At 45.9% G+C, this 144,179-nt stretch overlaps 1 protein-coding gene across 4 annotated transcripts; it reads right to left on the bottom strand.

Annotated features, from left to right (window-relative positions):
* Nucleotides 1-46,522: 46,522 nt before the first annotated feature.
* Nucleotides 46,523-126,242, bottom strand: FOXN4 (forkhead box N4). 4 transcript variants are annotated; one of them, XM_078667372.1, is made up of 10 exons: nt 124,861-126,242; nt 123,964-124,052; nt 76,111-76,274; nt 75,438-75,544; nt 75,200-75,310; nt 62,976-63,103; nt 60,936-61,032; nt 59,345-59,552; nt 53,203-53,586; nt 46,523-48,370 (listed from the first exon to the last, which is right to left on the bottom strand). In XM_078667372.1, exons 2-10 carry the CDS (start codon nt 124,047-124,049, stop codon nt 48,120-48,122), a joined length of 1,536 nt encoding a protein of 511 aa, XP_078523498.1. In that variant the 5' UTR covers nt 124,050-124,052; nt 124,861-126,242; the 3' UTR covers nt 46,523-48,119. The 4 variants fall into 4 exon arrangements, with proteins under 4 accessions (XP_078523498.1, XP_078523497.1, XP_078523499.1 ...); XM_078667371.1 differs by lacking the exons at nt 123,964-124,052; nt 124,861-126,242 and adding an exon at nt 78,763-79,089; XM_078667373.1 differs by lacking the exons at nt 123,964-124,052; nt 124,861-126,242 and adding an exon at nt 78,434-78,879.
* Between the last annotated feature and the right edge of the window lie 17,937 nt (nt 126,243-144,179).

Raw genomic sequence — 144,179 nt, 5'->3', positions numbered from 1 at the left:
AAAATAGGGCGTGGGGGCGCTCCTGGCTTCGGTCTTCCCCCGGGGACTCGGTGCGCCTTTTCGAAAGAGAAATAGTTGGACAGGCCTCGCGGTTGGAGGTGATTGGTGATGAGATCTTCAACAAATAGATCAAGGTCTGGGCCACCCGTCTGCTCCGGCACACCAATAAGACGGATGTTATTCCTCCTTGACCGCCCTTCTTGGTCTTCCAGCTTCGCAGCCAATAGTTTGTTGTCCGCCATGATTTGGTTCAATTGCTTTTTCAGCGTGGTCGTATCAGTCAATAGAGTTGCCGTGTTTCCCTCTACCTCTGATCTTCTAGTGGACATTTTTGTTCAAATCAGCTCGTATCAGAGAGAATTCCACTGAAAGAGCCCCAATGCGTGTGTCCACCTTGGTCAATGCGGTCATAATGTCTTGCAGTGTCACCTCTTGTGCCTCAGCATTATTCACGCTTGGTGCAGACAGGGCATCTTTGTCTGGTGAGTCAGTCTGTAATTTGGAATATGCATGTTTGTCTAGCTTTGCTTGATTCAGGCCTTTTAAATTCCTACTGCTCATCTTGGCGGTCAGAGTGAGTGCGCGCCCATCCTGGGATCAGGGGTGGTAGTCACTGCCGCCAGCCAGGGGGCTATTCAAACCCTCGCAGCCTGTCAGCTTTCACACCCCCGCTCCACTCCCTCAGCGCCCTCTCAATCATCCCAGGATTAGTATTGTTCTTGTGGAGTCAGCCCTTATTTATCCGTTAGTGCAGCCCTGAAATACGAGGTCACTGTTACTCAGGAGTGCTCACCTCTCCTTCAATATGTCGTCAATCATGGTACTCTCCCGCCGCCTTTCACTGTGTGTAAGTCGCTGGTTTTCTTCTCTGTGGTAGGTCTGCACAGTAGCTGCTTGTCAGTGCACCCATTGCGCCGCCAGTCTAGTGCCGCAGGTATTGTTGTGCCAAGCGGGTGGGCCTGGAATTTGTACACCCGCCTGCCCATGACCGTTATTAAGATTGGCACCAATTGCGTATTGCCTGCGGAGCGGTGGGCGCTTTATGGGTGTCAGCACTTACCGGATCTTTGCGATTAAGCGCTTCCCTGGACGTTACCGGTTGTGGTGATTCAATGAAGGGCTTGCACAGTACCTGTATCGTTCACAGCCAGTCGGCCACCACCTACGCCGCAGCCCGTCTGAGACGCCGTTTCGCCACGGTCGGCTGCACTTCTACTTTAGACCCCGGTGTGCCTCGCCGGGTTAGGCCGCTGCTGGTTTCCTGCAATCAAAGCCCCAGGGAGCGATCGTATTGCTCCAAATTTAGATTGCTGGGCAGTCAGGGTCCACTGCTACCTCGGCCCTCATTGTAGAGCGAGAATGCCGCAGTATAAATGTGCGGATTAGCGAACCTCGGAGCCTCTCTAGGCTGTGGCCATTTTCTTCGGCTGCTAGCCACGCCCCCCGCTATTCTCCATTTTTAATGCATGAACAATGTTTTCCCCTTGCTTAAAAAAAACAGACCTCTGGGACGAGTGCGTCAGATAGTACGAAGGGAATGTTTACACATCACAAAGGTTGTTTAGCAATTAAATATGACCAGAATAATTAAAGAGTCATACAGTTTAGAGTAGAATGGAAAAGAAAGATGAACTTCACGTGGTATCCAGAAGTTCACTATATATTTATATATATATATATATATATCAATCACGATCCGTCCTGTCGCAGAGGGAGCACTTAGCAGGTTGGTGCTGGAATCGGGACCAGGACAGGGTCCCGTATTTTTAATCCACTCGAAAAAAGTAATCCAGCACTCCGCTTGTTAGAGATATTTCAATTTATTCAGCACACTGTGATAGCCTACGTGTTTCGAACCAAATGGTTCCTTCTCACGGCAGCATTAAACAGTTGTCCTACTTTGCTTTCTATATTTATGTGTGTAGGACTTCATAGTGCATTATGGGATATGCAGTTTAGTGCAGTTTGTGCTTAAACCCAAGTTATTAAGATGAAAGCAGTCTTGTCATGATTTCATGACTCACATTTGAATTACTGCATTAACAAAAAAATTTCGTTCACATTGCAATGTGTATACAACGTGTTAATATTAAAGGCTAAGTGCCAACTAAAGATAAATCATTTGTTAAGCATGCACATTTTTCCACTTGATGCAGTATTATGGCGACTTGGCAGTGTATTGTTGTTGCACATTAGTGGATCCCAATTGTTCTAATCATAAAGCTGTTTGTTTTAGCATTCGATTCATTTTTTTTTGCAAAAACACTTTTTATTGGTAATCAAGTGCCGAGCATACAGTACAAAATAAAAGCATCTCAGACATCAGCCAACGATGTATTAAATCAGCTCAGGTCAATCAAGACACCTTTTATGTAGAACTGTCCCCAACTTACCCGCCCCACCCCGCAATCCCCCCCTCGTAGCCAGTGTGCCGCTTTCCTCCATCCCAGTCATTAACACGCTATCCCCATCTGCCCAGGACAGGGACCTCAATGAAGGGTAAGTGGTGTCATTCAACGGAGTGTCAAAACCCCCCAGGACTGCCATCAGTAATTGTAAGTAGTGTGTGTGCCTTGGTGAGTGTGAGAGATCCCAGGCTCAGTGCCCTCACTCTGAGGTCCCTCCCTCATCTCCACTTTGGTCTCCATCCGGCTGTTGGAGCGCTACCACCAGGGCCTCCCACGCCCTGGCCACCTCCAGCGCCTTGTCATTATCTAGGCTCCTAGCTTGTCGCAGCCGCAATGTACTCTCCGCTTTCGCCCAGCGCTCTAGTGTGGTCTTCCAACGCGGGTAGCTGGGGCCTTGAATAGATTTCCAGTGCATGGAGATTTCACGTTTAGCCAATATCAAGCCCAGGTCGCAGAATTTGCTGGTGACTCGAGTGCGAGGGGTGTGAGGGAACCACAGTAATAGGCATGTACCTATGTCAGGAGCGATCTGCCGGTCCGTGACAGCATTCAGGCAGGACATTACCGCCTCCCAGTAACCCGTCAGTTTGATGCAAGACCAAAACATGTGGGCGAAGTCCGCGTCCGCAGTCCCACATCGGGGGCAAAGCGAGGAAGCACCCTCAAAATATTGCGAGATTTTCGTCGGCGTTAGGTACGCTCTGTGTAGGGTAAAAAACTGGACCAACTGGAACCTGGCGTTCCTCGTACCCTTCCATGCTCTGCGCAGTAGCTGTGGCCACGCCGTGTCAGGAATAGATCGCCCAATGTCCGCCTCCCACTTGGCTCGCAGCCCATCCATGGGCCGCAGGGCAGCTGTCGACAGCCGCCGATAAAGACATGTGACAGCCTTGTAAGTGCCAGCGGCCACCACCACATACTGACAGCACTCCGATGTCGGCGGTTCAGTGAGCCCACATTTCCAGTATCGGCGAATACCAGCCACTAAAGCGGCGTGGAGCAGATATCCACCTCTCGGCAGATCGTAAGAGTCCCGCAGCTCCTGAAACGGGAGCAGCGAGCCATCCTTGTAAAGGTCGCCGACCATCTGCAGGCCAAGCTCCTCCCAGACCGCCAGTGCCGACCAGTCACCGCCATGCGGGAAGGCTGTGCACATCCCGAGTGGAATTTCGGGGGCGTAAGGGCGAACGGCACCGGAGCGCTTGTGGGCCCGAAGCCAACAGCTGCGAATCGTCCGTTCCTCCAAAGTGAGCTGAGCTAGGTCCAGCTTCTGGCCCATGACTATAAAGGAGAGGAAATGTCTCGGGAACAATTTGCCTGACACATCGTCCGGGCCGCGGAACTCCAAAGCCACCGCCTGGGTGAGCCACTGCAGCTGCGCGGCCAGGTAGTACCACTCAAAATCCGGGGCCGCAAGGCCCCCGTCCGCTCTGGGGCGCATCAGCGTAGTCAGCGCAACCCGTCGTCTACCCGAACCCCAGATGAACCCCGTCGTAAGGGAGCGGAGTCTGCCGAAAACTGACGCGGGAATCCAGACCGGCAGGGTGCGAAACAGGTACAACAGTCGGGGGAGTGCCACCATCTTCAGCAACGCGACTCGTCCCGCGACTGAAAGCGGCAGCGTCCGCCAGAAACCCATGCATCCCTGTAGATTCCGAATCGCCCTGTTGATGTTACCGTCCAGGAGGGCCGCGGGCGAGTGGTAGATGAGAGTGCCCAGATAGGGGAGGCAATGGCGCTCCCATCGCAAGGCACCCTCCGGCTGGATGTCATCGGCCTCCGGAGTCAGCGGGAAGAGGCAAGACTTCCCCCAGTTGACTCTCAGCCCCGAGAGACGACCAAAATCCGCCAGGAGCCGTTCGGCCCCGCGTAGGGAATCTCCCGTGTCCGCCAGAAACAACAGACAATCGTCCGCATAAAGAGAGATGTAGTGGGTGTCGGCTCTCAGCGGTAGTCCTGCATACGCGCGGCCCATCCGGGCGTGCGCAGCCAGCGGCTCTATGGCCAATGCAAATAACAAGGGGGATAGAGAACACCCCTGACGGGTCCCCCTACCCACCGCGTAAGAGGCTGAAATGGTGGTCCCCGTTTTGACACGGGCCGTTGCCCCGGCATATAGCAAGGCAGTCCATTTCACAAAGCGTTCGCCCAGACCAAAGGCCTCTAGGACGCGAAGCAGGTATGGCCACTCGACGCTGTCAAATGCTTTCTCGATGTCAATCGAGAGGACCGCAGCACCTGGAAAGTCAGCGGCCTCTCCCCCCATGATCCGGAGCAACCGGCGCACACAGGTGGCAGTGGTGCGTTGAGGAATAAAGCCCGCCTGGTCGCCATGCACCAAGGAGCGCATGTGGGTTAGGAGCCGCGTCGCGAGGATCCGGCTCAGGATCTTGTAGTCCGTGGTGAGCATGGAGAGCGGGCGGTACGCCGAACGGCTGCTCGCATCACCCTCTCGCTTCAGTAAAGGTATCACTAAGGCCTCCCGTGTAGACGCCGGCAAGCATCCCGAATCCCAGGCCTCTTGGTAAACCGCCTGCAGACGCGGAACCAACACATCCGTGTAGGCCACATAAAATTCGATCGGGAGCCCATCTGTACCCGGAGTCTTGCGGCGGGCCATGTGTTTGATGGCCACCCTGATTTCTCCCACGGAGATATCGCCGCCCAACTGATTCGCATGCTCCGGGTCGAGCCTGGGCAGCTGCGCCGCCGCCAGGAACCCCTCCAGCTCCTCCGGAGGGTCCGGCATCCTGCTCCTATAGAGGTGTTTGTAATACTGATGGAATTGGTCGTTAATGTCCACTTGCGTGTAGGCCATGCGCCCCTCTGGGGTGGTCAGTGCCACTATTGGGGAGCCTCGGGTCCCAGGACTGGCCAGCCACGCCAATAGCGAACCCACTTTGTCTCTTTCGGCGTGAGCCCGGACAAGGAACTCTTTATAATCGAAGCAGCGCAGTTTTTCCAACGCTGCCGCCACTACCTCCCGAGCCTCTGAGACCGCTCCAAGAGCTCCAGGGTCCGCGTGGCTGCGCCTTTCCTCAGCACGCAACCTGTCCTCACCGCGCTCCACATCCTGTAGTAGGGTTTTTCGGACACCCGCGGTGGCCGAGATACAGACGCCCCGAACCACCGCCTTAAAGGCGTCCCACTCCAGTGCCCGGCTGGAAGCCGTGCCCACATTGGCGTCAAAGTACCCTTCCACCCCGCTACGCACACTGGCCTTAAATGCTGGGTCCTCCAGCGTCAGTGGGTTCAACCGCCACGTTGGGATAGCTTGACGTTGCCTCATCCACCGCATCGACACCAGGCAGGGGTTGTGGTCAGACACCGTCCTGGTCAAGTACTCGCTGTGGTGGACCAGGCCCTGGATGTCCATTGAACACAGAATGCTGTCTAGGCGAACATGCAGATCGTGTGGGGGGGAGTAAAAGGAGAAATCCCTTTCCGTTGGATGTTGGGTCCTCCAGGCATCGACTAGGCCCCAGCTACCCTGCCATGCTCTCCTACTCTGCGCCAACTTGTGAGCCGCTGCCTGCGCTAATGGTGGGTGAGAGCGATCCAGGTCCACGTCCAGCACTGAGTTAAAATCCCCCCCAAGCAGGACCGTACCAGCCAGGACAGTCGCCAGCTTCCCAGACAGTCGCGCAAAGAAGGCAGGCTGGTCTACGTTGGGGGCGTAGACGCTGCAGAGCGTCACGTCCCTCCCATCTAGGCGGCCCTGCACAGCAACAAACCTCCCCTCGGGGTCAACTATCGTCACCAGAGGCTGGAAGGGAACCCCCGCCCGGACCCATATCAAAGCCCCCCGTGCGAAGGCCGAGTAGGTGGTGTAAAACATATGCCCCCGCCATCTGCGCTGCAGGGCCCGTCCCTCGGTTTGATCAATATGGGTTTCCTGCAGGAAGGCAACCTGAACCCCCCTGCGGACAAGCTGGGCATGAACCCTGTGGCGTTTCAGCATGGAATTCAGACCCCTCACATTCCAGGTCACACACTTCAGGTCAAGGAGGGTCCCCATTCCTTTCGACACACACTATTCCAATGAAAGCAACTTTCGCACGCACACCGGCTACTCCCCAAGAAACGAACCCGGACATTCCCCAACAACCCCGTGTCCCACCCCTCCCCAGAATAGGTCCCCAACAGTAGAAACCCATCCAAATGAGCAAGTCCCAACAGTAACAGTCTCTGGCAACAACCAGAGTCCCACAGTAGTTGTGGGAGAAGAGGGGGTGGCCTGTCGCCCTTCCCAACAGACCGCAAGCAGCTCGCTCTTTTAAGCCAGTTAGGCCTCCCCCTCGTGCCCCAAGTGTCCCGCATCCCCTCTGCTAGGAAGGCGATCCGCACCTCAAAGGCTGGCCGCCCAGCTCCAGTCCCAGGCCCAACAAGTCAATGCCGCCACTGCCCCAAACCCCGGACAGGAACACAGCAGGCTATACGATACCATTGCAGGGGAGCATCAGCCTCATTCGTCTAGCAAACCATCTGCAGTCCCAGGCGTGACATGGGGTGGCGCGGGGTCTCCAACCACCGACTCCTCCGATGTCCCCCCGTCCGTGCCACCTCGAGATCCCGACTCCACACCCGTCGCGGCGTCCAAGGTCCGGGAGATATCAGTGACCGCCCGGAGGGCCTCCCCGCGCTCCAGCTCAGTCTGTGATGCCGTAGGTGTCCGAACCTTCGGTGGTCGTTTCTTGCGCCTCTTACCCCGTCTGGGTCTTGGCGGTGCCCGCCGCTGTTCCCCGGTCGCATGAAGTGCATCCGCGCCAGTCTTGTAGAGCTCCAGCCAGTCCCAAACGTCGTCGGGAGTGTCATAGAAGGAAGATTTGCCATCGAGCATGATCCGTAGGCGGGCTGGGAACAGGAGAGAGTAGCGGATGCCCTCCTCCCGGAGCGCCTTCTTAACCGCCAGGAAGGTCGACCGCTGTCTCTGGACTTCCAAGGAGTAATCCGGATATATAGAGACCTGGGCGTTGGCCACTCTATAGGGCCCCAGAGCTCGCGCCTTTTGCAGGATGAGGTCCCGGTCCCTGTAATGCAGCAACCGCGCCACCACCGGACGGGGAGGCCGGCCCTCGGCCGGGGGACGAGCCGGCACGCGGTGAGCACGCTCTAGAGTGTAGAACGGCGAGAGCCCCTCCGGGACGACCACATCTCGCAGCCAGGCCTCCAGGTAGCCCAACATGTCGGTCCCCTCAATTTTCTCTGGTAGGCCCACCACACGAACGTTGTTGCGGCGGTTGCGCCCTTCTGCATTCTCCGCCCTCTGCTCCAGTATGTGCACCCTCTGTTGCAGTTCCCCCAGCAAGGCGTCCGCCGCTTTCGACGAAGGTTCCAGCTCAGCAATCCGGGTCTCGGTCTCCTTGACCCGATCCGCCAACTTGCTGTGGTCAGCACGCAAGAGGCCCAGGCTCGTAGACACCTGCCCGATGTCATGATGCAGGGCCTCCCTGGTGTCCGCGATGGCCTTCAGGATCAGCTCCAGCTGGTTTTGCGGCAGCCCCGCCGCCGGGACGGTGTCCGGAATGGGGCCCTGGTCAGCCGCCGGCCCCTCAGCAGCGTCAGGCGGGGGTTTTAGTGGGCGTTTCCCCATGGGGGTGGTTGCGTCTCGTCCCCGCAGCAACAGGGTCGGCGTCCCCACCTGCGTCCGACTCACCAGGCCGCAATCCACAGGGTCGGTCGCCGCGCTGCACTCCCCCTGGGTCCGCCGGCCCCCGTGACCAGCAGCTCTCCAATGGCTCCTTGATCCAACTTGTCGCCTCGCAGTCCACCAAGCACAAGGTGCCCCGTTGAGTGCACCGCGCCCCTAAGTCCGCAAGCAATGTACAGGTCACCAGTCCAAAATGGCGACAGGGGCGGCCCTCCTGGGTGCCACGGAAGCGGGGTCAGGGAGTGGCGCGCCCGGGCTCCAAGAAACAGTTCCCCCTGAGGGTCCCCGAAGCCAGGCCACTAGGCTCCACGGCGCCAGCAGGGTCCCTCGACGGCCACAGGCCAGGGGTCAGCGCAAGATCCCCTCCACTCAGGACGGTGGCACAGGGTCCGGCCCCATCTCAATCCCGGGGCCCGAGGACCGCGGCTCCGCACTCCGCCAGGCCGCGCAGGGCTGGTCAGCACCCCAAGCCCGCGCTCCACAACTTGCGCACAGTGGGGTCTCCCAAAGTCAGGCTGGCAGGGGTCAGTGCCGAGTAGATGCGACCCCGGTGGGCCCAAGCACCGTCACACGCTCCTCATCCGGCCAGCAGCAGGCCCCCCCGGGCCGGGGCCGTAGCAGGATTCCCCACCCGTAGGCGCCCCCACCTTGCCTCCGCCGATATGCCGCAGGAAGGCAGTCCGAGCCCCGCCGCCGCAGCGAGCCCAAATGTCCGGGGCTCCGGGTCCTGTGGCAGTCGTCGGCCGGCCAAGCACCGCCTCGGGCCGGCCTCTGGACTACTCGAGGCCGGGGATGCGGCCGAGCGTCAAGGCCGCAAGATGGCCGGCGCCGCCCAGCAAACTCCGGGCGCGGCGCGGGCACCGCGCGGCCGGGGATCCGTCTCCTCCGTCTCCGGTCAGGCCCCCAGGCGTGCAGGAGGAGATGCGGGTCAACTCAGGGCTTCTAGGCCGCCAGGATCATCAACGCCAGGATTACTGGGGAGGCCGCGGCGGAGCTCAGCGCTCACACGTCCACCTCCATCGGCTGCCAAGCCACGCCCTAGCATTCGATTCATGTGTGCAGACAGTTGTTTATATCTAGGGCTGAGTGCCCTTGCCACTGCCATGTGACAGTCACCACTTACATCCACTTAGTTTCACACCGATCAATTAGAAGAACATTCTCGGTCATTTTTACTTCATAATCGGTTCATATCTATCAATGATATTCATATTGTTCATACATTACAGTTTCAGTAGCACATAAGCCTATGTAGAAATTGTCATTGGGTAACTTAAAGATGGAAATAAAGTTCCTCATCCCCGTTCAATCCTGTGGGAATTTTTGTTCTGAATCGCATGATTAATTTGGATTCCATTCTTCGTAGTTTGAGTTTCCTGTTTCCGCCTCGTTCGTGCTGAGGGATCGTTGCCAGTCCAAAAAATTGGATATCCTTCCATGTCTTGTTAACATGGTTGGTGAGGTGTTTTGCCATTGCGTATGCAAGATCTACATTTTGTATAGCACGTATGTGCTCCAGGATTCTTTTTTTCAGAGGGCAGGTGGTACTCCCAATGTACCTCTTGCCACAGTAACATTGAAGCATATAAAGTACGAAGCTGGTCTCGCAGGTTATGTGTTCTCTGACTCTATAAATTTTGTCTGCTGGATCTTTTATAGTCTTAGTGTTTTTTCCTATCTTGCAGGCCTTGCAAGTGTTGCATTTCACAAATCCTTTTTTCTTTTCTGTTAGCCAATTATTTGTTTTTTTGTTTTCATAATGGCTATGTCCCAGATGATCAGAGAGGTTTGGTGCTCTCCTATAGGTTATTAGTGGTCGTTCTCCTACATTTTTACCTATATCTGGATCTTTTGGGATCAGATGCCAATACTTGCTTAGTATTTTTTGAATCTTATAACTTTCTTTGCTGTATGTGATGATCATCCTTGGTGGTTCTGTTGTATTCTTTGTCTCATTTGTGTTTTGTTTTTCGGACTTAGATAGTAAAGTTTCAGCTCTTGTTTTGTTTCTGGCTTTTGTTTCTCCTTTCAGGATATCTTGATATTTGTATCCACGCTGAATGAATCTTTCTTTGGTTTCATCAAAGTTCTTTTCCATTTCGCTCTCCTCTGAACAGTTTCTCCTCATTCTTAAGAGTTCTCCGTATGGGATACTCTTCTTCAATTTCTCCGGATGGAAACTACGTCCATGCAGTATGCTATTTGTGGCCGTTTTTTTCCTGTGTGTTGTTGTTTCTATTTGGTTGTTTCTCACATAAACTTTAGTGTCCAGGAATTCCACCTCTTTGTTGCTGATGGTATATGTAAATTTTAAGCCAACTGCGTTATTGTTCAGTTCATCAAAGAACGTTTGAAATTCAGATCTTGTTCCTCTCCATAGTAAAAAGAGATTGTCAATGAAGCGTAGCCATAACGCTACATTGGCCATATGGTGGTCGTTTTCCTCTCTCCAAGCTATGCTCCTCTCCCACCACCCCATCATGAGGTTAGCATAGCTTGGAGAGAAGGAAACTCCCATCGCAGTTCCGCATCTTTGCATGTATACCCTTCTGTTGAATATAAACACATTATTGTAGAGACACAGCCCTTGGTCCTCTGCTTTCTGGCCCCCCTCCCTTGGTCCCCCTCCCACCCCGGTCGCCTCCGTTAAAACACTGGGCATCAAGGTCAGCCAGGACCTGTCCATGCATGGCCAGGTCAGTGCTGTAGTATCTTCCTGTTTTCTTTCCCTTCGGTTGATCCGAAAAATTTCTCGTTTCTTTTCCCTTGAATCTCTTAAAATTATCATTTCTGCCCTCATCACTTCCCGCCTTGATTATGGAAACAGCTTGTTCGTGGGCATTCCTGCCTACGAAACCCGCCGCCTCCAAGCAATCCAAAACCAGGCGGCCCGTCTCATCTTCCACTTGCCCAAAACTCATCATATCACTCCTGTCCTCAAATCCCTTCACTGGTTACCCATTCTGCAGAGATCCTTGTTCAAACTAGGTTGCCTTGTTTACCGGGCCCTTGATCGCTCTGCACCGGCGTTCATCAACTCTCTTATCTCCTCCCACACCCCTGTCCGCACTCTCCGCTCATCTTCTTCTGCCTTTCTCACGGTCCCCCGCTTCCGCAAAACTCGCACTGGTGGGTCTAGATTTTCTGTTCTTGCACCCCGGTTTTGGAATTCCCTCCCTCTTTCTATGCGTTCTATTCCTATCTTTTCACACTTCCGTAAAGCGCTCAAAACATTCTTGTTCGCCTTGGCCTACCCCTGTTAATTCTCCCTGGCCTCGTTTGTTCTGCCCCCCAGACCTCTCAGCGCCAGGAAGCCGTTTGGCCATCGTGCGCTCTACAAATAATTCATTCATTCATTCATTCATTCATTCATAGTTTGATCATCTCAATCAGCATTTTTGAATGTTCACGTTCTTTGATTGGTCGTTGCTGCAAGAAATATTGTACTGCTTTTACGCCTATCTCATGCTCGATCGAGGTGTATAGTGAGATGACGTTTATCGTCACTAATAGATATGTAGGCTGCCATTGAGTATTCATTAGAATGCGCAAGAAATCCCCGGTGTCTTTGATATATGAACTCAAAGTTGGCACTATCGGGGATAAAAAATGATCAACATACATAGACATGTGTTCATACAGACTGCCACAGCTCGAAATGATAGGTCTTCCAGGAGGTTTGTTAAGTGTCTTATGGACCTTGGGAAGGAAGTATATGGTAGGCGTGATTGGATACTCTACCATAAGGAACTTCCTTCTTCCTCTGTTATTAGTCCTTCCTCTTTCCATTCATTCAATTTGTTTCCAAGCTCAGTCTTGTAACTTAGTGTTGGGTCTCTATAATTTTTGGCATCTTCCAATTGACGCATTGCTTCTTCTATGTAATCAGATTTTTCCATGATTACTATATTTCCGCCTTTGTCGGCTGGTTTTATCTCAATTGTTGCATTGTCTTTTAAAGTTTGTATAGCCAGGCGTTCCTGTTTACTCAGGTTTTCTCTCCTGTCGTTTTCGATTTGTTTCATCTTATCCAGATCTCCCAGCACTAGTTCATAGAAAATGTCGATTTTGTTTCCAGGGTTCATTATTGGACAAAACTTGGACTTAGTCTTGAACTCAGTGGCTCTTCTTTTTCCTGTAATTACATCCATTTCTGTCAGCTTTTCCAGTTGCGCAAATAATTGTTTTGCCGTGGTTATCGTGGGTTATGATTCTTTTCTTGCTTCCTCCCTTCGATCTGGTCTTTCAGTACCCTTTTGGAATAAACTTGCTGCCACTATTATTCTTTTGGCTGCGCGTTCTTCCATTATGACTAGCTTAGAAATTATTCCGAAGTTAGATATTCAGGTCGTTTATCTTGATCGAATTGTTTTTCTAATTCTTAGGAACAACTGTAAAGATTATTGTTTTTAATTTGACAAGGACTCCAAACTTAGGGACTCCATTTCAAACAGTGCTGGCTGTTTTCTAACAAGCGAGGTCAGTATACGAACAAATGCAGTTTCGTTCGTTACAGTTTTAAATCTCACCATGAGAGTTTGCAAGTATTAGTAATGTTCTTCTAATTGATCGGTGTGAAAATGTTCTTCTAATTGATCGGTGTGAAACTAAGTGGATGTAAGTGGTGACTGTCAGATGGCAGTGGCAAGGGCACTCAGCCCTAGATATAAACAACTGTCTGCACACATGAATCGCATGCTAAAACAAACAGCTTTATGATTAGAACAATTGGGATCCACTAATGTGCAACAACAATACACTGCCAAGTCGCCATAATACTGCATCAAGTGGAAAAATGTGCATGCTTAACAAATGATTTATCTTTAGTTGGCACTTAGCCTTTAATATTAACACGTTGTATACACATTGCAATGTGAACTAATTTTTTTTGTTAATGCAGTAATTCAAATGTGAGTCATGAAATCATGACAAGACTGCTTTCATCTTAATAACTTGGGTTTAAGCACAAACTGCACTAAACTGCATATCCCATAATGCACTATGAAGTCCTACACACATAAATATAGAAAGCAAAGTAGGACAACTGTTTAATGCTGCCGTGAGAAGGAACCATTTGGTTCGAAACACGTAGGCTATCACAGTGTGCTGAATAAATTGAAATATCTCTAACAAGCGGAGTGCTGGATTACTTTTTTCGAGTGGATTAAAAATACGGGACCCTGTCCTGGTCCCGATTCCAGCACCAACCTGCTAAGTGCTCCCTCTGCGACAGGACGGATCGTGATTGATATATATATATATATATATATATATATATATATATATAGTGAACTTCTGGATACCACGTGAAGTTCATCTTTCTTTTCCATTCTACTCTAAACTGTATGACTCTTTAATTATTCTGGTCATATTTAATTGCTAAACAACCTTTGTGATGTGTAAACATTCCCTTCGTACTATCTGACGCACTCCTCCCAGAGGTCTGTTTTTTTTAAGCAAGGGGAAAACATTGTTCATACATTAAAAATGGAGAATAGCGGGGGGCGTGGCTAGCAGCCGAAGAAAATGGCCACAGCCTAGAGAGGCTCCGAGGTTCGCTAATCCGCACATTTATACTGCGGCATTCTCGCTCTACAATGAGGGCCGAGGTAGCAGTGGACCCTGACTGCCCAGCAATCTAAATTTGGAGCAATACGATCGCTCCCTGGGGCTTTGATTGCAGGAAACCAGCAGCGGCCTAACCCGGCGAGGCACACCGGGGTCTAAAGTAGAAGTGCAGCCGACCGTGGCGAAACGGCGTCTCAGACGGGCTGCGGCGTAGGTGGTGGCCGACTGGCTGTGAACGATACAGGTACTGTGCAAGCCCTTCATTGAATCACCACAACCGGCAACGTCCAGGGAAGCGCTTAATCGCAAAGATCCGGTAAGTGCTGACACCCATAAAGCGCCCACCGCTCCGCAGGCAATACGCAATTGGTGCCAATCTTAATAACGGTCATGGGCAGGCGGGTGTACAAATTCCAGGCCCGCCCGCTTGGCACAACAATACCTGCGGCACTAGACTGGCGGCGCAATGGGTGCACTGACAAGCAGCTACTGTGCAGACCTACCACAGAGAAGAAAACCAGCGACTTACACACAGTGAAAGGCGGCGGGAGAGTACCATGATTGATGACATATTGAAGGAGAGGTGAGCACTCCTGAGTAACAGTGACCTCGTATTTCAGGGCTGCACTAATGGATGAATAAGGGCTGACTCCACGAGAACAATACTAATCCTGGGATGATTGAGAGGGCGCTGAGGGAGTGGAGCGGGGGTGTGAAAGCTGACAGGCTGTGAGGGTTTGAATAGCCCCCTGGCTGGCGGCGGTGACTACCACCCCTGATCCCAGGATGGGCGCGCACTCACTCTGACCGCCAAGATGAGCAGTAGGAATTTAAAAGGCCTGAATCAAGCAAAGCTAGACAAACATGCATATTCCAATTACAGACTGACTCACCAGACAAAGATGCCCAGTCTGCACCAAGCGTGAATAATGCTGAGGCACAAGAGGTGACACTGCAAGACATTATGACCGCATTGACCAAGGTGGACACACGCATTGGGGCTCTTTCAGTGGAATTCTAGAAGATCAGAGGTAGAGGGAAACACGGCAACTCTATTGACTGATACGACCACGCTGAAAAAGCAATTGAACCAAATCATGGCGGACAACAAACTATTGGCTGCGAAGCTGGAAGACCAAGAAGGGCGGTTAAGGAGGAATAACATCCGTCTTATTGGTGTGCCGGAGCAGACGGGTGGCCCAGCCCTTGATCTATTTGTTGAAGATCTCATCACCAATCACCTCCAACCGCGAGGCCTGTCCAACTATTTCTCTTTCGAAAAGGCGCACCGAGTCCCCGGGGGAAGACCGAAGCCAGGAGCGCCTCCACGCCCTATTTTGGCCCGTATATTCAACTTTAGAGACAGGGACGTCATATTGCAAGCTGAACGCACTGCTCCTCCATTGCGTCTCGACAACGTGACAATCACCATTTTCCCGGATTACACAGCGGCAGTCTCGAAGCAACGCCGTGGGTTTCTTGAAGTGAAAAAGACCCTTCGTGATCGTGGAATCAAGTACTCAATGCTGTTTCCGGCAAAGTTAAGGGTGGAAGCTGAAGGAAAAACATGTTTTTTTACTGTCACCGAAGACGTACAAGAATGGCTGGAGGGATGGCGTAATGCCACACGACAGGGAAGATCGGGAGGAAACGACGCACAACGCGGAGAACATATTCTGAGAGAAGAACTGGAGTAGGCGACAGCAATGGACTAGGGGACATATGTAGGTGGCCAAATACCGGTCGGTAAAGCCAAAAATCGGTAAATTTCAGCTTTACCGACTGGTATTTAGCCATGTGAGATGTACGTATTACCGAATGGCATCGGTAATAACGAATCATTAAATAATTACCGATTCCTTGGTTACCGATCGGAGAACACCGAAACAATGAATACCGAATCGGAAATAACGAATCGGTAAAAAACCCAAAATTCGATGTAGCAAAAATCGGTATTTCCGAATTTGACCAAAATCGATAATAACGATTCGGTATTTACCACTTATCCTGAGCAGGTGGTAATCAGGTGCAGTGCATAAAAACAGCCCAAAAATGCAACAGTGTGAACACAACGGCGGGTCTCTACCTCATAGCAAGGCGGCTACGCTTGAGAGCAGCAGGAGTGAGGATCTGGAGACGGGAAGAGCGGGTGTACAGACTGCGCATCACATTGTTTCAATTAACTGAACCAGAAATCCATGAAAGGTACAGGCTGCACCCACACACCATCCTTGACCTAATACGGGACCTAAAACCCTATCTTGAGCATCAGACACCAAGGGCGCACGCAATACCCACCCATGTCCAGGTACTCTGTTGCCTGCACCTCCTGGCATCAGGAAGTTTCCAGGGTGTGATAGCCGCAGTGGGTGGTGTGTCACAGAGCTGTCTATCCCGTTTTTTCAACACCTTCCTGGACGCCATGATGGACAGAATGGAACATTACGTTACCTTCCCCAGTACACAGGCGCAGCTGCAGATGACCAAGCTGGATTTCTATCAACTTGCACAGTTCCCACACGTCATTGGCTGCATCGATGGGACCCATATACCAATCTGCCCACCTGCAGCAACAGAATACATTTACCGCAACCGCAAATCCACCCACTCCATTAATGTGCAGGTGATATGTGATGCCAAGTTCATCATAACTGACATCGTGGCCAAATTCCCAGGGAGTACCCACGACTCATACATATTCCGGAACAGTGGTATCCATACACGTCTGGCTGCTGGTGAATTTGGAGAAGGATACCTACTAGGTAAATCAATGTGACACACCCTGATGTACACCTTGGCTCAAGCTATTGGTCACACAAATTAATGGCACTTTCCTCTGTATTTAGGTGACAGCGCATATGCCCTCCGGCCTTACCTACTCACACCATATCTCAACCCAACCACCCCAAGGGAGAGGAGATACAATGTCGCACATAAGAGCACACGCAACATGGTGGAGCGCACCTTTGGACTGCTTAAAAGCAGATTCCGTTGCCTCCACAAAAGTGGAGGTGCACGTCTGTGCAGCCCCATCAAATGTTGCAAAATTATTGCTACATGTGCAATGCTACACAATCTGGCCACAAAAAAAGGAACAGCAGTGGAACTAACTGACTCTGAGGACGAGGACAACCCTCAGCCAGAGCCCTGCGCAGCTGGTGTTGCAGTTGAACATGATGGGAGACAGAGACGGGCAGAGATACCGTCAAACTATTTCTGAGTGAGTAATGAGACAGAGCCAGTAACAGTTTTATGTTATGGTGTTTAATAAGCACACCACTAGTATTGTAAGCAGTGTCCATTTGGACATGGGTTACCTCACCCATCTAATGTTTGGCAATAGGCAGTGGTCCCTACTTTCTGCTGCCACGTGCTGCATGTGCACGTTCCCTGCCAACACTGTCTGTAGTGTCAGACTGTTCCTGCGCACCGCTGTGGTGTTCGCTGCGCCTCCTGCCCTCGGTGGAAGAGGACGTAATGCTACCACGGCTGGTAGCCTCCTCACTGTCGTGCCCCCTTCCATTGTGGCCGCCTTCGCATTCTGCAGGAGCTCTAATGCAGAGGTCATTGAAACCATGCCCCTGGCCACATCCCTGCTGCAATGCGCCATCTCCTCCTGCATGGCGATGGACCTGCGACACATCAGTGAGGTTGCAGTGGCCAGCCGGTTCACAGCTTTGGTATAGGCCTGGAGCCTCTGCCTCTCCCTGCGCCTGCCAAGACGGTCCTGCTCCAGCTGGCTGCAGAGGTTGTCCACAGAGGTTGCTACTCTCTGCATTCCCTCACACATGTTGTCTCCCATTGCACTGATGCCCTTTTCCATCCTGTGCATGTGCTTGTTAATATGTGCCACCTCCCTGTGCAGTGATCTCATCTCCCTCCATTGCAGGCGCTGGACCTTCAGCATGTTGCCTTCCAGTCCAACAAACACACTTTCACCCTGTTCGGATGCTCCAGGACTGTCCGGCCTTGCCCTGCGGCGTCTCGATGAACTGTGGGTGCCCTCAGATGGAGTACCAGCCCTCTCCCTGTTGCCTCCGTCATGGACTGGAGACTGTTGGCCCCCTGTGCCCTCCTCCGACGACTCCTCCATCTGCTGGCGGGTGGCCACGGCATGCCTCCTGCCTGACTGTGGTGGTGGTGGTGGTGTTGGTGATCGGCGCAGTGGGGACTGGGTATGAAGGGATGGCGGCGTTCCCTGGCGCTGTGGTGATGCCTGTGATGGAGGAGTTGGTGGTTGTGGTTGCGCGGAGCTTGTGGTCCCTGCAGGCATGCTTTCTTCCTCACGTTGCCTCCCCTCTGGCCTGGCTGTCTTAGCTCTGCTCCCCTCTGCAGCACTGCGAGATGTCTCGCCTGTAATGACACAAATGTAGATATACTCACTGCTCTGTCTGCATTTGAATTACATTAAACATCATGCCTACAGATCACAGTGATTGTCCTGAGATTGCCAATTACTTTTACATGCTATTGTGTTTGCTAGCCTGACTGTCCTATACATCAGTTCCCTCTAACTACATCCCCCAAAAGGCATAGCAGGTAATGAGTAAAACATGGAGTGGAGTGTGAGTCCCTATGCCACTATGGGGATTGGGGTTGGGGAGGGGATAGCACAGCATGCTGGGCATACGTCTTACTTTGTTTCCTTGCTGCTCTGGCAGAGCTGTCTGCGTCTCCCACGCCCCTCACACTCTCTGGCTGGAGGGTGGACTCCACCTATCAGTTCCAGTGGTGTTGGTGCTGGTGCTCTGTTCTTTCCTCCACCTGTTTTGCCAGCCTGCCTCTGCCTCTCTGCCATCCTTGCTTTCGCCGTCTTCCTGAGGTCGTACCACCTCTTCTTGATGTCCTCAATGGTACGCTGGGTCACACCTATGGCATTTATTTTGTCCTGTATGCCAATCCAGATTTGTCTCTTTTGAGACTCAGGTACATGGAGGGACTGCTTACCAAAAAGCCTGTGATGGTCCTGACTGACATACTGGATCAGTACCTCCAGCTCCTTGTCACTGAACTACAGCTTTCTTTTCCTCTCACTTCCCTCCTTCTCCCTGTCCTGGCTGGCCATTTCAATGCATTTTTTTTTTATTTCTTGTTTGTAGCTGTGAGGCTCTGTTGCTGCTGGCTCCTCAGCGCACCTGCCTGCCTCACAGTAAGCTCCAGGTCCTGTGCAGCTGCCTGGGAGTGGCCACTTCCTGTTTGGGGGGTGATTGGGTGACACAGGATTGGCTGATTCATTGAATTACGAATTTTTGAATTACCGAATCGGTATTTACCGATTCGGTAATAAATTCGGTAATTCCGATTCGGTATTGGTTTTTCGGTATTTTTGTTTTACCGATTCGGAACGAATCGGTAATGTTTACCGATTTTTTTTATCTACTTCGCATTTTCCGAATCAGTAAAATTGGGTATTAAGGAATCGGTATTCATGTTTTACCTACATATGGCCCTAGGTCTTGTATGACAGAAGGTTAACGACTGGACCCTGGTGAACTCTCGAAACCCGGGGCCATTGGCTGGAACTGATGCAATACCCTTGAACCGACCATAAAATGTGGAGGTGCTTTGGTGGCCAAGTACAGAGATGTGAACAATCCGTTGTAGAGACTTTGTACCCTGTAGAACTTGGATATACATCAACTGCCAGAGAGGTAAGAGAAGCGCACTTAATGAAGACGCTTGAGGGGTTCTAATGGACAGCGGACGCTAACTCTCAACCCCAAGTTATGGTAATAGGGCAGGGCACTACGCACTCTGCACAGTTGGGGTGGCAGGCAGTTTTAATTCTGTCAAGCAGGGAGGCAGGGAGGGGGAGGAGAGGATGGGATTGTTCATAAGGTTTTGTTTTTTAATGAGTACAGTTTTTGTAAGGGCACTCATAAATGACTAGTAATCAGGTATTGATCACCGGGCACACTGTAGGCACGATTCCGTGACAGCACATATCACTGTACTAGCAAGGGTAACGCAAGACCCACAAGAACCTAGTTCGCTGACGTTCCCCTTGTCCCAGATAACTCCCCTGTTGTTGGTTACATGGAATGTTCATGGTCTAGGGGACAAAATTAGGAGAGGTTTGGTTTTACAATATTTGAAACGATGCGCACCGGCAGAGGCCTTGCTGCAAGAGACGCATTTGACGGGTTCCACCTGCAAGGCACTGGATCGGTGGGGGTTTAAAATGGTTATACACTCTGGGTTTTCCTCCGGGTCACGGGGGGTATATTAGTCAGAAAGCAGTCACCATTGATAATTAATCGGACGTGGGCGGACGACCACGGCCGCTTTGCGGCTATCGCATGCCAATGGGAGGGGCGGTTATCAATATAGTGTCAGTATACGTCCCCGCAGCCCTCCACGCAGTGGCCCTCCCAGCACTTAGTGACTTTCTGCTCGCTGTTCGGGAGGGGGAATTATTAATTGGGGGGGACTTCAATGCCACGATTGATGAGACCCTGGATCGATACCCCACAAAGATGCACCTGGCTGGCATCACTCGTTTAGGGGGCTTTTTAGATGCACTTGGGCTCACAGATAAATGGAGATACTCCCAACCCACAGCACGACAATTCACTTTTCAATCCAGAGTACATAATAGCCTCTCTAGGTTTGAGAAATGCGTTAGATATTGAGATCCGACCCAGGGGAATTTCAGATCACTCCCCAGTACTACTAACCTATACATACTAACACAAGGTAAGACAACGCATCTACCCCATATACCCTGGTTACTTGCATGTTCCCAAGATCTTAAAAGACATTACCACTATGACACAACACTGTTTTAAAGAAAACGCTTCATCGGTCCAATCCCCGACCATCCTTTGGGAGGCCTACAAAACTGTTATCAGAGGCCATTGCATCCATTACAGGTCATAAACGTGAAAAACAGCAGGAGATAAACGCTATAGAATCAGAATTACATAACGCCAATAACCAATACACACGAAACTCGGCTCCAGAATAGGCCCAGTCTTTGCGTCTTAAGCAGCAAGAACACAGGGAATACCTAAAAGAAGCAACTAGGTCAAGACTGAAGGCTACACAACATAAGATATATGAAACCGGCGACAAGGCCGGAAAACTTCTGGCCTGGCTCGACAAAAGAGAGCAGGCAAAGAAATGGATAGCGCAAATCTGACCACAAGATGAGCTGCTCCTAGCTGAGCCACAGGAAATAGTGCATACACTAGCTAAATACTTTCACCAGGTTTATATGTCACTGTCAACCATGACAACGGAGGAGGCGTGGACCTATATACAAGATATTAATATGGCCAAACTAACGCCATAGGTGGCCCTCACACTTGAGGCTGACCTCACGACGGAAGAGTTACAGGTGGCAATCGGATCTCTGCAATCAGGGAAGGCGTTGGGACCCAATGGTATACCCATCGAACTCTACAAAAAGACAGATGGAAGAATTACCCCCGGGTTTGTTGCATATGTACTGTGAAAGTTTGGAGGTAGTCGAACTTCCGCAAGACCCGTGGATGGCCACCATAGTACCGATCCCGAAACCCAGAAAGCCTCCTGAGGAATGCACCTCATACCGCCCCATATCATTAATTAATGCTGAGGCTAAAATCCTTGCTAAACTCCGTGCAACGAGATTAACCCTGCACCTTACGACCCTAATACACCCGGATCAGTCGGGATTCATGCCGGGCAGAAACACAGCTCTTAACCTGAGACGTCTACATGGTGTGTTGGCTTTTATACCATATATCCAAGAACCAGCTGTTATCCTTTCATTAGACGCCAGAATGGCATTTGATATGGTGGAGTGGCCCTTCCTTTTCACGGTACTTGCACACTTAGGCTTTGGCCCTAAATTCTGCCCATGGATACACTTATTATACTCAAAACCACTGACGTATTTTACGGCTAACGGTCACATATCAAAAGACTTTCCACTGACACGTGGAATGCGCCAGGGATGCCCATTGTCCCTGTTACTGTTCGCCCTTAAGCTGGAACCACTGGCGGCGTGGATTAGATGGGAACCGATGATCCAAGGGCTCAGGTGCGCGGCAGGGTGAGAAGACCACATTTCATTGTATGCGGATGACGTATTGCTATACATGACCTCCCCTAAGCGATCCAATCTGGTGCTCCTAAATATTTGCGAACTCTTTGGTTGGGCGTCTGGCAACACCATAAACTGGTCAAAGTCGATCATATTTGTACTTCACGGCCCGCCGCCACAACTCCCTAGAGATTGTCAACTGCAGATCACTGAGGGAACCTTTAACTACTTTGTTATCTATGTGACATCTAGACCTGACTAATTTTTTTAAAGGAATCTGCTGCCCCCTTGGAGCGTTTGAAAAGGGATGCGACACATTGGCACACATTACCGCTGACACTGCTGGGAAAGGCAGCGCTTTTTAAAATGAGGACGCTCCCCCAATTGCTATATGCCTTAGAAAACACGCCGGTTCCAGTACCGCCAAGTTATTTCAAAGCAATAGCGGCAAAGGTCTCAAGTTTGCTCTGGGGGAACAAACCGGCACGCATCGCACAGGGCAAATTAGTCAGGGGCTGGTATGATGGCAGAATAGCTCTCCCGAACATACAATTGTACTGTTGGGCAGCACAGTTGAAAATAATCAATCAATGGATACAAGCCCCACAAACAGACCCAGCGTTCCAAGCAGACAGACACGGATTGGGAGAAGAAGGAGTTATGTCAGCACTCTACAATAAAAAACGATCCAACACATTAATTGGACCGACAGCACACACAGTCAACATATGGTACATGGCACACACCAAGTTGGGCTGGCAAGGGGTTATAACCCAACTTACTCCACTTTGGAATACACAGCGGTTTGGGCGACTCAGAAATAGTAAGAGATTTAATCAGTGGGACGCGATAGGTATCTCAATGGTGGGTGACTTATGGAGTAAGGGAGAGATGGTCACATTTGAACGCCTAAAAGAGCAGTACAAACTGGTACCCTCTGAAATATTCCAATACATTCAGATCAGGCATGCACTACAAGCAGTTTTACCACCTGGCACCGAGGTCCCAGAGGCTACCCCCTTAGAGGATAGGCTGTTAACTGATCATATGCGTGAAAAGGCTACTTCCCTCACCTATCGAAAGCTAGTTAACAACTTACCTGATCCAACTGCTGCACTTAGGGGAAAATGGTCCCGGGATCTGGGGGAACTCGATGATACAGACTGGCAGGAGGCACTGGCGTCCCCACGTGAAATAGGAATACCTTCCAGATTAAGATTAGTGCAACTCAAGATACTACATCGCACATATTACACCACACTAACCCTCTGCAAAATAGGGACAGCTACACACCCGTTCTGCCTGAGGGGCTATGGGGAGGAGGGTACATTCTATCACACCATATGGCAATGTCCAAAGATTGTAGCATACTGGGTAAAGATAATGAGAACTATATCACAAACAGAGGAAGTATCACTGATACCAGAACCCAAGAGGTGTTTATTGAACATATGGGAACCAAATTACCTTAATCATCCAGCGCAAGATTGGGCTACGCTGGGGATAATGCTCGCGAAGCGTAATATTGCCCAAAAATGGGTTCAGGAGAATCACTGATGCTCACAGCATGGTGTAAAGACATGGATGCAGTTATGGTGGCGGAAAAAGCGACGTATGTCACTCGAGGATGTCCCCAAAAATGGGGGAGAGTATGGGGGGCATGGAATAAGTTTAGGGGTTACATCTGTGAACCACCCAGGCAACAGACTGACGAGATTTCTGATTGGTAGGGAGGAGGGGGGGAACGGGATTCGTGAATGGTCGGACGATATGTCTTGTATACTGCGAATAATGATGATGTGCACAATGTCAATGGAATGTATATCAATGACCGGTAATATGTTTATGTGCTATGTGATTATATTCTGCCCTGAATTTAATAAAAAACAGTTTAAAAAAATTGAGAATAGCAACATTTCTTACCTTGATTATGGGTTAATTAGGTATTATGCGTGTCTGGCGCCTGGTGCCATCTTTTAGTTACACTCTGATTGTAAAGGGAGAGACAATCACAGCTCATTTGAAGTTATTAAGGTGTCATTCACCTCCTTTTTAACAAGTGCCGGGTTAAACATGTTTTTTGGTGTAAACCAGATGTAAGCCACAGACCGTGGTGGTACTTTTTTTTATGTAAGCAGGATCCCTGCCCCTGTTGATTTAAACTCCTCGTACCAACCAAATACTGTTTGGGTATGCTTCCAAGTTATGCCATGATTAAAACTATAGGTTTTTTTAGTCATCAAAAACCTTCCTGTCTCTTTTGCAATTTTATATTTCTCTCTTTAAATTTTTTTTTTTTTTTTTTTAAAGGCATGATGCGATAACTCCCACCAAGCCTGTATGAGTCTAAAAACCATTGCAGGGTGGATTGAAACCTTTTTTTTCCACCATGATCATGTTCGCTACTCGACCTCATGTAAGGTGGGAGGTGTTCCTGCACTATTGCTGTTATCTCAAAATGATTCCCCTCACTTTTGTGGTGATTTATAATGAACGCAGTAAAATGTCAGCTCCTGCCTTCATAATTTAAAACAACTGTGGCCGGTTATGTTAAAATCTATGCTTTATCACGATAATAATGCTCCTGTACAATCTCAACTCAACCCCATGTAAAGTACAGCTAAGGTGTTGGACATTCAATTGCCCTCAGTGGCAGTCAAGACAAACATCTTGACAGAGGGGCTTCAGCCAGGAGTCACCTACTCCAAACCCTTACTCCCATTTAATGAAACCCTCCCTGAGGTCCTACTCAGGGCCTGGTCCAAGCCCTGCACAGGGGATCCAGTGAATAGCATAATTGCCCGCCGCCCTCGCCCCACTCCTGGGGACTGCAGTTTCCTTACTCAGCACCACACCCCAGAAAGCTTGGTGGTTCAAGCCTCCACTTCTAGTATCAACCCCAGCTCATTGCCTACCACTCCATCGGATAGGAATACGAAAGGCTGGATACGTTTGGAAAGAGAATGTTCTCTTCCCCTAGCATTGCATTGCAGTCAGTGTACACCGCATGCCTTTTGGGCCGATATTCCCATATGATCTGGGATTTAGTTGCACTAGTGCTGCTCATAGTCTCGGAGGAGGCCTGAGCCATACTCTCCCATGCAATTGCCGATGAGGAAGGTGCAGCAAAGTTCACCATACGATATGGACTTGGCATGACCGACTTGCTGAGTAGAGTGATATCAACATTGGTGGCCCTGCAGCACCATGTCTGGCTGAGAACGACAGTTTTTTCAGGATGTCAAAGCCACACCTATAGACATGCTCTTTGATGGTTCTTGCCTTTTTGGAGAGAAGGCGGCTCAGTGCTGGAGCAATTTAAGGACAGCAGAGTTATGGCCAGGTCACTGGGCTTGTCTATGGTCCCTCACCACCTCCAGTCCCCCTTCTGCCTCTTTTGTGACCATGGAAGAGGTCTCCAACTGCGTCCATACCCTCCTAGCCATAAGGGCCAACAGGCTTACCAGCATTTTAGTGGCAGAAGATGGGGTCACACAGACCAAGTAGGACAGGCAGCCAGAAGCCACCACCACCCGGCTTCCACCAAACCAGTTTCTTTGCCCTGAGACCATCATGAATATCCAGTGGGTGCAGGATACACCATCACCTGGAGCACTGTAGGTCAATAGCATTAGACTGTTGGGTTTTGTAGCTCCTCTAAAAACCCTATACCCCCCCTTTGTGACTATCCCTCTCTCCCATGCCACCCACTTACAACGAGCTGATGGAAGACCGCCTCTCCTTGCTCTGTCAGGATGAGTTAACTCTATTAGCCAAGGGAGCTATAGAGAGGGTGCCTGCTTCAGGAGTAGATCGAGGTTGCTATTCCCGCTACTTTCTTCTACCCAAGAAAAGCGGAGGCCTTCATCCTTTCCTGGACCTGTGCCTTCTCGACCTCTTCCTGAAAAAGAAGAGATTCATAATGCTAACGCTTGCGCAAGTCCTGTGTGGACTTGCAGGATGCCTATTTCTACATCCCCGTCCTGCCTGTCCATAGGCATTACCTGGAGTTCAGGGAGGCCAAAAGCACTTTCAGTTTGCCATGTTCCCCTTTGGCCTTGGCAGCGCTCCTCGGTGTTCACGAAAGGGATGGTGGTGGCTGCAGCTCACCTATGGATGTCAGGGGTTTCAATCTTTCCCTACCTTGATGATTGGCAGTTGAAGGCAGGCTCATCCCGGACAGTCGTCTCTCACTTCCAAACTACAGCATACCTTCTGCATTTGCTGGGGTTCACTATCAATGTGCCGAAGTCACACCTGACTCCCTCTCAGACGTTCTTTTTCATCAGAGTTGTTCTGGACACATTGCAGTTTTAGGCTTATCCTCCTGAGTGGTGAGTTCAGGATATTCAGGCTATGGTACCGATGTTTCCGCCTCTATCCTAGATTTTGGTAAGAATGACCCTGAGGTTGTTGGATCTCGTCTCCTGCATCTTACTTGTAACTCATGCCTGCTAGCATATGCAGTTTCTGCACTTGGACCTGAAGCCCCAGTGGGCACAGCATCAGGGGAATCTCTCTGTCATGGTCCAGAACTCGGACGGAACTGCAAAAGATCTGCAGTGCTAGCTAACGAAGCGTGATTGGGTCAGTGGCAGACACTGTTCACTTCTTTAACTAGAGCAGACTGTGGTGACAGATGCGTCATTCCTAGGCTGAGGTGGCTACCTGGGAGAGGTGAAAATCAGAGGACTGTGACGTCCGGCGGAATCCAGACTCCACATCAACTTGTTGGAGCTTCAAGTGATCCGTTTGGCATTGAAAGCCTTTCATCCCTCAATCAAGGGAAGGCTAGTACAATAGTTCACAGACCACACCATCGCCATGTGGTACTGTAACAAGTAAGGCGGGTTTGGATTTAGGACCCTTTGTCAGGAGGCCTTGCACTTCTGAACATTGGCTGGAACACTTGGTGGCCTAGGTGGGCTCTCTGAACTCCAGAGCGGACAAACTCAGCCATTGGTGCCTAGCAGATCATGAATGGTGTCTCTGTTCACATCTGCCGAAAATGTGCAATGGCAGCAAGTTTTGTGCGCTGGAATTTCCAAGGCTGCTCTTGCTCGGAGGTGCTTGTCATCGTGAGTGGATCTCCGGCTTCCTGTACGCTTTTCTGTCAATACCACTCCTGCCCAAAGTTCTCAAGAAGATCTGGGACGACTGGGTCCAAGTCAGTCTTGCGGCCCCGGATTGGGCACGGAGAGTCTGGTATCCAGAGCTATTGAGCATGAGCATTGGTCCTCTGATTAGACTGCCTCTTCGGGAGGATCTTCTGTCGCAGCAACATGGCAGGGTCCTGCACCTGAATCTGAAAATGTTTCACCTTCATGCATGGAGATTGAGCTGCGCCAGTTGGCAGCTTTTGACCTTCTGCCCGAAGTCTGCAGTGTTATCCTAGCAGCCAGGTGCCCCTCCACGAAGACAGTGTAAGTCTGCTGTTGGAGTAAGATTGTGGCATGGTTGGTGCTTCAATCGATGGCGAAAATGTGGTATCACATTAGACGCGTTTCAAAACTAAATTACTACTCTTGCTTTGCTTCAGTTTGAGAATCACCAGGGACTCCTGAGTGCCTAGACGATATACTGGCGGTACCCATTAAAAACGCCAACCTTAATGTTTGGGGGGACCTGGACAGGGAAGGGGACTTGCTGCCCTGGCAAGATCTTAATGGGCTGACGAAAAACACTCTTTCAAAGTTTAAATATCTTCAATTAAGAAGCTGGCAGCAAAGTAGAAAACAGGCACTCAGCGTGGGCAACATATTAGAGGAGCAACTGGTAACAAAACCCATTGGAATCAAGGAGGTAGCACTTTGGTACTGGCACCTTATGGAGACCATGGACGGAGAGTTCACGCTGGCTGAGGAATTGTGGGGAACATACTTGGCGAAGGAGCAACTGCAGAATATTTGGCAAGTATCTTATGTGCACACTTTACCTCACTGTTAAACCTGCCCTTTTAAGAAGGAACCACCTTTTTTCGCTCCACAGGGCTTATATATCACCTGAAAAACTATCAAAGATGGGGAACGGGAGTCGAACATGTTATGGTAAATGTGGTTTGGAAAAGGCAACGTGCGTGCACATGTTCTATCAATGTCCTGAGGTCAGGGGCTTTTGGGACAAAGTGGAGTCATCATTGTCAGGTATTTTTAACCAGCAAATAAAGGTAAGCCTGTCCTTGGTTATATTTGGAGTAGGGGATGTTTTTACGGGCCACTCAAGAAATCTTCTGTTTTATGCTATGCTACTTGCAAGAAGAGAGATCCGTCGTAAATGGGTGAGCAATATATCCCCGCAGCACTCTGAATGGTTGGAATCCCTTGTGTATATGCCCAGAATGGATCTATTAGGAAACAAAACTAAGAAGAAAGATTTCTGGAAATTGCTGATGGCATGGATGGAGTCCCCAGATAGGACAGTGTAGAACTTGAAGGGGTATGGTGGATCAAGAACATAGTTATGTCCAATGATTACACTGGCATTTCTACTCTGGTCTGCTAAAGATCTTCTTCCTCAATATACCGAATCCTAAAGCAGCGCCGGTGTATGCCCTTACGCTGAGTGAGAGATATAGCCGCTTGAAGGAATATGTCCATCGTAGTAAGCCCAACAGTGGTCAGTATCTCTCGCAGTTAAAGGGCTGAAAAATTGGACATAGGAACCTTCTAAGGTGAATGAGGAAAAAAAAAAAGATTGTGCCATGGTTTGCAGATAAGCATGTTGACCCTCTATCAACACCCCTGTCTCAGATTCTCATATTTATTCTGCCCTTGGCCGAGCATGGCTCTGCTCTAGGCACCTTATGCTGTTATCTTTCTGCAATTTCTGCTTTTCTGCGCGTGCCAGATCAGCCACCCCTTTTCCAATCCCCTATTGTGCATAGGTTCTTAGAATGCCTCCAACACGTTCCCATTGGTGTGCTTTATTATGACTCGTGCAACCTAAATCTGATTCTTACTTTTTTTGATGTGTGCTCCCTTTGAGCCGCTCCACAACTGGCTACTCAGACTTCCTACCATCAAAACTGCCTTCCTCATGGCAATAACATCTGCTGGAGGGTCAGTGGGCTACAGACGCTTGCTTTGCATGCTCCATACTTCATTTTTTCCCCTGACAAACTAATTCAGTGAACTATGGCATCTTTCTTACCGAAAGTGGTTACCCCTTTTCATGTATGCCAATCCATCACGCCGCCTACCTTTTACGCTCCATGTCAGTAGAGGAGCAACTCCACCGACTGGGCCCAAAAAGAGCGTTGTCGTTCTACCTTGATCACACTTGTGAGCTCCAGGTGGACAATCAACTCTTTATTGGGTATGTTGGAACTAAAAAAGGGAAGACGGTGCAGACGTTCTCTGCATCAAAATGTACTATGCACTGGTCAACAAGCAACCCCAGAGGGTATGCACGCTTATTCAACCAGAGCCAAAGCTGAGATCACTGCATTAGCTTGTGGAGTTTCTGTCCTGGCTATCTGTCAGGCAGCAACGTGGGCTTCCTTACACATGTTTATGAAGCACTGCTACCTGGACAGTGTGCCCGTCAGTGCTACAGGACTTCTTAGTATAATCCATGCATCTATTCGAAGGTAAGGAATCTGTAACTAGAAGACTATTAGCTGAACAAGTTATTTTGCATCTTTTTATTAGCATTTATGGTAACAAACATTTCAGCAATCAGAACAATACATGAGGAGAGAGATTAAAGAGGGGATTGGGAAGGGAATGAGAGGGAGGTAGTGATGGGGAAAAATGCCACGATAGCTAGTTATCACATAACGGTCAAGCAGATTTTCGTGCCACTGATATTTGTGTTCTCCTGGAGTAGAGAAGTACAATTGTAGAGCAGACCCACTGATGATGAGACAGTTACACTAAACAGTATCTCAAGGTGTTACAACGGACATTAAATACACAGATACAGATATAACAATTGGCAAAGTATGGTCACAATAATTTACAAACCATTGGACAGACTAGGCAGTCAAGTGTTGTCGGTGGCAGGGTCAGTGCCAGGGCTTGCCGTTCCAGATGCTAGTGGAGAGGGGTCCTGTTGACGTAGGAATGCCAGGAAGGGTTCCCAAATGTCTTTGGGGTGGGTGCTCGGGCGCATTTTCTCCCAGAAATTTATCATCACACAGCCATACCTTCATGGTTGCCCCAATTCATGGCTACCCTATGCTTGGCTAGGAGAAGTAGTATGGCAGTGAGCCGGTGATCATACGTCGGTGTGTCCCCGACAGCCCAGTAAGCCCCCCAATGGGCTGAAGGGTAGCATCTGTCCTGTGACTTTGTGAATGGACAAAAAGTTGCCCTCCCGAAAGACCGCCATCCTCAGACAAAACCATGCCAGGAGAATGAAGGAGGCCCTCGGAAAAGCACATCTGAGGCAATGCGGGTACGCAACTAGACCCATTCTGAAGAGTTGCATTGGGGTGTGGTAAAGATGATGTCAGAAAGTAAAGTGTATCAGTCGCAATCTGTAGTTAGGTGAAAGTGACTCCAGCGTGTTGCAACAGACGGACTATTGCTTGTCAGTTATGGGGGCGGGGGGTCAATGTCGTCCTCCCATGCTGTATGTGCTGAAGGCACCATAATAGGTGCTGAGGTCTATATGATGGTGTATAGGCAGGTAATCAGTTTGACTGGCAAAGCGGTGGCAAGCACGTTTTAGTGCTTGGTGTGTCTGTGGGGTATCCGGGAAAGAGTTGTGTAGTGCCCTGCAAGTGACCCTGAGCTGGTAGTAGAACAGAATGTCAAGAGTGATAGGAGCTGGGTGCATGCTGTGTCAAAAGGTGGTATAAATTTGCCCTCGTGGTATAGATCTGAGAAGGTGATAATGTTTCGACCGCGAACCTGTGATAAGGTGCCCTGGATGTGCAGAGGCGGTACCTGCGGGTTGCACACGAGGAATGGAAGGAGCCTATAGGCAGGGCAATTTTTTGCATTTCCTTAAGCCACCCCACACCCACCGCACACACTCCACAGTATTTATTTCACCCCTTGGTGCCTTGGTAGGTAGAGCGTTGTGGTTTGGGGTCATAGGGCTGCACAATCTGTTTCTATGGCTGTATGAGGTTGAACAGGTATTGGGTAGACCCAGTAGTGTAGGAACTGTGCCTAGGCGCACAGGGTATATAAAGTGATATCTGATGCTTCCATCCCTCCTTGGCTGAGGGGCAGAGTGAGGAGGTCCTATGATACACAGGGTTGTTTGCCGGCCCAGATCAGGTCAACAAAGTTGGACCTCAGATGTCGCAGAAACGGAGTAGTGAGGGGAATAGATTTGTTTATAAATAAATAGAGAAATTTAGGGAGTATGATCATTTTTGCAATAACAATCTATCCTGCAAGGAATAGTGGCAATCTAGACCATATCGGCATCCTGTCTTCTAGCCACATAATGGTGCGGCTGTAATTGGCTTTCTAGTGTTCATCTGGATCACGACTGAGCCATATGACTTAGTATCTGACATTTTCAGAGAGTATTCCTTAGAGAAGGGCAGTACGCCACTGGTGAGGGGCACAGAACAGATTTAGACCAGGTTATCTGTATACTCCAGTATCTGCCAAACCGCACTACCTCTCACGTTATGAGGTCAAGAATTTCCTGAGGGGAGCAGACATAGAGTGTAATGTCCGCATATAATGAGACCACCAGCCCTCTAGTCATAAAGCCAATGCCCCTATTTGTGTGGTGCTGTTTGAGTCTCGATGCAAGAGGCTCTATTGAGATGGCAGAAAGAATTGGAGACAATGGGCAGACTTGTCGCGTGCCCTGAGTTATCGGGAATGGATCTGACAGCATCCCATCGAATCGCTCTTGAGCGATTGGAAGTGAATAAAGAAGTTGTATCTGGTGGAGGAAACGTGAGCGTATCCTGAGGCATGTGAGAAGTGGAAGGAGATATGCCCATCCCAAAGAACCAAACTTCTTTTAGTTTAATTAATTTGCATTAGTTTCATTAAATAGACCTTAGTGCAATAAGAATCAAGCTCCTTTGAGGCGACCTGGGGGTCAAGGTGATGCATGACCACGAAGGTAGTGTGGAGACTGTGTGATGTTGAGCCGCCATGAATGAAACCAGACTGGTCAGGTCTAACAATTTGGGGTAATAATGGTAGAAGACGATTGGCTAGTATCTTCGCAAATATCTTATTGTCCACATTGATCAAGGAGAGTGGCCTGTAGGAATCAAACCGGGATACTGGTCTATCACGTTTGAGCAGAATCACAATGACAGCCTCTCTAAGCAAGGGGGGCAGGAATCCAATTTCTAGGGACTCTTAGAACATGGCCAATAGATGCAGTGCCAGAATGGAGGATATTTTTTGCAAAAGGCGGAGGTGAGGCCATCTAGGCCCGGCGCTTTACCCGGTAATCCTTGATGACCTACACTATATCCTCTGTAGTGATAGGAAAGTCTAGGTAGGCACAATGAGCTCTGTCTATCCATAACAAGTGGATGGTGCTGAGGTACTGTTTTATCTCATCATTGTGGAGTACTGGAAATGCAGTGTATAGCTTAGAATAAAACAAGAGCCGCGAGGGGGTGGATTTATGATTTAAATCAGCATCAATCAGTTCTACCAAGTATGTTGTGGCATGCAGGGTTCGAAAGTAAGCCCGCAAGTATCTTGCCAGGGTGATCTCCCCCGCCGTAGTGGCAGGCTTGTGCCTCGTGGTGCAAATATTTTGTCTCTCGAACAGCTTCTTCTGAGAATTCCGACAACTTTTCGCGAATGGTGGCTAGTGTGGAGGCGCAGCTCGATTGGAAATAGTCAATCTCCAGAGTGTGTATTTCACGTTCCAGCAGTGCCAATTGTTTGCCCTAAATACCCCCAACTGTTTTGATATGCATGTCCTGCATATTACGATCTTGAAGGCCTCTCATAGTGGGGATGGTGAAGAGACTGAACGTTCGTTATGCCAGAAATATTCTGCAATCATGCTGCGAATTTCCCACGGAATGTCGAATCATGCAGCACCCCAATGGGTAAACACCAGGAAAAGGCACAAGGGGCCGTTTGGGGAATCAACTATTTTGTTAACACAGGGGCATGGTCTGAGAGGGTGCGGGGCAGGTGTGACTCCCTGCTTACCCACGTCTGGACATCATGGAATATCAGCCAGTATTCAATTCTGAATCAAGCATTGTAATGTGTTGTGAGGCAAGTGCCCTTTAAGTTATCTGCATGAATGTTGCACCAAATGTCCTGTAAGCAAATGTCTTGAATGATTGTATTTAGGGTAAGTTCCGCTTTAGGGTGTGGGTGACAAGAGGTCCCAGAACGACCCAGTTTATCATTCAGTGTGACATAAAAATCACTTCCCCATAATATAGCCCCGGGTCCAAGACTAGACACCCGCTGCCAAAGTTCTGAAAAAAAGTCGGGATCATCAGTATTTGAGCCATATGCTGCCACCAAAAACAAAGGCTGTCTGTGCAGCATGCCAGCCTGGATGACGTATTGTCCCTTTTTGTCAGTGAGAGTGTGGGATTGTGTCCAGGTTAACCCTCTGCATACAAAAATAGAAACACCTCTGGGGTAGTTAGAGTACAGAGTTGTGTACATTTCCCCACACCATCTGATGCTTAACCATGGGGAGGAGGGACTTGTAGGTGTAGATCCTGTAGGAAGCTTATGTCAATATGTTGTTTGGTGAGATATGCATGAACTAAATGGACTTTCCTGCAATCATTTAGTCCGCAGATGTTCCAAGTGAGGCATTTTGTGGTTGTCATGTTATGTATTAGCCAGGAGACACTGCAAAGAAGCAGGTACAGTGAATGTCTGAAAGTGTGTGAAGAGATGTGATCGGGATAGCTTTGCTCAGCAGGGGACAGAAAAGGGACAGGAGAACATCAGTAAACTAACTTGACCCACCCACTTCCCACTCCAACCCCCAAACATGGTTAAGTCCCTCCCGCCCTCCACCACAGCATTCCACCCGAAAGCACTGAAACACATGGTAATCATCCCCAGGAGATGTGGTAGATCCGAGCACACAACTCAGTCAAGGTATGGCTGAGTGGCTAAGTGAGAGACTAGCTCGCAAGTGGTATGCACAGGGGACATCTTGCATCTGGTTGACGAGAAAGTGTGTGGCAGCTCCTTCGCCCGGTGTTGGCAAAATTCTCATGTGTGGATGAAAGGCAAGTGTGTGGCACTTAGCCACGACAGGCACAGCCCAGGGACTTGTGCGAAGCCAAAGAGCCCATGCCCTCCAGAGCCACAAGGTGGCAGGTCCCTAGTCATTGTCGCTGAGTTGATCACTGGAGATAGGGGCGACCCACTGGGAGATTGATGCCGTGCAGTGATGTGGTTGGCGGATTTGAGTGCTGACTTCAGATCCGTAACAAAGTGTAGTTTGCCTTCTAAGGAGACAAACAGCTTGGGCGGATATAGTGTCATATAGCTACTGTATATCTTTATAATGTGTTAAGTTAGCATAGGCTCATTAAATGTTTAAAGCCATTTTTCCTTTTGCTGCTTCTGCACACGACACTTAATTGTTGATTTAGCTTTCAACCTAGTAGTTCGTTGTGGTTTACATGAGAATAATATGTTATTACTCTGATATCAGCTTTGCTTAATAAACTATGTCTGTACAGAGAGTGCTGAAGCTTCAGGAACAACACGATACAGAATTGTTATGAGGTCCGATCTTCGCGCCTTCATAGACATAACATAAGTGCAGCTTCTGCCAACTTTGGGCTTGAGGCGGGTTTTTATATTACTTTGCTTGAGGCACAAAAAGACACTTGATGCTGTTCGCATGCAGAGAGAGCTGGTGTATGCTGATGTGATCTCTTCATTCTAGGATCCTGAGGTATGGGCCCGCCCTAATACAACCCAAAGAGACCTTCTTAGCTATTAATATAATATGCGAGTTAGGGAGGGTGAGAAATAAGTGTGGTTAACCCTTATTGATTTACAGCATGGTAACATGCTGTCACCATTCGCTTTCTATGGACTAGTAACTATGCTTGTAGCTTTGTTGCTGATAATATGTTTACTTGTATTATCTAAGATACTGCGCCTGAGAAGACGGCATTAGTAAATAAACATTTCAAATGCTCACGAGTTCTTCTTTACTCCATGTTCTGGTTTGTAATGATTGTATAACGAAAGAGTGCTCATGTGTTCCACGTAACCTGAGGTTGGTGAGTTCATGTTCTGGTTTGTCTAAACATTGGGAGTTGGTTATGACCAATGAGACACTGTAGCTAGCTCGGTAAGGGGTTTGTTGGGTACTAAGGTGAGTTTTGGGTCACCCTAATTCGCTGAGGTTCCAATCCTCTGTGCACAGTTCTGTGGGAGAACAGAAACCCTGCTACATGGCGCCCATACGTTGGTGGACTTATATCATGACACTCGAGTAGTATATCGTTCATACCTTAACCCCTTCACTGTCGTTTCCGGAAAACGGTGGTGTCGGTGAAACCTACCTATTTTTTGAAATAGGTCTTTTCAAGCTTGATTCTATCTAAAACGGTTTCTTTGAATTACTACCCAGTTGTGCTACAAAGTTGACTTTGTTTTTCTGTGGTTCCGGTGAAATCATGGCTGTGGCTATGGCCATTGCGCAGCATAGTCGCATTGCGGTGCGCACCCATCTACAGACATACCAGGTCCCGTTGGAGGGCATGGCTGTGATGTTAGTGGTGTGTGCGGATCCGGCGTACCCGTTCGAACTGTTTTACTCATGGGTAACGTTTCCGGCAGTGGACGCAACTTCTGGTGTCTTCCACACCTACACACCCTCCCCTGTACCGGCTGAATACACCCCATACAGGGCACTGGAAATACCTATTGATCATTGGCAGCATCGCGTTTGGTTTGATGGCGCCCTCCCCCACTCATTGTCCGCTGCGAGGTTAGGTCCACTGTCCATTCCAGGTACAAATTGGCCTGCTTTGGGTGGCTTCACCCCGCACCCGAATCACGGCGCTTGTCCCCTTGCGGATATTCGCAGACTACATGTTGTCTCGATTGCTGTGATTCGTGCATTAGTGCAATACATAGGTCGTAATCTCCCGGGTGGACCCCCGGGGGGTCCGGCCGTTCAAACGGAACGTGGTGGTTTACGGCTCAATCCGGTTATGGTAAATTCGGTTTTTGGTCAACGCCCTGATAATAAAGATGATTTTCCTTTTTGGCTGGCCGAGAAATTTGACCAACTGGAAGCTGTGTTTCCAAATTCTACTCCTGCTGATAAACATAGAATGTTGACGATTACTTTACCTAAGGATATCACTCCCGAACTCGTTGACTGTGAAAGTTGGGGTAAAACTTTTGCGGCTGTTTATGCGAGGTGTTTCGGCACCCCATCTATGGCTGTACTGCCTACGATCATAAAACGTGTTCAGGATGATCACGGTCCAGAGGCAGCGGTTGAATTGGGTATGCGCCTGTGTGGTTCTTTTGAGATTGTAAGTGATCTCATACTCTCCAACATCAAGGGAGATGCTGTGAACTTCCAGGTTTTTAATGCATTGGCGGCGTTACCCGATGCCGAAAAGCCCCGCCAGTTGGCGAAGATTGTGGTGGCCGCTTATAAAACTATCGGTCTCACAAGTAAGGGTTTGAAGTACTTCGCGGTTAAGGAGAAGAAACAACCACAAGTGCAGTCTGCTGCGGCAGATGTACAACCAAAGTCCAAAAAACAGAATTGGCCTCAGAAACAGAAACAGGGGAAGCAACAACAGCAGACTCAGGAATCATTTCCTGCGTCACAGGTCCCTGCGCCGGCTGAGAAAGTGTATGATTTGCGCGATCGCGCGATGATTAAATCACCTGATCGATTTCAGGTTTCTGATCAACGCTCTCCTCGTTCCTTTCAGGACTCATCGGCCCCGAAGACCGGTGGAGGAGGAGGCGGACGGGGACGTGGTGGCCAACAAGGACGTGGCCAGCCCCGCCAGACAGAAGGCGCTTGGAAGCAGGAGGATTCTACGCCAAAGAGACCGCAGTTTGCGAAAAAGAAAGTCGCAGCCTTAACAGCGCATCGATATGCCACAGATAGTGAGAACGCGGCTTCGGAATCTGACGTGGGCTCTGACCTTGCTGGACAGCGCGGCGGAGATTACCATAGTCAGAGAGGCGCTGCGCCCACTACTGAGGGTGACAGCGACTGATGTCTACGTTGTAATAGAAACAGCAGATACGAGACTTGCTCCCCCTGAAAGACTTTATGAAATTGTCCTGTTAATTGAAGGTGACATACAGCGTACCGTAAAAGGGGTGTTTTGGGAAAATCTGTCTTCTACGTATGATATTTTGCTTTCGGAGGCTGACTGGCCCCCACCTTTTGTGCTCGCGGCGCCGCGAGGGGAGGAGGTAATCCTCCCCAGTTTCGCGAACACTGTCTCGAAAGAGCATGCGCAGCATTTTGCAGAAGAGTGGGCTCGGGCTCTCGCACCGGCTCTGTACCGTAACCAATGTGGTTGGGATAAATTGTCCCCATGCCACGAAATTCCGTTGCGGTCTCAGCCGCAGCCTCAACCTCAATATCCCATTCGGCGTGAAGCCAAAGCTTCCGTCGCGGAAATCCTTGAACAATTGGAATATCAGGGAGTTATTGAAACTTGTGTGTCACCGATGAATAATCCTCTTTTTACTGTGACCAAGCCTGACGGATCATATTGTTTGGTATTGGATTACCGGCATTTGAACTCGCATTGCCGTAACTGCGCAGTACAGAATACTCACGGCTCTGCCCTTGTGGATAGTCTCGTGCGTAAGGGTTTTAAGACAACGCTTGACATATCCAACGGTTTCTATGCCCACAGATTGGACAGCTTTAGCTCCCAATGGACCAGTTTTACGTGCGCTGGGGTCAAAAAACAATTCCGGCGTCTCCCAATGGGCTATAAGAATAGTCCTGGTGTGTTTACTGCACGCATAGTCTCTATTTTGGAGGCTCTCGACCAGGATGCTTGCTCGTATGTGGATGACATCTATCTCACAGACGACGACATTTGGATGCATCTGTGTCGAGTAAGTTCAATTATTTGTAACTTTGCAGATATGGGTTACAAATTTAACTTTGCAAAATCGCACATTGCTGAGTACACAGTGTTGTTCCTGGGCTATGAGCTCAACAATGAAGGTAGAGGTTTGGCTCCTCACTTCTTGGAGAAATGCGCTCAGTTGCGCGCTCCTACAACACTGAAAAAATTACAATCTTTTCTGGGCTTTTTAAATTGTGGAAGGACATACATTCCGGAATATGCCCAGTGTATCAAGCCCCTGTATGCTCTGATACAACCTACTTTTTCCAAATCATGCTGGCTGCCTGAGCACTCAGCCATCTTGCAGTCCTTGCAGGCTGATCTGCTCGCTTCTAAATTCTTACTGACTCGTGATAACCACACAAACCTGGTGATAAGGATTGTCCCTGGGACAGTGGGTTTCACGTACCTCACTTTTAATGAAGGAGACACAGTACCTATTGCTTACAAGTCGCACTTGTACACTTCGGCTGAAATGCGGTTTCCCACTGTGGAAAAGGTTTTAACAGCTGTGCAGATGGCGATTCTTAAAGAACGAGCTCTGTCACAGGGGAAACGCATGTTGGTTGTAACATCCTGTCCTCATTTGGAGGCAGTCACGAAAGCCAGTGTACCAAATTCAAAAGCTTTGCACCCTCGGTGGATTCAATGGGCTGCGTCCTTGACGTCCACGGATGCCACGTTTATTTTTGACACCTCATTACGGTCGCAGGAGTTCTTGCAGTATGAGTTCGTTCACCCTGCTCCTCTGGCCATGCGACCTTTGGAGGACTTCCATTGCATCATATACACTGATGGTTCGGCGCAGGTTGCGCATGGCTCTAAACACGCCTACGTTTCCGCATGCGCCATTGTGGTCGGTGCTATGTTGAATGATGAGTTCATCTCCAGGGAAGTGCACACGTTGCCACTGGGGGATTGCACCGCACAATTGGCAGAGCTGCGTGCTCTCTTACTAGCGTTGGAGTACGCTGATCCTAGTGTTACTACTCTTATTGTGAGTGATTCTTATTACTGTGTCCAGTCTTACAATGAAAACTTGTTCTTTTGGATTCAGAATGAATTTCGTGATTCCAAGGGTAGCACAATAAAACACAAGATGATCTGGGTTCGAGTGGCGGAACTTAAGGCTAAGTTGCCGCTCGTTTATGTGATTCATACTCTTGGCCACCAGCGTATTGGGGTTCACGCTGTTGGTAACTCGCTTGCTGATGAGGCGGCGAAATCAGCAGTATCTACATACTTGGTTGCAGCAGTTACTAGGTCCAAAACTAAGATTGATAGTGAAATCTTGGCGGCTGTTGCTGCCACTGAGAAGGGAGGTAAACATCCTACTGGATTCCCTTCGAAGTACACATACCACTTAAGTCCCGAAAAGGTTCCTTTTGTGAAAATTCCTGATGTTGGAGAACGTTTGATTCCCAACTCGGATCGCAGAGCTGACTTAATTACAGCGGCACATGAAGGTGTGGCGTCTGCGCATGCGGGCGTCTCGGCCACTGTAAGTCAATTACAACAACGTTTCTGGTGGCAGGGACTGTACAAACAGACGCGTGATTATGTCCTTCTTTGTGACATTTGTCAGCAGATTAAACCTTCAACTGCCACGCGTCCGCCACAGACACAGTTGTACATTTCTAAAAAACCACTAGGTTGTGTTTATTTGGATCACTGCGGTCCTTTTTCATCTGATACTGCGTATAAGTACATCTTAGTAGCAGTTGACTCATGCACACGCTTTGTGTGGGTATGGCCCCATCGCAGCGCTGATTCACGGACTGTCATTAGAGATTTGCGTGTCTTTGTAGGGATTTTTGCCTGTGGTACCTTCCATTCGGATCAGGGTCCGGCTTTCGCCTCTAAGGCGTATAAGGATGCCATGACTTCGTTGGGGGTCCAAGTCAAGTTTTCGTCTCCCTACAGACCTGAGGGTAACAGTGTAGTGGAGCGAATGAACCGTGATTTAAAGCAATCTTTGACAGCTCGAGTTATAGGCACTGGCAGAAACTGGCTGACCCACCTCAATGGCGTGCAGCGTGCGCTTAATAATCTCCCTAGAAGGTCTCTGGGTGGGCGGACCCCATACGAAATGCTCTTTGGCATCAAGATGTACGTCCCTGACCTTGACGGTCTAGACTGTGTGGTTCGTGCCACTTCCTTTGACGCAGATGAACATTGCAATGTTTTACAGAATCTACAAAAGACCAGAGACGGTCTTGCAAAGGAACATTTGCCCTCCACGTCGGATGTTGCATTGCAGATCCCGGTAGTCGGCTGGCTACCCCAAGTTGGAGAACTGGTTTGTGAGAAGATCGATAACAAAAAAGAATTTGGTCCGTCCTATCGAGCTCCGGTTCCAGTCCTTGGAGTGAAGGGCACAAGAACAGTCATTTTACCACCGCTTCCTGGTCGTAAGAAAAACAGGTTTATTTCACTTGACAATGTCAAGATACACAGAGTGGCCGATTCTTCTTAGTATGACACCAGCAGTTTCCTGTCCTTCCATTGTGAGAAATTCAGTTGTGCCCACTGCTTTTAATCATGAATCAGAAGTGGCCATTGAATTACCTGCGATTTCCAGTCCTTTATTGAGTACTTTGCCAGGTGCGGATCAAAATGAAATAGACTATACATATCCCACTGATTTGTCCATGCCTGACCTGCAAGCACGTTTAGCCACGGAATCCAGATTTTCATTTGACTCTGTTTCCCTTGCCTCGAAGAAACCCTCTCGTTTTGCAGTTTATGCTACCTTATTCAAAAAACATTTTTTGATTCCCCCTTGGACATATATCTGGCTGGTGTTTTTTTCTATATATCTTTTTATGTCAATTGGTTTTGTGTTTTATTTTTTCCGGTTGGTGAATGGACACTATGTTGAGGAAAGAACATGCATTCGCCATCTCAATGGAACTTTGGCCCCCCTTTCCTCATCGCATTCTGCACATAGACTGAGAAGAGACTTAACATTTGTTAACATCACTGCTTGGCCTGTCCTTGATGGGATCGTGTGGGATGCCGTTCGATTTCAAATTCATGGCCCTACGGAAGTTGTTAATGTCCCTAACGTGCTTAGAGTTAATATGGGGGATGTGGTGAAGCAAAACATACGTTCTGATGATTGGGATGTTCAGGCCGTAGAGTCTTTATTTTCTGATTTGAAATACTATGCTGCCTTTGATGCTGAAGATTTATATTTAGAATCTGCTAATTATGGTGATTTATTTTGCTTTCAACATTTTGGCAATCACTTCTTACATAAAACGACATCCAGAAGGAATACTGTGAATTATACACAATGGGAGCATTGTCCGGCTCCTATACAAGGCAGTTCAAGTACTTTTTTGAAAAAGTACACATATTTTACTGACTTCAATCAGTCTAATCCCGAGTCCTTTTATTTCAAAATGACACAGAAGCCTATGTCCAAGGTTAGACTTACCGATACAAAACTATTGTATTCGAAGTCCTTTCTTGATCAGCTGGCTATTGGCGGTTATGAAGTATGGAAGGAAATAATTGACCTAAAATCAGTTTGGGGTTCTAAGGACTGGCAGGTACAAGGCGCTGAGGCTTTGCACCGTGCATGTCTCATCCCTAATCAGATTTTGTTTTTGAATTCTACTATTTCACAAACGACATGCTTTGGATTGGCTACTGCTAAAAAACTAAATTTTCCTTCTATCCCCGAGTTAGAGGAATATTCAGGCTGGAGTAATCATACTCAATTTTCGATTAGAGAATTACAGACCCTGTTGCTGAATTCTTCTTTTAACATATCCAGTATAGACCCTAAAGGTTGGCTAGTGTGGCACAAGAGTGCTGATTCGTGCCAGCGCCGTTTTCTGGGTTTGTCTGACGGCTTTGCTCAGGTTAAACCAGATTCACGTTTTGAAACTGGGCATTCTGTCACAACTTACTCTGTGGGTAAATTATGTCAAACTTGGCTGAAGCATTCTAAATTATCTAAAGTTAATTTACATCTTGCAAAACTGAATGATGATGTAGATTTAAATGATTTCATAAAAGGCCCGGGTAGTGGTAGGTCGAAAAGATGGATATATGCTGTGTACAATAAAATATGTTGCCATAGGTCGCTATGAGCCTTTGGGTAGTGGTTTTTTCCATGAAGTATGGTCCCTTCCTTTCAGTTATAGATGTTTGAGGGACGGCCAAGAAGTTTATCTGAATGGGGAGGAATGTACAGAAACTCCAGATCATTCGTTAATGTGTAGACACATACAATTACACGGTTCTTGCAAACAGGACCGACCAAACTTGGCCTGTGTTTTAAAAGGCACTCCTGTACCAGCAATTACCCCGACTTTTACCTTGTTAGGGAATGGAAGTTATTTACTTTTGAATAATGAAGATTGTTGCGGGTTAATTAAAGGTGTAGCTTATATGGTAACAGTAAGTGAACGTGTCGTTTGCTGCAGAAATGTCCTGTACCCACCCACACATGAAAATAGGGAGGTTTCCATTTGGCCACGCATACCAACCTTGAAGGCAGAGTTCAACGGCATGACTAGACTGAGGGCTCTATTGTCCCAGAAAGAAGTGGCCTTGAGTTCGGCTCGGGAAACTTTCGTGCTTCACATAGCTAACACCCGGACCGAGGTTCAGGCCCTTTTAAATACTGATTTACCGTTGCATTTTGGCGAAATGATACATTCTATCTTGAACGCGTCCTCGACATCCCTAGTTTCTTTCATTCCATTTTCTCGAGTCTGTTTGGTGGATTCCCGGTTTTACTAGCACTAGCGGCAGGCGTCCTAATTGTTCTCTGCTTCCTTAAATATGGATGCCCCACATGTGGAAGAAGCGGCCCAGCCTCTGCTGCCGCTGTTTCCCAACCAAATGATTGAATATTTTGGCACACTGCCGCTTACGATTTTAAGCACGGCATATGGATTATCGTTTCGATTTTCCTACTTCACCTGTGTTTCACTGCCTGAGCTGTGATTTTGATTGGGCCATTGATTTGTGTCTCTGCGGGCCGGTTTCTCCTGGCGTCGATTTTAATCAGCTGATGAGTCCTATCACTACTCACGAGTTGGTTTGTTCTGACGAGAGGATTATGGCAATAGCAGCGGTGCATGGACTAATGGGTCCCTGGGATATATTCACGGCAGCGCAGGATTTCTTGGAACTGAGCTTTCTGGAGAACCCACCGAGTTGTCCTCTGATGGTAATAGAGGCTCCGATACTTGGGGAACACGTATGTTCTTTTCCACTTTTGAATTGTATGGCTGAACTGTTTTCTGATGAAGACGGTGATTTCATGCTGGAGGCTGTTGCTGCATATTTTGCTTATACGGTCTTGTCCTAAAAACTTTTCCATAATTTCTTTCCGGACATTTGACTTTCAGCTTGCATATTTTGCGATTTTTCGTACATTGATCAATTTCTCAGTCCTATTGACTTGAGCAAAATATTAAAAAATGTTTTACAGTACATTCATGGCTCACTGTTCTTGAACTCTGCTTTCATGAGGTTGCCCTTATCTTATCTTATCTTATCCGTCCTCGGATCATGGGGGGGTGTCATATAGCTACTGTATATCTTTATAATGTGTTAAGTTAGCATAGGCTCATTAAATGTTTAAACGCCATTTTTCCTTTTGCTGCTTCTGCACACGACACTTAATTGTTGATTTAGCTTTCAACCTAGTAGTTCGTTGTGGTTTACATGAGAATAATATGTTATTACTCTGATATCAGCTTTGCTTAATAAACTATGTCTGTACAGAGAGTGCTGAAGCTTCAGGAACAACACGATACAGAATTGTTATGAGGTCTGATCTTCGCGCCTTCATAGACATAACATAAGTGCAGCTTCTGCCAACTTTGGGCTTGAGGCGGGTTTTTATATTACTTTGCTTGAGGCACAAAAAGACACTTGATGCTGTTTGCATGCAGAGAGAGCTGGTGTATGCTGATGTGATCTCTTCATTCTAGGATCCTGAGGTATGGGCCCGCCCTAATACAACCCAAAGAGACCTTCTTAGCTATTAATATAATATGCGAGTTAGGGAGGGTGAGAAATAAGTGTGGTTAACCCTTATTGATTTACAGCATGGTAACATGCTGTCACCATTCGCTTTCTATGGACTAGTAACTATGCTTGTAGCTTTGTTGCTGATAATATGTTTACTTGTATTATCTAAGATACTGCGCCTGAGAAGATGGCATTAGTAAATAAACATTTCAAATGCTCACGAGTTCTTCTTTACTCCATGTTCTGGTTTGTAATGATTGTATAACGAAAGAGTGCTCATGTGTTCCACGTAACCTGAGGTTGGTGAGTTCATGTTCTGGTTTGTCTAAACATTGGGAGTTGGTTATGACCAATGAGACACTGTAGCTAGCTCGGTAAGGGGTTTGTTGGGTACTAAGGTGAGTTTTGGGTCACCCTAATTCGCTGAGGTTCCAATCCTCTGTGCACAGTTCTGTGGGAGAACAGAAACCCTGCTACAATAGCATTGCGTATGGGAGCTCAGGCTTTTGAAGTAGACGCCAGGTGGGCAAGAACTCACGGCGGGCGGCCTGGACAGACACAGTGAAGTCCGGAAGGATGACAGTTTGTTTCCCTGGTGGTGAATTGTCTTGCGCTCGCCTGCCAGTTGTAGAATAGTATCGCCGCCCCTGTAGTTTAAGAGCCTTGCGATGATCGGGCGCGCAGGGATACAGGGGGAGCGTGGTCCAAACAAGCGATGCACCCTCTCCACAATAAATACTTAGGACAGTGCCTCATCGAATAAGTCTCTGAGCAAGGCCTCCACATAGTCCTCATTGTATTAATTGCGGTGGATTCTGGAATACCAACGATCATGATGTTGTTGTATCGAGATCTCGCTTCGAGATCTTCAATTTTGGCTTTGATAAGATCTAGAACCTTGTCCATGTGGAGAAGTTGGTCTTTTAAGATAGCTTGTGCATCATCTGCGTCCTTAACACAGTTTTCCAGACAGTCAATTCTGGTCTGATGCTTATCCACGCATTGATTTACTTAATCCAGGCGACTAGTAAGCAAGTCTAGTTTAGTGTCTATGGTCTTCAGGCTGGTCCTTAATTATGTCGATCAGAAATTCTTATAGATAGACCTCCTGTGGGGCACCATCACGGGGCGCTCCAGGGACCTCTCGGACCGTGAGTCCTGCTCCACCTGCCGACTGGGGTGCTTACCCTCAAAGGAAGGTTTTGATTGGCAAGAATCCTGTTTGCCCCTGTTGGTGAACGACTGTTAGCAAACACAGAGCCATGGGGCCGCACTGACCCACCTGGTCAGCCATATGCCCCATACCAGTCAGGAGAGGGCATGCCCGAGCCTACACAGAAGAAAGTGGAGGCCGGAGCACAGTTCAGCAGTTTGATGAAAGGTAGACATCACAGAGCCCCACCACACACTGATCGATCGTCCTTCCTGAGGGACATAAGAAGGCTCTGGGTTCCGGACAGGGAACACACATTGAAGGAAGTTGCAGCGTCTGGGGCTCAGTTTGACTAATGGCAGATTGGTATATGCACCAGAATTCACCAGGGAGTACTGGCCAAAGCCTGTGCCAGTGAGTAATGGGAGAGGCACGTAGTGATAGACAGGTATGGCCTTTGCAGTGCTGGGAGTGATAGACAGGCATGGCTTTTGCAGTGCTGGGGAGGGGAGCCCCCCCCCGTCAACCAGTTTCAGTGGATGCCCTCACCCCCACCATGAACGGCGCAGTGTAGGAAAAATAGGGGGAGCTCACTCACTGCTGAGACTGCAGCAAAGCAAGTAGGGACTCTGAAACGCACTAGCGTCCTTATAGATATGTGCCCCTGTATCAGGGCCGATCCCTTCAAGCGACCAACCTGGTCTTCTCTCACAGGTATAGTGCTGGGAAGCAGCCGCTCCCGCACAAGCAGGGTATGTCTGCGCAGACTGCCTGATCTCCTCGTCATGCAGGCCCAGCTGAGTCCTGTAGTACTCTTAGCCCAATGTAGCATGCAGGGGCTAATAGTTGTATGGGGGGTGTTGAGCGATGTACTGGGTGTCCCCCCCGCTATCGCTGCATTCAGGGTGGAGCAGTGCCAATCACAGGCCCCTCCGGCAGGCGGCCCTGCTTCGCAGGCCAAAAGGATCAGGAGCAGGCCAAGGGCCGAGCAGTGGCACCAACACCTCGGCTGACGGCTGATTCTCCAAAAATTGCACCCATAGGTGTACCAAGGTGTCCAGAGGATGCCACAGCGAGGAGATAAATACATGTGCCCTCTGTGTGCCGTGGGACTTTAGGATTGTGTTGTCGGCAAGCAGAGCCCCTCTAGTGAGTGGTCATCTTGCTGTTCGGCTAGACTCCACACCCATCAGATGAACAAGTTACTTATCTTCGGTAACATCTTATCTGAAAAAGACTATCTATCCACATATTCTTTACTGACCCAAACACCTACCCCGCTCTGCAAATGGATTACAGAGTTAAGAATTAATCCCTATACGGACCAGAGAATTGCACACCAGTGGTCAGTGTTCCTTGTGGCTCCATTCTTCTGGTGTGGAAAGTTGCAAAAGCAACTGATGTCAGCACCCTGGGGTGGCACCTATATAGGCAGCACACACGTCACTTCTGACGTGGACGCCACGTGGAGCCGAATGATGCCACCTACCAGCATGCAGAGGTACTGCTTAGCAAGTTTCTGAATCCGGTCTGATGCTGGGGAATATTCTATGGTAAGAAATCTGCAGGTAGATAAGAGTCTCTGCCAGATAAGTAATTAATGAAGGTAAATAACTTGTTCAACAGCGTTCTCAGATTCGAAACTAAGGGCATTAACAATAAATATTTCTTAAAAATCACTCAAACAAACGTGATGTCAGCACTGATTTTCAAGTTTATTTCTGTACAATGCTAGTAAACAGTGTCCTTTTTGATAAAAAGAATTTAGAAATGTGGGCTACGTTACTAGCATATAATGCACTAACAACGTCACAGATACACTGAAACTGAAAGTTTAGAAAGTTCATTAGAGATTTGCTCTAGTAAAATCAGGAAGCAAAAAATAGTTCTGGATTCTGTACAGTTAGCAAATATTTGGTCACTGACGTTAAAAGCTAGGTGTTTCACAGTATCAAAAGTGCTCATTCAAATTCCATTATGTATGAAGAATCCTAAATATACAAATATATAAAATTACATTATTGGCACCAATGTAGAAGAGACATGTCTCGCATTTAAACGATCCTTCACTTGATTTCTTTCTAGGTCTAAAAGCCATAACCTTTAAATCAGAGACACTTTATTATTTAAAAAAAACACGATATGTCCTGAACAGCAGTGCTGCCAAAAATTAAATCAGTGCGAAAAAGTACCATCTTTTATTTTTGTAGTTTTAAACTGGCGATCTATTTTATAGCCCAATCATTACGTAGGACTGTGTACAGTACTGAAAAAGTGAAGCCCATGTTGTATGTTTTGTTTTACCACAATTAGAGTTCTTATATGACAAAAGATGATAAGGCCCCATCCAGAAGTTGTGCTTTGTAAACGCCAGAAAAAAAACTGTCAATTTTGCTGCTATGTGTATAAAAATGCGACCTGTATTTTCAAAACATTGTAAACAGTACTCAGTTTACATAATTTCTTCATTTTCTCAATAATAAATATAAATAAATTTACAAGTAGTAATACTGCCTAGCACAAAAATCCATAAAGCACAATACATTATAATTAGTCTAAGATTCTACCCACAGAGACAGGAAAGAGAAATTCTACAATCTATACACAGAAATAGATTTCAAGACACCTCAAATTTGTCAGGCCTTATACTTGTAGGTCTCTGATTCAAGTTTGCTTCAAGTGGCTCGACATGGTTTTGCGCTCATAAATAAATACACCTAATAATGTAAAAAAAATATGTCAGTGTTCCACATACAAGTTCTCCTCATCTCCAGGGCATTCGTGTTCTTTTCACTTGATCGTACCAGTCATTTGGCTCTTTCACGGCGAGAAATTCAGAATATCAAAATGGCACTTGACCGTAATTCTGAGTACAGAGGTGCAGCACAATAAAGTGATGACCACGAAGCCTCGGGCAATGATCAATTCCTTTCTCCAATGTGGAGAAGCATATCTCTGCGTAAAATTGTTTTGCACTAGGAAGCCAGCAAGCATCAATGTCTGATTTGTTCTCGTGACTGATATAATCCGGCAAAAATTTCGCAGTTTCAGTTGGCAACACGGGTGTAATAGGAGTCGTGGGCGTTTGTATATTTAACTTGAAACTAATGACAATGAGGCATTTTAACAAACTGTGCTCTCGATTGATTGGAATAGTAGAATAGTCAGCTGTCCACCCTGAGTGTGGTACTTTTCAAACTGTGCTCGCTTGCAGCCAAAAAAGGCCAGGACAACATCTCGATGCCCGTTCTGAGTAAAGGTGTTGTAGGCGGCCCCTACAACTGGTGCAACCTTTAGAGAAGGGCAATGGGCTTGTTGCCCTGTGCATTCAGGTACTGGGGCGATGACACCGCGTCCAGGGTGGTGTAGGTTGTGTAGAGGCCCGTGACCTGTAAGTCTGAAAAGGATTGTTCACTGCCACTTGACACAGGGGTGAGCCCTGTCGTCCCCAGGTCACAGTCAGAAAGGTGTAGAGGAGAGTTGCTGAAGGCACCGAGGCTATCGAGGTTAAAGCTGTCATCCTTCATTTCTTCCCAAATGTTTCCTAAAAAGATAAGCACAATTGATGTTATTGCTTTTCTTTGTATACAGTTTTACTGCTGTCAGGACACATTGACTTAAAAACTGCAAACTTGTTCTCCTAGACAGATGTTTAATCCTACACCTCTCTAAACTCCTCGCCACAATAAATTATGTTAATTCCTGAGCACTCTAAAAATATTTTGCTGTGCACAGCACTCGAGGCAAAGTCTGCCCTCTAAACACACCCAAAATAAAATACGGAATTACAAATAGCACAGCATGTGCAATTGTTTCCCTACTCTTTCTTGCTAGTTACAAACCAGAAGGCTGGTAATATCAACCCCACACCCCCTAAGAATTACATACAGAATAGTTGTGAATTCTCAACTGCAATTTGCTTTATCGGATGGCTTTGGGCAAGTGGTCCTTTACCGCCTATTTAGCAAAGGAAGAAAGCAACAAGCATTGGGATAGCCAATAGGTCTCGCCTTTAGGACCTTATAAGTGTTTTGCCAGACCTATTGACGTTGCCAATATGTTTGAGCTATGTTGTAGAGCAGTGTCCCGAGAGACGCATTACTGTTTCTTTCAGAACGTGTATTCCCTCCCCCTGCGCCTTCTACAGATAAAACCGATGTCTGCACAATCTAAACCTAACATTTTATTTTTAGGAAATGCAAATCTACCAATGGAAGAACTGGCTGTTATTGTCAACTGCAAAGCGAGTTTTCCAAATGAGAACCAGCCCGGGCTAACAATGAATAGAGTGCTTAGACGTGGACTATCCCCGCAGCCAGCACTGCACAACAAGGCTGCATATTACTTGAGTGTTTACGACACACACCCTTGCAGTCCACACAGAGAAATGTCCAAGAAAACAGACCTCACTCATAATTTCAACACCAGCTTACCCACTGAACCAACGTGTGTGACCCTGAGCAAATACCTTTATCCTGTTTGACTCATAAAAGACGAACGCTCAAAGAGTCCAGAGATGCGCTGAACTTTAATAAACCATTCATCTATACTGAACTTGTATTTCACCACGCAGCAGAAAAGTGCGCAAAGCGCAAATAAGCTCTTGGATATGGTTTATGTAAATACGAAGTATCTTCATACGGGACATACTACAAATATAACACAGTGTATAAGTGATGTAGCCCTAATCCCCTCTGCAAATCATAACACAATATGTCTGTGTGGTGAGGGTGGAAAATACATGAGAGATTTAAACACACCACAAATCCCTGCCCTCTTGTGGATAGACGGGTATTATTCCAAGCAGGTTGTGCGAGTGGGGAATGGAATCCTCAGCGGACCATGGACAGGTGTAGCAAAGAGGGTCCGGGCTGTAAGCTTTGACACTCCCCGCCTTTTTTGTACGGTGGCCGCACCGGGCTTCCATGGCAACGGACAGCCACAAAGAAAGGTTCGGAGGAGAGACTGGCGCAGGTAGCCGAATATAAGAGAGCGCGAGGGACACAATAGAGAAGAAGGGGAAGCAAATTCCGAAAAGAGTGAGACACGAGCAGGGAAAGAGACTGAGAAAAGAGAAAGACGTAGTGGATGGAACGAGTTCGAAAAGGGACATGAGATACGGGTGGGAGAACATAAGGAGACTGATCAATGAAGGAACAGGGAGTGGAACGTAAGACGCCCACAACAGAGGCCTTAGGGTAGAGAGTGGTCAAGATGGAGACCATCAAGAGAGAGGGTGAGGCGAAATGGTCATACTGGGTAGTGGGCAGCAAGAGAGAGACAGGCAGAAGAGGTCTGGCCGAGTAGGGAGAAGCTGACTAGCGGGTTTGAGATTTGAGAGAAGAGAAAGGCTCTGAAGGGGGCTGGTCAGAGATGGCAACAGGTTAGAGACGTACTGAGAAGCACAGACCGCAGGAGATTTTGAGGGGAGATGTTGGCTTACTAAGGACTGATATATAGGAGAGACCGAGAGTTGAGGGAGGTCGAGTAGGCAGAGGAAGAGCGAAGAGGGACATGGAGCGAAGAGCTTACTGGCAGGAAAGTTGCAGAGAGTTTAGAGAAGGGACAGAAGAGAGACTTGTGGAGTGGGGTAAAACTGGAAAGAAAGTTGCAGAGAGGTTATTAGGAAAGAGGCACGGTTATTCGACTCAGACCGGCAGCAGATGCTGGTAAGAGAAAAACAAGCAATGAAGGTCGATTGTTGCATTTTAAATGTGCGTGTGGGTAGTTCATACAGCTGCAGAGTTTCTCACCTTGTAAAACTTTTGGGGAGATTTACGGTTTACTTGCCAGATGAGCAGAAAACATGCAGTGCTTTTGGATATCCTCTTGTGGATGGTTGACAGTCAGAGTATAACTTCTTTATGTAGGACATCGACATCAAGAAACAACTATTACATGCTATTAGTTTTCATCCTGAGCACCAGAAATGGAATGTCCACTCAGCGAGCTATTGGGCAGTTCTGAAGTGCAGCCATTTGTGTGTCCGCCAGAAAACGCAGTGCCTGGTCGAAACAATGAGCGTACAGTAGAAACAAATGACTCAGCTATGGGAGAAATTGTACATTTCTAGTACAAGGAATCAGTGTGATGATAGCTCACAGATTCACTGATAGAACCATCTCATCTGGGACCTGAGATTCAGAAGGACGCTCATGTGGGGGCCCCTGGTTGCATGACTAGATGCAGACATTATGTGTAACGCAGAAAGCCTGCGCACCGAGAAGACAAGCTGCTCACCTTTGGGTCCAGGTAAAATGGCCTGTGTCGAGCAGATGTCTGGTGAGGGGTGGCTGTCAGAGCCCAGAGCAGTAGCGGGGCTTTGCAGAACAAAAAGCAGCAGCAATGCAAGGCACGCCTTCCGCCGCTGTGCGTTCACCGTGTCCATCCTGGCAGCCCTGGGAGAAGTAGATGAATGCTACTACCCGCTTTGAAAAAGTTTGCTTACTGAGGCTGAAGCGTGAAGTCGGGGCTGCTGGAACTCCTGTGGGATGGAGGCAGCATGGGTCCCGTCAATTAATGAGGTGTTTACTCCAGCCAGAGTCAGGCCTGCTCAGTGTCCAAGTGTTTGGGAGAAAGTGACATGTGTTTACTGCATCTTATCTCGGAATGGGAAGCGGGCTGAAAGGCAGGTGCATGAAACGGGACAGGCTGCGAAGGGTAGAGCAGCCAGCCGCTGCAGAGAGCCCCACGCACCATCAGGGGAGCAAAGCCAGCTCCAGCAGGCAGGCCTATCACTGGAAGCCGCACAGAGGCTGGCATGGAAAGTAAGGCCCTTATCAAACAATCCTCGAAGTTAATGAAGGATAAAAAATAAAAACTAGCAACCAGAGAGCGTCTTCACTTCCGAGTCAGTGTCACACCCGCAAGTGCTACCTTGCCGGCGATCAGCTTGCTATAACGCGCATGTGCGCGCGCTCTTGTGCGCGTTCTAGCAAGCTGATCGCCGGCAAAGTAGCATTTCTCAGAGCCCTACTAAATGTCTCGACCGAGACCAGCGCATGCGCTGGATCAGGCCGAGACCTAATCAGCCAGGTTTTGAGCTCAACATAACCTCCGGTGTGGTTAAGTGAACAAAAGAGCTTTTAATCCCTCTTAACCTGGCCTTTTGTGTCACAATATAAAAGACATGAATGACGGTGCATCCCTATGGATATAGGGAATGTCCACTAGGTAACAGGTTTATGGTCCTTTGTGTAAAAGGTTTCTTCAGGTTTATCAATAAAGTTTAGTGTGAACACATTCCTTGGTTTTCAAAATGCGTTTTTATTTTAACTGTTGCATCACAGTTACGTTGAGAACATCCTTACAATTCCTTGGTATATCTTAAGCCCAAAGTGTATTGTATATAACTTGACAATTCTTTAAATATCCCAATGCATTTCGGCAAAGAATGCCTTCGTCAAAGGGTTCTCTGAAAGCAATGAAATGGTGTGATCAAGAACTGTTTATAAACATGAAGAAGTCGCTAAGGTTGTGGGTTCTTTAACATCCAGAGTGATTGTGCTTAATAAAAAATATATTAGTAACGATGGTAGTGAAACGTTGGTTGTGAATGAATTGGGCGTGAAAAAACGGTAGTGCTGTCTTTGTGAGGTTAGGTGTTTGTTAATATAAATATAAAGGTGAATGGACCTAAAATTCGCAGGATCAAATGCTATAATTCCTATATCCATAAGGATGCACCGTCATTCATGTTTAATTACACTCACTTTCAGAGAGTGATCCCTGGAGCACGGCTCAATTTCACAACTAGATTCTTAACGTGGTAGTGCGCTCTACTTATTATTTTGACAATATAAAAGACACCTACCACCCATTCATGGAGCAGGCCCATATTAACCAATTTTATCAGTAAGTGATTCATCACCTCACCTGCTTTGTGCTTTAAACTAGGGACACAGATTTTACACATGTCCCATCGCACGAAAAAATACGAGCCCTGACAAAATACAGCTTTTAACACCTGTCTTAGGAACCATCTCTATTGCCTCATTTTGGGTTTTTGCTTATGATGTTTTCACAAATGTGTTAGGTAGTCTGAAGTATGTCAAATATGTCGTATTTAAATAAATTGACATTTCAGGAAATAATGAACCATCTAGATCAGTTTTTACATATCCCGTCCTCATTAGCTCACAAATAAACAGTGACAATGCTAGGGCTCCATTCTGAAAATCAGATCCAGCAGATAATGCTGTTGATCCCAGTTCAATCATGAAAGCAACAAGTTATTTGGAGGGTAGTTGAATCTGTCTAATGTGGATTGGAAGTGAATAAGCATTGGTACCCAACGTAGTAAGCACCTCCATCTGAATTTACTTCCACAACTGGATCTCGTAGATCAAGAGTTATGAATCGGTGAGGCAGGGTTACCTTGTAGTGCAAAGTCCATAATGCTCGGGTCCAGAGCATCCACCTCTGTGTTCATGTCTGTTGTCACGTTCATGAAATCTACAGCTGCTTTGTTGATTACTTGCTGGTGAAGAGGACTATGGTTGATATCGTGAATGGTGTGAAGCGGCGGCGTCTGTGCGGGGGCCGGAGAGGCTGAAGTCATGCGGGACTGAGTCTGGATCTGGTGATGGAGAGGTATAGACTGTAAAGACAATGTCATGACTGCATGAGGCTGTAGCTGGGGAAGAGGAAGCCTGCCGTGGTTTGAAGCCATGTGTGTCATTGTTGAGCCATCACCATCATGATGTTTCTTAGCCGGCCTGCAATGTTCTGGTCTGTCGGTGATCAGTCTGTCCAATTCGTCTGTAAAAAAAATAACATAAAAATTAAACTCTACAAGAGGGATCGATAATGCGGCCAGGTGGTCCTTAGCAACCCGCGTTAGCTAGTTAGACATTGTTGAGAACATGCTAACACCTTTTTTTAATAGTGCTTAATTGGTTATGATTTATAATGCATGGATCAGCCCCCAGACCATTTTTCTGAACTACAGTGTCACTCGCCCCCTGCACAAGTTAGTTTGAACGGTTGGTTTTAGTTCATTTTTGTTACCAAACAGAAGGCATTTCCACAATCCCTTTCAGAGCTGGGTTGACTATTCTTGAAAATGTTACAATTTCATAGGGCTCAAATAGTGCGATGCACTGACACGACTTTTACTGAAAGTATTGGGGATACTGAGTATTACTATTACACTGTATAACATGTTATTAATGGGTCTACAGATATATGATATGATTGGGGGGCATCCCCCAATGCTTTGCTAAAACAGTACTTTGAAATATGTTGTGTGCAATGCTGGTAACCTGTCTGTTTCCTTGTCAATACAAGAAATGCCAATAAAAATATGTTTGGAAAAAGAAAACAATACGATGGATTGAACAGAACAGAATTGTTTTATGGGCAAACGTGGCATGCATCAATCACACCTAGCTGGCAAGGCAAAGATTCTAAGGGCCAGCTCACAAAACATAAATACCCAATTCAGAAATCTAGGTATCATGCGGCTCCTTCCACAATTTGTGTAGGTTATGAAGTTTTATAGGATTCACAGACATAATGTGTATCAATCTCAAATTGCAGAATTCTCCAACTGCATTATTCTTATTTCTGAACAATGCCTGAAGGCAGTCAATCTGTAGGGGTTTTACAGAAATGTGCAATTGTTGATAGCATTTTTAATTTTCAGGTTCAATTCTTCTTTTTATACCAAGTTGGAAAATATTTTTCTAGGTTGAAACTGCTATGGACGTTTTTTGGTGCTTTTCAGGCTGAATTTGCACACTTAATCCTGCACAGCAGACTGTCCGCAAATACAAATTTAATTGACAACTGTTCATTCACAATTTTCATCAACAAATTGAGGGCCATATTATCAAAAAAGGGCGATACATTATCGCCACTTTTATCAGCAGGAAACTGCAGCTAAAGCGGCGATAATGGGCTTGATAATATGCCCTTGTGAATTCTCATAGAAGCCCAGGTTAACACCAGAACCTGGGCTTTTACGGGAATTCACAAGGGCATATTATCAAGCCCATTATCTTCGCTTTAGCGGCAGTTTCCTGCCCTTTCTTTATGATATGGCCCTTAGTTACTGGTTGGGGGAGGGTGATACCCTACTCAAGCAGGAACCACAATATCGGTCAGGGTGAAACACAAACAAATCCCAAATGAACATATGCTTAATCCTCTGGTAGCTTTGCCTAAAGCAGTCAGGCTTAATTTAGGGGGAATGTGAAAAGGATGTATGCAGCCTTTAAAAAATGAATGAAGTGAAAACACATCACAAGAAAAGTTCTTCACCAATTTAGAAAAACTGAGTAAAACTATTAGATACCAAAATGATAATAGTCCAATCAGTAGAAACTGAGATATGCAATTTTAAAGATTTATGTGGAAACAGTGCCTAGAAGCACAAAGCACTAAATGTGGTTATCTGGTCACACTGGACCAGGACACAGTCAAAAGTTCAGACCAACTGTAATGGAGCGCAGGCCAGATAGAGGGACCAAATTAGGTCCACTGAACATCAGTACCTTGAATCCTAGTTGTGGAGCATTGCAATATTCCACGCCAAGGATGTGGTTCTGAGAGGCTGCGATGCAAGATCTTGCAACAAATGGGTTGCAGTGCGAAGTCCCGCATCCAAAGTGCGTCGCACACCGACTGGTTCCGAAGAAGTTGTGGGACTTGCGATGCGGAGCCCTGCATCATTGTCGAGGACGCCATCAACGAGAGGCTTACATTGCAAACGCCTCTGTCAAGGATGCATCGCGCAGCAGCAGTTCTAAGGAGACTTAGGGTAGCGATTCAAAGTCCTGGGCCAGGAATGCGTAGCATAGCGATAATTCCGAAGCATTGCGCTGCATCCATTCTGCCCACATAACCACCACTGGGCTGACAGAGCACCGGTGCTGGGTTCAAATTTTTTGGAGCCTGTTCTGTCCATGAGGCTCTGATGAGGAGGCAAACCAACCTGCCCTTGGAGTCACTTTGGTGGCCTTGCATTCATGATGCAGGTCCAATCCTTGGGCAGCAGAGCAACAGAGTGGCAGTCCTTCTTGCAGAGCAAGACAGCAGTCCTTCTGAGTCTTTCAAAGGTCCAGAGGTGAAGTGAAGAGTTGTATCCGAGGCGCTCGTATTTATACATGGTGTCATCTTTGAGACAGGAGCAGGTTCTGGAGGTTTCCACCTCCGGAGGGGTTTGGAATTCCCTGCCTCCCTTCCCTAGCCCAAGCTTGTCTGGGGTCACAAAAACAGTGTCAAACACTTTTTGAGTCTGCTCAGGCAGAGCCTTTGTGATTTGCAAGTGTGGTAGATGGCAGCTCCTTGCCCTCATCAAGTCCAAGATGGCTCATCCTGCCAACACGATGGCCCTTTGTTTTACTGTCTGGGAGCAGTACACGAAGACAAACTGCCATCTACACCTAGTCATGGACTCAGGTTACATGCTGCAGACAATAAGGACAAGAAAACATCTACTTTCTAAAAGTGGCATGTTCAGAATTGTGACTTAAAATCCAACTTTACCATTAAAGAGGGCTTTAAATTGACAGTGACCAGAGTGAATATGATGCATTAAAGTACACACTGAGACTAGTTGATGGGGTCACCTTGAGCGGATTCCATGGCTGCATAGGTAGGGTCAATTCTGGACTTGGTGTATGCACTATTGCTTTATTTGTACAGCTTGTCGGCTTGGAGTGGTGGGGGATCAGTTGTGGGACATGTTGTTGCACATGATGATATGCACAGACTGTAATATTCAATGTTTATGAAAAATGCAAAATAACATGTTTTTTTTAAAAAGGCCTTTAAATTACAATTATTTAGACACCAAACTCGAAATTACTACCTGCTTCCAATTTAAAGTTATCACTTATTAAATGTAATATGTTAACTCAATGTTATCCTATGGTAAAGTCATGCCTTGCAGTAGTGAAAAACGAATGTAAGAGTTTTTCACTACCAGGACATGTAAAACTTAAAAATACATGTCCACTTTTTAAATACACTATACCCTACCCTGTGGGCTGTTTAGGGCCTGCCCCATGAGTGACATATGAATTAACAAGGAAGGCTAGGCATGACATACCGTTTTATTTTGCAAGGTTGAAATGGCAGCTCAAAACTGCACAGTCCGGCTGCAATGACAGGCCTGAGACATGTTTAAAGGCTACTTAAGTGGGAGGCACAATAAGTGCTGCTGGCCCACTAGTAACATTTAATTGATGGGCCCTGGGTACATGTAGTACCCCTTTACTAGGGTCTTACAAGTAAATTAAATGTACCAATTTGGTGTAGGTCAATTTTACCCTGTGTAGAGGAGACAGCACACACACTTTATCAGTGGTAAAGTGCACAGAATCCTAAGGCCAACAAAAACAAGATCAGCAAAGACAAGGAGGAGTAAGCCAAACGGTTTGGAGGAAGACCACCCTAAGGCTGACAGGTCTAACATACACAAATTGTGTGAACCGGGATCTGCCATTTTTGGCCAAAATGGAGCGTTGTGCTCACCTAAGTGGAACAAAAAGCATTGTGAATTGGGATCACAGCTTCAATGTTATTTGCTAATACACTTAGTAATGTGCAGAGGGCTCGGCAGACTTTAATCTCCCAGAACCAAGTATTAATTTGGAAATGTCTTTGATTTAACCACATATATTTAGAACAGATAGGGGCATATTATCAAGCAGCCGCGATAATTATCACTGGCCGCGCTTAGCGTGTAATTTTTTATTGCCAGGTACCGCTGGCAATTATCGTCATGCTAGCGCTGTATTAACAATGCATAGCGCAATGGTGATAATTATTCCAGGGATAGCGGTGTTTTCCATTGAACATCGCTGGTTTTACAGCGATGTTCCATGGAAAATGGCGATAACCATGTTAATCCGACCCTGTGGTCGTATCAGCATAATCCACCCCAATGGTAAGTATATGTAAGTCAGCAATTTAGCAGACGTCAGTTTTTTCGCCAAAAACTAACATCTGCTAAAATGCGCGAGCCTCCTTGTAAATATTACATACAATGTTTCGTAAGCGGATACAGAGGAAAAATTGAGATGGTAAAGCATGCCACAAGGTTTTCATAATTTTTTTAAAAGGGGCACCATACAGTGAAGTCACTCCAATAGGCTTTTCAAGTACCTTCCTCTAAGACAGGGACTGATTGACACTTTGTTTTTCCTAGGTATTGGCGTACCCGAGATTCTATGTGATTGACCTTCTGAAGCATGTTACAATGATCATTGTTTGCAGGTTCAAGTAGTAGCAACAAGCTGGAAAGTCCAAAATTACAATCTGCTTCAGTAAAGAGAGCTATAACACACTAAGGTTTCAAAAAGAGCTACCACAGGATGTGTGCTCAAATCATTGTTTTCTGAAGAGAAGAATCTTTCTTTCACTCTGGCAGTTACCTTTGCACATATTTGGAATACTTGTCTGTGGACCTTCATTTTACAAAAAGGGCACCAGGCAGTGAAGTCAATCCAACAGGATTCCCAGTCAACCTTCCCCTAAAACAGGAATCTATTGACACTTTTTTTTGCCTCTGTATCGTTTTATCCGATATTGTATGTGATTGATTGTCTGAAGCATGTCACAATGATTACTATTTGCTCGGCTCAAGTTGCTGCAAGAAGAGCTGTAAAGATTGCAATCTGCTTCAGGTTACACTGCTAAAACTCATTTAGGTTTCAAAAAGAGTTAGCACAGGATGTTTTCTGAAGAGAAGGATCTTTCTTTTACTTTTGTGCATGTTTGAAATACTTGCCTGTGGACTTTCTGCCTTCTCAATTTGAAATCATCTGCCTTTTTCATTTAAGAGAAGCCACCTATGTCAATTTTGCCTTGCTCTGCATAGTTAAATGCCTATATCTACACACGATTCCAAAGATCTAACATGTTCAATAATGATTCTCAATTCTTACTTTCTGAAGCTACAGCATGCTTAAAAGAGAAGCAGCAACTTCAGATGCAAATAGCTGACCTTTTAAAGATTCACAAATATTCCTCCTTACTACCATTCTGTGTTCTGGTAAGTCAGGGACACATGGATCTTCTCGGTGGCTCAAAAATGCCAAGCAATCCACCATTTTCACATTTGAAGTAGCAACATCTTCCAGGTCTAGATGCTTATACACACCACACACAGATTACTACAATGTGACCATAGATTATTCCGAAAGAAAGTGTCAACATAACTTGGAAGTAAGCTCTTACAGTAATATTTCAGTTCTGAAATGCTTATTGAAGATGTGCAATGGAAAAAGGCTTAAGCAAAGCTAGGCTGAGTGGCCTGCTGTAACTTGCTGCCTTTAGCTACATCCAATGAGAATTAATAGTGTTGGAGCAGTTTATTTTTACCTAAAAATGTCCTGCCCAAAAAAAACTGTGTTCGGGCTAGGTTTTATGTTAAACATCTTCTTTCATTAATCACGTTTCTTAAGGTTGTGTATGGAGCAAAATACAATTAATGAACTATTGAACTCCCAGAATTTTGACATGATTATCTGCTTTACCTCACAAACATGAAAATCTATCATGAACTTACCTGGATTAGCCATACTCCTGCGAATTGCTGGTAAATCCTTTCGCTTCCATTTCTGCATTTCTTCTTCCATTTTATCAATTTTTGCAGGGTTGAGAGCCCAAAGGCAACCTTTTCTGGAGGATCCACTCATCTTATTCTCCACTTTCTCAAAGCATTTATTCAAGGAGAGGTTGTGTCTGACAGAATTTTTCCAACCATCAGGTGCTGTCTGAATAAGACAAGTAGAAACATGTTAAAATATCTTCTACATACATTAACATAATCAACCTTAATTTAGAACAAAGAACTCCGGTGCATATCATCAAGCCGCTGCGATAAAATTATCGCCGCTTTAGCGTCCGTATCCACGCGAAAAGCAGCCATAAGTGAATCCTTGCCTTAGTGCCCTTTCCCTCAACGCCCAGCTTTGCATCTCTAATGAGATGCAAAGTGGGCGTTCCGCCCAAAAATAACGTGAGAAATGTCGCTAACCGACATTTCTCCTATTAACAATCCTCCCGCTAACTTGCATGGCGAGAAGAAAAGTAGCGCTAACGTCGCTTATCGCTACTTTTCTTACGCCTGCTTTCAATCTGACTTAGCCGTTATATCCAATGGAAGGTGGATACAATGGCTAAGTCCACCCTGTACTATCAGCAAGGTATCGCCAGTTGTTGTGCGATTATTGCTGGATTGCCAGGGATAATCGCACATTTTGTAGCTATCGCCGGTATTTTAATCGCTTTTGAGATAAGCGTCGCTGATAGCGCGCTATCTCAGCAATAAAATTCAGCGATAGCCATTATCCTAGCGCTAAGTGCACTTAGTGATAATTGTCGCCGGTTGTTGCTGATATGCCCCTCCATTCTAAGTTTTCTTTGAAGTCTAGTGTGATTTATTTGAAAGTTCTCTTTGATGTCTTGTGTCATTTATTTTAATGATCCAGTTACATTTGACATTTAAACAAAAACAAACTACCCTTACATTTGACATTTAAACAAAAAACAAACTACCCCTATGTACTCTTTTGTGTTCCTTTTTCTTTTTCCTTCCCCTTTCCTGCTGCCCTTCAGTCTTTTCCTTTGCTTTAAGCGTGTTGGCTCCTTGCTTCTTCTTTTCCTTGCTTTTTCTTTTCCTCCATTTGCTTATTGTTAATAATCCAGTACTACCTCCGCATCTTATCCTATAACCCTGAGTGTACTTACCTCTTTACCATGTGTTTAGTTATGATGGATCATATCACTGCTGGTTACACTAAGCATCAAACTGTGGCAAACTTCCTACAGACATGTCCACTAAATAGAGTAATTAATTACAGTGACATAAATATTGGACTATTTTAGGATAGGATGAAGGTTATGTGAGCTGAAAAACATGTGTCACACCCTTCTATGTACTCGTTGATATTTGCACAACTTCATCAATGCTCAATTATTGAGGTAATCTAATACAAGAAATTGATGAAATCCATTAAAGCTTTGTAGAGTGTTTATCAATGAGATTATCTAGGTTGTCAACTCCATGTTATTAAAATCACTTTGGTAAAATTCTTAGGGTACATTGGTATATCTTTATCTGTTTGCTTAATTTTTAAAGCAACATCAGTGCTTACCTTGAAGTATGGGAAGTGTTCTTTCATGAAACTATAAATCTCACTCACTGGAAGGCTTCCAGATTTGCTGTTCTTCAAGGCCATTGCAATTAGACAGCTGTAATAAAATAGTGCGATATCAGGGCCAATTCTTCATCTTCACATTAATGACTCAAATTGGAAAATATATACAGATCTGAAGCCACACTGTCCCCCAGAACTGCCAGCTCATTAATTGTTCTAGATTTAAATGCCCACATATATTCTAAGAAGGGTACAAAAATGTGATGGATAGGACACTTGAATTAATTTCAGTCACTGGTAAATAATTGGGCTGCATCCCAGTCCATCGTTTTTTCACCCAAAATGCCACCTCACATTTGATCCAACCATTTGGAAATCAGTCTATCCAATAGGAGCAGTCCAGCCTGAACTGCCAAGCCAGGTCCTCTCTGCAGTGGAACACAAGAAACCCAAGACCTGTTTCTTCCTGATTGGGGCTCGTCAGTCGGGTGCAGCCTGGTTCCACTAGCAAAGTGAGATCTGGGCAAGCCCGTCGCACTTAAGGAGTCGCACTGAAGTATACAAAAAAGAGATGGGTAACATGATTGAATCAATCTCAGCCACTGGAAATTACTTGGGTACGCATGGTAGTCCATTGTCCAAAACGATGGACTGGAATCTGGCCCAGAATGAATGCCTATGGCTGAGATTAATTCAAGCATTCCATCCATCGCCTTGTTGTTGTTGCAGCACATATAGTCTATGAAATGACATACATATGGAACTCAGAACGAGGGATTCTAAGAACAGATTTTCTCATGTTGTAAGGATCTGGAGAGCATTGCTGGTGAGATTTAACTTTGGCCAAAAGGCTCCAATTAATTTGTTTACACATTCACAATTTTCCACAGCCGAAGCCACCTCATTTAATATTGCATCTTTAATAGCCCTATGGATTTGTGTATGCATTGCCCCTGAACACTCTAGTGACTAGTATTGCTTAGATCATTTCAATATGGTTATGCGCATCAGACATTAAATTATCAGTATGTCTACAAAACACTGATATCTTTGGTGTGAAAGCAAGTCAATACATGGCAGGTGTTTATTGTACAGAACAATCTATTTCTAGGGCTCTGCTGACCTTTCTGAGTTTATAGCACATTATGAAATTCAGACCTTGAGAATTTGAGAATAGTCAGATTTAAAAGATGAAAAGAATAAGATTTGTTCAGACCCCTGATAACTGTTATGTTGAAGTGCTGAGGCCACTAAATAGAATTAAAAATGTATTTAAAAACAACAGTTTGTTTTTGTGTGAAACGGAAAAGGGGATGATAACCTATAGATTGCATTTCCTTGTTGATGGCAACGAAGATTAGAACGCTCTACCAAATTTACTTTTGTCTATAATCCAATCATTGCAAGTGGAAGGTTCAACTTTGAATGTGTTTTCCAAAAATATCAGCACATCAGACATTAAAAAATGAACTGGTGGTATTTTTCCAAATCAAACTTTAGTCGTTTTAAGCTATATGTATTTGTTTTGTGCTATGGACGGTTTGAAGCAGTTATACTATACTATAGGGTCAACCTGAAGGCATTTATAATATTTAACAACTTTAGAGCTATGTTATGTAGACAAGATGCATACAACCCTCCCATACTATGCGGAAAGATAAAGTGGCTGATTGTCTAAAAATGAGCTTTCACAGTATCACAAATGTTTATCACACTGAAGGTAGAATTGCAGAAGTGAATGGTTTAAAATGCCTCTCTTACATTGAGATGTAACCTGGAATTAAATTAAATACCCTTTTGTTGAATTGAGAAGTTTCTTCATAGTACAGACCAAAATGAATTTGTATCCACCGCTAAGGTCACTGATTTCTGCAGCCTCTTTTATGGAACCAGTGAAGTCATTAATATTAATTGGTACACTTGGAGGCAGCATCATTAAAAAGGAAACACAATAGTTACATTTAGCTTAATTTGAAAACTTATGAGTGCATTGGTTTGAGGCAACCACTGCGATGTTCAGCTGAACATCATCATTACCTGTATGAATAGATGGGCTTTGGAAAGTTTTTAGGGTGCAAATCCTGAGCATTGTGAGGAGTGAGACGTGGCTGCGAATACTGGGTCGGAGAACCATATGACGCTGTATATATTCCTGAAGGTGAACACTAAGGATAAAAGAGAAACAGTTTGAAAGCTTTGCGCTGAAAAAAAATATCTTGGATAACAAGTATGACAAGGTACATGGAAGGAAACTTGACCCTAATAGAAAACAATGTCACTGAAAGATGGAAGAAAGTTGAGTGTGTGTATGTAAAATACCTGACAAAGTTTAAAGCGTAGGTAGGCGAATCCTTACACTCAGCAGCAAAGTTGGGTGAAGTTGGAATCACTAATTCCTGCAGCTGGATGTCGAACTCAAGATGACTGGGACTTAAGCTGCAGATTTTTATTTTCCCTACTGCCCTGAGTGGTAACAAAATATTCGCTATTTTGCAACCATAAATCCCATTCCACGCTGCCAGAAGTCAGACCTGGGGGCTTCCAGGAGGGGGAATGCGATAAAAGCTGCGGCTTACCTAACCTGGGAAAATGTTAGCTGTTGCCTTTCGGCCCCTAGTGTCAGTGGGGAAATATGAATTCGCACTTCTGAGCAAAGGCTCCTTTTTCACTCCTTTTTCACTCCTTTTGTTTAAGCTTCACACTTCCCGACCTAGGTCACATTATGGAAAGTTGGACACATTTTACATCACCCACATATAACTGAAAGGCATCTTATATCTAATGCCCTAAAATAAATATGACGTTTTGTTAAAATCTGGATTGTGGCGTAAACATTATCGGCGCCATCTTGTCCTTTTCAGATCCATACGTGCGCGTAAGCGGCAACCATTTCGATTGCCATGGCCTCTCTGCCCACTCCCGATAGCCAGCGTCTCTCTCTCCCCCTCACTTCCCAGCCTCGCAAGCATCCCCGACAACCCCCGGTCTCTCCTGCTTGGGTCATAAACGCACCTCCAGCGCGACCCTGCCTCCGAGCCACATCCCGTGCTGAACCCCCCTCACTCTTTCATCTCATTCATAGAACAGGCCCTTTTGATAACCTCTTCCTCCCTGCCCGATTGTCCGGCCTGACCCCAGGCCATCACTTAGCTCAGCAGATGCAGTTTATTGCCCCCTACAGTAGGACTCGCCCCACATCAAAGGAGCGGGGATTAATCAATGCCTTCACCCCCCTAGATCCGACCGATCGCCCACATTCCTGTTCCCAGCGGAATGTCCAGCTGCGCGATAGCCATCATGCTGTGATTTGGGTGGGGACCTCTACTGTAGATATGTGTGAGAACGGGCCTGAACCGCGGATTCCAAAGATGCCTTTGTGAACTTCAAAGCAATACCACGGATGTCATAAATGTAATAAAGCCATAAACCTGTGTATAAGAGGCCAGGCCTCAGAGATGCGGTTAGAGCACCTCGAGAAGATACCCTGTTGTCTGATTTGACATGTTCTGCTCCGTCGGAATAAAACTTCTGTTTCCTGCCTTCCAGTCTCCAGCGCCTGCCTCTTTATTTGGTAACCGAGAGTTGGGTGAGAGGCGGCTAACGCCGGGCAAACCTTAAGAAGGGGTAATCGACCTGATCTGCCTGACCCTTTTTTCTTCAATTGGCGTCCCAAACGTGGGGCCCATCAGCGACACGTGGATCCAGTGGGAGAGGTCCTGACGACGGAGTGAACGACTGCAACGATCGGGAAGTGCACCTGCCCGATAGACCCTCGTCTGGCAGCCGATCATCCGAACTTCACCAGTTCCGAACAGACCTCTCTCGAGTGATCTACGGTCCTGACTGGGAACCATCAGGAGTGCCACGACAGAAGATAGAGGACGATCGGGCGCTGGAATCGGAAGACAGGAAACTGTCCATGCGGTCCGGGTAAGGTTGTGTAACACGACAAACTGTGAAATATTTGATTGATTGATTGGAAAATACTAGTATTACTCTCCGAATTGTTGGTTCTCTTGGAGATTCTCTGTCTGCAAACGGAGAGAAATAGAAAGTATTCTCTCTTCCTTTGCAGGTAGTGAAGGGTAGGTAACGCAGGCTTTTGCCCCCGTTGTAATCCGTCGTGCCTATTTTTCTCCCCCACTGATTGATTGTTTGCCCGAACATTGTTGGTTCGAGGATTGTTTTCTCGAGAATTCTCTGTCTACAAACGGGGAAGGATAAAAGTATTCTGTCCTCCTTTGCAGATAGTGAAGAATAGGTAACGCAGGCCTTTGCCCCCGTTGTAACCCGTCGTGCCTATTTCTTTCTCGCCACTGATTGTTTGATTGAACGGACATTAATTGTTCGACATTTAGTTCTTTGGAGGTATTTTCTGCTGACAAATAACGTGGAATAGAGATATTCCGTCTAGTCTTTGTAAGCAGTGAAAGGATAGGTAGTGCAGACTTTTGTCCCCATTGTAACCCGTCATGCCTATCTTCTCCCCATTGTCCAGTAGTTGGTTCAGCCCGGACCGCTTATTAAAGGTGGATCATCCAGCTCCTCTGGAAGGCACCCCTAATAAGGATATGTTCTTAAAGTATGGACTAGTCGCCGTAGCTTATAGTAAGTTATGGCATAAATATACTAAAAAGGATCAGGAAAGTCAGTGGCCACTGATAGGATCCTTCGATGACGCAAAAATAAGCGTGCTGGAAACAGCCCTTTGTAACAATAAAACAACGCCCACTATGCTTGATAGTTTCGGCATGTGGCGCAAGGAGACGGAACAACGAAAGAAAAGAAACAAAGTCAGACTAGAGAAAGAAATGCGAAAAGCGGCTCATTTAGCTGCAAGCAAGTTGAAAGAAGAGATAAAGGAAAGAGAGGGAGCTAGACTGAAGCAAGAATCCGAGACATCGAGCCAATGTCCCGTTAGAACACCCTCTACGCTTTACCCTGAGCTACCTTTGAAGCAGCGAACGGACGATGATCTACTGCTAGGTCCCCCGATCATCTACATGCCCCCTCCGTACGCCCCTTCCCAACCTCTAGTGCAACGCACGCAACCCCCTAGCACAGGTGAGAACAGTGCCAGAGCCTCGGTCCTCACGGCCTCCGCGCCAGCCGAGCCCCTTGCACTCAGCGCAGCGCAAGCTGCAACATTAGATGAGCCCGAAACTAAGAATAAAGACTCTGCTAGGCTCCATCGATTGAATAAGGATGAACGAGCAGGGATTGATAAGATCGCAAAGACGCTAGTAGAACGGAAGGAAAGCGAAGATTACGTGACAGATATATGCAATACATATGCTGATAACCACAAACGACACTTTGTTGCACGTTTCTGTTACCACACCCTTAACGCCTATGAAGACCGGTATCGTAACAAAGGTCCTGAAAGCCTAACGACTCTGTATAGAAAAGTCGACATTGGAGAACAGGGCGAGGGTGATGTGACGGACCTCTTCTCGCGCACGCTTGAAGTCTTCCGCCACCTCACTGAACAGAGATTAGAGGCCGACACCACGAACGAACCCAGCAGCAACTGAGCCTCAAACCGAGAGAACTGACACCATGATGCCAATAAGAGAAGCGGCACCTTATTGGGTCCCCTCACGAGGACAGGGAACACACGACGATATTAACCACCAAGATGCGAAAGGGAGGGTAGTGTACAACTGGGTCTACCAACCCTGGGATCGGCAAGACATCCTGACTTTCCGAAAGTCCTTGCCCGATCTACGAAAGAACCCCACTGCCTTCTACACAGAATTAGATACCGCCTTGGGTTCGACGATTATGACCCTAGCGGACATCGACTTGTTTTTCGGGCTATGTCTGCCAGCTGATGTGTGGAAGCAAATCCGGAAAGTCGACCACCTTGAGCTGTTCGGACATACCTGGTCACAACTCGATGGCATAGACAAACAGCGAGAGCCCGGACAGAAACCCTTGAAATCGATTCTAGACCTACCAGACAAAATAGTACTAAAACTGAAAACCATAGTACCAGAAAAGAAGGTGGACTGGTCGGTAGTAACGGCCTGCTGCCAGAAACCACAGGAAGACGCCTCAGAATATTTCTCCCGGTTCGAAACGGTGTTCTCCGATTACAGCGGCCAGGACATGACCTCTGCGACCGGACATCACTTGTTCGTCCAGAACTTTGTAAAAGGCCTGACACCAGAAGTCTCGCAAAAACTGCAGACTAGTGAAAGTAGTTGGGCTGCCTCCAAACCCGCGGCTATCCTTCAGATGGCTCAATACTACGAACGGCAAAAGAACGAGAACGATAGGGCGACTGAGAAAAAGAAACAGGATTTGAAAGAACGAGTGATGATTGCTCAATTGCAAGGAGTGACGACAGGAAGGGAACAGTATAGAGGAAACTACCAGTCGAACGCTCATAGAAATCCACCCCCTAGAGACCGCACACCCGCACCAGGCGCTCCACGAACAGACCTCGATGAGAACCAGTGTGCGTTTTGCAAAGGATATGGGCATTGGAAGTCCCAGTGCCCGGTCCTGCTAGAAATGTACAAAAATAGGGACGCAAAAGACGTAGCAGGTGGGCCGAAAAATAAAGGACAGGGACGAGGGCACACAAACGACGCCAGAAATGACAGATCAGGCAGACCGAACACTTTTGACCACCCCCGACAGAACCAATGCCAGCAGACTGACTGTGACGATGCCCGCGACTTCGCATAGGACTGCCTAGGGCAAGGGAGGGATCCAGTCGAGCTCTATGTTGACCAGCAAGGTCCTTACGTCACCGCTGAGGTCCTAGGTACGAAGTCTCCATTTCTGGTAGACACTGGCGCGACACGTAGTGCGTTATCTAAACGACTGATTCCAAGGGCACCCTTGTCTGGCTCACGCATAACATCAATAGGCTTTGATGGAACGCCCTCCACTAACCCCTTATCCGCACCGGTCTCCTTCGACTTGGACAGTAACCCCACTGACACGACGTTTCTGCTTTCCTCCAACACCCCCGATGCCATTATGGGACTTGACTTACTGAAGCATTTCCGAGCTACCATCAGGTGTTCACAGGACGGAGTTCGAGTCATTCTGTACGACAACCCGACTTTGCTCAGACCTCATCCCGCACGACACATGTTCTCCATCTCTGACGCTGACGCATCCTTACTTGACTCTCTGCCTCTGTATCTGTGGGCTAAAACTGACGCTGATGTAGGACGAATGATGATCGACCCCGTGCACATAACTGTTCGCCAAGATGCGATACTCCCAAAACTTCCACAGTATCGGATATCACCCGAAGGTGAGAAGGCATTGGTAATGATAATCCAGTCCCTGGTAGAGGCAGGAGTGGTAGAGGAAGTAGTCAGCAATATTTGCAACAGCCCTATCCTACCCATTGTGAAGAAGCAGGGCGAGGGAGATGAGAAAGCGTACCGCTTCATCATTGACCTTCGAGAGGTCAACAAGGTAGTTGTACCTCAGTACCCCGTAGTCTCAGATATCGCCACCATTCTGACCCTGATTCCTTCCACCGCCACCCCCTTCACTGTAATAGACCTCAATAACGCTTTCTTCTCCATCCCCATCCACCCAGACAGCCGCTACCTTTTCGGCTTCACGTTAAAATCCCGCTCATATAGATTCTGTAGAGCTCCCCAAGGTTACACAGAAAGTCCCAGCATCTATAGCCAGGCCCTCAAGAGACAGCTGGACGCCGTTCAGCTACCGGAGGGAGTGGTGTTGATACAGTACGTCGATGACATCCTTTTGGCGGCCGACACCACTCCACTTGCAGTCACAGCCACCATCCAACTCTTGCACTTCCTTGCAGAAAATGGCCACAAGGTCTCCAAGAAGAAGTTGCAATTCTGCCAACCCCAGGTCACCTACCTAGGCCACCTCTTGTCCAAAGACGGGAGAAAGCTTACACCCGATCGAATTCAGGCCATTCTAGAAACCCCTGTCCCAAAGACCCAGAAACAAGTCCGCTCCCTGGTAGGCCTCACCTCCTTCTGCCGGCAGTGGTTGCCAAATTTCAGCCTCATTGTAAAGCCACTACTTTCCCTACTAGCCAAAGATGTCCCCTTCCCACTCCCTTGGACCCCCGAATGCCAATCTTCCTTCAAAGAACTTCGAGACGCCCTTTGTTCTGCACCAGTCCTAGGAACCCCCGATTACACCAAACCCTTCTCTCTCTACACCCACGAGAGGGAGGGGTGCGCTTTGTCTGTCCTGACCCAAACTATTGGCCCCAAGCAACGACCATGTGCCTATTTCTCTGCCACCCTTGACCCCGTAGCGAGAGCCTTGCCTTCCTGCCTTCGAGCCGTAGCTGCCGCTGCTGTCTCTATCCGACAAAGTGAGGGGATCGTACTCTCGAATTCCCTCACGGTATTGGTGCCCCATGCTGTTGACACCCTCCTAAACCAGACTAAGACACAACACCTGACTAGCGCACGACTGACCGGATACGAACTGACTCTACTTGCACCCCACATCACGCTGAAAAGATGCACCACACTGAACCCAGCCACCTTGTTGCCTCTGCCCGAAAACGACCCAAATGTCCCCCCTATACATGACTGTGTGACCCTCAGAGACGAACAGACTAGGAGTAGAGTTGGCCTCCGAGACACCGCCTTCACAGACCCTGACGGAGAGCTATGGGTAGACGGCTCTTGCATAAAACTCCCCGACGGCACCACCTCAGCTGCCTATGCAGTTACCACAGCCCGAGCTGTAGTTGAAACCGCCCGCATCACGCAACGATCCGCACAGGCGGCAGAACTGATTGCCCTCACACGAGCATGCATTATAGCAACAGGGACTACGGCAAACATTTACACAGACAGCCAGTACGCCTTCGGAGTGGTTCATCATTTTGGACTCTTGTGGAGAGAAAGGGGATTCCTGACGTCCCACGGCACGCCCATCCTCCACGGAGATCTAGTCTCCGCCCTGATTGAAGCAGTTCTCCTCCCCAAACGATTAGCCGTAATCAAATGCCAAGCACACAGAAAGGTGACGGACATCATAGGACAGGGAAACGCACTAGCCGACATCACTGCCCGAACCACAGCTGAGAATAGGACGATGACCCGCATGTATGTGACCAGGTCACAAGCAGAAAAATGGACTGACGCTAGGGAAACGATTAAGGACATCCAGATGGCCAGCTCACCACCCGAATTAACTGAATGGGCACGGGTGGGATTGAAAGACGATGAAGGCTGCTGGCGAACAAAGGACACAAATAAATGGTTGCTGCCTGACTCGTACCTGATCCCCATACTGACTATGGCACACTCCCCCGCACACATAGGATCTGCCCCCATGATCGAACTCATCTCCAGGGTCTGGCACAACGACAAAATTCCCGACTCAGCCAGACGCCTGGTCCAGCAATGCCTTATCTGCCTGCAACATAACCCTGGGAAAGGAACTGTGGTACCCCGGGGAGGGTTTGGGGTCCCCGACCATCCTTTTGAGGTCCTCCAGATGGACTACATCCAACTAGAAAGATGCCAAAGCCTGAAGTATGTATTAGTCATTGTGTGTGCTTTCAGCAAATGGGTTGATTACTTGTGCAAATTGACTAAAACGTTGTCTGTCATTCATCAGCAGGTGCAGCAGGCCATCCCCGATGCTTCCAGGGGTCCGGGTCACGATATCCAACCGGGGGATTATGTGCTGATCCGAAATTTCCAACGGGCGAAGAGTCTGGAACCCCGGTGGACGGGCCCCTGGCAAGTACTGATCACCACCCGGACGGCTCTTCGAGTGGAGGGGAAACGACACTGGCTGCACGCACACCACTGTAAGAAGGTCTCCTCGACCCTGGCCACGACAGAAAACGTCAGCACCCAAGAAGAGCTCCTGAACAAAGACCGGCCATCACTGAACTGTTATCTTGATACCGAGGCACTCGAACTTTCAAAATTCTCAGATCCCACTGTGCCATCCAGGGAAGGGTATTTCCTACGTCGAAAGGAGGGAGCATCGGCTAAGTAGACCACAGACTAAGTTGAATCTCTGAACGGTAGCCTAAAACACAACCAAGGGTTACCCGGAGAGAAGCTAAACGAAGTCTGTGGTTCTGCCCACTACCGAGCACCTCGAAGATGATGGTAGTGCCAGATAAGAAGATGATGGAAGCGCCAGATAAGAAAATGACGGGAGCAACCGGAAATACCCACTATAGGAACCCAAAGACTGACAGTATGCACAAATCAAAGACAATTGCCCTTTTCATTTTCCTCCTCTTTTGCCTCCTCCTCATGACTTCCTTCTGGATCGTGGAAGAGAGTGCACCCGCTCATCAGATATTGCTGACCACTGCACAGCCAACCACTATGAAAGAGCATCACCTGATCTCCCTTTCGCCCCAGCTCCGAGAAAGGCGTAAGGAGTTCTGGAACAATTCCTTCGTGCAACTGTTGCACCAACACAACCTTGCCGCCAACGCCACAAACTGCTGGATCTGCGGGTTACTCCCGCATGCCACCGGACACTCCATCCCTTTCATCCCCTCCCCTTTCTCAGTTCATGGCTCCTGCCTTGCCTGGTTGATCCTCTTGCAAGAGAGCTACAAGGACAACGCCACTTCTGGTCAAACAGTGTCACACTTCTACCATGGGTTCTGGCTGAACAAAACCGGGAGGACATCTGCTCCCTTTTGTCCTTTGACCTCTGGTTCCTCCTTTCATATGGACATCCCTGCCAAGGAGCGAGTTGAAATGCAGGAGTTCCATAATCCAGCCAGACCCACCTTCTCCTACCTACGGAAACGAACTGCTGCCACTCTGACTGTGGCTCTGTCTGTCATCAATGTCACGGGCCTCGTGTGCCTCGAAGGCCTGGGAACGCAGCTGGTGGGTCGCAGTTCCTGCCACATCACCAGAACATTGGACTCAATTGATCCCCCCTCCTTTGTTGCTTCTCCGAATATGTACTTTGTTTGTGGCACCAAAGCTTACACTTGGCTTCCAAAAAGTTGGGGGGGTACTTGCTACATCGCCTTCGTTCTCCCTCCAACGTACGTGGCCTCAGCAAACCATCACCGGCAGAAGCGCGCAAGAGACATTGAACAAGCCGACTCCACCGGAGCACAGTTCCTGGATGCAGTGAAAGGACTTGTTCCTCTGTGGGGCCCAATGGCAAACAACCGCGCCATCCGACACCTGACCCAGGCAGTAGAAACGACCATGAACATCACGGCTGGCATCCTCACTAACAATACGGCCGAGCTTCAGGCAGTCCGCCTGGTGGCTCTTCAGAACCGCCTTGTTCTAGATGTGGTTCTAGCTGACCGTGGAGGAGCATGCCGCATCATCGGATCCAGCTGTTGCACCTACGTGCCAGATAACTCGCCCTCAGTCTACAAAGCTATCGAGCACCTCCACAGACTTTCCTCAGAGGTTCACCAGGAGCAGGAAGGATGGTCGCTTGGGAGCTGGTTTTGGGGTACTTTGAAGGACTTGGGATGGAGGTTGTTTACATTTATATTGATACCGGTCGTGGTACTGTGTGGGTGTTGTCTAGGTATTCAATGTAAACATTATCGGCGCCATCTTGTCCTTTTCAGATCCATACGTGCGCGTAAGCGGCAACCATTTCGATTGCCATGGCCTCTCTGCCCACTCCCGATAGCCAGCGTCTCTCTCTCCCCCTCACTTCCCAGCCTCGCAAGCATCGCCGACAACCCCCGGTCTCTCCTGCTTGGGTCATAAACGCACCTCCAGCGCGACCCTGCCTCCGAGCCACATCCCGTGCTGAACCCCCCTCACTCTTTCATCTCATTCATAGAACAGGCCCTTTTGATAACCTCTTCCTCCCTGCCCGATTGTCCGGTCTGACCCCAGGCCATCACTTAGCTCAGCAGATGCAGTTTATTGCCCCCTACAGTAGGACCTCGCCCCACATCAAAGGAGCGGGGATTAATCAATGCCTTCACCCCCCTAGATCCGACCGATCGCCCACATTCCTGTTCCCAGCGGAATGTCCAGCTGCGCGATAGCCATCATGCTGTGATTTGGGTGGGGACGTCTACTGTAGATATGTGTGAGAACGGGCCTGAACCGGGGATTCCAAAGATGCCTTTGTGAACTTCAAAGCAATACCACGGATGTCATAAATGTAATAAAGCCATAAACCTGTGTATAAGAGGCCAGGCCTCAGAGATGCGGTTAGAGCACCTCGAGAAGATACCCTGTTGTCTGATTTGACGTGTTCTGCTCCGTCGGAATAAAACTTCTGTTTCCTGCCTTCCAGTCTCCAGCGCCTGCCTCTTTATTTGGTAACCGAGAGTTGGGTGAGAGGCGGCTAACGCCGGGCAAACCTTAAGAAGGGGTAATCGACCTGATCTGCCTGACCCTTTTTTCTTCAGTTTTTGTGCAGAACGGAATGGGGAACCATAGGAAAAGTCTTTAAATGTTCCAAACCAAAAAACAACAACACGATGCTCATAAAGCCTGGATTTTCGATGCCTATCACAAACAGAACCTACTCAAGATGACAATTGTTCTCATTTGCAACCTCAGAAGCAACATTATAGCTCTGTCATCAGTCGCTCCAGCATTATACTGCACCTTCTTGACAAGAGTCCAGAAAAATATACAGTGCCTTTAAAGCCTGGATGTTCAAGGTCGAATCTCAGAAGCGACTTCATAGATCGATACCATCAATCTCTCCAGCTCCATGCTGCACCTTCTTAGCAGAGCTAAATGCCTCAATTTCTAAATTAACTCCAGCACAAGTTTCAAGATGTACTTCCCACGCAAGACTAAGAACACTGGGCATCAGTTGCCCAAGCATGGCAGAGAGAGGAAGTTCTTAGGGAAGAATGCTTCAAACCAAAGCCCAGGTGATGGTCCTGTGTCACATCTATGGTGCAAATTCTCTACTAGCCGGCATCCCAGACATTTTGATCAGTCCCTGGTAAGCTTTCTTTTTGTTGGTCCAAGTGTTCAAAGGTGTCTAGACACCCAAATGGATAACTCAAACATTCAGAGAACTCGGGAGGCTCCCTTTTCTGGCCAGCATGAACTTCAAGGCTTGCTACATCATACTGGGCAACCTACAACAGCACGCCACCTTTCCCAATGACTTAGTTTTATGGACGGTTTGCAAGACTCACAGCAGCAGTACGGCAGTCCTGGCAATGCAGAAATAAAGAACCAGTTGTCAGCCCTTCTGTTAAGCTTCTAGGTTATGGAACTCCATACGACCACAGGTACGTAAATTGATAACCCTTCTCCGAGACAGAAAAAACTCTAAAATCCCTTGTTAAAAGGACACTGAACACATCTGAAGAGAACACCTTACATAATTTCCCGGTACTGCTCCCTTTCCTGGTCCAGACCCAAGACACACAACCCATTCCACCCCACAGCCTGACTCACAACCTTCCCGTTTGTCTCTCCCCCTCTGGTATAACTCTTGCCATGCCGACTTTTCACTTACCTTCCCCTTTGTAAAGCGATTTGTTCCAAAATGCATGCAATGTATAGCGACACAGTGTCCAGATAGAAAATGCAATTTAAGCCTTGATAAATATATGCACAGGACCTCTAGCCTTCAAGACAACGAGGAGGCAGCGCATTAGGAACAAGTAAAACAGAGTATGTTTTGTGTTTGGCAAGGGAGTGAATTAAAAAGAAGAATTACCTTTACTCTTGTGTTTTTTACTGTCTCCTGCGTAGAACCTAAGAATCCTCGGTGTGCCTGCTGAGAGTCCAGTCGTTCAGATAGGCCTACACCCTTAGATCCATGACGGAGTTCACCTTACATTCACTGCGGTGTAGTTGTTTGTCTTTAAGTGAAGTAACAGTACTACCCGGCATTTAATGTAATTACGGTTTGGGACAGGTAATACCCGTAACTCTACGAAAGGGCACCTCTCTCTATGGGAAAATGTGGCAACAGTCTGTGAAGGAAACTAAGAAAATAGACCAGTGTGTGAATGTTTACCCCTGCTGACTGATACTGGACGTACCTCTCCTACAAGTCCCTCTGCCCTGGGATTTAAGGCAGGGATGTTGGATGCATAGCAAGATGAGAAGACATTGAAGGGCTCATTTATTCTATACAATTCATAAAGACTTAACAACTCACCCCTATGGGGTCTTTTCGACCAGAGCATCCTGAATGATGACTCCCTTGCTCAGATGTCAAAAGACAGAGCATGTCACTTCACTAGAACATTAACCAATTGGGTTGTTTTTCCAACATCAAATGCACTGTATGACGTAGACTCTGGTATACAGCCACACATTTTGCGGTCTTACCTGTGGTGTACTCTGTGAAATGGTGTACACTTGCTGCGAATGAGGATGGTACATGTGTTGCTGAGACTGGAGACTGGTAGGGTGTTGTCCACTGATGGTGTACTGGTTCATCTGCAGGAAATGATATTGAGACGAGAGGTAAATGTTAACTCAAACTTGAGGCAGTGCAATCCTCCTCTTGCAAAACAAAGGCAGCTTCCCCAAAAAAAGCGTAGTAAAAGCGTAGTTGTATACTTACGTTTCCCTCATGGGACGTCACAGTATTTAGTCCTAAAATCCCCTGTTGCATGCTGGTGTGCACATGGATCATTGTGTTATGTGGATGCATGCTGTTTGCCATCGACCCTACAAAAATATGTAGAGGAACATTAGAAAGACAGAAACACATTTCCGACAGTCAGTCTAAATTGCATGCAAGTACACTGAGTCCTTAATCTGCACTTGATATAAATAGGTGGAGTAGATTGACAGTCACAACCTCAAAGCGTAACAACAGGAATATGCATTGTAAAAAGCAGCCATCTAGTGAAAACTTTTAACATTCTATTAAAATATATGAGATGAATAGTGAGAAAACCGATTTGTAACCTGGGGCGATTATAAAACGAAGTTTAATTTGTAAGTACTTTAATGAATATCTTAACCTAGAAATCAAAGAGGCGCTATCACTCCTTCGCTGTAGAAAGCATCATAATACCAACAGAAAAAACACCTCACCTTTGCATAATTTCTAGTGTTTATCATCAAAAATGTTAAGATGATCGGTTGTGAAAGAAACAGATAGCTGCTTTAAAAGCAAAAGCAGTATACACCATTATACCACAAACACTAGGAACGAAACATAACCTGACATGGCAATGTCGTTGCAATATTGATGTGCAGAGGGGAGATCTGAATGGGCGGCAAGTTACCTGTCTGCTGAAGCACTGCATTCTGGGAGTTGGTGTTGAACTCCATTCTTCCACTAGCCATCTGCTGTAGCCGGGGCACGTCAACAGATGTCAGCCACGACAGTGACTGCAAGTCACTGGGGAGGTCGTCCTCGCTCAACGGTGAGGGGTCAGAAGTCAGGAGTCTGCAGGAAAGAGCACAACAGACCCAATCAGGGCACAAACGAGCTGGTGCCATTATGGCACGCAGACTGAGCAGGCTGCTGGGGGCAGCAGACAGTAGAGCTTCATGCTTTAATCTTCGGCCCAGTTTCATGAAAATGAACAAGACCTGCGAGATGGGTTCAGTGTGTTATGCAGCAAGGTAGTGTCTCCTCTCGAACAATTCACAATAAGATTACACTTTCTACATAATGATTAAAATGAGACCCCTTATCTTCTTTTGCGTTGCAAACTATGCATTTGAGAAGGCAGAAATTATGATGCGGAATTGTAAAGTGAAATTATTGTTATGGTGTTTGGGTTTGCGGAACATTTCTGCTTACAGTTGCAATAGAAACATTTACTTGCCGGTAGACTGACAGTTGGGTTTTAAGAATAATTTCAGGAGACATGCACATAGACAGTTACTCAAGATGTTGGTGAATAGGTACATGTTGGCTGAGGGAGGTAATTTAGTTTGCAACAGTGACTGTGTATGTAGTAAATGAGTGCATGGGAGTTGACCTGACTGATTATAGCAGTCGGTGTATCATTGACCCATCTTTGAAAGCATACATAGGTCTTAGGAGCATCCTTTGAACAAAATACAAGATTCAGTGGAAAGCTCAGGTGCCCAGTATTGCAAACTGGCTGCGGCCCAGGTTGGGTTACAAGGTGACCAAGCCCGGCCTAAGTCATGTTTGCTTTGGGCCTCTGGCTGGTTGCGGTAGGCTTTGGTACAATACACCTTCTCTGTCATTGTAAAGGAGTCGTGGCAGGAGCTGTGAGCGTGTAAAACAAGCCTCTATGCACTGAATAGTCATCCCTTACCTTACTAGTTTGCAGGCATCTAGGATTGGGGTGGCATAATGAAGACCTATGAATGTGTCCTGGAGTCCTACACCTTAGAAGAGGGTCCCATTAGAATCAAGCATCATAAGATAGCACTGCCGGGTATTTCAAGTAAGGATGACGGAAGCAGGAGTGATGTTCACAAACAATAAGTGATTTTAAGAAGCCTGTGGCTAAAAAGGGAGTAGGAGTAACCCTGGAGACAAAAATAGGGTATGTGGCAGACATGGTCGCACATGGACGTTTCTGCATTAATGTACGGCCAACAGCTTTGTGTTTCTCCACTGCATACCAGATCCACATAAAGAAGACAATTAAGTTAAAAATAAAAATTAACCTGTGTCCCGCCAGCAGACCTTGTAAAGAAGTTCGATTACAGTCACAGTATTGCTTTCTGTCTGGTTTTTAAATGAGGCCTGTGAAGCGAACGCTCAATGTGGTCTGTTCAGCTACCTGTTACTCCTCTAAGTATTTTAAAAATTCACTGTAACATACAGAAGGCCTATATTAGTTCGCCCGTCAACATATTCAAATTAAATTTAGTCTGATGCCTGGGATATTCAAAAGGTGAGGAATCTGAATGCAGAGTATCCACCAAAAAGATTATTACCAAAGGTAAGTAACTTTTTCATCTTTGCTATACAGCCGCTGTACATCCAGTGTACATGTTTTTATATTCTTTATTGTGGAGTACCGACCATAACTTTTGGATTATTTTAAGTATATACATGTACCTAATACAACCATCGTCTCCCAGCCCCAGCACAGCTCAGTTTAAGAGGCCAGAGGTAGATTGGCCTCTCTCGGTAATCATAAAAGTAATGTCAGTTATTTGTTTTTAAAGAACACAACTAGGTACATCCATTTTTCAGAACAGCTTTTCAATGTGAGTGAAAACATCATTAACAATAATTTATTGCTTCTGTGAGTTCTAGGTGCAGCACTTCATCAGCTGAAATACAAGAATGAATACCGACTAACGTGAAGTAAATAGTTTCTGTTGAATTTTAATGAAAAAGAAAGACCCATTTCAATCAATAGACCGAGCACCGGGAGGATGGGACGGGGGTCTAAACTACTGTCCTTAGAACCTGGAAAACTAGGGTGAACGTACGACTTTGTCACTTCACCAAAAAACACACACTGTGAGACTGCCATCATCAATTCAACACCCAGTCTGACACATTGAAGCTGTGTGTTATATAACAAAACAACTACCGTCTGCTGCTGTAACAAATGTTCCCTTCACAGTTCACACCTTAGTATCGGTCAGCTGGCCCTAAACACATACCATACTGTTCTGTGTACAACATCTCATGTTCCAGATGCTCCTGTAGGAAAATGTATATATTTCTACAGCGCTGTGCTCTGTCCACTGAAGCTAGTTCTGCAATATTTAAAAGACCCCAACATTATATTTGATGATTTTCCGTTCACACGCCTCTAGCTTACAACGGGAAGTTGAAACCTTACTGTATACAAACATTTTGGTTTGGCGGGCGGCAAAAACATGAGAGACACTCTCAGAACGGTTAAAAAATCATTATTTTGAAATTGAGCTGTAGGCATGCTGGATACGGCAGTTCAACGACTCCTCCCCGGCCATAAATCAATAATTACGGTTCTCGTGATGCTGACTGCTGTTCAGACATGTGCCTGGACCACAGACGCCACGTGACCGAGTCTTGTGCTCGGCCATTGGCGCAACCAAAAGTAAGCACGAGCCGCCAGCCGTTTGAAAGCAGGGCAGGCAGGCCTCGCCGATTTCCAACAGTTGGCCTCTTCTGTTGTAAGCCGATGATGGCCCATTGTGCTTCCAACGACTGTTGCTCAGCGGCACGTGGCCCCATTGTCTTTTTCGGGCCCTTCCTTAATTGTTTTTCCGTGCTTTTAACAAACCTCACATTAATCTGGCTGAATGACAGCCGACACACAACACACAAAAAGATGCCATCTGGCGCCCTGGTGCCTGCCAGGCCTCCCAGACAAGTCAGCCCCCTCCAACAAATGAGGGGGTCAGCGGGGCGGTGGGGTCAGAACCCGCTGCACACGCCTCCTGTCAGGAAATGAATCTTCCACAAGCACAGCATGGGCTGCTCATCGAACTGTAGGCCCAACCAGGTACATTTACATATAATGATCTCATTATGACGAGCTTTTTAAAACATCTTCAAAACAGGAGTATTGGGGGCAGGATTCTCGCATTTCTTAAGTGATGATTAGATGTGAGTAAATTAGTCTACTTTTTCCATTCTGAGGGGGTCTCCTAATGGATTGTGCTCTGCTGCTGGAAGGACTCAAATGATTAATAATCCACTTCAGTTTGATATGTAATTAAATGTCTTCACTTGGAGCAACAGCCTGAATGTGCATTGTGGCATGGCACTGCGCGGATCTCAACCCTTCTACATCAATGCAAAGCTGATGGCTGTATTTTTATTCAGCAGGCTTTGACCCAAACTGTGAGGTCAAGTTCTTCTCTACTGTCAACCACGGGTGAGCTGAACAAATCAGAGGACACAATGAAAAAGCAGATTTTCCTGAAATACTGCCTTGCTTGTATTCTTTTTTTCCAAGTACAGTGTATGTGTGTGCCTGTAGCTACTATTACACTTGACCTGCGATAGTTTAGTTTTCGCCTGTTCTTGCTTTCTATTGTTATGAATTAACTCCATCGGGCAAATTTGAAGTGTTTTTTTATTTGCTATATTCACAGGCCACAATGATGCAAATTCAGTATATGAACTCACCAGGCACCATTTATCAGTACATGGACTACACTGGGGCATCACACACGCCTTCAAATTATAAACTAGGATACTCAGAATAGACCTTTGGCCTTTGAAGCACACACATAGCAACTTAAAAAAAAATTAAAATGCATTATTGACTGATGCAAAGGCAATAGGTGCATAGCCCCTTCTGGAATTTAGGAAGAAATGTGTATTCTCCTTTACAGCTATTTGTTCACTCCACTTTGTGGTCTTTGAAGAGAAGGCATAGTTTGGGCAGAGGAGAGAAATCGAAGGCTTCAATATGCCATCAAACTTACCCAATTAATCTTAAATTCAAACTTATTTAACTTGACTAAAAAGTCCTTTACAGTTTTAGAAGTGCAGCCTAACTCTCAGAGTCACAACATGAAAGAGACAAATACCTAATTGTTGTTGTATAAGCTTTATTCAAAGAGCAAAGGGCAGAAGAGAGTCCACACTCCTTAGCAATCCAGGTAGGTTAGGGCAGAAAGCAGCTTCCAAGGGTCCAGATGCTTAAAAATAAGACCATGCACTGGTTAAAGGAAAATCGTCCTCTGCCGGGTGACATTGATGGGCTAATAATAGGGGCTAGGAGAATTGATTGGATGGGTCATACATCAAAAACCCTGGGGGGGGACTGTATAGTGGTTAATTTCCAAGATCCCAGGGTAGTGGGATGGATAACAAGGCAGGGCTGGGGAACAAATAAGGGAGGTATTGGTATTGTAGACCTCACCTTTTTTTACCCCCGACCATCAAGTGTCACAACCAGTTTACTCAATGAGCCCTTAATTCCCCCTACTGTCCCTTGGCCTGCTATTCCTTTACCACCTCCTCCTGGTGGTCATACCCACACCTTACATATACCTTATAACCCCTATGTAGGATGGCAGGATCCAAGTTGGGGGTGTTGACTTACTGGTATGGATAGTATGGGTGGAATTTTAAAAGATGCAGGCGGCTTAGGTGAAGCTGGTGGTAATACCATTGGTACAAATCTATTGGTGAGTAACTGCAAGTCTGGGTCCGCGGCTGAAGAAGGTGATTTAGGACTGGGAACTTTAAACACTAATGTCTTATACCCTGTTATAGATGATCTCATTGTGGATCCAATATTCAATCGTGAAAGCCAGCATAGTTTAATGGAAAGTCCAATGCCAGCCCATGCATTTTCACCTGTTAAAGACCGGGACGGAACACATACAGATATTGGTACCCTCTTATCATGGAATGTTGCCGGGTTGGCTAACAAGTTGGATTCCCAACTTTGGGTGGACTTCATAAGTGGTTTCGACATTTGTTGTTTCCAAGAAACCTGGGCTTGTGATCCACTCTTTTGCCTAGGTTACTTGAACTATTGTATACCAGCTACAAAAGGAGGAAGAGGGCGGCCTAAGGGTGGCCTAACCGTTTGGGTTAGGCAGGATTTGCACATAACCATAAAAACCCTAGATGTGGGAAGTATTGACTTACAAGCATTAAGAATTTCTGTTGTTAATGGTCAATCAATTGATCTGTATAATGTTTATGTGAGAGGAGATAAAGTAACAAATCCGTCCACTATTGAGTTGTTGTCTGACGCAATTGAGGCTGTTTCCCAGGAAAATGTAAAAATAGTTGTTGGGGATTTAAATAGAACTTTTGAACCCTTGAATTGCACAAATGACCCTATGGATAGTGATGTGGAAAAGGTCTGGGGAGTACCTACTCTTAATTTAAAACCTGTAAAGCGATGGACCAAAGAGATTCTATTGTTAAATGGAATTTGTTTGGAACATGGACTTAGAGCTCTTAATGGCAGAACCCCTGGTGACACGGAGGGTCGCTGCACCTTTGATAATGGTATCAACAGGAGTCGCATAGATTATATACTATGTAGCCTTCAGTTGTGGAGTGGGGTTGTTGATATGGCTGTTAGGCCTCGGGTTGAAAGTGACCACAACCCCCTATGTGTGTCTCACAGGTGGTGGAATACCAGCCCCGAAAACCTAGTCCAGACACACGACGAGACCCCATCCCTAAGTAACGATGAGCGCAGGTTAAAATGGCCTAGGGTACTAGCAAACGAGGCCACTATGTTATATATCACCGATAGGGTCAATAGTGCAATTTCGGCGATTGAAGCAGTCGTCCGAGTCCTTCCTGGGGATAACGGTACCACTGATATCCACAACAAGCTATTCTCCCTTATAAGACCATGTTTTTTTATTAAGCAAAGAAAGGGGAAGAAAACTAAGGAAGTGGGCAGGTGGTTTGATAAACATTGCAGAAATGCACGTTTAAATCTGGGGCAAGCAATAAGGAATAGGGACCATGCCGCAGTGGCAAAGAGTAGGAAATTGTACAAACTGGCCATTTATCGTGCCAAAAAGAAATGGGATGAGGACCATTGGGCCCAATTACAAGAAGCCTCTAATAACAAAGACTCAATGTTATTTTGGAAAATTATCAAGTGGGGTAGTGGTGTGGGCCCAGTAAAACCTGACAACAACGTACCAGTGGAAGCCTGGGTTGATTATTTTGGGCCTCAGTATGCGGAAAGTAACAAATACATGGTAGTTGAAAACATAACACCGGTTTATGCAACCAACGATTTATTTTCCCTTAGTGAGGCAGAAATTGCTATCTGTTCAGTGAAGTGTGGGAGGGCGCCAGGTCCTGACGGCATCCCATCCGACATTTTCAAACATGATGTGACTAGATGGGCTAGATACATCCATCTTGTAGTAAATGCATTAGCAAGGGGGGCAGCGGTTCCAGACACTTGGAAGGGTGCAACCATCATTCCCATCCATAAGAAAGGGGATCGCTCATTACCTGCTAATTACAGGCCCATAAGTTTAATAGCCACCATGCAGAAAATTGTTGGGAGAATGGTAGTAAACCAGCTAATGGACTGGGTGGAAGATAACAGCGCCCTCTCCCCATACCAAGCGGGATTTAGAAAAGCAACTAGCACCATTGACCAGGTCTTTCGATTCACTATATTGCGGTGGAAGACCGTTGAGCTGGGAAAGGGTAGCCTGTACGTCGCGTTTGTCGACCTACGGGCGGCGTTTGACTTAGTTCCCCGGCGTAAGCTCTGGTCGGTCCTTTATAGGCTAGGTATCCCTGCTGAACTGCTAACACTAATTATGCGGCTACATGAATCCAATTCCGCTAGAGTACAATGGGGCGGAAGTAGTGAAACAACGTTGGACTTCCCAGTGGAAAGGGGTGTCAGGCAGGGCTGTTCCATGGCCCCTCTACTTTTCTCGTTATTCATTAACGGGATAGTAGAGAGAATGATGAGGGCTAGTGTAGATGCCCCATCGTTAGCGGACATCAGGGTTCCGATCCTGATGTTCGCTGACGACACTCTTGTTTTGTCTAAGACCCCCATGGGATTGCAACGTGCATTAAGCATTTTTGATGCTTTCTGCATGGAGCATGGATTAGAGGTGAATGTAGGAAAAACCAAATTAATGGTTTTCTCTGCAGGACGTAAGAGTAACCCAAATATAACTCTAAACAATAGCAGGCTTGATATAGTTAAGGAATTTACGTATTTGGGAGTGCAGATTGCGGGGGGGAATGCCTGGACGCATCATGTGAATAAAGTAGTCCTAAAGCACCAACAGCTTTCAGGTGCCCTAAGGGGAGAACATCGTAAATCAAAAACAAAACCAATAAAACCAGTAATGACAGTTTACGATGCGAAGGTCCTGGGTGCCACTTTATATGGCGCAGAACTTTGGGCATGGAATAGTCTGGTGGCTCTCCAGACTTCCGAGAACAAGTTCATGCGCGGGATTACTGGACTTCCACAGAGTACCCCCCTAACCCCATTGTTCTTGGAGTTAGGCAGACGTACGATTGTCGACAGAGCCCGACTGCGACCGGTCCTCTACTGGAGACGCCTTTGGACGACTCCAGAAATAAGGCAGTACGCGGAGGGCTTTTTGCGGATAATCAAGGAAGACATCTTCCACAAGATAAAATGGTTAAAAAATCTGAAGACCATGTTGGTTAACATAGGGTTTTCGAATTTGTGGAATAACCCCGAGGGAGAGTCCTTCCCAAGTAAAGAAGCCATCAAGGAGCAATATTGGGACTGGGTGGGAGGCAAGATGCTGAATGACACCAGGGCAGGCTCCATGTCCGGCCGTTTCCTGGAGATTAAAATTGTACCTGTCCTTGAAAAATACTGGGTTGATATTACTGTACCTATGGACAGGAAACTTGTCTTCCAGCTAAGGGCAGGATCCATCCCCCTTAAGAAATTAACATCAAGCTGGCACAGTCCTACTAATAACCTATGTCCCGTTTGTGAGAATGCTGTGGAGAGTATAGGCCATTTTCTTTTCGTGTGTCAGGCTTATGCAAAACCGAGGAGAAAGTGGCTCTCGCCGGTGTGCAGAAACCTGGGGACACGGGATAGTGTAGTGGCCCTAAGAATTTTGTGCACAACTACCCAGGATTCGATAATTATGGGGGTAGCGAAATATTTGGGTTGGGCATGGGCGATACGACGACGTTTTCTGGGGGGCAGCGGGTAATTTGGGGTTCCCTTTTTTATAGTTTTTATGTAAAATGTACAAAACTGTTTTAAGTCTAAATTTTGTATGAGCTGTACTGTGTTTAATGTCTTTTTACTAAGGCTATGTATTTTGTGTATTGTTTGATTTTATGTGCTTTTATGAGAATTCTCTCGAATAAAGCTTATACAACGACAAATACCCTCATATGCATACCGAGGAATTTAGAGTAGGCCAGTGCCAGGGATTTCCAGTCAAATCTGGATTACATAAAATATGGTCACTCTGTACCCTCTGGTGTTTCCCCAAACACATGTGGCCAGGGAAAAACCGTCCGACTATGGGTGCAGAAAAATGCCAGAAATCTTGGAACTACAAGGGGGAATTGGAGCATAAGTACCTATTTTAGCTGCAACATTCTATTCCTGCGTGGAACACACTGAGAATAATACAGTAATTCACCATCTCAGTATTACCCCCCACAGTATTGGTATTTCTGGGTGTGAAATTACCTATGCTTTGTTACGACATTAGTTACAAGGAGGCCATAGTATTGATAAACGTTTTACAAGTAGCTTGTCAACGCTTTGTGTGATCATGTTGCTTCAGCATGGACTCTTGCATCGGGACCACTCTATCAAAGGAGATCACAAATATCACATATCTATTGCTTGTGGGCTTTGGTTTCCACTAGCATGTTAATCTGCTCATTGACATCAGTCTCACAACGGTTGAACGAACCCCTGGTCTGCTGGAAAAAATTTGAATACATGAGGGTGAGAATTTTCATTAGTCAAACTATGTCCTGCCTAACAGGGAAGAAAAAGTATACAAAATGTTTGCCCCCGCATATGACTGCGGGCTGCAAGGCTATATTATAACTTCGGTCCACGACACAGGACCGAAGTACCTCAACAGACGCCTCACATTCTACACGCCCACCCGCCAACTCCGATCCGCCAGCCTCGCCCTCGCCTCCGTCCCACGAGTCCGAAAATCCACCGTCGGAGGACGCTCCTTCTCCTACCTGGCAGCCAAGACACGGAACTCCCTCCCCACACATCTATGGCTGACCCTGGACCACCTCTCCTTCAGGAAACAACTCAAGACCTGGCTGTTCGAGCAGTAGCGACCCCCCCCAGCGCCTTGAGACCCTTACGGGTGAGTAGCGCGCTTTACAAATTCTGGTGATTGATTGATTGATTCAATATTTGGTGGTTCATCAAAGACAATGGCATGACAGAGTGATAATGAGAGCTGTTTTTGGTTTTCTGCTCGAACTTTCCAGAACTTGTTATTCTATCTTTTTCTGTTTAATCTAGAACCTTCTATTTGTAGTGGGTGGAATGGTGTACAGTAGTAGAGACCTCTTGCATCGGGACATGAGGGTTGGGAAAGTCCTTCTCCCTTATTATGACTCAGTAACGAGGCCTTTACCAACTTGTATAGTCCTCGGAAGTGGGTTATACATTGAAAGAGTATCTTCTGTCATACATTATATGTATACGGCAAGTCACAATGAGTTTTGTGACCGTATAGTGGAATGAAGGCCAAGGCTGAGTTCCTTTATAGGGTCATGGAACTCCAAGATGACTTGCACTATCCATAAGCCAGAGTGTATTTTGGCCAGATGTACAAAAATACTGGTTGCAAAAAGTGGTTGAAATCGGCGACTGGACTTTTTGCAATCAGTATCTAATTTTGCAAATCAGCTTATGTTCTAATAGGTCAGTTAGCAAAAACCAAGTCGGAGGGGTTCACCGAATAACTGCCTAGGCAAGTCACAAATTGTATAACTCCATCTGATTGACTACTTTTAAAGGGAAGCGGCCTGTAAGGGACAGCAGACCACCATCCCTGAGAAAGAATTTCAAAATTGAATTTGTTTTTTTAAAAGCAGTCCAAGTTTCTTAAAGGAAAAAAGGCTGCTAAAAACAAAGATTTTCCCTTTTGAAAAACTTTAGTGAGACCACCTAGTTTCCCTAAAGCTGCTGCTGTGATTCTCAAAGAGGAAGAAATTCAAATAGGAACAACCGTAATTCCAGTCGCAAACCATTGATACATATAGTAGCAAATCGCAATTTGACCCAAAACATACCCATTCCAAATTGTGAATCAGTAATCATTTCTAAAACCATTTCCCAAAATGGTAAAAGGTTTTTACCTAGTGTAAACCTGCTAACACGCTGATTTGTGAATCAGGTGGTTTCCAGTCAGTAAACATCTTTGTACATCTGACCCTTAATTTCTTATAAAACAAGGTGACAAAATCAACCTTGCCACAAAATTCTTAAAGCCTTGGTGTCTTCTTATTTCATATGAATAAGACAGTATGTTTGCGTTCATGAAGAATAAAAGTACAATTGGCAGGGTGGAATTAAGCACACCAAAAAGTAGTTAACATTTAGTTGCAAACAAATATTAGCCCGTTTAATGTATGGGTGGTGTATAGGGGCAGTATGGGTTTTTTATGGGTCAGGGATGGGCAGTGTATAGGCATATCAATGGTTTGTTTGGGTACAGAGATGGGTAGTGTAAATGGGTAGTAACAGTAATTAAAAACTGGCCTTTATAAAGGAGTGTTTATCTTTCTGGGATGGGTAGTCAGGTTTTTTTTAGGATTCAGGGATGGGTAGTGCATAGAGGGATTAAGAGTCTGGTAGGGTTCAGTGATGGCTAGTGTATAGGGAAGTAAGGAGTTTTAGGATTCATGAATGGGTGGTGTATAGGTGTAGTAAGAGTAATTAAATAATGTTTTCTTAGCAAGGGATTGCAGGATCCCATGTATTTTAATGCTTTATAAGAAGGTAGGCTACAATAGTACCGGAATCTTGGCTCAGTGAAAATAATAAAGGAGTGACAAAGTCTGACAGTACATCAGGACGGCATGTTAGGAGCCTCCAACTACTTGCATCCTCTAGAGGTCTGTTTATCTGCTCACAGGTTTTCAAATAGCACTTAAAGAAGATGTGCCAACAGCTTCCTATTTTACTTTTTCTCTCAGCTCTCCTTCATTTCTTCATTACGGTTTCAACCTACTAATTAGACTCCAGCAAATTCTTGTTGAGATATTTGAAGTCTTCAGTGAACCCGCACGTAAGGTAAATATTATCAGCTATCCAATCCATTTACTTATGCCAACATTTATCAGATGCAATATTTTTTGAATCAATACATCACTTTTATATTTTTTCTACTAATTTTGTAAGACAACAGAGCCTTATATGAGCCCATTTCAGATATTTTAACTTATTTGCCTTTATATGGCCTTACTTGATAATAGGGGAAATGTCTTGCATCATGTAACTGTGGTACATCATTATTGTTAACTGCATTTTACTTATTTGTGGAGCTGTTTTCTGCTTTCAAGCATGTGCACAGAGTACTGATAAAAACAGAGGTACGGTTTGCATAAGAACACAATGGGGCCTTCTGAACCCTGCATCATAATATGGATAGCGGTACCTTCTAGACACCGCCACCATATCATGCCCCTGCTCCGCCCGGCAGGCAATCGTAACGATTGCGGACCGTCGGAAAAGCGGCAGACAGACTTTCCGTCCGCCACGTTACCCCCGCCATGATAATGTGGCGGGGTAAATGCAGTTGGGATGTTGGGCGGATCACCACTGCTGGCCCGGCGGTAGCGATCCACCCGCCATTATAATCACCCCCAATATGTTCAAACCTCAGTATAAACTAAACCTAAAATCCTCGACATATTAAGGCAGCAGAAATTACATATTGGATTCTAACAAGATTATAAGTGATGAGCAGTAGTCCCCATTTCCCCACATTACTTTTGCCATTGACATTAAAACATTCCTCCTCCACTTCTTTAGACTCCTGGACATGACGATAGACTAGTCTACAGTGCTCTACTTGTTTTCGCAACTGACTAACAGTTCTCATTTTCCAAGCATAGACTAAAATACATATGATGTTTGTAGGAAAATAGGATGTGCTTCAATGGTTACCCCTGCTTTTTACCTGGTGTTAAGCTGTATTTGACTAGTATGACTGGGATCCTCCTAATCAAGACTCCAGTCTATCTGCTTTCTCCCTAAATGGTTATGTTCAGTACTTGAGTACACCCCAGATTGGATACTGGAATACCCTTATATGTCCCTAGTATATGCTACCCATGTACCCAGGGCATAGGTAACCCAGAGGTCTCCCATGGGCTGAAGCATATATTATTCCATCCATGAGAGACCATTCAAAATGGAACTACAGACCTGCTATTGCAGACTGTGTAAGTTGGTGCTTGCACCACTTACTAAAGATATAGGTTTCCTATATCTAGGGTCACTGCACTTAAAACCTATAAGTTACCCCTCTAGCAGGCCTTTGCAATGCTGAAGGCAGGGTGCTTGGTTCTAAGTGAGAGGGTGCCCCTGCATGAGCAGGATACCCCTACAGCCTACGGAGTCCATTCTCCCAAGTTGTCAGTGAAGCAGCCATATACTATGTAAAGGGGCACAGTGTAATTACGCGATGACCATCTCGAGAACGGCTGCGACGAATCCTATCATGTTGGGTATCAATAATGTTGGAATCATACCCCCACACCGGAAACGGTAAGGTATGATTCCAAGCAATGGAAGAGCCCTCCGTTAGGCTCTCAGTGTTTTTTAACTTCTTAACTTGGACAGCACAAAATGGTTGCTGCCGACCAGAGACACGATTCTGCCCTACTGCTGCTGAGCCAAGCTCAAGCAGGGGAAGGCTTACCTGGGTGTAGATCCCTAGATTTGTCGTGGGATAAGATTCAGATCAGACACCACTTCTTCTACCGTATGGGCACTCTGGACTTCGCTTGGGCTCGAATTCGTCTCTCTTCCAGTCTGCTGCATCGTCTGTGCCTATGCACCATAAAGGAACCTTCCAAGGCCTGTGGGCATCAAAGACACCAGAAAGAATCTCCCTTGGAGTGAAGGAGTCACTCCCCTGCATTCGCAGGCACCAAAACTAAGTCGATCGGTCTGCTGATCCTGAGCTCCTCCAGACTACGTAAGGTTCTGTTAAACAGGTGGTGGGTTTCCACAGCCCCAGAGGCCTGCCCTGCCCTCTCACCAAGTTTGAGGCTAGTATCCTTCATGGAGGTTGCAATAACCGAACCCCTGTGCACCGCGTCAACTTGCAGTTGCAAAAGCTTCCTGGCTTAATTCCAAGAAGATCTTCGTGCTCCAAGTAGCCCCAACCTCGAGCACCTCCAGCGACCATAATCTTCAGCCACACCGCATCGTGGCCTGCTTCTTTTGGTAAGCTGCTTGAGGTCCTCTCGCGACTCCAGTGCCTCTAGCCTCTGGGTCCAATTAAGGGTCACCTTTGCTTCTCTTGGGTTCCCCTGTTTGCTTGGGGCCTACTCTGACTTCCCTGCTTTTGGTGAGTCCCCTGGATCTTGCTGGTCCAAATGTTGTGCATTCTTTAATTCCTGCGTTGGTTGCATTTGCAAAGGCTTGTTGGTGCGCCTGCCGGACATCGACCCCATAGCACTCGACATCCTTCATGGGACAGCTCGTGCACGGCTCCTGGTCCTCCTCAGCGTTGCCTGGTCCTCACAGCTGCAGAGTCAAGTTCATCGTCATCCATCCTGCAACACCCAACATCGGAGGACATTCGTCTTACAAGTCTTCTGGTCACTCCTAAGTGACATAGACTCTGTCCCCTCTGCTTGCAGGTACCTCTTATCTTGAATCCACCTTCAGATTCCACCGGACACTTTCTCCTCTTCCAGCAGCGGCACTTTCCTGAAGTCCTCCATTGGGTTTGACAGTGGTTTCCGACACCACTTCACAGATATGCACCCGGCTTCCCTGGTGTAGGTAACGTGGGCACTAGGGTATCCACAGATGGTGGGGGGAGGGGGGGACTCTCCAACCTTCTGTCTTCCCCGGGGTTTCTTCAGGGTCCACTGGGAAGTGTCCTTAATCTTTCAAAATGCAACCGACTCTTACACGTAGAGTTGTACGGAGCTCTCTTTGGGGTCCCTATCAACTCCCCTTGGGTGTTTCAGTGGGTTCCCAGCACTCCTGCGTCCTCTCGTCATTTTCTTGACCCTAGTCGTGGTTCTTATACCACTTACTTAGTTTATGGTGTGGTCCCACCTGGGGTGCACTGTTTATTACGTGCTATTTACTGTGTTTCAGTGTTAAAGTATTGTGTGCATTGTGCATATCTCCGGGTAGGAGATATTTCTATGTGTTAGATAGTGTTCTATAATAAATACATATTTTTATAAATACTTTGTGTGGTTCTTTTTCACCTAATCTATACTATAAGATTGCATTCTGGTGAAACAAGCTGCTTTACACTCTTTCTGGACTAAACCTGAAGACTGCTCTCCACAGCTACCACTTAGAGCTTCTAAGGTTGTCTAAGGCCTCTTAAATCACCATACGGGTTGTCTGGACTGGTGCAAGGTGCCTACTTACATTAGTGGACATCATATACCAGGCCAGCTTCTCACAATGTTCATACGAATAGGAGGCGTTAATGTTTCTCTCGTCAGCATTACTCATTGTATCAAGCTCAGAGGATGAACAGCTGGGATCGTAGACGGGACCTTCAAGTTACACATGCATCTATCTATATTATATGCATTAAGTCACCAAGCCCTTTAGCTTACATTACATGGAGTAGGCTGCATTTCCACACAGTGTGGCAAATGGCAAGAGTTGCATTGCATCACATCTTCATACTGTACAGGAGTGGAAAACATGGCATGGGCAGTGGGCATAAGAATGCTTCTATGACAGTGTATGGTAGGACACCTAAAAATACTTCTTTCGAACTGTTTGTCGGTGGAAACTATTTAAGGTACCAGAGACTGTGTATAACAGTGGGCACCACAAAAGCCTTTTGTATATGGTCTGGGCAGGGCAGACTAGACTATGCTTATTCTACATTTAGGAAGGAAATTGGTAATAAAATATGCGTTTCTACATTGTATAGTTAGTGACAACTAATAAATGGGTATTCAGCCTGCCTGACAATGGACACTAGACACTACATCTTCCATTATATATGGCGCTGCACACTGGATGTTCCTTCTTATGCACGGGATGGCAGAAGTTAGTAGATTATGCTTCTTCCACTTTGTATATGCTATGAACTCTAAATTAAATCTGCATCAGCTGCTATATGCAGCGAATAACAGATCATGTGTCCTCTACACGGTATGCCACATTCTGAGGCACACATTCACCATTGTACACCCCCTCTTCTCGCCTTAGCATTTGACACTAGTTCACACCTTTTCTACACTCTGTGGGAAAGGGGATATAGGTGGCACCAACCTGCTTCACATTGTACAGGGAGTAAACTCATTAGCCTCAGTTACATATAGTTATGGGAATGGCCTCATCTTATAGGTCAAAGTCATTAAATCACATATGAAACTTTAGTTCTTGGTCAGTTGTGTATATTACAGATCACTGCACAATAAAAACACAACATTTCCTTCTACCACAATAAAACGCTGTGTTTGGCAATATTTTAAAATGTCATATTGTTGAAGCGGCTTACACTATCAAATGTAAATAATATCACTAGAAAACAATAAAGAAACTTCCTCATGTATATCACATTGAATTACCACAAGAGCAGGTACACCAATGAACGACTTTCATCTTTTCCAAAAATACTGGAAAAACACTTTGTATTGGTGTTGTTCGTTGGCGATTTTGGAAGGATCGAATCATCTGCATATGCACATAAGATGTACATAAGAATGCAGTTTTTTTTTATTTTGGTACGTGCGCAGATAATATTCACAAATAGTCTAACAGAAGATAATTCCGTGTCTCGACAGAAAACACTAAAAATAAAAACAGTCTGGAGGAAGGAGACTGTAAAAGACAACTGCAACCTACTGAATAAAAAAATAATAATCACACAACAAATTGATCCTGTAGTTGTGCCAGTTGGCACAAACAGCTGATCATTTGAGAAACCGTGAAAAGAGACACACGCACGCACGCTCAAACACACACACACACACACACACACACACACGTTTGATAAGAGGGTGCAGTGATGAAGGGAAACAAAGAAAACCATCATGCAACTTGATGAGACCTGTAGATGGAACCATTAGCCCATGTAGTCACGCAAAGGCTCAACTAGCAGAACAGAGTATTTGTTTGAATGTCACCCCTAAAATCATAACCACACACAAAAATGGTGGACGGATCACTCATCCAATTTCACTTCATGGCCACAGCTTTTTAAGGCTATGGTCTGCAGTGCCACCGCAACACTCTAATACTGAAATATATGTCTCTGTCTCAGTAAAGATGATTAGGTACTCATACCCCAGCCAAATGAATATACATACCAAAGTCATAGGTGATATGAATGTAACAGAACTGCATAAGATTGCATCAAAAACAAGCACTGGCAAAGTCAACATGTTCTATAACCATTACATACTATTATTATACATTTTTGTGTTGAATTTCTTTATTAAGTATTCAAACAGTTGTACACAGAAAACGACGTAGGATTGTACATACACTCTTCTGGGTTACATTCACATAATCAGCTCCACCCAGGTACAAATATGTAATATGTCGCCATAGATTTGACACTTTGTTCCTAAAGATAACAATCATACACTGCAAACTTTGAACAGGGGTGGTAGTGGGAAGAGGGGAGGGATATGGGAGAAAACATGAGGAGTGGAGGGAGTACGTATGTGCCTGTATAGTTCCGCATTCGTGCCACCTCCCCTACCGGGCTGGATGAAGCTACTACCCTACCTTAGCTCGCGCCCCACTTCCCCTCGTCCCCCCCCAAGATGCCTGGAAATGAGAATGGGTTATTTCTTTAATACCTCGTTCTCTGTTTGAAAGGCGAACCAGAGAGCAAAATCAGGAGGTGTTTGGGGGTGCTGATGGGGGGAGATGTTGATAGGCCCTGGCGGGGGTGCAACGACAATAAACAAGGTCTATGATAGTTTAGCAACGTATCCGTCTGACCCTATAGCCATGTTGCAGCACAGGAATGTACACATATGGGTGTGCCGGGAGGAGGGGGGAGAAGGGAGGGGAAAATAGCACCTGATAACAAGAATAATAATGATGGTAGTGAAAATAATGGTAATAATAATAGTCGCATTGGCAATAATAGTAATACTGGGAATACTGAAGCAGAACCATAGAAAGAGGAATAGAGGAGGGCAGGGCACAAGTCCTCTAAAAAGAAGTGGGGGGACTGACAATATGCAATTTACCTCATGAAGTCACGTGCTGAACGTGTCCCGGTGTCTAACAATTACACCGGACATGTCCAGCATATTTCTGTGGGACCCAGCTTCTTGGCAGGGGTAACGGCGTCCACCCTGTGAAAAGAGTGGGGGGACGCCGTGTACCTGAGCGTACCAACGACTCGAGCCCTGGAGGAGGGAATGAATAGAAATGAATAGAGCGGTTAGAGGGTGGGTAAAAGAGTGAAATTGAGGGGAGTGGCGACGACTTCTAGAGCCGATGTGGCGCACTATGCAGTCAATTACCAGAGCCCGCTGCTGTCACATCTGCATCTGTATCCGGTGCATCTATGCGTAAGAAGGGTGTCCATATCTCTAGAAAGGTGTCTGATTGATCTTGTAAGTTGTATATGATCTTCTCGGGGGAAACCGTTTGAATCATAGCTGCCAGTAACGCTTTTGTGTCGGGGGCCAGCAATTCATATATAAAACAGTACAGATCTCTTGTAGAAAGCAGGCATTCTTAGAACAAATATATAAATATATATTTATTTTTAAATGCAGAACATAAAGTGGAAAGGCAGGAATAGAGCTGGTTGAGCTCATTAAATAGTATACCAGCATATCATAGTAAGAACTATTGTCTGACCTAAGTAATGTAAACTAAACAATGTTTACAAAAATATTGTACTGTTGGGTGCAGGTTTTCTGTCCAACGGATCATACAGCATTAGGAAACGGGTCAGTCCACTTCAGCCATTGGATCCTCTGGGAGAATATCCACTCTTGGAATTATAAATAAATTAGAAATTATGTCAAAAACATTAATAGATAAATCTTCTTGTATGCACAAGTAGTGTTAAGTCAATAGCTCAGTCATGCGTTAGCACATTAAAGTCAAGACATATTGCCAATGCTTGTTAAACAAAGGAAGGGATATGTGACCAAGATGCAGAAGTAGTCGTGCATGAAAGTTTTGAGCACGTAGTAAATAAAAGTACGCCTTGTTCAAACACATGGTATGTGATGTATTCAGGGCCTGTTATGTTTTTTTGTAATACCACTCCATTTGTTTTTGCAAAGTGGCTCTGGGGCGCCACTAGGCCACATGATATTAATAAATATTGTGCTCAGCAGTACTGTAATCGAACCCCATCGGAATTATGAAATTTGCGGGAAGTCTGGTAATATGGTGTCTGCCACTTACAGACCACCTGCTAACATTAAATCCCCAGCAACTCCACCTTCCCCAGGGTTACTAATGCCCCTAGTATCAGTAACGCGTGGGGGGTGAGGATAAGGTGTCAGTTATCTGACATACCTCCAAAGATGTACCTGGGGTACTCAATGTGGCACTTGTTTCTGAAAGGGCATAATGAATTAGGGCCCATCCTGATGGTTGGGTGGCAGTAACAGCCAGATGTAGCAGTATTAGGCAGCCCACCAGAGTTTCCCTACATAGGCGTAGAAATCAATCAATCAATCAGGGGTTTGTTAAAGCGCGACTACTCACCCGTAAGGGTCTCAAGGCGCTAGGGGGGGGGGGGGGATGCAGGTTCCATTCCATCAAGGAGGGGGTCTGTCGAAGAGCCAGGTTTTGAGGTTTCTTGCGAAGATGGTGAGCGATGTTGTCTGTCTGAGGTGGAGCGGAAGGGCGTTTCATGCTTTGGCAGCGACGAAGGAGAAGGAGCGGCCTCCCGATCTGGTCTTTCTGGTGCGGGGGACCACGGCGTAGGAGAGCTGGGCTGATCGTAGGGTCCTTTGGGGTGCGTGGAATTTGAGTCGGCTGTTCAGGTATGCTGGTCCGGTGCCGTGGAGGGCCTTGTGTGCGTGGGTGAGCATCTTAAAGGTGATTCTCGCCTCGACGGGAAGCCAGTGGAGTGTACGCAGGTGCTGGGAGATGTGGCAGTGTTTTGGCAGGTTGAGGACCAGTCTTGCGGCGGCGTTCTGGATGTTCTGTAGCTTGCGGATGAGGTTTTTGTTTATTCCGGCGTAGAGTGCGTTGCCGTAGTTAGCGGCGAGGATCCTGTAATACGGTCAGATCCACCATTGCCTTTCTGTCCATACACAAGCACACATCGAAGAGACCCTGAAGGTGGTTAATGTGCATGATTTGTGTCTTTTCCTACTCACCCACATGATGTACGCAAACAGGATCACTCCATGATGTACGTACGCACACAGGATCACTCCATGATGTACGGCACCCAGGATAACTCCATGATGTACGGCACTCAGGATACCTCTATTCACAGGCCTGCAAAGCGTTTATTGTTTTCCCCAGGGAGACTTGCCACCCTAGGAAATCTCTGTAACCTTTCCATCTTAGTGCCTAAGTGCAGGCACTTTTTCTGTTCTTGTTAACAGTCATATCCGAGGGTCAATCTGGACCTTGCACCCCCGGTCTCCCTCCTCCGATTTGGGTTCAAGTATAAAAACCTTGGATTACCCCATGCAATGAACAGCGAGCTGGCTGGCAGTCTTCTGATGTCTTCTTCTGTTAAGCAGTAGGATCTTTCTTTAGTTCTGACTATAAAGCTCTAAAGAAGTCTGTAAATACTTTCAAACTGTTCTCTCGGTGATACAATCAGGACAAACTTATGAACTTTGCAATGTTTACACAGGGATGTGTTTGTCTAATAGGCAGCTTGCCAACCTCCCATTTTACTATTATTATGTAAACTTCCAAACCCACTGGAGATATTTGTGGTTGAGGTTATGGAAGGGTAGGTTTCAATCCGGCGAAGTAAAGTCTTTCATTTAAAGATGTTATTTTCTTAAAAGCAAAGCCCTATGACATTGCCCTCAATGGCTGACATGTCGCTTTGATGGTTCCGCAGTTTCATCCTTAAATAACTGTTTAAATACCAGTCTCCCAATAAGCTAACACAGAGCTCTCACGAGGTCGCACATCATGTGCTCCTACTTTGTCTATTTGTTCGTCTACCTCTACGCCATATACGTCAATCGCTAAAAGTAAAGAAACGAGTAGCTGCTCTCACTTGACCGGGACTTCAGATCTCTGCTAACAACTGACAAAGCAGGTAAAGTAGGTATCTTCCTGGGGAACATGTTGTATGCAGAGGCTACACCTTGGTTCATTTACTATTCGATAATTTTTATATTGCAAATAAGTAATCGTACAACCTTTAAACAATGAAATCAACATAATTCACATGATTACCAACATCACCACCTGACTGTGGGATTTCACAAAATATTAGGACCTTGACTGCATGCAGGTTCACCATTACTCTTAGGTGTGGCCAATAACTGAAAAATAAAAAACATTGGCTAAGCTAATAGGTTTCACCTATGCAAGAGCTATTGGCTTTCCCAATGTGTATTAGGTATTAGCCATGTGGTACACAAGCGTGGCTACTATTCAGCATGGTGAAATGTGAGTGGCATAGAGGAGCGTGGCGTAAAGTACAGTAGAGTGGCATGGAGATAAGTGTTGTAGAGTGGAGCTGCATAGTGTTGTAGAGTGAAGTGCCGTAGAGCACAGTGGCATAGAGTGGAGTAGCAAAGAGTGGAGTAGCAGAGAGTAGAGTGGTGTAGAGTGGAGTGGCATAGAGTGGAGTACAGTGGCTTGGAGTATTGTGGAGTACAATGGAGTGGAGTGTCGTAGAGTGGAGTGGCACAGAGTAGCACAAAGTAGAGTGGAGTAGATTGCCCCACAGTGAAGTGGCATAGAGTGGAGTGTCATAGAGTGGAGTAGAATGCCGTAGAGTGGAGGGGAGGGGAGTGGAGTGGCGTAGAGTGGAGTTTAGTGGGGTAGAGTGGAGTACATTTTCCCAGAGTGAAGTGTGTAGAGTGGAGTTAGGTAGAGTGGAGTGGCGTAGAGTGGAGAAGAGTCTCGTAGAGTGGAGTGGAGTGTCGTAGAATGGAGTAGAGTGTCATAGAGTGTCATAGAGTTGAGTATGCATGGTGTGGTAGTGCACTGCCATTACAGACAAAATAAATTCTATTGAAATTACCATTAGATTTGAACAGACATACAGTTTTTCTGATTAAACTATGCAGCGCACAATGAATAATCTGAGGAAATGGCATTGCCTACTATATTGATTTGTTTTGCTCGTATAAAATATTTGTTTCCACCCCACTTCCGAATTACATAAAAACGTGCTTCACTTGTGCTTTCCTTATTCTGAAATATTTACACAGTTCATGCACAGATATTTCCATTTTGTTGCGCTAGAAAAAGCTTTTCCTTTCTCACCCCATTACTCAGCAAGATTGTAATAAATCTTCTCACTTTGAAGTCAGGGAAAGAAAGGTAAACACCCAGCTCCCTAAGAAAGCCAGCGCCTGGCATTTGACCTCTGTCTTTAATAAGAACAAGATTTAAAGGCCTGTTTACAGAAAGCGGCACTCTTGAAAAATACAAGGAGCCAGGCAAACAGGTTATGCGTCACCGGAGGGACAAAGACAAATAAAACAAATAAAGCCAGCAAACAGAAAGGAAGAAACTGTGAGTTACAAAACACAAAGCCAATGGTAAGTAATGGGCGGAATGCATTCTTAGGGAAGCTTTCAGAACGCCTAAAAGAGGGCTATCGCAACCAGACAGCTGCGCTCTTTGGTAGGCTTCGACCAAAAAAATGAACGCATACCAATGTATAAACAAATAACCTTATTTGATAACGTATTTCTCTTTTATTACTGCCATAAAAATGCCACTTGTAAGTACAAATATAATGCAGATTAATTAGGAATTTTGTACTTGTTGGGACGAAAGCCTCTCATGGATAGTTTACTAAACTCCTAGAAGCCTCGACTCTCAGGTCAAATGTGCCAAGCTGTAAGAGTGCTAGACTCAGCTGGATTGGGAATACATCCATAACTTAATTCCACCTACAGTACAATGGGACTACTGGCCCCACATCAGGCTATGGTGCAACATTTGGTTGCAAATGACGACAGGCAGCGGCACAAACCCATTTGTCTATATTTCACGTGTGTGTGTGTGGGATACTATGAGACTGAGTGGCACGAATGATGAACACTTCAAGGGCGCCTACATCAGGAGGGTTCTGGCAATTATGAAAGTGGGATTAGAAAATGAATGGAAAGAGAAAGCAGTGATAGCGGCAATAGACATAGAAAAAGCCTTTGATAATCTCGGCTGGGATTTTCTTTATAAGATGCTAAGTAAAATGGGGATGGAATGTGGGTTTGTCCATTGAACTAAACTCCTGTATTCAGCACCTACTGCCCGAATCCGAACTGGAAAGAATATTTCTGAAAAGTATGTGGTGGGAAGGGGAGTATGGCAAGGCTGCCCCCTTTACCCATTATTATTTGCTATTGCAGTTAAACCACTCGCTAGTAGCGCCTGGGCTGGAGGAGTCTACAGGGGACTTGATGAACAGGGCGTCGTGCATTACTCAGCGCTATATGTAGATTTACCACATATGATAAACCTCCTTAAGCGCTTGGCCAAGCATCCGGTCTATTCATTAACTGTAATAAATCTTAAATGTTACCGTTACTAAAAGATGCTCTTCAACCTGAAGACGTTAGGGGTCTTGCACGGGATGGAACATGCCTAAAATATCTGGGAGTTAAATTATAGCATGAGCCCTCCAACCTACTAGAGGGTAACAACTGTGTGGCCACTAGAAGTCCTTGTGCATGTGCAGAGTTCTGGAAAAACACTGCCGCTATAGGTGGCAGGACGTATAGCGGTAGCAAAAATGGTGGCGCTCCCTCGACTGATTTACTTTTTCACAGCACTACCTATAGCTATACCCTGTAGGATGTTTCTTAAACTTGTTTAATTATTGATTAGTCTTATACGAGGAACAGGTAGTTGCAAAGTGGCATTATCAAAATTACAACGCTCAACGATTATAGGAGGATTAGCAGGTCCATACTTTGAGGCCTATTTTTTGGCGGCACAGTTGCAGTGGTTTGCCCTATGGATCCATTCTCAGAGATTTCCTGAGTGGGCAAATATGGAGTTATTAACAGATATATATGTTCTGTACAGAATCCTTTAGGCTCCATGGAGGTCTGTTTGGGAGACTCCCATTGCATTGCAGGTTGTACGACACTGTTGGCGTTGTGCTTTCCAGCGAACCCATGTTCATGGGCCTTATGCCCCGGACATCTTTTGAGAAGTTTGGAGCAAATTAATCCGGACGTTGGATTGAGGGGCCTAGCAGAATGGTCTAACCATGGGGTGCATAGAATCGGAGATCTTTATAGAGATGGGGAACTTCTATCATTTGAGGATTTTTCTGCCTCTTTTAAGACCCTGAGAGGAATTTCTTTTTTACATCGGGCGGTAGTAGCCAGAGTGCATCTTCACTGGGGCATAGGTGTATAAAAACCTCAACAGCACAGTGCTTGCAAGGTCGGACCGTTTTAGGGTGGTGACGTGTCTTTACCAGGCACTACAGAATGATATAGTAACACCTCTAGTAGGAGAGAAAAGGGAAGATTATTCTGCACATCCCGTTTTTGAAGCAGACTGGGCAAAAATACTTGCATGTTCATATACTGTATCTAGGAATGCTACATTTAAGTTGATTAATTTCTATTATTTACATAGGGCGTATCTGACTCCGGGTAAAATATCTCAGATTTTTCGTGCTCCTGATGTGGCATGCCCTCGATGAGGTGAACATTGGGCAAAAATGTTTCACATGGTGTGGTCTTGTCTGCTATTGGAGGATTTTTTTAGGGCTGTAGTGTCCTGCATTAATTTGGTGCAGCAGAGAATGATTGATTGTGCTCCCTTGATCTGTCTTCAGGAGGGATTTCCTAGATCTGCCAAGTGCAAAAATACTACAGGGTTTATTGACTTGGCCCGGGCACTTGCTAGACGTGAGATAACTCTGCACTGGAAGGCAGCTAGGGCCCGCAGAAGTGAGGAAAGGAAGAGGATCAATTGACAGGGCTTGAGCATGGGATAAATTATTGGATTGTCTATAGGATCCTAACAAGGTGGATGTATGTGGGGAGGAAAGCACATAGTAGTAATTTCAGAAAATTCTGAAAATGTAAACCAGGAATATAGAATATGTAGTAGCAAATGCTGTCTGTAATTTCAGCAAATTATGAAAATGTACATCAGGAACAGAGAATATGTAGTAGCAAATTCTGACCATGTAAATTTTGAGGTGAGAGGTGTGTAGACTATGATTGTAATGCAGAGATACATGATGTGATAGGGACTGGAGTTTAAGGGATGGGGAGGGGAAGGTTTTATGGGTTAATTGCAGAATGATTTATAGTGATGTTTATGTGATCTTTGTATCCTGATCAAATTTATTGTAAAAAGTCCAATTTATCAAAAATACCAATAAAATTGTGTTTAACAAAAGAAAACTCTTCTAGGGCACCATCCATCCATTTCAAAGTAGCAGTTCCTAACACATGGCTAAGGCAATTCCAGATACTCTGCTTTTAAGGCAGCCCACGGCGCAGCCCTCAGAACATTCAGAGCTTCATTCTTGTCTGCCTTTTGAATGCAGTCTATCCATGTCAGAGCTCTGTCTGACCATAAATTGGCTTGATCACTTTGGGAAATCGACTCCTAGATATGTCTGGATATCCTACACCTGAAGTACATCCAGCCAAACTCTTCCGCAGCAATGCCCTAGAAGATTTGCTTGTACTGGACTAATGGAAGTGCTGTTTTTAAATATGTCACACTTTTTCACTAGCACTGGCATCGCATCTTCATGTTTTTTAGTTATATTTTTGTTGTGAATAAAGACCTACATTCTTTACTATATATAATCCTGATTGAAAAGGTACATTTATTGAGTGTTATTGCTCATGCCAGGCAGTATCCGAGTTCAATTGCTCCTCACGTCAGAGATTAAGCCTTGACAGCTCGGCCACATGGGCCATTAGAGAATTCAAATCAAAATATGTGGCCACAAATAGTGGAGTGGGACCAAAGGCCAGGTGCAGCCATTGGTAAGTGACAGCTACTAACCAGATGACTTCCCCTAATGGTAAAAAACTTGGCAGTAATTCATTGCCTTTCTTACTTCAGTCCTCACTAATAAATAATCTCTTCGGATTCATTCCACTAGTTAGTAAAGGATGTCTAGACATAATAGTTTATCAACTGTGAATTCCCCAAAAATTGGTGAAAAGTACCCATCATGTGGGTGGGCTTCTGTTTTGATGGAAAAAGTGGAAACTCTCCAATGTTGTGCCAATGCCTGTTGTCTAGCCTCTGTGCATGAAATTAACTCATAGTGGTTCTGTGCATATATAAGATTGTGGCGTTAACATGAATCCACTCATTCTGCCCAAAAATTGCATCACAGAAAACTTGCCTGTTGCTTATCAGTAGGAATGTGGTGGTTCAACTTGCAAATTCTTACTACAGACATACTGTTAAACTAATAGTAGGTTACGCCAAAGTATCAAGAAGACATTTAAATTCAATATTAAACAGTGATGAAAAAATATTTACAAGTAGTAGTTACATATTCATATATCATGAAGTAACATTGAGTTAAAAATGTTGTCTTATGAGGAGACGCTTGTTTCCTGGCTCGATACAAACAGTTACTAGAGGCTTACTGTGATTACGTGCGCTGGGTTAGGGAGGGATAAGGGGTGGGTAGATGGGTCGCTGGGTGGCCGTGGGTGGTGGTGGGGGGGGGGGGAGGACAGGTGGGGTTGTTTTTGATTGGGTCTGTGACATGCTCATACATGCTTTGATGTTTGGCAGGGCTCTCCTGACTGTGGAGGACTGCATATATGCCTTACCTGATCAATAAAATAAAAAATGTTGTTGTGAAAAAAAAATGTTGTCTTACTTTGCAGTCAATGCTCCGGTGTTTGTGGGGAAATAATTATTTTAGAGATTCACAAAGCAGGTATGTTCCCAAGAAAACTGTGTTTTCAAATAACATTGTGTGACCGTTCTTTAAACGCCGTTGGAGGAATGAGGGGAAATCTGGTGTGTGCTTCCTTTCAAATTAGCATCTTGTTTAAGTGCCGGAGTATATCCCACAATCATAACTGGTCATCCATCATGTTGCATGTGCAAACAATTCATTAGTTTAGTAATGACGCAAGTGATGTATGACTGCCATGACACTTAAAGAATTCGTGTGCGAATAACATTAATGAATATAATGAAGATGCCTCGTGTTCATGGGAGTCTCCGAACTTACTAATGCATTAGGCGAACCTTAGATACCTGGGCTGCATCAGAAACCGCCTTGTATTACTTTAGCCTAGAAGGCAGAGGAATATGGACCCGCTTTATGAATTTCAAGCTCAGATCTTTAAATAATGGTACCCCTTTTCCGGCACGAGTATGCTCTGTCCTTAGCATTTACCCCTGGTCAGACTGTGCTTGCTTATGCTTCTTGTTTTGGCTCCCACATAATTGCCAGTGCAGTTTCCAGCTCTCATGGGAGGTGGTACAGCCAGTCACAAACTCATCCAACCCACGAGATTGTAAGGCTGTAATGGGCTTCCCTGTCTGCCTTTATGAAAGATGGGCTTTGTACTGAAAAATAAAACTATGGATTATCAATGCAACATTATCAAAACTGCCCATGTCCTTCCCTAATCTTGACACGGGTTACCAGATGCTGCTGGGACACCATGTTCCATTATGATTTGTACAGCTGAAGCGACCCAAGACTAAATCTTCCAGAATGCTAGGTTGTTAAATGAAATTCGAGGAATAGAAACTCAATATATTTAATATAAATGCTTGTTGTAATTCTTCTCCCAAATCATGGGCCTTTGAAAGTCGTGAAACATACACAATTTCTATAGAGTTGAGATGAGAAAATATGATGCACTCCTTACAATGCGTGCAGAAAAAAAAATGTATTATTAAAGAATACTGCCTATTTGATGTAGTCCGAGGATAACGATTTCTAGTTCGAATATATAAGAATATAAAAAGTTACAGTGAGGATATATCAAATCAAAAGCAAAACATATGTGCAGGATTTATGCCCTATAGGTGTATGCGGAAAATAGGTTGTGAATTTTGTGTTTGTTAAATGTGCTTGGTTGGAAGCAGTAGAAACTCACGTCTTCCAAAGCATTACTCCTCTGGTCTCCTGCCAGTGTATGTCAAGACTTCTTAAGTGTCTGAGAGGAAAGCCCGGATTGTATCCATCTGTACTGTGATGGCCAACAAGGATGTTTAGTTGTGCAGCAGTTTTAGGTTAGGTTCACGTTTTCACAATGAGAACTACACTGGAATTCCAATTAATTTTCCCTCACTCGTCAAATAAATTGTCAAATGACAATACATTTTTCTCATTACTGACATCTGATCATATTCGAACTACAGACAAACGTGCAAGGCTCTTCATACCTGTGACATATATTTGAGATATTGTGTCCCTTTCAGTTTGCCTTACACAAAAGGATCCAGACCAGGGATTTGACTACCTTGACTACAGAGTCTGAGTGTACAATAAATGGTGTCAAAGCGTTGACCAAAATACATGTTCTGCTAGAGAATATAAGAGCGCTTGGAAGGGGGAAAAACTCACTTAGTGCCATAGGAAAGGATCCGTGACAGGAAATGGTTGTAGATAAAGCCTTAGTGCCAACAATATTTTTAGAGAGGTTGGGATAGTTCTCAGGGAAGTTGGAGAATGGCCATCTATGGACTTTGGATGTAAGGTAGAGTCTCATTTCCGCTTAGCATCGCTACCCCAGAGACCTCACAAACCACTCAATACCTACCGCCTTATGGGTTTCACCTGAAGGATATAGCTGCAGGTTATTTTTGCTTCCTCTGCATAATGTCAACTTTGACATGAGAACTGCTGGTGAAGGGCAGTAAGGTGGTGCGAATGCCACTACTGACTGCTGCTCTAGGACACTGGATAGCGTGGTTGAGACCCAAATCTAGTGAGCTGACAGGCTGTAACAATGGACCACACTCCACACTTAACTTAGGTTCCTCTTCCAACCCCTAGATCATGTCATCCAGGTATTTATTGGTTGATGGGCAGCTGCCACTGAAAAAATGAAATGCAGGTAGGGAGTAACTGACTACAGGCTTCTGTTTCCAAACGTTGTGTGAAGTGCGTCAGACCCTCTTTCCATCCAACTATTCCATTTAAGACCTGGGGGCTTCTCTAACCACTTACCTGGACCTCCATTCTCCACCATCCATGTAATGTGTCATGACTTGACACAGAAGCTGCTGATGAGGGACAGGAAGGAGGGTGGTGAGGGGCCCCCTAGAGACGGATTCTAATAACAGGTGGAGTGGGTGAGATGATAATGTAATGGGCTACTGCTCTGAGCCAATGGACTTGAGGCCACACTTAACTGTGGTTCTTCTATGCTCAAACCGGTACAAGTCAATGTGTTCTTCTGACATTGCATGTTTCCCAGGAGTTTGACATTATTTTATTACTATTTAGAAGTTTTCAAATACTACTGGCATTGTTATGAAGTAATCACCACATTTACATCCTATAGTTAGGAAAGGCATTATGCACTGTACTTCATTGTGCTTATCCATCACTCGTCCTGTTAAGACTTTCTCATACTGTTAACATTTGGCTGATTTCAATCCCACGAAGATTCAAATTTGTCTACATTATTTCATTATGTTTTTCATTTGCTCACATTAATATTCTACAGCTCACCTGTGATGAAACGGCCAATTAAAAAAATGTCTTTTGTAGTACACAAAGTAGTACTACCCACGTTCTACAAAATGCAATTTACAAATCTACAAGGTTTTAAAATTGATTAAATAAATAACTTTTTGCCAAGTTTACTAAATATTTATTCAAAACAAAAATGGTAGTGAGGGTGAGTATTTTTTTTCAATTATTGTTTACAAATATAAATAAACGTAATTAATATATTACAATTATTTCATTATTTAACAAATTTAATCTGAGGAGTGATTTTTTTATTATTATTTCCAGATTAATAATATTTCAAAATAAATTTATATCTATATTCGACATTAAAATATTTGTATTTGTTGTTAAATAATAACCTTCATTAAATGTACCTATCCGTTCCCATAGGGAGATTTTCATCTTCCTAGTGGAGATCTTCGCCCCAGTGGCAGGCATCTCCACCAAATAGGCAAAATGTAAAATAAAGTCATGAAGTTACTCAGAAGTAAAGTAAATACAATTGTATGAGACTCCACCCCCTAACTGGAGAGAGTGGAGAAATATACGCCTACACCGAGGTGTATCTCTCCGCTCGGAAAGGTGAATAGCAAAAACAACAAAAGTTACACCTAGGTGTAATAGTAATTAATTTATTTAAGGACTTTTTGATCTGTATTCTGCTCTGTGATGACTTACTTTTTGGCTGCCTGTGTGCTGAAAGTAATGTATTGCTCAGACGCAATGCAATACAGGTTCTAGTATTGCAGTCTGACTAAAAAATATTAGTGACAATTATAAATATACCCTTTGGATTAGCGAACACAAGTTAAAACAGAATGACCCAGGATGCACAGAGCATTTGTGATGACCATTAGTTGCAACTAAGGAATTGTACAAATTGTGGCAATTAGTAGAGACCTAAACTTGAAAGACTGTGTCCTTTTACATCTTCAACAGTGACAAATTCAGAGTTAGTGATTAAGGTGATGTGAAAAACTATAATTGTAATCAATGATTTAACCAAGGACAAAAACCATAAAAAGGTCAACGTCCATAACTGAGCTGGCACAATAAAGCTGCGCAACAAAGCTGCACTAGTAGAAATTACTAAAAGTACGTAAGGCCTCTGCCACTAAGCAGTATCGTAATGATACATCTAGAAAAAGTTTGAAAATGAACTAAAGATAACAAACAATTCATATTTAAATCAAAAGCAAATATTCGGAGCTCTGGCAGCCTTTTCTGTCCTTGCTTGCCACGGAACTCAGGGAAGTTACATGCCCACGCTACCTGCGTCTACTGCGCCTGTCAAATGTGGAGTGTTAGAGAGTATTCTGGTGTATTGTTATATTTTTGGAGTGGGGTGTTGGACCTGGAACAAGGGTGGTGGGAGGTTGGGGGGTGGTTTGGGGGTGGGGGTAGTTGGGTGGTTTCGGGGGGTTTTCCCTTTCCTTTTTCCTTGTTTTTTCGAATATTTGTTCACACATGCAGTGGGTTCGACCCGGTGCCAGTTTTGTCCACAGGTATGGCTCAGTGTATTTTATTAGCACTGATTATTGGCTTATAACGTACTGGAAGTGTGGTACCATATGATTATACGCTGTTCATGTATGTGAGCTCATTTCTCAATAAAAAGATTTAATACTAAATCAAAAGCAAATCTGTTTTAGATGTTGACTTTACAACATCTTTTAAATGCAAGGAACATTTGAAAGAAGTAAATAAAGGAAGACTCACAGCTACTAAAGAGAATGTGCAAACCCTGGATGATAAGGACATGAACATTCCCGACGACATCACATCAATATTGTATTAAGAAGTATTCTACCTAATCATAGAAAACAGTCTAAAATTAATAATATTGTAACTACCTTCAGGACATATGGACATTAAGGTGCCAAGCAATCTAAAATCAGTGATTTAAGTGAAATCCCCACCTGATGTAATGAATGACATCACGCAAGGAGCCAATAATCATAGTAGAATGATCCACAAGATCGGGAACCATAAAACATAATACAGCAGTTATGACAACTACACTTTCCATCAAATGTGAGGCACATATATTCATTTTTATGTCAACAGCAAACAACTTATAAAGCACAGTCACCAGCAGCACACACATGGAAAAATCGGAATGTATCACCAATAGACCTTAAGGCACTATGACCGAGGGCACTTTATCCCACTATCCATTCTCCCACTGCCTCCAACTATCTATTTCTCCCACTGCTCTACAGATAATTTCAATCAAATGTTGACAACAAAATATACTAACTATAGGATCACTGGTGATCACTGGTTCAGAATGGCCCTTTGGACAATTAAGCTATGCAATGTTCCAAGATCCACTGTTAGGATTCCAGCATGACTTTGAGTATTCTATCCGTTTTACTGTCATGTAAGACATTACCTACATGAGATCTCAGGGGTGTCTCTAAGGGAGCTTTTGGTAATTATTGCATGCTTATGATATCATACATGAGGTTACGATCTTTGACAGCTTACATGCTCTTGATTACATTTTGATATCTTGCTCTGTGGTCTGAATAGTTCAGTGTTGGCATGGGAAATACATATGAGGAAACAAGATGAAACAAGACTAAATGAGGGCAAATACACAGAGTTTTAAGAGGAGAATTTGAAATGATAATTTGTGTGGAGGGACAGGATGTTCTGCTTTAAGATATTGCAATCAATTACCAGTGTCTTCTTAAATTTGGGTATGGGTCACAATTGTATGTGGTGTAATAAACTTCGCACCCTCTGAATTTTTCAGACTTGAAATTTCAGCAGGTCACACCTGCAGAGATTTATCAAGGGAGCAAGACCTGGTAAATACTGAGACATGAACATTATGGTGCAAAAAGCACCAAAATCCACACATATATCCCATTTTTAGGGACATACTCGAAATGTGTGCTATTTACCACACCTAGGGCCAGATGTATCAAGCGTTCCCGTTTGCAAACAGGCAAAAAGCCTATTGGCATGAATCATCCCAAAAGGCAATTGCAAAATAGGAAATCACAATTTTTGTGATTACCTATTTTGCAAATGCATTTAGAGAATCGCAATTTGCGATTCCCTAAATGCAATGCAGGAAGCACTTTTAAATTTGCGACACTGCTTTAAGGAATCGCATTTTACCACTAACTTCAAGTTGGTGGTAAATTGCAAATCCTCAGAAAAATGCATTTGCCATGTGGCGCACAAACATACCCTTAGGGCATGTATGTGTATCACATGTGCACACATGCATATTTATGGGGTGCAACAGGGTGTCCTTTTGGCACCTTGCACCCTTGAAATTGCATGCACAATTTGCGAGTACCTATTGGGTACTCTCAAATTGCGCATGCAATTTCCATTCATTCCTATGGGCCGGCCCATAGAAAAGAAATTAATGCAAGTCGCAATTAAGGAATGTGTAGGAATCCAAAATATTTGCAGAAACCTACATACATTGCATTTTGCGAGTTTATAATAGCAAAAAAGGTAAAATTCACTATTATAGATTCGCAAAATCCAATGTTGATACATCTGGCCCCTGGTGAATTACAAATTGTAGGGTTTCGGATTTTTTTTTTTCAGAACACAATTTTATTGGGTTTTAGCAGTTGATAGAATACAAGAGAAACACTGCTCCCACAGTAGCAGAAAGACAGTGAGCATATATAAGCAATAATGGTCAATATATTCAATCAACATTTCCCTATATTCACCCCCCCCCCCAGTTCAACCCAATTCCCACCCTGCACGGTGTCTACATTGTCTAGAAACCGGAGCTTAACCATCATAATAACCGCGTGTGCTTCAGTTCACCCAGGGGCAGTACGGATGGGGTCCGTATCCATGGCTCGTGGTGCCGGAGGGTCCAGTAAAAGGCCCCTGTAATCTGCCCATCTCTTCCAGATCCGGTAGTGTTTCTTGGGGCAGCCCCTGGCCTCAAATATCGGGCGTTCTAGTTCCATGTTGAAATCCATGGCTCGTTTCCACACCCCCACCAGTGGAGCTTTGGGGGCCTTCCAGGCTTGGGCTACATCCCTTTTGGCCACTGTAAGGCCCAGAAGAAGCAAATGGCGCTTGTGTATGTTACCCCCCACTTGTTCCATAACATGGAGGAGGCCCAGCTTCGGTGTGCGAGGGAGTTCCCATGCCAACACTTCTTCTAGACAGTCCCACACTCCGGTCCAAAATCTCTGCAATCGCACACATCCCCATACCGTATATAAGAAAGAGCCTATCGCACTTCCACACCTCAGGCAATCTGGGACGGCTATCAGCCCCGCCTTCCACAGTCGTTCACTCGTGTAATACGCCCTATGCAGGTATTTAAATTGGATGAAGCGCAGGCGCACCGCTATCGCTGCTCCCCTAGGGGCCTCCAGAGCTTCTCTCCAGTCCTCTTCTTCCAAATCTCCCAGGTCTCCCTCCCAGACCGCCCGCAGTTTATCCAGAGAAGGGGAACAGTGGGTAACCAACGTTTGATATATGGTTGAAATGTTCTTCGTTTCCAATTCCCCCATGAATATCTTAGCCTCCAAGGGGCTGAATTCCGGCAAGGACATTAAGCCAGCTATAGCAGGGGTTAGGGCGTGTCGGAGCTGTAAATACCTGAAGAATTGAGATTGGGGCATGGCGTATTCATCCTGCAGTGCCTGAAAAGACTTGAGGACCGAGCCTTTCATAATGTGGCCCAGCGCCGAGATGCCAATAGCGCCCCAGCCCTCGAAGCCCCGCAGGGAAGCTAGGTCCGGAAACCTCCCATTGTGCCACAGTGGAGTTTCCCCCGTCAGTCTATTCCACCACCCCATGCGGCGGAGAGCGTCGCGCCACACTTTGAAAACTACTTGAGTGACCATCGGGAATCTTTTCCGGATTCTCGCAGAGTACAAGATTGTGTGGAGCGTGTTCGGATCCATCATATACCTCTCTAGGGCATAGGCCGGATCGCCTCGGTCCCCGTACCACCATTCGTTGAGAACAAGCAGGTGTGACGCTTGATAATAGGATTGGACATCAGATGTGGCCAGCCCCCCACAGTAGGTCGAGAGGAAGCAGGTGCGGAGCGCCACTCTCACTGCTCCCCCAGTCCACAGGAACCGACCCAAGGTGGAGTTCACCTGCCGAAACCACTGCGGCGGAACAGGGTACGGATGATTCTGTAATTGGTACAGAATACGGGGCAGAGCCACCATCTTAAAAATGGCCGAGCGGCCATAGACATTCAAGGGCATCCTGGACCACACCTGCATATCCGAACGTATCTTGTCCCAAACCGGCACTATATTGTGGGACCATGAGACTCCCGGCACATCCGTTACAAATACACCCAAGTATTTAAGGCCTCCCGCCGCTTCCTGAAGGGCCGAGGCCCAGGGACCCAAGGCTCCCCTATCACCCAGGACCCACATTTTCGATTTCTGTACATTGAGCATAAGGCCGGATACTTCACCAAAGATGTGCATTATATCCAGGACCCTTGGTCCAGATCTGTTGAGGTCCGTAAGGAAGAAAAGCACGTCATCGGCATAAAGTGCGATCCTGTCAGATGGGCCCCCCACCCATTCCACTCCGCGCAATTGGGCATCTATCCTCACCCAAGCCGCAAGCGGCTCCATAGCCAAGGTGAAAGAGAGCATCCCTGCCGGGTGCCACGACCTATAGGGAACGAGCTGGAGACCGCCCCCGCTACCCTCACCGCCGCTGTCAGGTCCGTATACAGTAAGTGAATGTAAGACAGAAAACGCGGGCCCAGATTGAGTCGAAAAAGGAGTGCTCGAAGGTACGGCCAACTCAGGGAATCGAAGGCTCTATCTATATCTGCTAGCAGGAGGGCCGCGGGGATGCCCGCCGCCCGCACCGCCTCCACCACCAAGTGTGCGTGTCGTATGTTATGTCTCGTTGCCCTGTGGGGCATGAAGCCCGCCTGGTCCGAGTGGACCAAGTCCGTAATGTAAGGAAGAAGGCGGTTCACCAAGGCCTTTGCCAGTATTTTCGCCTCAAAATTCAGCAACGAGATCGGACGATAGGACTCCGGTCTATCCTGGGGCCTCCCCGGTTTGCAAAAAACCACGATCTCAGTGTGTCGCCAGTCTGCCGGCAGTCTTCCATGGTCCCTAGCCGCCTCCAGGGCCTTCCTATAGCGCATCCCCAATTGGAGATGAAACATCTTCATAAATTCACAGGGAAAACCATTGGGCCCAGGGGCCTTGCCTGCATTCAATTCGCCTAGAGCTTCTCCTAGTTCTTCAGCCGACAGCGGGAGGTCCAGTCGGTCCCGAGCGTCATCCGAGAGCGCCCTGGGTGGAAGGTCCGCGAGGAATTTATCAATGTCCTCCGCCGGGAGGGATTCCCGGGGGGCGTATTGTGTCGCATAGTATTGGGCAAACGTCTGAGCCAGGGCCTCGGGGGCCACGATAGGACAGCCCGTGACATCCCGGAGTCCCGGCAGGGACTGGGCTTGATAAGCACCCTGACATAACCTATAAAGCATCGTGCTGGATTTGTCCCCCCATTGACAGATTCTGCTCTGTGTAGTGAGCCAAACCTGTCGGGCCTTGTCCAGCAATAAGGAGGTGTACGACCGCTGAAGGTGCAGTAGCTTCTCCACGGCGTCCCCACTCCCCCCCGACGTGCATTCCGCCTCTTGGCTTTGTACCTGGTCAGCCGCTTCCGTTATAGCCAGCACATGGGCCTTACGATTCGCAGCACACCACGCAATGTCCACGCCCCGAAGCACTGGTTTCATGGCTTCCCACAGGGTCACGGCATCCACACCTGGGCCCTCATTCTCCGTCCAGTAATGCGCTATAGCCTCTCTCATGTGCGACTGATACTCATCGCGCTGCAAGTGCCATGCGGAAAGACGCCAGCGAAACGGTTGTCGCCTCGCACCTAGGCTTAATGTCAATGTGATCGGGGAGTGGTCCGACAGGCCCCTAGGAAGTATGGAGGTAGAGTCAATCCTCCCTATCCAGGGCTGCGGGACGAACAAGTAGTCCAGGCGAGAGAAGGATTTATGGACTGCAGAGACGAATGTAAATTCGCGACTACATGCATGCTGATATCGCCAGGTGTCAATCCATCCCATCCCCTGCACCATTCTGCTCAATTTTGTAGTAGCATCAGACAGCTGACCTCCCCCAGGCTTACAACGGTCTAGTCTCCCATCCATCACGTCATTCCAATCACCACCTATTATCGTCAGCACATGTGGGACTTCGGCCCAAACATCAAACAGTCGTTCAATCAGAGCGTCTTGCAGCGGGGGTGGAGCATATACACTACCAAAAACTATGGGCTCATTCCCCAGCCTCCCCTTGATAAAGGCGTATCTCCCATGCACATCTAGCCATTGTGTGTCGTGTGTATACGGGACCCTACGATGTATCAAGATTGCAACTCCTCTGGACCCCCTCGTGAACCCAGCATGGAACACCTGTTCATACCCGTATCTACGTAAACTAAGGACTTTGGTGCCCATAAGGTGCGTCTCTTGTAGTAGCAAAACATCCGCTTTTTCATTCTTCCCCAATCGTAGAACTGCACCTCGTTTAATTTTGTCAAGCATCCCTCTCACATTCCAGCTCAAGATGCGCATTGATGCTCGCGGGAGGTCCGCCCCCTGTCCATCAGCCGCCATCTATTACCCAGAATCTGAGATTGTCGGGCCACTGAGGCCCCACACGCACACACATCAGCCTCCAGGTTCCTGCAAACACCGTGCATAAGCTAGTCCCAACTCCCCCCCCCCACTTTCCCCCGATCCTCCCAGCCCCCGCCCCCCCCTGCATATCCCCCCTGCCCCAAACTGTACCAACGACCCCCCCTCCTACCCCCCACCCCATACCTCAGCAACATTGAAGTACCTGTCGCGGTGCAGGCAATCTCAACCCTCCAACGGGAGGCCCAAGACCCACTACACCAATGGATCACACCCAACTACCCACTAGGTATCTAACAACCCCCCACCCAACACGTGGAAACGAACTCCGGGAGTAGGCCCGCGCTCATGCCACTACCAGAACCAACATGAGCGTGAGGGTTTCAAGATTTCGAGGGGGAAGAGTCTGTCGCCTCCGCTACTTCAGCCGCCTCGTCGCGGGGAGGCGGGCGCTTCTGGGAGCGCGACGTCCAGTTGCTTCTGCTGCGTGATCTTCTGGGCGTCTTTTGGAGCCGCCCCGCGGATGACGAATCCGAGCTCCTCCGAGGGGGGGTATTCACCTTGACTCGCACCGTCTCGTCCGTCCACTGAAATACTTCTTCCGGGGAATTGAAGAATTGGGTGCGAGATTGAAAGACCACACGCAGGCGGGCCGGGAAGAGCAGAGCATAAGGAATTTTAAGCTCTCGCAGGCGTGCTTTCGCCGCAGTGAACGACTGTCTCTGCTGCTGGACCAGTTTGGTGTAATCCGGGAATACGAGGATTTTGTGGTTCTCAAACATTAGGGGGTCCTTGGCGCGGGCTTGTCGTAGGATAACGTCCCTGTCGTGATAGTTGAGCAGCTTGGCAATCACCGAGCGGGGACGAGCCCCCGTGGGTGGTTTGGGAAGAAGTGCCCGATGCGCCCGCTCCACGACAAAGCAGCGCGACAGGGAGTCCGGGGGAAGCCACCCCTCCAGCCGCTGTGTCAGGAAGGCCTCCATATTTCCTTTCTCGCAGTCCTCCGGGAATCCCACAAAGCGCAGATTGTTTCTTCTGGCCCTCCCTTCCGCGTCTTCCACCCGCAGCGCAAGTCCCTTCTGGATCCCTTCCATGGCGGCAACTTTCTTTTTAAGAATCACCACGTCGTCCTCGACTTCCGTGATCCTGGATTCTGTTTCGGTGATGCGGGCGACCGCATTGCGGAGGTCCTGTCGGAGCAGGGTCACGTCCGCTCCGACCGCTCCGATTTTCGCGTCCAGCATGTCCCTTGATTGCGTTATCGCCGCCATCAGCGCTGCATTGTCTGGCCTAGAGCCTTGATGACCTCCAGAGGCCCCGGCACCCCCACTGGGCCCCGCAAATTTATCCATCGGGCCCTGCTTTGAAGTGCCTCCACTGTTGCCCCCTCTCGTCATATCATGCGCAGGGTAATGATCGCGATCGTAGGGGAACCCACGGCCCAGGGGTATTCCTCACTGTAAGTGCGGTCTCAAGCGATGAGTATCCCCAAGTCCGCCTGTATAGTCTGTAGCCCTGTTCACTCTCAGACGTGAATCACTCTCCGGTGGAGCAACCGCATATCACCACATGCCCAGTGGTCGGGGAAGGTGCAGGGTCCACGCGGCTGAGCCCGCGCATTAATACGGGTCACTCACTCCGCCCCAGGGTCCACTGGGGGCGACCTAAATCCTATGCTGCGTCTCCCGGTGCCAAAGCCAATGTGTTCCGGGGGTCCGTCGGCCGGCCAGATAGCATGCAAGTGGCAGCGGGGAGCTCCTGCCAGTCCTCACCCCCCACCGCGGCCCGGTGCGACCGCCGAGCAGAAGTGCACCAACTGTCTGGCGCCCCGGCCATGGAGAGATTTCAGCAAGTTCGCCAATTGAATGAGGGGGGAGGTGGGGGGGGGAAATTAGGAGAGCCGGGATGTCTGCCATCTCCCCAATGCTCCAATACCACCGTGCCACGCGGCCCGATCTCACCGCCAAATGGGCCCAGGCACAATCTCGGGAGCGTCCCCTCCCCCACTAGGCCTCACGCCTTACCGCCACTCCTTACCCCACCTCAATCGCCGTCTGGGCGCCGACGTCGTCCCCCTCCAGCCGTCGTTCTCGCCGCCACTCCGGATGTCCAGGCGCATGCAGGGTCAGCCTGTCTCCCACCACTGCTCCGCAGCGTCTCTCAGCAGGGGCGGCAACTTCCGCTAGCGCGCCCCGGCTCTCCTTCACTTCCGGTCGGGCTACCCGGCAATCGAGGTCCTGGCTTCAGTGTGTGGCGAAGGCCTCGCCGCTGTCCGGGCGCCTCGCGGCTGAAACACACTGACCTCAGGCCGCCGGGACACCAAAATTGCTGTCGGGGTGTCTCCTCTGGATCCGCTTGTAGCCACTCGATTTAGGGTGTAATTCGGTCGGGGCAACGCAGGATGTGGATCAGGATAATGAAGCGGCGGGACGGAGCTCGCTCAGGCTACGTCCGCCATGCTCGCCGTCTTGGCCACGCCCCCAGGGTTTCGGATTTTGTAGGTTTTTATAAAACCCAAATCCTTTAGGGCACTAATAATCAAGGCCACAGACTATGTACTTGTTCTGTGGCTTGTTTAAGGGAAAATAACTCCTTACTACACTACATTTTATTCATTTTAAATAAGGGACTTTTGGGTGCATACATTTTAACCGTATATCTTTCATATTTTGTAATTAATTTTCAGCAGCATTTGGCTACATCTCAAACATACGTCACATCATTACCAAGATACACCATATCGGACCTGTATCCCACTCCTGTAACTAGTATTGAAGATACATTATGAAAATATCAACAGATGTTTCAGCCCATGCATTGAACTCGAAAACTAAAAACAGAGTAACTGTATAGGGCAGGCCATGCAGGACCCATAATGCAGTCTGTACTATTATTGTCGCTCGTAAAGGGTCCTTCCCATCACATATCGACACTACACTCAGTTCATATTTATTTTTCATTTTAATTCACTGGTATGCATTGAATCATGTTTTATGTTTTTAACTGATGAGCAGGTTTTATTGTCTGGTGTTAAAGATACACACTGTTCAAAAGCTAAGAAAATCAAGTCTAATATTGATTAGGTATAAGCCTTTCTAGTCTTCTTTTGACAGTCTATGCACATACAAGAACACTTTAATGCAATAAAGATAACATCTTGGACAATTACAATTACAATTTGTAAAAAGAAGCGTATCTCTGAGCCTTTAAAAAGCCCTGCGGGCGAAACGCGCATTGGCTGCTGTTGTGTCTTCACTCAATTTGGAAATAAAAATCACAAGACCTGATTTTGGAGTGTGGCTGGAGTAATTATTAGAGCCTGACTTTCAGGACATTGGACTAAGGACTTTTACTAAGAGGGAGTTCTTCTCATATCCCCCCCAAAAAAAAAAATCTGTCATTTCAAAAATGTTTCTACTAGATTACAGATATAATGCTTGAGTGTGCTCTGGTGCAGTGTGGTCAATGTTTGATCTGGATCTTTTAGGTTTTCAAATATATTTACACCCTGGTGGGTGGGTGTTAAGGCGCCATTTGAGCACCTCCAACTAATGAGAGTTTAGACATTTGTATTTTTAGACTTAGAATGTCGGCAGATGTGCAGACGGAATAGCAAACCCACATTTGGTGTATTTGTAATAATGTATAAGGTATAACGTTAATGATCTCACCGCCCACTACAACACAGCGATAATGGAAGTTCTTGACCAAGTGGCACCGCTCAAATGAAAACAACTGAGATCAATCCAATCAAAATCTTGGTTTAACTCGGATCTTAAGAACGAAAGAAGACAACTCAGACAAGCAGAAAGGACATGCAGACAAAACCCCTCGACATTCCATCTAGCTATACTTAGAACTGCAAGGTTGTCTTATAAGAAGCACATTTTTAGAGAAAATGCCTCTTTCTTCCAAAACCAACTTGACCGTGCAAAGAATAGGCCCAGGGTGTCAGGGTTTAGCCCTTGCGCCTGCCCAGACTACAGTTCCCAGGTCGAACGGGCCTGAAACTACCATTCCCATGAGCCTTTGCCGCCGACAGGATTTAGCGCGGCCAGGCTGAATGGGCGGTGCTCGTGATTTGTTCTGTTTAGCGGGAGCGGCTGCTCTCGTTTTCCCAGAGGCATCTATGGGAGAGCTTGCTGTGAGGAAGTGTTCCAGCGTCTGGCAAACGGCTTGGGTATCGTTTTACAGTGAGACATTGACTAGCCCATTTGTATATGAAGAGGAGCGCGTGCGCTCGTGTTGTAGGGGCTTGCTACATTTTCGGAGTTCCCTTTGGAACTGTGTTTGTTTTGATTCGTCCCTGGCTAGGGAAGGATCGGATTTGGTTCTTTCTTGCTCCTGGAGTGAAGGGGCATCTGAGACAAGTGGCGGAATGCAGGGGGAGTTCCCCGCATTGCCGTTACGAAGAAGTGATAGTTGTTTAACTACCTTTCTGTGGATTACAAGTGCCAAGGCGGGCGGTCGTGGCTTGTAAGCTACACCTCACCGTATTTGGTTTCTTTTCGTTTGTACTGTGGAGGAGTGAGAATAAAGGCATTTTCTGAATGTGTAGATGACGCAATTTACACAAGTTGCTCTGACCTAGAATCTCAATTCTCAATGCACTATTTCTTGCTCACATCCCCCTACTGCGCTATATATGAAGCAAAGTACTGGACAATATTCAAGGAACATATTAGATAACATTACTGCGAGTGTTTTCACTCTGGGGGTACGTCGTGTATAGTATAGCACATACATAGGCAGGTGTGTGGAAATAGCACGGTATGCTAATTGTGCTTTTTGTGTTATCTAGGGAATAGATGGAAGGGGGAGTACCATCGTTTGGAGAATGATTCATAGACAGCACAGGTGATATTCCGCTCCAGAGAGTTCTTACTGAGAGTAGACTTAGAAAGTGTACTAATCTGTTCTATTTTGTCTTACAGCTTCCTTTCCCTGCTGTCCCTTCCTTTCCCTCCCTGGGTTTTCCCCTGTTGGGGTTTTTCCCTCACCGTATCGCTCGAATACCATGTGTTTTTACATTCAAGGTGTTTGGGAGGTCCGGAGGTGGAGCTTATTACTACAAGCAGATCCTGTGGAGCGCTTAACCTGACACAGGGATCTCTTTAACATTGTCAAACGACAAACCACGTCTTCCTCACCACACTAAATAATCGCCACTAATGAACAATGTGAAGAAATTGTCAGCTTCTTCACTGAAAAAATTGCTAAAATTGAGCAAACCTTCCGTCAAGTCACAACTCTACCTTCCCTACTAACTATCCTCATGATACCGCCCCACCTCCACGGTAGTTCCACCAACTGGACCTATCAATGATCAAATGGCCCCAAATGAAACTAACGGCAACCATCTAAACACACATTTGAAAAACAATGCCGATTGGTCGGACTTCAAATCCATGACAGAAATAGAAGTTTTCAATATAATTGGGAAATTAAAGCCCACTTCACACACTATGGATCCCCTCCCTTCAACAATTGTACATAATCTCAACCACATCATTGCCCCGATTTGAAAAAAAATCATTAATACTTCTCTAACTTCGGGTTGTGTACGAGGTTCCCTCCAACTAGGTTAACTCACACCCATACTCAAAAATCCCAGTGCAGCCCCAAATGATCTCAACCTCAGACCTATCTCCAACCTTCAACCTCCTAGCCAAAACGATGGAAAAATGCATCTTACAACAACTGAACCTTCATATAGGGGAATTTAACTTATTTGACACCTTCCAATCAGGGTTCAGGAAAGGCTGTAGCACAGAAACTGCCATGTCTAATATCTCAGATGACAGCCATAGATCCTTAGACGAAGGAGATGCATGCCTATGTATCCTTCTTGACTTATCAGCAGCTTCTGATACCGTTAATCACCCAGCCTTACTGGTGTCGTTGAAGATCTGCTCTGGTATCAATGGCTCAGTTTTAAAATGGTCCACATCTTACCTACAACACCGTTCACAACATATCAAAATCAATTCTTGCCTCTCTAACTCCACACATGTCACACTTGGTGTCCCCCAGGGCTCAATCCTCTCTCCTTCAATTTACAATCTCTTCATGGAACCCCTTACTATCATCCTGAAGCAAGCAGGGATCAAATATCACCCATCTGCCGGTGACACTCAACTCTACTACAAAATCAAATCACCCAGTGACATCCTACATCGCACTGAGCAAGATAGAATCTTGGTTTATCTCCAACCACCTAAAACTAAACTCCAACAAACATAAGTAATTCTGTTCTCTTCCAAAAGTAACCAACTACCAATCCAACTCTGGCTCAGTGACCTGAAGGCACTAAATTGATTTCTCACTCTATCCAACTCGCCAAAATCCTTAGGCTTCACCCTGGATAAAAACTTGTCAATGAAGGATCACATCAATATCTCAGTCAAAGGAACACTCTTCACACTAAAACACCTACAAAAATCAAACCATTCATTCCCTCTGGCAATTTTAAGTTAGTTGTACAATCACTGCTCCTCTCTAAACTTGACTATGGGAATGCCATCCTCACAGGGACCCCGAAAACTCACCTCTCCCCTCATCAGTTCTGAACATGGCAGCCCGACTCATAACAGATATTAAACGGTTTGAACACATCACACCTGCCCTCAAGACCCTCAACTAGCTTCCCATAGAAGGAAGATGTACTTTCAAGACTGCCTGTATCACCCACAAAGCCCTTCATTCACTTACCCCCGACTATTTAGACAACAAACTCACAAAAGCAGGAAGAACCAGAACTCTGAGAAGCTCCAACACATTTCTTCTCGTTCCTCCCAAACTAAAAAGGAAATCAACCCTGTCTTGCTCTTTTTCTGGAAATGCACCCAGCATATGGAACTCTCTCCCGAGAGACTAACGATGCGACCCCTCCTACTCTTGCTTCAAAAGAAACATGAAACTCCATCTCCTCAACAAATACTGGAACACATGAGCAATCTGAACTCTGTTCAAATATTCTCTCTTTCTAAGTATAGACCTTTGGAACAGTTGGCTTTTTTGTTTGCTTTTACTGTCTAGTATGTCTTTCTCTCCCTGGACTCATACTGTGCTAATTGACCACAATCGGTAACCACCCTCATTGCCTATTTTCCCTTGTATATATTTTGTGTGTACTTGAACCCAATGTTGTTTCGCTTCATATGCTCAGCGACTTGATTATTGCCTTTCTCTCGATTATGTAAAACGCTCAGATACCTTCGGATCTAGCTAGCACTATATAAAACCTATAAATAAATAAGGTACAGGTAGTTGTACAGTTTTGAAAAAATCTTAAAACAGCTCTATGTTTTGCTGGATCAGTCTTAGTTGCTAAGCTTTTAATTTTTGATGTTTTCCATGAATATGTTTGTCTTTGCTTTTTTTCTTTAATTTCTTTAAATATATGTGTTTTGCATCAGTATTTTTCATGTTGCACATTTACCACAGTTCCTTTTAGGATTAAGTCAATGAAAGCATTGATTCGATCCTGTCTTGCTGTATTGCCCTATAAACAGTACAGAAGAGCATAGCCAGTCTTCTCTGAATATGCTCTGAATGAAGACTTGGCTGGCTTGCTTCATGCATTTTTCATAAGTAGGGACCAACTTTCTTTCGTTTCGAATGGTCCAGTCAGGTTTGCACTCTTGGAATGAACAGAAAGCTAGAACATGGCTCATTTGAAATTGATGAGATTTTTAGAGGAAGAGAAAATGTAGGATAATTTGAGTTTTTTTAATAAATGGTACACCTGCAGTATCTATGATGATGTACATATACTCAAGTACAGAAATTCATTTTATTGCAGAGTAGATGTTTATTCATGTTGCTATGCTAGGCCTTAATGGGAGACACAATGTGTTTCTTGCACCATCCACTTTGTCATTTGTCTACAACTTCTGTTTTTTAAGTCAAAAGGCCTCATTCCTTTTTATCCCCATCCGGATGTCTTCTTTCTCATTATTCCTGTATCTTCAAGTTTCTTTGATTCAGTTACTCCTCAAAAAATGCCTCTCCCAGTCCACCCTATAACAAACAGGTACGAGCGCTTTATGCCTCGCTGTCTGCATGATTTACATTCATGAGTTAGGCAGGGAGTTATGTTGCCCTGAAGAAAACCGTTGGCCATATTTTGGCATTTAAATAGGTTGAAACATGTTGCCAATCAGCTATGGGTAAGTAAAACAATTTAAATCACTAACACATATCACATGTTTTTAACTTATATCAAGGGTACCCCTAAATATTCTTGGGGTATACCCTTAGGTATTTTTAGTTGAGTCCACTTGAGTAGTCCCATCTTACTCCAGTGTAGGGGGTCGCCAAGGATGAAGTATGCCACTATACTTGTGGGTGAGGTGAGTTCTCAAATATCTATTTTTGAGCTAATAGGTAAGGCAGTCTTTTTTACTTTGTGAAACAATTTTGCCCTCTAAGTACCAAAAATACCCAAACACCATGTGTGTTATTTTCTATCCTGAGAAGCCTGGGCATATCTGGCTCGTCTGACACTTAATTTTACATGCACTGCAATGGCCGGATGGGCCTACTTTCTTCTCTTGACATACAAATGGTAGGTTAAGTGTATATTTTCAAAGGCAGGCTTCTGACTTTTTTTTTAATTTTAAATCAGAAAGTATTTTACTAACTGAAAAAGTTGTGTCAACCAGTGTTAGAGTGACTTCTGCGATTGCATGCTGGGGTCAAGGTAGCCTTCCACTTATTTACACAGGCATGCCCTTTAATTAAAGGAAGATGAATCCCAGTGTACAGAAGAAGCACTCAAGAAGACACCAGAAATTGGCACCAAACAAAGGATGATCTTTTGACTATGCTAAAGTATTTACAATTATATACAAAAAACACGCAAATGGTCTGCTTTAAAACATGTTGGGTCATGTCACTGAAATATTGTCACGCAGTAAGGGGTTTCCCTTTCCAGCAAGTGTATTAACAATAAACTGGTACAGTCATAACCAAAGAGTAATAGGGATGTTGAATGTCTTATACCAATTATGAATTTTCAAACGTATTTGGCCATCTTGTTAAATGACTATGGTAAACAATCTAATTGATACACTGGACTTCATTGATTTAATACAATCATGACCGCATAACAAACAAAGACTTATATTGCACGTGTTAAGTCATACAGGGACATAAAATGACAATAAGCCAGGGACTTGTGACTGGAAATGCCTCGACAGAGCCTTATTCGGTATTAGTTAAAGCTTTGTAAAAGTGTTGCTGCACAAGTCAATAAACTGTGCATAAAGGTACACAATTACATCAACATAGCAACCCCTTGACAGTACCTGAGAACGTTCTGGACAAAATTACAACGAGAGTGAACACTACCAGCATGCAATCATTTCATCCGGACAAAAGTTACTTGTTTTAAAAAGAATCTACGTCATTGGAGGCGGGCAATACTGAAATAATAAGAAACCAACAAACATAAGTGTAGAGAATTGTTTAAGCAACAGCATTTCACTGTTCGTGAACATGATTCTCATAATCTGCATTTGCTGCTTCGGCGTTTTATTCGTGTCTCAGTCAGTGTAACACGAAAATCCCCTTTGTCTATACCCCCTTTATATTCACGAAGGAACCTAGTTTTTCCGGCAGAGTACAACTATACCATTGAAAGATCCTGAGCGACGGAAGAATTTCTCAGAAATAGGCAGCCTCCCTCCCACTAATTGGAGATCACTTCCCGTTATGTAGGGTCTAAGGCCCCCCTCCGCCCTTGCCTCCCATGGAGAGCTCCGGACAGCGAGTTCCAGCCTAGGACTGTGGTGACAGCAGGGCGAGTAAACAGAGCTGATAGAACTGGACAGGTCCATTCTTTCTTTAAAAGTATGCAGTCTTACAGATTTGTTTGACATAATCCAAAGTGCTCTTTCATGAAGGGCTACACATTTCTCATTGTTTTTTCGTGATTCTGGTATGCCAGTACGTATAAATACACACACACATATATATATATATATATATATATATATATATATATATATACACACACACACATACATAGACACACATAGACACAGATAGGATGTATTTATGCGCACACACTTTTTTGGCAAATAACTTAAAACTTGAACGGATACTACAAAGGAAGATGCAACTTTATAGAACCAGGATTTACTCAAGATGCATTCATTGCAGATGAACGGTTTATTTTATAAGTAAAGCTCAATACATTCAAACAAAGAAACTCAACAGAAAAATGTAGTAAACATTTTGGTAGTAATCCAAGTAAAATGTTGATGCTTGTCCAGCCATTTACTCTTCAATAAATGTAAGTGTACATATAGGACCATTTGCGCACATTATTTGTAACAAAATCCTTCATCTGTTAATACTCATTCGCTCTGTGTAAGAAAGGTGGCAGTGGCAGCCTGTATGCCATTATAGTACAGCACATTCAGGGCTGACAAACGTTAGCAGTCTGTGAAAGATCACATTATCCAAAGCCATTATTAGTGAGGCATCACGGTGACGCTTTCTGCAAAGCAGAATCCAAGCAACTGTCGGATTCCTCACGTGACTGCAACTAAATGTAACAATTCAAATTAAGTCTGACGTGTGTGCAGTGTCGCCATTTTTCTCTGGGCATAGTGGCCCGATTCTGCAATATTTTTGGCTGGCATGAATTTGTTAAGAGTGCTTACACTCAGTTGGGTCACCCTTTATTTTTTGTACTTTGCTCCCATATTTGCTAGTAACAATATCTTGTGAAACATCACATTTTAGCTCAATAGCAGAAGAATAATATTGCATATGTAAGCTTTTGCTACTCTATACCAGCACCTTACTTTAAAGTGGAACCCCAAAACACAATCATTAAAATGGACCATAGAGCCCACCAAATATACTGAAACAAGCCTATGTAGTGGTGGCCCATCTCATGACAGGCATGCGGATTACAATATCTGGCGTGCACAATTTAAAAGAGTAGTGCATTTTAATCATAAGAATAAACAAAAGCACTCTCGAAATCTCTAACAATGACTCTCAGCTAGCTACCACGGGCGATCAGTATAAAACAAACACTTGTTCTCACCTGTATTCCTGCGCGGAAGGGTGGTGATTTTGTCCTGAATGTCTAATAATTCCTGACATTATGGACGCGATGTCGTTTTCTATCATCTCCTTTAGGGGGAAAAACGGGGAGTGTGAGAAATAATTTTCCTCCCAAAAGGGTAGCTATCCAGCGTTTCAGCACAGCTTGTAGAATACATAATGCTCGAAGAGAAGCACACCATATCACTGGGGTACTAAAAATGATCCTTAACTTTGGAATCAAAATTCAGACAGAACATATCATTGAGCCCTTCTACGGGTAAAGTTTGCACCCCCGCCTGTGGAAAATGGGCCATAACATTTTTAATTAACTCGGTGGAAAAGTCAAAAACTATTATACTATTTTTTTTATATAAAAACACATCACTTTAGCAAAAATATGTAGGCTGTGGGCCTTCTTCTCAGAAGCAGCTATCTTTGATGCCGGACTTGGTTGGAATGCACAATTTACGTTTCATGACGACATTTAAAATCACAACAAATGACTACTCATGGCAGTTTCTTCATCATCATTTATCTAAGAACGATCTCCGCTTCTGCAGACTCTTCATTCTACAAATGTTCCAGGCACACACACAGCAAATTCCTGTTTGCTTTTCTTGCCCCACTTAAGACTTCCTTTTACAAAAAAATGAAAAACAAAAGGCTACATAAAAGAAATGACCTAGAGGTGCTTCGTGAAAGAGAACCGATTCTGACAGCACTTGAAAGGATCAGCTCAGCAGAAAAGAAAGCCCACATGTGCCAGTGCAAACCAGTGCTTTCCACAAAAATAATGACATTAAAATAGGAGCAAAAAGGATGTTGCGATTTTTTTCATAGCTGATGAAATAATGATTGAGCTCCAGCACAGTGCTAGTGCCGATGGGAGTTTTACCTGTGGTGGATGTGCTGCTGTCTGCTGTGTATGGGGGTCTCTCGCTCTCTCTTTGTAACTTGACTGCAGACTCTTGTCTCCGAACCGTTTTTAAATTTCCCTCTCAGGAGCTGTCCAGCCCGGCGCATGCGCAGTCAATGCACAGGCTTTCGCAGGGTCAGTTGTAGGGCACAGTCAATGGGATACGAGAATTTCCCATCACAGTCAATGTTTCTTTTTTTCTCAGCCTTCTCCTTTGTCCCCCTCAAACGATATTTTTACTACAAGCCTCTTGTTTCGTCACAGGGTGTGGTATTTTAATCTGGCCTCCATCCTTTTTCAACGTGGGAAAGAAAACAGGCGCAAATTCCCAGAAGGGGCTTATACTGTCGCCAGAAAACTCTTCACGGCTGGGACAAATACCGAGGTAGGGAGAAAAGGTGATCAGGTTCGTCTGCGTAAGCAAATACAATTTATAAACAAATGCTTTCTTCAAACATTGTTAGGGAAAAAAACATTTAGAACCAGGCTAAATAAAAAAAAAAAAGTAGGTTGGAGCTGAAACACCTGTTATGGGTTACTGTGTCTTTAAGAAAGTTGTGAGCGCTCGAACTCCTCTCTACATTCTCAGCGATTTCTAAGGCCTGACGGACGTCCCCACTCAAGGCCAAGAGCTCCCGAAAACTCTCGTTCAGAAAGATGATGGTTGTTCTGGAATAAAAAAAAATAACTGCCTGAACGATCACCCCTTTTCTTGCAAGTGGGCCCGCCTGGACCTGTCCCTTGGGGGAATAAATAAAAGCGTTGGGCTATTCCAAATCCGAAACGTGGGGAGAGCAGGCTGAATGTCGTGCGAGCTTCTGCCAGTGAATGATTCCGGAACTCGTGCTGGAAGTTTGCGGTGGCTTGGTGTGCGCTGGTGCTGCAGCCGGGACGTCCTCTGCAGCTGTCTTCTGAATTAAAAGCCTCTCCCGCCTGCTGCTACCGCCTCTGTGGCTCTCTGCGCCGGGCAGCTACGTGTACGTGGGCTCGACCTCTCTCTGAAGTGAAACCGTTTGGCACAAGTGGCTGATCCGCCTCAGCTCGCTCCCCTCGTCCCGCCGCGGAGCCCGCGGTTCAGCCCGGGCTGCAGCATAGCATTCGCGGGAAAGGCGGCCGGGGTGGCGCGGGGCTTTGGGGGAGGGGACATTTCTGCCTTCCCTGAAGTGAAGACGAAGGAGATTGAGAGGGCGGAGGGCAGGCTTCATTGTCTCTGAGGAGAAAAACAACTGCCCATAAAGACCCAATTACATGCTCCTGCTTCGTGGATTCGCTTTTACTGGCAATTAACCGCAAATGAATAGAAACAGCCCTGCGAAGACCTGGTCTTTCCCTCTCCCTTCTTTCTGATGGTTCCGGGTTTTGTAACAGCTCGGGGTGACACCAGGTTTTATAGCTGAGACATTTCTTCAACAGCATACCTGGTTTTATTGCCCCGGCCGTTCTTGCCATTTTTAATTACCTGTTACTTTTAAGGCCAGTACGTACAACCAACAGCTATTCATACTTCGCTTTGTATACATATTATCATTTATTTAATAGAGTGTCCAAATCGCTACTTTGCAGCTACTGTTAAGCTATTGGAAACAAAACTGGTATCTTCATTATCTTTTATATATTTTAACGTAATAATGCATATATATTGCCTAGCACTGGTGATTCTCATAATCATGTTGATTACGAAAAATACAGCTGTTGGACTGCCCTTTATTTTATACTGCAAACTTTTGCAACGCCCCATTGAAGCCAATTGATTTAATGGGCTCAATTTTGAAGCGCACACCCTTATGGATAAGTTGTGTCTGAAGAGTTGTTATCAATTGTTGGGCGAGAACGGAGGAGGGCAAAAACATGTCTAAACCCCAAAAGGATTTTCTCCTTACTCACATTTCTGCCTGTCAGCATCCACCAGTCTTAACTCTTAAAGGCGCTTCTTTATCTCCAAAGATTCACATAATGTTCTCATACAATATTGTAATACCCATTGCTCCAACCTGTATTCTTTATGACCATACTTTTCTGGTCGACCCATACTCTCAACAGACGGTTTTTTATTTTCCCCCAAAAAATCTTGCCTTGCCTTCCCTTTTCTTGCTGTGCTTCTTCGGTGCAGACCTGTAATAAGGGGATTGTCTCTTTCATTGTCATCTCCAATTTTGCCAGACTTGCTCTCCCTTAAAGTTGTCCCACCCCTGTCAGTGCAGAAAAAAGGAGGGTTCCAAGGACTGATACAGAGGTCCTACTTTGGAGTAGTGGAGAATACCATGCTTAATCAGGACTTTTACCTCCATGTCACGTCTTACCAGTCGCAGTCCCTTCTGAGGACATACACAAGCATTCTAGTAGCTCAGCAGTTGTAACATTTTAGTAAAGATACAAATGAAAAGCTAGTAACTATTCCATGTCCAATCTCAGTTCTTTCATTAGCCACCTTTGTACAATGACCCGATAAAAGTTAATTTCTTTTTTTATCAGAAACTGATTCATAAATCCTTCAAGTGATTGCATATTCAATGCCTACTCAAGTCTATTCTGACTCTTTTCACCTTACCTTTGCAATGTCTGGGGACCCTCAGGTGGGGCATCATGCTCAGAAAGTATAATAGGCAAGCTTGATTTATTAGTTTTTCCTTGCTACCCTTGGAGAACACAGACATTAAGAATACATCAAATCACTTGTAATCTTTTGAGTGACTCTGCCCATTTATATCAGCCCAACGCCTGCCTGTCTTATTTTGCTCTCTCAATTCAGAGTCTTGCTATTTTCCACTGTATTCTTCTTTCTATACATCCCTCTTAAAACAGTCTTCCCAGTCCAAAGTCAATTACTTTCTTACTTCAAAAGTTTTAGTTGTTCATACCATCACCATCTATAAAGTCATCTTCTATATTATTTATCTCCTGATATGCTCTTTGTAAGAAATATCAGTCTTTTGTGTGGTTATCCCCACATTTTTGCCAAATCCAATTTTCTGGATTGAGAATTCTGTGCATATTAACCCTGCTAACCTGGAGTAAAGTGCCTGTGCTCTCCCCTCAAACATGTTGAATATGCCTAATTCAATTTGGAATATTTAGCTTTCATAAAAAGGCCAACGTATACTGTGTAGAAATGCACATATCAATCAGAAAGCTAAATGTGACTTGAGGACTGCACCACTTATTGTGACAGACCCATGTAGCTTGACTGAAGCAACCTAAAACCTGCTGTACAGACCTGTCAAAATAACCCTTTTTGAGAGGCAGAAACTCTGCTTTTAAATATTATTAAGTCACAGAAGTACATCTTGGTGCCCCATAGGTAAGTTGACTAATATTTAAAAGTGGAACAGGTGTGAAATCAAAATAAGACAAGTTCCTCCAGTGACTAGGCCCTAAAAGCTATTTTCCATGGCAGGGCTGTAGCTGAATCCTAGAAAATGCCAAAGCACAGATTATAAAATCTGTAACTTTTGACAAAAAACAGCTGCAATAGTCATTCAGAAACTTTTTTTCATATTTATTAAATGTCTAATGCATTGTTGAATTTAGACTTTTAATACATATTTAGGAAAAGTAACTTTTAGAAAGTTGCCTTTCTCCTGCCTGAAGCTCCTGGAGGCTAATTTGCATTAGCTCTCCAGCACCTGGCCAGGCAATATTTTGCCCCAATGAGGTGTGAAAACTTCTCCTAGAATAAGAAAAATGGCCTGAGCGTAGGGAGATGTTTTTAACTTTATAGGAAGACCAGTTGAGGTGAGCCCAGGAACTTCATTAACTTTTGAAAGGGCTTCTCCTAAATGCAAGGTGAGACACGGAGAAGCCAATCCTTTTTTGACTAGCCAGCTTGGCACCAACCTAGAGGTAGAGGTGCAGCTATCATAGAACTAATTTGCAGTGGGCACAGAGATGGGAACTGCTCATTTTCCTGGCTAGTGTCAACAGTGAATGTAGCAACCTAAAACCTAAGGAACCCTTCTCAGGACACTTTTTGGAACTGCGGAAGACCAAAAGAGAACTGGACCTGCTGTCTGTGACCTAAGAGGAGCTCTAAAAGGCTGAACCTGCTCCGTCCTGTACCCAGGGCAAATAAGTAATCTCCAAATGTCAGTTGGCTGAATTCCTTTGTGGCTACTGTGACAATAGCAGCTGCAAGAACCTTTTTCCTGAAGTGACCAGTTGAACAATACCAACTAAATCTTGCTGAGGACATCTACGGCAGTAAACCCTGGCCCCTATGTGCTGTGCTTGAGGTCCTCTGAGCCTTAGAAGTGACCTCGAGGAGCTGCTCCAGAAACTCAAAAAAAATTGGGACTTAGAATTTATTTGGCCTTCCAAGACCTCTGGAGTATGTGCTCACTGTGCCACTGGATTGAAGCTAACCTGCCTGTTAAGGGGTGATAACCCGAAAACGGTCCCAGGATGCTTGTTTCCGGTCCAGGGAGTACCTGGCCTGGCAGTTTGGGCTGGACTGTTCCCATGGGGAGCAGGTTCAAGACTTATTTGCATACAGCTGGGTCCAAACTGGGGTGGCGTGGTGAGTAAAAAACTATGGATTAAACCCAGGTCTGTGACTGGGGGTGAATGTTTGATTTGTTCCGCATTCTGTCCATCATCTGTTCTTTTTGCTTTTGTCGCCCTAAGTGGGATGGGTATGCCCAGACGTGGGTCCCTAGCTCACTGTGTCATTGGATTCAAGCTAAACTGGCTGATGAGAGGTGTTTTGTTTTATTTTATTTTATTTAGAGTTTTGTATAGCACGACCAAGATGACTTGGGGTATCAGAGCGCTTAACAGTTTGGTAGTTACAAAGGTCCAAGAACTGTTGACAATAGCACAAACCAGACAAGAAACAGACAAAACAGATCATAACAGTTTAATAAAGACAAGAGTAAGATAGCTAGTCCAAGGGTGAACTGTGAAACTAGCCCAGACATTTCTTCATCAGAATCTCCTTAACTTCCCTTTTGAAGGAAGCTGTGAAATTATTCAGTCTTATTTCAGGTGACAGGGAGTTCCAAATTCTTGGTGCTATACCTGAGAATGCTCGATTGTAGGTTTTCTTTTTATGGAAGTTCTGTGGCTTGAGTAGTACCATGCTGGAGCCCCTAGAGGATCTAGAGCCCCTGGGAAGCTCAAGTTTTTGTGCAAGATTCGATGGGAGATGAAATGTAAAGCTTTGTGAGTCATGCATGCAATTTTAGATGTATTGTTGCTCATAAGGGAGCCAATTTAGAGATTTTAACTCAGGCGAGATGTGATAATAACGTTTGGAGCCTGTAATGAGCCTTTCAGCGGAATTGAGAGAGGCCTTAAGAGGCGCTGTCTTCGATCTAGGAAGACCACCTAGGGTTACGCTACACTTATCCAGTTTAGAGATCACTAGTGCTTGCACCGTGGTCTTGAAGTCGTTGTGGGGTAGGAACGTTTTTATTTTTTGTAGGATTCTCAATTGAATGTTTGCTCCTTTGGTGAGAGCACTGATGTCCTGCGGCATGTTCAATGTTTATTCATCCTTATTCATAGAGAGTTCGTAGAATCATTGATGTTTGGAGTGCAGTTGAGGGCTTTAAGCTGATGCAACCATTTTGCAACGACTGGAGACTGTCTGCGGCAATGAGGACAAATTGTGTTTTGAGAGCATTCAGTTTCAGATGATTGAATGTCAACCATCTTTGCGTTTCCTGAAGTATTGAGTTGAGAGATCTGATGTCCTCTGGGGAGGAAACTTTCAGGTACAGTTGAGTGTCATCAGCATACATGTCATAATGGATATTGGACAATTTCAGGATTTCCGTTAGAGGCTCCATGAACAGATAGAAGAGAGTGGGTGAAAGCGTGGACCCCTGTGGTACCCCCAGAGTGAGCGGAGAGTGGTTAGACAGGGACTGATTAACTATTAGCCTTTGGGTTCTATTGTGCAGGAAAGAGGAAAACTAGTTTAGCACAGTCCCTGATAACGCCATCCTGTGCTTCAGTAGACCAAAGAGGGTATCTTGTTTGACCGTATCAAAAGCAGACAAAAAGTCGAGGAGCATCAGAAGACACAACTCATTTTAGTCCAGCAGTCGTAGTGCATTATCAACAATGTGGGTAAGAGCGGATTCTGTGCTATGACCCTGATGGAAGCCGGATTGGAATTTTGTCAAGCATTTGAAATTGCTCAATGTGGCTAGATAGTTGGGTGTGTACCCATTTCTCGAGGAGCTTTGCCACAGTAGAAATTGCGGAGATTGGATGAAAATTGTGGAGCCTAGTCTGGTCTGCTGTTGTTTTTTTAAGGAGGGGGGTGACCTGCCCCGACTTTAGGCAATCCGGGATAGTGGGCCCGGGAAAGGATTTACAGCGTGGAGGATGTGTGGAGTGTAGGTATAGATTATGAGCCGTTTGTACAGCAGCATGCCCTCAAGCATATGTCGGCCACACTAATAGGGTTGTGGGAACAGTGTTTCAATAGTGTCGCACCTCAGATAATTTATGACATCCGGGACGGTGTGTATGATGCCGACATGGCTCCAAACAACGTTTTTAGTAATGTTGCCACACTGATTGGTTATTGAGCTAGGTTACAACAGAAAACCCCAACAACAGTGTCCCAGTTCCCGATGAGTGAAGTACATCCTATTTTTGCTGAGTCGTATTATTACTTACATGCATTCCCTCATCCCACCAAGACGGGTAGATTGGGACGAGTTAGCAGCATGTCGTCAGAAGAAAGATGAAAGTGTATCTGATTTTTTTAATAGGTTTGAAGGTGTGTTTTTGGATTTCAGTGGGCAGGATTTGTCAATGGAGGGAGGTGTCCGATTGTTCATTAACAGATTTGTTACGAACCTGCTTACCAAGATCGCGATTTGGTTACAGGTCTCGGAGAGCACTTGGACTACATCCTACCCTTCAGTGATATTGAGTATGGCACAGTATTATGAGCATAGCGAAAACGAGGAGAAAGAAAAGGTAAAGAAGAAAAATAAAGAGTTGAAGAGGAAGGCGTTGATGCACAAGCAGCATGGGGGAATGGTAGAGGATGTGGCACCCGTCCGGCCCGACAGTTGCCCCACACTAGCAGAAATAGCGCACCTGTGGGACCGAACCAGTGTCCCTATTGTAAGGAGGAGGGACACTGGCGAAGTGAGTGCCCAGAGTTGTTGCAGAAATTTGCAGCCCCCAGAGGACGGGGTCCTCGCAGACGGGGTCGTGGTGATGGTGGTCATGACGAGGTTCAGGCAGAGGAGTTGTCACAGGGTCGCTCTGATCAGAACTATTTTGATGACCCTCGAGGAAGACAGTACTATCACGGGGATTATGACATGGATGAGGTGACAGGGATGACTTACAGCTAGGACAGCCAGGGACAGGGTGGGGGATCAGTTCAGATACCTGTAGATCAGTGTGGTCCTTATGTCACAGCGGATTTGCACGGTTCGGTTAAAAAAAAGTGGGTGGATGTAGATGCAATGAATATCTCTGTTTCACGTTCGTTGGTCCCCGGAGGTAGCTCCTTCTGGCCAAAATAATGTTTTAGTAGACTTTTCAGGCGTACCCGTCGTGAACCCCGTTTTCAAACCCCATGCTTTGACTATTGGCCCTTTTACTGTGGATTCGCCATTCTTATTGACAACAAATTACAGAGAGAATTTAATGGGACTAGATTTGTTGAAGAAGTTGCATGCAACAATTTCTTGTTCTCTGGATGGTGTCTGTAGGATGATAGGACCAAATGTGGCTAGTACCAAGCAGTGTTTGGGGCTACAGGTGATACGGATGTAGGGTTGTTGCAGGTACCTCCGGTCTCTATGAACGTCAAAGTCAGTGCTGTGTTGCCTCGTATTCCTCAGTACAAAATACCGCAGGCAGGGGAATGAGCTCTATTGCAGATTATACAGGATTTAATTAAGTCATGAGTTGTTGAGGAGACAGCAGCCAATGTGTGTAATAGTCCTAGTCTTACAATTCTCAAGAAGGCACCCTTGGATTCCTCTGATGCTCATCCTGATGTCTTTCGTTTTGTGAATGATTTGCATGAGGTTAATAAAATAGTGGTTCCCGTCATCACTGCCCTGCTGACGATGATTCCTTCCACTGCCAAATTCTTTTCTGTGATTGATTTGAAAAACTTTTTCTTTAGCATTCGCGTTCATCCAGATAGCTGGCACATTTGTGAATTTACTCTGGCCAGCAGAAGTTTTCGATTCTGTTACACTCTTCAGGGCTATACTGAAAGTCCTAGCATATATAGTCAAGCTTTAAAAGGTCACTTGGATTCCCTCACACTTCTCCCAGGTAATGTATTACTGCAGTACGTGGACGATCTCTTGATTGCTTCTGACACTGAAGAAGGTTGAAAAGATGCAACAGTCAAATGGTTGGCCTATCTGATGAAGGCGTTCTCAGATTTGGGACGACCAGAACTCTTCACATCCCCCCGGGACATCAAGACCCAGGATATTGACCTGATTAAGAAGCAATTCATGGGTAGGGCAAGAGCAAGTCATGAGGAAAAGGAACTAGTGAAACCGGCAGTGAGGAGACATTATCTGCTTGTAAATTCATTTGCTCTAGCACCTTATCTTGGTTTAGTTACAATCCCATTTCATAGGTTTCTCCTGACTAAGTTTAAGTTTAATTTGTTACATTTTTATTTGGGCAATTTTAAAACGTGGGAAAAACCTGAATTAGCCCCTCCCTGTTGTTTTGATCACTTTTCTACCCAAGATACCATGCACTTTGTTATGTTTTGTGGGTTTTATTTAGAGCCAAGGAAAAAATATCTGTTCCCTGTTTTAAAGGAGGCTGGCTTCACACAAGTGAGACCAGCCCTGCTCTACCTACAATCATTGAACAACATACACATCACATTCCGTATGGCTAATTTCTTGGTGGCAGCAGTTAGAACTAAAAAAACACATCAGAACAATGGGCCCCTTTAAAACGGCGTTAATTATTGCACTTGATCTTTGCGTAAACATTAGATGAACCTAATTTGTCTTCTTATTAATTTTATGTATGCTCTGATTTGTATGATATTGTAAATAGTTTTTTAAATATTTTAAACTGTATGACATGTTTTTATCTCTTTGTATGATTTTTAACTAAATCGAATAAAGATATTTTGACTGATTATTACTAAATTTGGCACAGCAAGGACATAAAGTGTCCCTTTCAAAGTTTCAATATTGTCGACAGGAGGTTACCTATTTAGGTCACCTACTGTCGAAGGAGGGAAGGAGACTAACACCCGAACGCATTAGTGCTATTGTTAAAATGCCCATCCCTAAGACTCAAAGGGATGTGCGAGCCTTCATCGGCATTACTTTGTACTGTCGCCACTGGATTGCTAACTACTCTCTACTAACAAAGCCGCTGTTGCAGCTAACCACTAAAGATGTGCATTAACCCTTGCCCTGGACTCTTGAATGTCAACAAGCTTTTGAGCAATTAAAAGTTGTGCTTTGCTCTGCACCTTTGCTTGGCACCTCAGATTATGCTAAGCCGTTCGTGTTGTATGTACACGAGACGGCTGGTTGCGCGCTCTCTGTTTTAACACAAGCCTTTGGAGGTAAGCAGAGGCCGGGTGCTTATTTTTCGGATTTGCTCGATAACGTCACGAGAGCCCTCCAGAGCTGTCTAAGAGCAGTCGCGGCTGTGGCCATCTCTATCCGATAATCGGTGGGGCTCGTACTTGATACTGATCTCTTAGTTATGGTACCTCATGCTGTGGACACACATTTGAACAAGACAAAGACACAGCACCTTACCAGTGCACTTCTAACCGGCTATGAGCTGACTCTCTTTGCACCACATGTCACGATTAAAAGATGTGCACTCTGAACCCAGCCACGTTACTACCCCTCCCTTCTGAAAGTGAGGACAGAGATATACATGATTGTATTTTTCAAACAGAAGAGGAGACGAAAGGACGGGTAGACCTGGCTGATGTTGCCTTATCTGACCCACAAGAGGAACTATATGTCGATGGCTCTTAATTTAAACTACCAGATGGCACTACCACCGCAACATACTATATTACTACGCTGCGTACTGTAGGTGAGACATCACATGTTCCTTATCAATCGGCCCAAGCTGCAGAACTAGTTGCTCTCCATCGGGCTGGCGAGTTAAGTGAGGGACTGACTGTCAATATTTATACAGACAGCAAGTACGCCCTTGGGGTTGCCCATCATTTTGGGCAGGTCTGGGCGGAGAGGGGATTCTTGACTTCACATGGGTTAAAGATCCAGAACGGCCCATTAATACACAGGCTTTTGTCAGCTCTGACACTTCCCAAAAAGGTAGCATTAGTGAAGTGCAGTGCCCACAAGGCAATTACTGATAATGAGGGGAGGGGAAATGCGTTTGCAGATCAGACAGCTAATGAGACAGCCAGATCTAAGATAAAAAGAATATTTGTGGCAGGTCTTGCTAGATGGGTACCCGACAATGTGAGACAAAGATACATTGGAGAATGTTAAAGAGATTCAAAGCGAGGCAACAATTGAGGAGTTAGCAATTTTGGCAGGAGAGAACAGGACGTTAAGATGAGGTAAGGTGTTGGACTGATAAGTCAGTGAAGCCGAGATGGATGTTACCAGATGCATATGTACTCCCTGTAGTCACAATGGCGCACAGGCCAGCCCACATTAGTGCGAAGGGAATATGTAAATTGTTAGATTCTGTATAGGAGAACGATAACATCCCTAAGGTAGCTGCTCATCTGTGAAGTACTACATGGTCTGCATGATGCATAATCCTGGAAGAGGCACCCCTTCACCCTCTGGTAACTTTACAACGCCTTCCTTCCCTTTCAAGGTTCTCCAGATGGATTTCATCAAAGTGGAACGAGTCAACAATTTGAAATATGTGTTAGTGGTTGTTTGTGCATTCAGTAAATGGATTGAAGCTTAGCCCACTAAAGAGAACACAGCCTTGGCATCGGCGAAGGCACTCTTAAAAGCGTACTTCCCGCGTTTCAGTTTGCCCCATTTGATTTGGAGTGACAACGGAAGTCACTTCAATTCAAAGGTTATCCAGTTGGTGTGCGAGGGTTTGCACATCAAGCAGAAATTCCATGCAGCAAACATCCCCAATCGGCAGGTTTGGTTGAGAAGTACAATGGTACTCTCAAACTGAAGTTGGCCAAGATCAAAGAAAGCACAGGATTGCAATGGCCAGATGCGTTACCCCTAGCCCTGTTGTTCACAAGTGTGACAGCCTACTCTAGAACAGGATTGTCACCATACGAGGTCGTGTTTACGGCCGCCCGGCAAATGTCTAGGGTGTCCCAGGACCCCGTCATTTTTCTGAGATAGAATACCCTTTGCTTGTGGACTACTTATGTGAGTGGACTAAAGATTTGCGTTGTATTAATCAACAGATTCATGAGGCTCTACCGCCATTATCTGAGGTGCCAGGCCATGATATTCGACCGTGTGATTACATCCTGGTGAGGAACTACGAGGTGACGGGAAGTTTGGAGCGCGTTGGAAAGGACCTCTGCAGGTCCTCCTCACCACCCGGACAGTAGTGAAGGTGGACGGCCGGAAGCATTGGATACATTCGTCCCTGTGCCGGAGAGTCCCACTACTTCTCCCCTACGGCCAGTGGGTCTTCGGAAGGCATAGGGGATTACGAGACAGAGAAGGTGCCACACGTTGTCCCTTTTTTGGATGCTTGGATGACATGGGCACAAACAGAGGAGAAGAACAACGCTGCCTTGAATGAGGCGGTTCCCCCAGAAGTAAGGGCTGCCCAGGATCCTCCTCTATCTGGCCCACAGGAGCTTGAGTCCCAGTCCCTTGGCCCCTCTGAATTTAAGATCCTTTTCTATGATGACACAGTGCCCGGAGTGGCTAGGTACAATTTACGCCCCAGACAGAGGGACAGTGCACCAAAGAAAAAATCAGATTAGTACTGTTGCCATGTGGAGCGGAGTCAAGACTAATTTGCATATGGCTGGGTCTAAACTGGGGTGGTGTGGTGAGCAAAAAAATGATGGATTAAACCAGGATCTGTGGCTTGGGTTGAATCCTTGATTTGTTCAGCATTTCTTCCATCATCTGTTCCTTGTGCTAATGGAGACTACAATCACGGAGGACAATAGCTCACAGCTTCGGGTCTGAAATAACCTGCCCCAGGCACTGAGGACTGGGACTAGATTTCTAGGTCAGAGACGGCATAGCACTATAAAGAGCTACTCGACATAAGTGTCTGGCAGCATTGATTGTTTCATCACTTTCACTTAAAGTATTAGTTTACACTTGTATCTCGTTTCCCTCACCTTTGTTTATTTTCCCTTTCCTGGTTCCCTTCTCCCTGTGCTTACCCTTCTTTTATCTTGGACTCCTCTCTGATTTTAGACTTCTAACTTCCCCTACAACTAAGCTTGATAACTTAGAGCTTGCTTTATAGTTGACTGCAAAGGTCCCCTTTGTGGCTTTGGCAACTCAGTTCTACCTTCCATTAGTGAAGTATGCACTTCATTTTGGTTCTTTGACAAATTTCCTGGTTTGTGTGGTGCCAGCTACAGCAACGCCTCCTCTCACACTAATACGTCTTAGTGTGCCACAGCAGTGCCATCCTGAACGTCTGAGAGTCTAGTCCAGGTCTTCTAACTACTACCCTGCTGCGCTTTCTATCATCTCTGGCCCCCTTATTCCCTTTTTTGGTCGAGCCTAGCTCAGCGCGCATGCGCTGCACTACGAAATCGACCTCTTGCAATTACTTCTTCTTTACAAGAAACTCATGCGTGTTGTGCTCACATGCTATTGGCCTTTGCGTCTGGTTTTAGTACGCAATTGGCCAAAGGCGTATGGATGTCCCAGCTTCTTGGGAATTGTCTACTCCCAGTGTGTTTTGCTCTTGGGACCCAGCAGCGGCGCGCAGGGGCCATCTGTTTTTAATTAGTGCGGCCGCGCTTGTCTCCCATGCTGCGCTTGTTTTCTGCTTTGTATGCTTAATTAGTTTATTGCACTTACAGCCCTGTGACCTCACCAAGGAAACATTGACCGTTTTTAATGCAAACAAGGAGAGTGCTCTGTCAATTAGCACCCACACTGGTCGCTGGTAGCTCACCCGATGGCCGCAATCAAATATGGCCGTCCCAGGTGGGCTTCCGGTCTCTCGGAAGACTAATGTACTTTTCTTTTGGCAGAAAGTAAATGTTTTGTTACGAGTCTCCGCCCAGTGAGCTCGCCCTGTATCAACGTGTTTACAGTGTTGGTTCGGTTTAATGGTAGTGCAGATAGTTGGGAGGTGATGTAGCCCGATTGCAGGATCTGCTTACTTACAACCAGCCCATGGGATGTGTTGCCTGTCAACTAGTTGATAGGCCCTTTCTTTTTGTCTTTTTTTTTTTTTTTGGTGCGTTGGTCTGAGGAGGAGCGCGCTGTACTTTAACGTAAGCCTCCTGGCATCAGCCATTATTGTCTCAATCAAAATATACCTTCTAAAACCCTGTGTGCCAGTCTCACCTACACTGCCATAGTGCTCCTTCTGTGCCTGTCTCACCTACACTGGCATAGCTCTCTGCCCACTCCCTCCAACCCCCTCCGCCCAGACTTTGGTAATGCATTATTCTCCCATTGCTGCTCATCCCTCCCATGGTGCTTGATGTCTCGAAAGCTGTCCCATCCTCGTGCATGGCCATGTGCTAGCGCAAAAACTGGTCTATGCGCCCTTCAAGGAGTTTGGGAGCTGCCCTCTTACTTTGCTACTTCAAGGTCACCTTTTAAGTTAAAATACACTTCCTCTTTCGTGGACTTGGAAACAATAACCTTTTATCTAGCCTCTCCCTGCATGTATGTTTGAATGTAAAATACAATAAATAAAATTAAAGGCAACTCTTACCTTTTTCCTTGCAGTCGGAGCTGGGCACATGCTGACATTGCCACAGAGGTGCTTAAAAGGTGAGGAGGTACTATATATCATGAAAGGAGAACTGACATAAAGAGAGGAGATGAAGAAAGAGCCACTACAATATTACACACATACAAAGAGAGAGAGAAAAGTGTAAAGGATGGGATAGTAGAAAGACAATATATACACACACATATATTTTGTACCTGCAAAGGGATGAGAGCATACTGTTCACACAAACAATTCATTTAATTATTTCTTTTACCTATCAAGGGTTTCAAAACTGTCAATAACCTGCAACTTTTGGGGCCTACCGTGCAGGCAATTTAAACAACACACAGTTACATCGATTTGAATATAATGTCATCCTGCACGTTATACATACAGGAATTATAGTGGTTCCAATACATATAAATCCTACTGGAAGATACATATTACAATTCTTTGTTTAAGATGTTGAATACATGTATTTGAATCACATAATACACTGCACACAATACAAACATAGATGAATGCGTTTAAACCATAGTATAATGCACCCATATAGTTTGTATAGCTGTAAGCACTCTATCACAGGTCTCCTGCTGAAGTGCATAACACAAGTGAAGGCTTGTCCACAGGGCCAGAGAGTACTGATGACTCTGACGCAGAAGGTGTGTTTGCAAAAGTGACCCATGGCACAGTGGACGATATATTATAAGCATGAACAGACTAAACTGAGTAGGAGCTTGTAGTGCTTAAGCACTGTAAAATAGCCTTGAATGGATGATATCCTTTTCAAATATTATGTTATGGGGCTGCGGGGCGGTTGGCTAGCCACTGAGATTGTTGATGGCTCTTTATTCCCTGCATTTACCTCACAGCAGTTACTTGTACAACTTACATGTACAGCACCTGAGGTGCAAAGTTAGTTTTGTTTGTTACTAGCTTGGCTTGTCATCACAGTCCTGGGAGGGGAATGCTGGGGAGAATTGTACTTCTTTATTTGGTTACAAGTTTATTTAATGTTCTGGGTTATCATTTGACCAGGAAGATGACTAATGGTGCTGGGCATGTGTTCCTTGGGGGCGGGTGGCATTAATGGAACATGTTTGTATTCTTTATAGTTGCCTGGGACGACACACAATCTGGGCCAAATTAAGTTCTTAATAGTGAACGTGCACAGTCTTAACTCACCTAGTAAGCACTATAATATTCAAGCATACATTAAGAGAAGAGTAGCACATACTGCTTTTCTTCAGGAGACACATCTTCATTCCTAAGGGCAAGAATTGCAACAAGGGGGCCGGCCTCATGTGCTACACATTCTGTTCGGCATTTGCCCAGCCATTTATTTAGCTGAACCAGACACATCGTTTGTTCCCCGACAAAAATAATTGTCTTAGTAGGGTGGTATTTTATGATAACGGGTAGACTTGAGGGCAAGGATATTATATTGGTTAATACTGATGCCTCAAATAATGACCAATAATAAATAAGATTATCCCCTCCACCTGTCTATGACATTGTGTTTCCCATGAGTTATTCAGGGAGTCTTTAACTGTGTGAAAGATGCTGAGATGAACAGGTCTCACCTTCCTTTTTGTAAGTGAATGGTGCAGTGGGGTGGAGTGGATGGCTGGAGTTTCTTGAATCTCATGGAGAATGTATATTGATATTACTCGAGTTTGCACGATCTGCATGTCCGGTTGGATAAATTCCTTTGTTGCCTGCCGAAGCAGGTAAAGGTAACATGGGCCGAAAACTTGACAGTGGTTAAGGGGCACTGCATAGCCACAAGGGTTGGGGCGAGAGCAAATCTACATTTTAAAAGCAGCTCTTAAACATCATCGATTCAAATTTTCTCCCGGTCTGCCACTTCCAATACCTACTCACAGCACCATGGTGTCCCTCAGGGTTCTATCCTCAGTCCCTTACTCTTTAATCTTTATGTTACCCCTCTAGCTCATATAGCTGATGATGTCGGTCTCACGTTATTCACACATGTCGACGACTCCCAGGTTATCTTCTCGCTTACGAACTGCGGCGAGGCCTCCTCCTCCTCCCGCCTTCAGTTTAGTCTTGGTGAAATAGCAAAATGGATGAATCACAACCTTCTCAAACTGAATGGCGAGAAGAAGGAGGTCCTTGTCCTAGGGCAGAAGCCCAACCTGTGGACCTCGAGACACTGGCCAGCAAACCTAGGCCCCCTTCCTGTCCCAGTGGAGCAGGTACGAAATTTAGGCGTTGTTATTGACAAGGGCCTGACAATGCAAGGTCAAGTCAGTAAAGTATCTGCCATATGTTTTACCATTATACGTTGGCTTCGCAAGATCCTGTGGATGCTGCCTGATGACACAAGAAGGACGGTGGTGGGTGCCTTGGTCACCTCCAGGTTGGACTATGGCAACATACTCTACCTGGGGGCGGCCAAGGCTGTCACTCGTCGCCTGCAACTAGTCCAAAACGCTGCAGCGCGCCTTCTCAGCGGTTGCAGCAAAACTGACCACATATCCAACCGCCTCCGTGAGCTTCACTGGTTGAAGGTTGAAAACCGAGTGAAGTTTAAGGCTCTCACCTACATGCATAAGATCAGGCATAAGGTCGCTCCGAGTTACCTACAGACCTTAGTAAAACCTTATTTCCCTTCCTGGTCCCTCCGCTCTTCCTCTCAATGCCTTTTCTCAGTTCCCAGGATCAAGCTCTCCAGAATGGGAGGTCGCTCCTTTTCTTACTTAGGGCCCAAGTTATGGAACTCCCTCTGGCCATCCGGTCTGAGGACAGCATTATATGTTTTCGTAAAGCCGTTAAGACCTGGCTTTTCGATTTATAACTACTTTGCCAACCATCTCTTGTTTAGCTGCAGTATCTTAGCGCCGGGAGACTCTTACGGGTAGCTGTCGCGCTCTACAAGCTTAAATAATAAATAAATAAATAAATAATAAAATCGAAAGGGATGTGGCTGGGTGCTGCAGATCGCGGGAGCTCCTTGGAAAAATTGATGTAATTGGTGAACATTTGAGGGGATATGACTACAGGGCATATCTTATGATGAGTGTGATAAAGCAGGGAAGTTAGTGGCCTGGCTGGATAGTCAAGAACACAGACCTACTCAGATCCTGCATATCCAAACTGAAGGGGGCTTGCCGATGTAGTCCCAGATAAATGCTGCCTTTAAGACCTACTACCTTTACTCGACTAGGGATGCTGGGTGCTCCTTTGAGCTGAATGACTATGTTATGTATGCATTCCCCCGCCTCCCCCCCCCCCCCCCCGACCCCCCCAAGATTTCACAGGTAGAGGTGACAGCTTTGGGAGCTGAGATAACTGAACAAGAAGTGAGAGTGGCGATAAAGGAACTGGCAAGAAAGAAGGTGCCCAGAATGGTTGTTAATATTAATGAGACTTGTAAAGTGCACTGTTACCCTGTGGTGTCCTGGCTCTAGCTTCTAGATCAGCACATAACCTGACGGCCTAGTTGCAAAAAAGCCGGGTTTTCAAAACCTTTATGAAAGCAAGTAAGCTTGTGGCAGCACAAATTGAGGGGGCAACTCATTCCATGCCTTGACTGTGCCAATGAAGAAACTTCTTCTTCCCCAGTTAGCTTTTTTAAATATGGGGACAACCACGGTTCTGGCGCTTGCCGACCCAAGTGCCCTAATAGGTACATACCAATCGAACTTCTGAGTGAGATGAGAAGGGTCTATATGGTGAAGCGCCTTGTAGGCAATACCCAGAGATTGAACTTGATCCTATTTCTTACTGGTAGCCTCTGCAGTTTTTGGATTACTGATTTAACTAAGCAAAATTTGTGAGAGCGAGACACCGGGCAGGCAGCAGCAATTTGCAACACCTGCAACTTCTATATGTGTTGTTGCTGCATGTTCATATACAAACTTACAATATTCCAACCTTGCCAAAATCAGGGATGACAGAAGTGTCTTTTGGGATTCTGGGGGAATGAAAGGTAAGATCTTTTTGATCATTTTTAGAATGAAGAAATCAATGTCACCATTGAATAGACCCGATTGCCAAAGGAGAGATTATTATCAATAATCACTCCCACATTTTTGGCTTTCATGATAGGTGTGGGTAGTGATCCTAATTCCTCTGGCCACCACCTTGGGGACCAAAATGATGGGTGATTGCCAAATAGTATAACCTCAGTTTATCAGAGTTTAGTTTTAGACAATCGCTACTCATCCAAGAACGGCTAACATACAGCCATGGAAAGTTTTTTTTAAATATTATTTGAGTATTGTTGGCATAAGAGGTCAAGGCAAACCCCAAATATTCGATTAGAGGTGCCAAGGCTGCCACATAAACATTAAACAGGTTAGGGCTGGTGGAAGAGCCCTGTGGAACCCCACAAGGGAGAGTAAAAGATTCAGAGGTGTATGAGTCCAGAGCTACAAACTGATTCCTGTCGAAAAGAAAGGAGCACAAAAGACTAAGGGGGTTGCCCTGTACTCCTAATGATGCTAAATGATCCACAAGAGTTCCATAATGGACGGTATTGAGGGCCGCCGAGAGATCCAATTGAATCAAGGCTGCCGTGCCTCCGGAATCTAAGGCCTCTCTGATTTCTTCCACTGATTTAATCAGAGCAGATTCTGTGCTGTGGCCACCTGGGTTACTGATTGAATTTTATGCAGCATAGGTGGGTGTCACAGCCCCTAAACTGGCAAACGTGTTCAACGATTTTTAGGACCACAGGATCCTACCAAAATTGGTGAGAGAGGCAGTTATTGTTTCTCTCCTAAAAATGGACGAATATCCTACCCAAGAATACTCTTATTGGTCATTGTCAAATCTTAATGTTGACTATAAAATCTTAAGCAAAATCGTAGTGAGCCGGCAACTTCCTAAGGTGAGTTACATTGTTCATCTTAGTCGAAATGAGTTGATCCCTAAGTGCAGCTTTATGCCCAATGTATGGAGATTAATACTGGCATTAGATGACCCCATGATTGCCAGTTACTCAGCTTTGGTTTTGTCTATTGATATTGTATAGGCCTTTAACTACCTCCAGTGGGACTTCTTTTATGCATCAATGTGGTGTATGGAGTTGAGCCAAGGCTACTTAAAGTGGACTGAGTTGTCCCCTGCTCAGAGTCAGAACAGGCCCTGTAATTTCAGAGCCCTCTATTGTAAGTAGGGGCAAAAGGAAGGGGTGCTCTCTCTCCTGTATAATTTGCTCTGGCAGCAGAGCCGCCTTCATTGACAATTTGACAGGGCAGATGCTACCAGGGGTTACCAATCTATGAGCGCACTCTATAGATATCATTCTATGCAGATGACATGCTGCCACTTGTGTGGAGTCACAATGAATACGAGGAGAACAGTTAGGGCTCTTGAGGACTCTGGCAGCTTGTCTTTCCTGAGGGTGAATTGGGACAAATCCTGCAGATATTTGATAAGGGGATCTAATGCATTGGATTGACCAATGATAAAATATGTGGGTGTGCGTATCTATAGATTAGAGCGTG

The sequence above is a fragment of the Lissotriton helveticus genome, chromosome 11, assembly GCF_964261635.1.
Source record: "Lissotriton helveticus chromosome 11, aLisHel1.1, whole genome shotgun sequence".
Taxonomy (NCBI): domain Eukaryota; kingdom Metazoa; phylum Chordata; class Amphibia; order Caudata; family Salamandridae; genus Lissotriton; species Lissotriton helveticus.
This window is presented reverse-complemented; position numbering and strand designations above follow the sequence as displayed.

Coding starts and splice junctions, on each gene's coding strand:
- FOXN4 (XM_078667371.1), bottom strand. CDS start 78,992: ATGGGGCCACGTGCCGCTGAGCAACAGTCGTTGGAAGCACAATGGGCC. Junction 53,587..59,344: donor CAGGAGTATGGCTAATCCAG/GTAAGTTCATGA, acceptor TTTTTTTTACAG/ACGAATTGGACAGACTGATC. Junction 48,371..53,202: donor TATGGACTTTGCACTACAAG/GTAACCCTGCCT, acceptor TTATCTTTTTAG/GAAACATTTGGGAAGAAATG.